This window comes from Chenopodium album, chromosome 20, assembly GCF_948465745.1.
Source record: "Chenopodium album chromosome 20, dcCheAlbu1.1, whole genome shotgun sequence".
NCBI lineage: Eukaryota > Viridiplantae > Streptophyta > Magnoliopsida > Caryophyllales > Amaranthaceae > Chenopodium > Chenopodium album.
This window is the reverse complement of record NC_137853.1, coordinates 4180793-4321921: the sequence shown is the minus strand read 5'-3', so window position 1 is coordinate 4321921 and position 141129 is coordinate 4180793. Positions and strand designations below refer to the sequence as shown.

The 141129-nt window shown below is 34.6% G+C and overlaps 17 protein-coding genes, 1 long non-coding RNA gene and 2 pseudogenes across 21 annotated transcripts; 11 read left to right on the top strand and 9 right to left on the bottom strand.

The window, feature by feature from the left end:
- The first annotated feature begins 1246 nt into the window (after positions 1-1246).
- On the top strand, positions 1247-2404 carry LOC145599226 (F-box protein At5g07610-like). Its single transcript, XM_081655629.1, has one exon. The coding sequence runs from the start codon at positions 1247-1249 to the stop codon at positions 2402-2404; it is 1158 nt and encodes a 385-aa protein (XP_081511755.1).
- Positions 2405-3677: 1273 nt separating this feature from the next.
- On the top strand, positions 3678-5326 carry LOC145599343 (F-box protein At5g07610-like). Its single transcript, XM_081655739.1, has 2 exons — positions 3678-4738; positions 4848-5326. The coding sequence occupies exons 1-2, from the start codon at positions 3869-3871 to the stop codon at positions 4869-4871; spliced, it is 894 nt and encodes a 297-aa protein (XP_081511865.1). The 5' UTR covers positions 3678-3868; the 3' UTR covers positions 4872-5326.
- A 408-nt stretch (positions 5327-5734) lies between these two features.
- Positions 5735-8159, top strand: LOC145599103 (F-box protein At5g07610-like). The gene has a single exon (XM_081655514.1). It carries the CDS (start codon positions 6659-6661, stop codon positions 7844-7846), a length of 1188 nt encoding a protein of 395 aa, XP_081511640.1. The 5' UTR covers positions 5735-6658; the 3' UTR covers positions 7847-8159.
- A 17279-nt stretch (positions 8160-25438) lies between these two features.
- On the top strand, positions 25439-26620 carry LOC145599224 (F-box protein At5g07610-like). The gene has a single exon (XM_081655627.1). The coding sequence runs from the start codon at positions 25439-25441 to the stop codon at positions 26618-26620; it is 1182 nt and encodes a 393-aa protein (XP_081511753.1).
- A 511-nt stretch (positions 26621-27131) lies between these two features.
- LOC145599223 (F-box protein At5g07610-like) lies at positions 27132-28343 on the bottom strand. The gene has a single exon (XM_081655626.1). The coding sequence runs from the start codon at positions 28341-28343 to the stop codon at positions 27132-27134; it is 1212 nt and encodes a 403-aa protein (XP_081511752.1).
- Positions 28344-29987: 1644 nt separating this feature from the next.
- Positions 29988-33691, bottom strand: LOC145599240 (uncharacterized). 2 transcript variants are annotated; one of them, XR_014103713.1, is made up of 6 exons: positions 33222-33691; positions 31847-32059; positions 31253-31300; positions 30514-30584; positions 30232-30358; positions 29988-30126 (listed from the first exon to the last, which is right to left on the bottom strand). It is a non-coding gene; the product is annotated as an uncharacterized LOC145599240 (long non-coding RNA). The 2 variants fall into 2 exon arrangements; XR_014103712.1 differs by having other exon boundaries at positions 29988-30358; positions 33222-33688.
- A 1067-nt stretch (positions 33692-34758) lies between these two features.
- Positions 34759-42280, top strand: LOC145597674 (uncharacterized). The gene is made up of 7 exons (XM_081653896.1): positions 34759-35058; positions 35172-35249; positions 36090-36202; positions 36612-36745; positions 37901-38048; positions 38166-38325; positions 41747-42280. The coding sequence occupies exons 2-7, from the start codon at positions 35234-35236 to the stop codon at positions 41836-41838; spliced, it is 663 nt and encodes a 220-aa protein (XP_081510022.1). The 5' UTR covers positions 34759-35058; positions 35172-35233; the 3' UTR covers positions 41839-42280.
- Positions 42281-46757: 4477 nt separating this feature from the next.
- LOC145598509 (VAN3-binding protein-like) lies at positions 46758-49691 on the top strand. Of its 2 annotated transcripts, none has more exons than XM_081654872.1 (7): positions 46758-46785; positions 47187-47549; positions 47930-48314; positions 48429-48605; positions 49009-49058; positions 49142-49199; positions 49289-49691. In XM_081654872.1, the coding sequence occupies exons 2-7, from the start codon at positions 47271-47273 to the stop codon at positions 49513-49515; spliced, it is 1176 nt and encodes a 391-aa protein (XP_081510998.1). In that variant the 5' UTR covers positions 46758-46785; positions 47187-47270; the 3' UTR covers positions 49516-49691. The 2 variants fall into 2 exon arrangements, with proteins under 2 accessions (XP_081510998.1, XP_081510999.1); XM_081654873.1 differs by lacking the exon at positions 46758-46785 and adding an exon at positions 46877-46978.
- A 1559-nt stretch (positions 49692-51250) lies between these two features.
- On the bottom strand, positions 51251-55014 carry LOC145597780 (formyltetrahydrofolate deformylase 2, mitochondrial-like). Its single transcript, XM_081654025.1, has 8 exons — positions 54628-55014; positions 54358-54470; positions 53177-53327; positions 52917-52990; positions 52648-52807; positions 51849-51947; positions 51666-51752; positions 51251-51533 (listed from the first exon to the last, which is right to left on the bottom strand). The coding sequence occupies exons 1-8, from the start codon at positions 54760-54762 to the stop codon at positions 51387-51389; spliced, it is 966 nt and encodes a 321-aa protein (XP_081510151.1). The 5' UTR covers positions 54763-55014; the 3' UTR covers positions 51251-51386.
- Positions 55015-60412: 5398 nt separating this feature from the next.
- On the bottom strand, positions 60413-65346 carry LOC145597790 (phosphatidylserine decarboxylase proenzyme 1, mitochondrial-like). The gene is made up of 12 exons (XM_081654035.1): positions 65021-65346; positions 64833-64921; positions 64313-64366; positions 64119-64184; positions 63915-63975; positions 63658-63767; positions 63308-63561; positions 62815-62921; positions 62215-62282; positions 61567-61644; positions 61089-61211; positions 60413-60841 (listed from the first exon to the last, which is right to left on the bottom strand). Exons 1-12 carry the CDS (start codon positions 65199-65201, stop codon positions 60668-60670), a joined length of 1365 nt encoding a protein of 454 aa, XP_081510161.1. The 5' UTR covers positions 65202-65346; the 3' UTR covers positions 60413-60667.
- Positions 65347-67629: 2283 nt separating this feature from the next.
- LOC145597791 (uncharacterized) lies at positions 67630-74272 on the top strand. The gene is made up of 7 exons (XM_081654036.1): positions 67630-68000; positions 68099-68269; positions 72588-72752; positions 72846-73010; positions 73357-73491; positions 73626-73723; positions 73823-74272. Exons 1-7 carry the CDS (start codon positions 67782-67784, stop codon positions 74013-74015), a joined length of 1146 nt encoding a protein of 381 aa, XP_081510162.1. The 5' UTR covers positions 67630-67781; the 3' UTR covers positions 74016-74272.
- A 778-nt stretch (positions 74273-75050) lies between these two features.
- Positions 75051-88723, top strand: LOC145598558 (DNA mismatch repair protein MSH4-like). Its single transcript, XM_081654932.1, has 24 exons — positions 75051-75153; positions 76290-76493; positions 76572-76607; positions 76713-76825; positions 77114-77159; positions 77509-77555; positions 77949-78056; positions 78744-78819; positions 80083-80155; positions 80257-80399; positions 80487-80572; positions 81015-81154; positions 81246-81385; positions 81457-81507; positions 84594-84657; positions 85321-85464; positions 85551-85618; positions 85720-85778; positions 86248-86404; positions 87138-87190; positions 87264-87362; positions 87543-87657; positions 87757-87879; positions 88412-88723. The coding sequence occupies exons 1-24, from the start codon at positions 75091-75093 to the stop codon at positions 88574-88576; spliced, it is 2373 nt and encodes a 790-aa protein (XP_081511058.1). The 5' UTR covers positions 75051-75090; the 3' UTR covers positions 88577-88723.
- A 4446-nt stretch (positions 88724-93169) lies between these two features.
- LOC145599010 (3-isopropylmalate dehydratase small subunit 1 pseudogene) lies at positions 93170-94052 on the top strand (annotated as a pseudogene).
- Positions 94053-95119: 1067 nt separating this feature from the next.
- On the top strand, positions 95120-101539 carry LOC145597419 (3-isopropylmalate dehydratase small subunit 1 pseudogene; annotated as a pseudogene). Its single transcript, XR_014103351.1, has 2 exons — positions 95120-96057; positions 101235-101539. The product of XR_014103351.1 is annotated as a 3-isopropylmalate dehydratase small subunit 1 pseudogene (transcript).
- Positions 101540-104159: 2620 nt separating this feature from the next.
- On the bottom strand, positions 104160-109411 carry LOC145599221 (E3 ubiquitin ligase PQT3-like). The gene is made up of 13 exons (XM_081655623.1): positions 108717-109411; positions 107884-107983; positions 107581-107650; positions 107339-107490; positions 107182-107240; positions 106922-106987; positions 106666-106822; positions 106436-106584; positions 106104-106271; positions 105700-106005; positions 105459-105500; positions 105074-105329; positions 104160-104615 (listed from the first exon to the last, which is right to left on the bottom strand). Exons 1-13 carry the CDS (start codon positions 108880-108882, stop codon positions 104273-104275), a joined length of 2034 nt encoding a protein of 677 aa, XP_081511749.1. The 5' UTR covers positions 108883-109411; the 3' UTR covers positions 104160-104272.
- Positions 109412-109634: 223 nt separating this feature from the next.
- Positions 109635-112799, bottom strand: LOC145599220 (uncharacterized). Its single transcript, XM_081655622.1, has 3 exons — positions 112755-112799; positions 112663-112667; positions 109635-111111 (listed from the first exon to the last, which is right to left on the bottom strand). The coding sequence occupies exons 1-3, from the start codon at positions 112797-112799 to the stop codon at positions 109635-109637; spliced, it is 1527 nt and encodes a 508-aa protein (XP_081511748.1).
- LOC145598036 (uncharacterized) lies at positions 112693-118127 on the bottom strand. The gene is made up of 10 exons (XM_081654325.1): positions 117826-118127; positions 117186-117245; positions 117041-117080; positions 116289-116467; positions 116157-116195; positions 115945-116034; positions 115781-115841; positions 113681-113805; positions 113155-113246; positions 112693-113066 (listed from the first exon to the last, which is right to left on the bottom strand). Exons 1-10 carry the CDS (start codon positions 117871-117873, stop codon positions 112952-112954), a joined length of 849 nt encoding a protein of 282 aa, XP_081510451.1. The 5' UTR covers positions 117874-118127; the 3' UTR covers positions 112693-112951.
- A 2336-nt stretch (positions 118128-120463) lies between these two features.
- Positions 120464-124124, top strand: LOC145598962 (putative glycosyltransferase At5g03795). The gene is made up of 4 exons (XM_081655359.1): positions 120464-121951; positions 122052-122182; positions 122728-123076; positions 123228-124124. Exons 1-4 carry the CDS (start codon positions 121511-121513, stop codon positions 123912-123914), a joined length of 1608 nt encoding a protein of 535 aa, XP_081511485.1. The 5' UTR covers positions 120464-121510; the 3' UTR covers positions 123915-124124.
- Positions 124125-125630: 1506 nt separating this feature from the next.
- Positions 125631-132857, bottom strand: LOC145598805 (uncharacterized). The gene is made up of 4 exons (XM_081655193.1): positions 131227-132857; positions 127342-127488; positions 127041-127157; positions 125631-126864 (listed from the first exon to the last, which is right to left on the bottom strand). The coding sequence occupies exons 1-4, from the start codon at positions 132733-132735 to the stop codon at positions 126268-126270; spliced, it is 2370 nt and encodes a 789-aa protein (XP_081511319.1). The 5' UTR covers positions 132736-132857; the 3' UTR covers positions 125631-126267.
- A 1590-nt stretch (positions 132858-134447) lies between these two features.
- LOC145599219 (protein neprosin-like) lies at positions 134448-139255 on the bottom strand. Its single transcript, XM_081655621.1, has 7 exons — positions 139106-139255; positions 138911-139000; positions 138173-138373; positions 135631-135789; positions 135173-135226; positions 134914-135051; positions 134448-134816 (listed from the first exon to the last, which is right to left on the bottom strand). Exons 1-7 carry the CDS (start codon positions 139253-139255, stop codon positions 134448-134450), a joined length of 1161 nt encoding a protein of 386 aa, XP_081511747.1.
- Positions 139256-141129: the final 1874 nt, after the last annotated feature.

Here is a 141129-nt window from a genome sequence, read left to right as displayed (position 1 = left end):
ACATAAGTCGAGTGAGGTTCCATCCTATAATCGTGAGCAATACTGCAATAGTCATTACGAAGGGTAACTAAATCACCTTTAGTTTTAGAGCTTATCACAATCCTCCCCATCTTTCAATGTCGATATGATTGTAGCATTTTAGGGGGTTGTTTGGTAATTTGAAAAGTAATGGAGAGTGTTTCCCCCTTAATGTTTTCTTGGGTCTGATGCTATTTTAGGAGAATTGCATAGTGCCATAGACTTGTTTCAAGGGGCTGAGCTTGAACTTAAGAGTTAAAATTAAAATAGTTTTTGGTGTATATAGAACCCCAAAGGGCATTGATGCACATGTATATCCTTGGTAGTTGGTACCATACGCGAGACTTTACTAAGTTAGCTAGCTATGGAAAATTGGCAATGGCATCATTACTTGTAATAGACTTGCTGATTTAGTATAGATCATTAAACTACCATTTTTTCAATTGAGTTTTTTGGAAGATGCTTTTGCCTTCCCTTGTCATTAGTTTTGTCTCATCAGCTGATCACTCCACATAATATTGGCAAGAAGGAAATTTTATTTTGCATCAGCTAGTTGCTATCTGCTTCTTTTCTGATTTATCAAGCGCCTACTACTGAGATTATGGAGCAATGTGAAGTCTACCTAAATAGGCTGCCAACTAACTACATCTCTCTCAGTTGGATGTTGGTGTGGGACCCATACTTCAAAACTGCAGCGTTGGCCTTGAATAGGTCAGACAATGTTCTACTTTTCAGCTTGGGCTTGAGCTTGGGCTTGGGAGTTGGGACTGGCCTTACCTGTGCAGCTGTGCTCGCACTCTTCGTATAGTTGCCTTTGTACCGTTGGCTCAAATTTTGGTGGCAAGGTGAGATTTACTAAATCTTAGTTTATGAAAAGGAAGATGATTGACCATTTCATGAAGAAGTGGTATGTTTGGAGAATTTTTTTTAGTAATTAGACAGGGGACATTGTCATAGAATGTTATTTAGCAGTGACTTCAAGCGTTTATCAAAGCAACCCAACTACCCAAGTTAAGAAATAAAGAATTGGTCTTGGCTGATGTATTGACCACATTTTAGAATAAACAGAAAGCATATTACTCTCCGTAGAATTTGACTTCTTCCTGTTCCAATTTGTCCTCATCTTAAGTAGAAGGGCCAAGACTTAAGTGGTTTAATATTAAAGGTGGTCTGGGAATTCTTTATATGAAAGTAAAAAAAACTCCACAAATTTTAAAATCCCTGCAAGATGGAGCAGCCAATTACTGATCATGAGTTTGAACCAACATCAGCTGAAAAAGTTGCAGGAAATGAGGATCTAGCAACAGAAATTTTCATTCATTTATCTGCAACTTCTCTTGCTCCATGTCTACGGGTATCAAAGTGGTGGCTCTCATTCATTTCAAATCAAACATTTGTTTCAAGGCACAACCTTCTTTATCCCCCCTCCCTGTCTGGCCTGTTCTTGATTCCTAGACAAACTGCTCAACATCCTGAAGTTCGTTTTCTCTCTCTCAAAAAGAGTAAATTTTTTACTCTTCCATTTGCTGCTTTTCTTAATGCCAAAGGTTTTCAAATCCTACATTCTTGCAATGGACTATTGCTCTGTCAACTGGGGCTGTCACATTATGTGTGCAATCCCTCAACATGTCAATTAAGAGTCCTTCCCAGCTGTTCATATGCAGAAAAAGATTACACTCTTCACTTGGCTTTTGATCCTCTCATTTCGCCAAATTATAAGGTTGTTTGTGTGAAAAAGGTAGGTAGTCAGCCGTCAAATTACCGAATTGCAATCTATTCCTCCAAAACTCGTCTATGGAGTCTCTCTCAAGAGCCTGTTTATGCACCTAATGAGTTAGACTTTAAGGATGGTGTCTTTTGCAATGGCGCAATTCATTGGCTAACAAGCAAATCTAGTGGAGCATATATTGACTTGAAGACAGAGATACTTAGAGAAATGCCATTGCCTCCCAGGCGAGAAGAGGAGTCAGAATACAAATTCAAGTATTTTGGAAAGTCCCAAGGATACTTGTTTTATGTTATCTCACGTCCTCTTTTTAACCATTATGAGTTATATCAGATGAAGGAAGATTATTCTGGATGGGAATTGAAGTTTCGGGTTAATCTCAATGTGTTAATTGCTAAATTTCCAGTTATGGCTAGGAACTTTGGGCGTCATCCTTATTTGTTCTCAGAGTTGGAATGTGACGTGTTGTGCATTTATCATGCTAGGGACAATGAAGACATGGAAATTGTTTTGTCAGTGCCAGGTGAAGTCATATTTTTCAATCTTGAGAAGAAAAATGTTTCAGTAGTCCAAGATAAAGTATTCCGTCCCTCTGATGTAACCATATGGTACAAAACCTATTTAGTCTATGAATATTTTGAGACATTATCAGTTGTTTGATGCAGACTATGTCGATAAACATCTGCATGCCTCTTTTGTGAAATCAGGTTTTTAGATTTCTATCATGCAAAAATATTATAAGTAGAGGATGCCATTAGCTAGCTTAGTCTGTGGAAAAATCTCATAAGGGTCTAGATAGATGCCTCCTTGGTGTCCTTAGGAAGCTCTAAAAATTTGTGCTGTATCCTTTTCGAATTTCTGCTACTACAGTGGCTATCTTCATTGAGAATAAGGAGAATAAAATTTCGTGTATATCTTTTTTGTAGGAATAACGGTTGTCTTATGTTTTTCTGCTTGTTGAATATTAAGTAGGAAGTATACCTGTAAGATTATACTATTGCAGGAGTATTTTCTTTTCTGAAACACAATCTCCAGGTTCATTGTGAGTCCTTTAAAGACATCTTGACCTTCTGCATATATGTATTCTTGTACATATCATCCAGCTATATTTGTAAAAATTTCTTTTGAAAATGCTATTATCTTGCCTTGGCCTTACTGTTGTCTTGTAACCTAAAAACTACACATGGTGTGGCAAATAAGGTGTAATATGAAATATTCCTTGATGGGCCGCCCATTGAGTACTTCCGAGTTGGAGGTTTGGGTAGGATCCTTGGTACAACCATAGTGTTGTTCCTGGAAAAGGTAAGACAGTGTACTATTGCTATTTTGTTAGTCTTGATCCTTATTGATGTTGACATACCCCCAAAAGCGGAAACAAACCTCTGGCTTATTGCTATTTTCTTAGTCTTGACTCTTCACTGCATCAAGTTAAGGTTTGGGATTGTATGGCGCTCACACTTTTAGTGGTAAGTAGAGTTAATCTTATACTGTTGGCTGCAAGTTTCTGTTACAAAGATCAGATATACTAATTGAGTTTTTGATAGGAAAACTATGATTGATTTAATGTTGATATTCTATTTTGGGAGCTAACTTTGATATGATAAAATCTTTTCAGCCTATAGAATTTTCAATTTTAAGACTTCTTCTTTTGTTTGATATGATCATTGTTGGCCATTATCTTTGCTATTTTTAAGTTTCTTGACAGATTTATGAAAAAGAAAGATCTTTTGACATTTCATGAACAAGTGGAAGGTTTAGAGATAATTTTTAATAAAGATAGCAAAGCAATTAAGCAACCTAATTTTCAAGCTCCTTCAAAATTTTCTAAACATTTTATAAATTCTTTGGTTCTCTCCACACCTCCTCAATAGAATAAAGATAAGATATTGATATTGGCTGATAAATTGACCAAGTTTTCTATTTTTATATTTTTAAAATGAAAGCTTACTACTATCCTTGAGATATGAAAATGATTTTGGCTTGTAGAATTTGGCTTCTTCATCCTATTGTTCCAAAGTATCCTCATCTTAAGTAGAAAAACAATAGTTTATTGAATCTGATGGAGGTGCTTTGGGATTTGTCTGTATGAAAGTTGATAAAATTCACAGGTTCCAAATATTTTGAATGATGGAGGAGCCAATTACTGACCCTCAGTCTGAACCAACATCAGCTGAAGAGGTTGCAGAAAATGAGGACTTAGTGACCGAGATCTTTAGTCATCTGTCTGCAACTTCTCTTGCTCCATGTCTACAGGTATCAAAGTTGTGGCTCTCAATCATCTCAAATCGAAAATTTATCTCAAGGCACAACCTTCTTTATCCTCCCTCTTTGTCTGGGCTGTATTTGGTTCCTAGACAAACTGCTCAACATCCTAAAATTCATTTTCTTTCATTCAAGAAGAATACATTTGAGGTAACTCCATTTGTTGCCTTTCTTAATTCCAAAGGCTTCCAAATCCTACAGTCTTGCAATGGACTATTGCTTTGTCGATTTGGGCTGTCACATTATGTGTGCAATCCCTCATTATTTAGATTAAGAGTCCTTCCTCACTGTCCATACATGGAAAAAGAATACACACTTGATTTGGCTTTTGATCCCTTCACTTCACCTGATTACAAGGTTGTTTGTGTGCAAAAGCTAAGTAGTCGGCAGTTATTTCACCAAATTGCAATCTATTCATCTGAAACTCGCCTATGGAGTCTCTTTCAAGAGGCTGTTGTTGCACCTAACAAGTTAGAGTTTAATGACGGTGTCTTTTGCAATGGTTCAATTCATTGGCTGAAGAGCAAATCTAGTGGAGCATATCTTGACTTGAAGACAGGTATACTAAAAGAAATGCCACAGACTCCAAGGCATGAGGATTCAGAATTCAAATTTAAATACTTTGGGAAATCCCAAGGGTGCCTACTTTATGCTGTTTCGCGTGCTATACTAAATGAATATGAGTTCTACCAGATGAAGGAGGACTATTCTGGATGGGACTTGAAGATTCAGGTTAACCCCACTGTGATGATTGCTAAAATTCCAGCTATGCTTAGGAACTTTTTGCAGCATCCTATGTTCACACTGCTTCAATGTGACGTGCTGTACGTTAATCTTGCAGGAAGGGATGAAGGTGTGGAAATAGTGTTTTCAGTTCCTGGTGATGTCGTAATTAGGAATCTTAAGATTAATAATTACCTGTTCATTCCAGATGAAATTTTTGGGGCCAGTGATGTAACCATATGGTACAAAATGTATTCAGTCTACGAACATATTGAGACTTTATCTGTTATTTGATGCAGAGTATATCAGTAAATCTGTTCCTTTGTGAAGTCAGTTTTCCAGATATCTCTATAATATATTATATGCTATGTACTTATTTTGTTTCTGGAATAGACCAATCTTAGGTTGAATTTATATTCTTGATACTGTTTCTTGTAAATCTTTGGCTTCTTTTATTGGTGTTGATGAAATACTGTAATCATTGTTGGTCTTCTCTGGATGTATCTCTATATGCTGGCAGTTGAATCTTGATGCAGTGTTCAACATTGTCAAAGAACATATATGAAGCAACAATTGACACCCATCCGATTCCACTCATTCCAGACAGATGACTTCTCTAACATCAGACTATCAGAGCATTTACAAGCACATGCCTATCTTTGGTGCCTCCTTTCCCCATTTATTTTTCTGTGCACCGTTTCACCCCATTCTTTGCTATCAAAAAATATTTGTTGTATATACTTCATTTGTTATGAAACATCTCTGATCTCCCTTTTTCTTATAAGTATATATAATCCATCTTTCTTCCTTGATTTCGTACAACTATATATCAGTTCTGAATTATGAGTTCTAACCCTGCATTTGGCTATCATACTCTTCTACTGTCATTCTGATTATTAATTGATGCTCTTCACTATCCAACTAGATTAATGGATCATTTGATTCCTTTTTGTTACAACAGTAGAGAATGAAGAACAGTAAATATATGACCTCAATTAAGCAGCTCCAGAAATTATATGAATGGAAAATTGCTGTTAAGGTTGGATAAATGGAGAGGAAAATATTGTAACATTGTATAAATGGCATGCCTAAAATTGTCTACACCTTGCAGTTCAGGTAGGTGAGCAATTGTGCAGGTGCTGAGAATCTACAGATCTCCATGTTCCATGACAATATTGCTGCTTGAGTCGCAAGCTGGAGTATTAAGAATCCTTTCTGCTGATGCGTATGCTCTCTCCTATGGAATACTGGAAAGGTAAAATCATGCTGTTGTATGATGTCTGAAACTTTAATTCTGAATTTTACTGTATATATTAAGCTGTGGAGTGATTCATCATGTGTTACACATTTCACTATTGAATCTAGCTGATCGACGAGAGAAGATATAAAGAGAGGTATGCACACTTAATTAATCTCTTGATTATGTTTCTGATCAATCTGGATATTATTTGTTGATTTCTTAAAAAATGAACAAACTTAAGCTTGACTCCTTCCAAGCAGGACAGCTGCTTATTGCAGCAATCACTCATCCAAAGTCTTACATGTTATTGCAGAACATTTTTTGTTTTTTAAATTTCACCTTTTTATTGTTGTTTTATCTTGGCAGATGGACCGTTTAAATCTCTTTCTCAGTATTTTTTTCTGTATAAACAGTTGACTTGGTATGTTTGGAAGAATTGCTCTTTCCTTGATGATATGTTTGTTGCCTAATTGTATGCTCTTTGGTTGCCTGGTCTTCATGCTGACTTACTTTTGATATTATTTTATTCTTGTATAAAAATTGCAAGCAGAAATGAAACAGACATGCTAAAACCTTTGAGGATTCCACGTAGTATATCTTCGACAAAATCGAATTTCTTACTAGGATATGATAGTGTATAGAGTTGGGACTCTTTTTGTGATAATATATCAACTGACTTTATAGGGGCGATGGAAATAGGGATGTGTAGCAACCCCAGTTTTGATCCATTGACCTTGAGTGGTGATCACGAGTACTTTTCTGCTGAGAGCATCGACTTACCAGCTGAGTTCATTGATGGGGATGATGAGTTAGCTGCCGGGTTCTACTTCTCTTTGCCTGATTTATGGCTTCCAGAATTTGATTATGAGCTAACTGAGCCCTTGTGTCCTCCCATGTCTGACCATGATTTTCTTCGGTTCTACTCCCTTGACCTTCGTGTATCTGGCCTTGTGTTGATTCCGAAACATTCACCACAAAGACCTCAATTTGAGTATGTCTCCCTCGCACAAAGTCAGACCAAGGTTCCAGATATTTCATTTCTTAACAGCCTAAATCTTCAGATTATACAATCTAGCAGTGGTTTGCTTCTTTGTTTTTCTCAGTCATCCCAAAAATATTATATCTGCAATCTGGCAACTCAACACCCAGAGGTACTTCCTAATTTTGTTTCTGCGACCAACCATTTTGCACTTAATTTAGCCTTTGATCCTTATACTTCACCTTATTATAAGATCATTTGTGTGCAAAAGCTAGAACTGCAAAAGCCACTTCATCAGATATCTATTTACTCCCGTGAAACTCAAACTTGGGCCGTCTCAGGTAAGCCTTTTGTTGCACCCGGGGACATAGATTTCAGTGATGGGGTGTTTTGCAATGGTGCAATTCATTGGATGAGACGTACAACAAAAGGTCTGTACTTTAATGTAGAGGAAGAGATTCTGACAAATATGCCTAAGCCTCCACTGAAGGAAGGGTATCCTTTGGCTAGTTGTGAGTACTTTGGGGAGTCTCGAGGTCATCTTCACTATGTAGTTGCATCACCAGAGTTGTCTTTTCTGGAGCTCTTTGAGATGAAGGGAGATTACAGTGGGTGGTTTCTGAGGAGTTTCATTGATTTAAAGGCTTTGGCGAAGGATTTTCCAATTATGGCTCGTAGGTCTAGCAACCCTCATCCTTTCTTGCCGCGCTATGAGTGTGATGTGTTGTCTGTTGTACAGGGTCATGACGAAGATTTAGAAGTTGTGCTCTCAATTCCTGGTGAAGTAATTACTTACAATCATGAGAAAAGATCTGCAAAAAAGCTGTGTGACTTGAAGGTAAGACCTTATGAACGAGCAGTGTGGTATAGAGTTTATTCTTCCTATCAAGTACTTTGAACAATTGCAGTCGAACTTCCCTTTGTACCATAGCCTCAATCATGCTTCATAGTCATATCATACCAAGCACACATTTCAGTCACAGGTGTTGGTTTCTAGCGTCTGACATGCTCAGACGTGAATCTGCAGTGTAGAAAAGAAGGGTGAATTGAAGCACAGACAGAATCAAGAAAAATATGTTTGTTTTTATTACACATATTTCATTGATATGTCATGATTTACTTTGAATGTGCGATTGTCTTATTAGTTTTGCCTTGTTTTTGTTCCTCTTGAATAATTTTCATGTATACTATGAAGTTTGACTTCTGTTTTATGTACTTTTATTGGTATTTGTCTTCAGAAAATATCCCCTGTATTCTCAACTAGGCATAGAAAAAGTTTAGTACATGTATCTCTGTCAACATTAGGAGTGAACTACGTTATAAATTCAATGGATAGTTGATATTAGAGCGATTAGATTTCATTCTTCTGGTAACTACCAGCAATCATCGCGGTTTTACAGTACCGGGTAAACTTCTGCTTAGTAGGTATTGTTGTTTTAGAGGTTTTGTATATCCAAGCAAAGTTGATGAGTCTACTTGTGTATTCTTGAGCCACATTAACCTCAGCTTTGTTAAAGCTTGGTCCGAGTGTGAGTTAGAATAAAGACTTGAATGAGTAAGGTAGGCTTTAGAAGCTCATGAGCAGGCTCAAACATAATAATGAAATTCAATAGGATGGCCTTATAAATTGACAGGACATGCAATATTTTTGAGTTGCATAACTTTATACATCAATTGTGCACTACAAAACAAAATAGCAATTTGCTACTATCTTCTCCTTTGATTTTTTTTTTGTGTTATATGTTAGAGATCAAATAAGACAAGTAAAATGAGATAGAGAAAATATAGTTAGTTTGAACTTAATTTCAAACTTTCATTTGATTTTTACCTTCATGTTTTATTATACATATCTGCAAACACTACTATTCCGATGTTCCTTCTGATTATATTTGGTGAAAAGAGATATATAATGAAATCTACATATCATCGTGACCAATCATCATGAAACATTCTTTTTTTTTTTTTTTTTTTTTTCATTTTCCAAAAGAGAAGTTTCTTTCTTTTCAAATGGGACAAAAGGACTTCATTTGGCTAGCTCCAAAGGTGATAGTAATATTATAAGGAAAACTTTTATCATGGTATGTATGCACGTTCAGACTCTAAGACTTCCTCTTACAAAATCGTGTTTTTGTCATTAACACCACTAAACTACTTCGATACCATTACTGCAATAAACAAAATTGCACTTTGAGCTGAATTTTCCATTTAAATATTTTAATCTCATTAAATAATTGGTCTAATCCTTTAAAAATTGTCATGAGATAAGGACAATTAATTAGTTAATGAGATTGTCCTACTAATTAAAGTTTATCCTTTTGGATGTATCCACCATGACGCAACTGTGAAGATATGGTTGCATGACATTTTTTTTTTTATTATATAGTTTTGGGTGCAAAACATGTTTTAGAAGTTGGGGTACACATAATTATGATTATTGTTAGAGGCTAAGATTGTATAACATAAAATTTTATTAATATGTCAACCCCACCTCCTTTAAAGGATGCAATGACCTCACAATGCACTAATAGTAGTAGAGGAGACAACCTGATTGCTTGGATTGAGAATAAATTGAGTTCATTTGATTAGGATCATATAATAAATTGAGTTAATATGAAGTAGCTATGATTCTTATGATCATATTTGGGTAATGAATCAATTTAATTTAGCTAGAATCATGTTTAGACCTATTAAAAATCTGGTAATTAGAAAAAATTATCAATATTAACCCGAACTGTTTTGGTTCGAGTCTAGTATGAATCATAAATCGTAAATATGAAAGAGACAACTTTTATTAGTCAAAGATTAGGTAAACAAAATACAAATTCAAGCAAACTCGATCAAGTTTTCTATACTATCATAATTATTAATACACATTGGTGTGTAACTCCAGACTTTGCAGCAGCATCTTTTGTGGGATTCCAGAATAAAACATAATAAAAATTATTGTACCCTAATAATTAAGATTGACCTTATCCTCACGACTCAATCACTTAATTAAGCAAGCAAAGCATATTCCTTAAATTTAGCTTAGATTTTGCAAATTCAACCAACTTTACCACTTAGTTTTCCACACTTTGCACAATAATTTATGAGATAATCATCCCAATTATTATACACATTAACATTAAGAATATAATAACATTTCTTTTATCTATATAAACATGGTTTAGGCTAATACAATATCAGGGGATGTCATTTACCCTGCAGAATTCATTGCCAATGCCTGAAATATATCCCAACTTCTAAATCATTTTGTTATATCAGGTACTTATATATATATATATCCCCTTCTATCAGTTCTTTTCTATCCTCTTAATATATCCCAATATGTTTAGTGTGTACTATCTGTCAACTTTAGTTCCTATCTTGTTCAGATTCTACTATATAGCAGTGGGATGTTACTATGTCGCGGTAAGCTCTAGTTATAACTATGCAATCGTAATCCATGGCAATTGAGCACGCGAACTGGTCTTTTGCTAAAGTATGATCATAATTTAGACTTGATCATACAGTTTTAGAAGGGATTGTGTACAAGGATGCAATTAGAGGAAACATTTATTCTTAAAAGTTAATCTTGTACACCACCAAAGTTCTATGTACATTATTAAGGCTTTGAATTATTCTTTAGGAGATTATACATTTGTATTCTAAAAAGTACTTGCCTGAAATATGGCTAGCTGTATGTAGGGGAGAAAGGGAAATTGTAGGGTGATCAAGTATTCTCCTCGTATTGATTGAGACGTGATCTCGACTCATCTCTTTGGAGTTTAGATCATCCTAACATGTATTATAATGTCTGATATATATATATCTTGTTTCTCTTTACTTCAGAAATGTTGCATGAGATGTGATTTTTTGCTTTGTTTTCGCATTGAATTGAAAGAAAAGGTGGAGAACAGAAATTGAACAGTCTCCACATAAAGGACATAATTCATCACAAATTCCAAATTTGTTGAGCTTTTGCTTGATATTATTAAGGCCCTGTTCTTTAGAGCTGCTATGCTCTGCTTCTGCTCTGCTCTATTTTCAAATAATAATTAATATTCAATAACAATAATTAATATTGTATTGATAATAATAATTTATTATTTTGAATAATTATAATAATTATTAATATTAAAAATAATTTTAATAATTATTAACATTAATAATGATTAACATCTATTAATCATAATAATAATTATCAATAATAATTTTAAATAATTCAAACTATTAAGAACTAATATTTAATAATATTATTAATTAATAATTTCTATTAATTGTAACAATTCTTTCAAAAAATAAATAATAATACTAACAATTAATAACAATTTCTTTTATAAACATTTATTATTAGAATCACAATGTGTAGAAACATTTTATGTGGGTATTGATTGCTAGTTCATTGAGTTGAATTATTTTTCAAATCTTTCCATACAATTTAAGAATTAAAAAAGAGAGGTTGTTTTCAAGTAGTACTTTGTATATCATTATTATTTTTATGGTTAAAAATATATGATTAAGACAAATTTATAAGTAAAATTATTATTATATTTCAAAAAAAAAAGTAAAATCATTATTACTCATTAAATCATTTTATTGTAAATTTTTTGTGAAATAAATATAAGTAAAGCGTTGTTTTTTATCTTTCTACTATTAACATATGTTAAATATGGTACACATATATTTATGTTTTCACTCACCTAAATCAATGGTATATGCACTTAATAATAACAACAACAACAACAACAACAACAACAACATTAATAATAATAACATTAATAATAGTATTAGTAATAATATTGAAATCTGCTCTGCTCGGCTCGGCTCTGCTGAGCTCTGCTATCCTTAAATTTGCTCTGCTCTGCTCTGCTAACCCCTACTCTGCCCGGAAGCTCAAAGAATAGGGCCTAAGTGTGTTTGTGCAAACCAACCAGAATATAAACGATCAAAGTGTAGTATGCACTACGAGGCAAGTGTGAAGCTATGCTTGCATGTGTTGCATCTAACCATTTTTAATTTGGGATTTATATAATGTGTTGGGTTGGTGGAGTAATTGTTTTATATATACATATTATATATTATATATTACATATTATATATTATATATAATAATACATTGCAGTGCATAACATTTACAATACATAACGGTATTTGTCATGTATTGTAGATTCTCCGTTTACGTTATTTGTTAATTTACGAATAGTTTTACGTTATTTGTTAATTTACGAATAATTCATATATAATTTGATAATAATTATATGTTGCTTGATTATTGTTGGAGTATACTGTTGGAATATTAGCTTAAATAGTTAGTTAATACATAGTTTGGTAAGATGTAGTATAAATACAGCTTTGTAATTACGAAGTACGGTATTGTAGTATTACATTCATTTTTGAGTAATAACATCATACATCACTTTCTCTTTCCTCCTTCTCTCCCATCTCATCAATTTCTTCTGATACAATTTCTTCCCCCTCAATCTAAACTATTTTAATGGCTTTCAATCACTTTTTCCCACCATGAACGCCCAAATTAACATGGTATCAGAGCGGACGATCCTAGGTTCCTAGCTCCATAATTCCGCAATTTTCAGCTTGAATGTGAATCCCCAATTCTTATTTTCCCTAAAATTTTCTGTTCGAATTTTCGGTCAAATCAAGTTTGCAATTGAGCAATAGGAGCTTCAATTCGTTCTATTGTCCTCTATTTGCAATCCCAATTTGTTTTTCGAACCAAAAAGCAAACAAATTTTTTATTCTTGAATTTTACCCAAATTTCTATGGTCCAATTTTTCACTCTTTATTTATCGAATTCGAACAATTAGCCACAAGTTGTAAGAGTGCTGCTTGTTCGACCTTCTGTATTTGTTAAATTTCGACCAATTTCTGACATGTTTTATGGATGTTTCGTTCTTGAAGTTTTTCGATCGATTTACGGGTTTGCAATTTAGGTTATTAGAACTTCAGTTTGATTGGTTTGAAGAATTTTGATCGCTCAGATTTTCGCTCAAATTTCTGGGTTTCATGTTCTGGGTTTAGATATCGGATTGAAGTCTCTGGGTTTTGCCGCCGAAATTACAGTGAAGCAATCAGTGAAGTTTAGTTTCTGGGTTCTTTGTCCTCGTTGTTGGGTTCTTCGATACTCTTGTTGGTGATGTTCGTATTGGCGTTTGCCCTTTCTTTTCTTCGGTGGTGATTGACGGAAGTTGGGTATGTTCTGGTTCAATATTACTTCCCACATTTTTGATTGGCTTTTGACTTTCTGCGAAATCTGGTATAATTCTCATGTTTTCAATCCTTGCTAGCTTGATTGATGTTGGATTTGGGTTGTTCTTGATTGATAGTTGAATTCAAGTTTGAGTTGTATTGGTGATTGATATGTTTTGTGATGTTGATATTGCTCTGTTAGTTGATGGGTGATGGTGAAAGTTTCTGGTTGTTTCTAGAGAGTTTGTTCTTCTTGATTTAACGTAGAATTGAAGTATGTTTTGTGTTGTTGGATGTTGATGATGAATATTGGTAATGGTTTGTTGGGTTGATTATACCGATTTGGGATTGTTTCAAAGTAGTGTGATGTTGATATTTTGATTGATTGTTGGGTGTTGTTCAATGTTGATGGATGTTAATGGAGGTTTTGTAGATTGGAGCAGTTGGTAGTTGTTTGTTGGCAATGTTGGTGTGTTGAAGTTTTCCTGAAATTTCCCTGAATTTCTCTGAAATTGTTTCCCTGAATTTCTCTGACTTGTTTCCCTGAATTTCTTTGAAATTGTTTCCCTGAATTGCTCTGAATTGTTTCCCTGACTTGTTTCCCTGAATTTTGTTCCTGAATTCTTTTCTTCTTGATATTTCTCTTTCTCTTATGAGATTTGATTCTCTTTATCCAATATTTTCTCTGATAATTTTTAGATCCCTAGTGATCATTTTCCTTCTATTTTTCCAGCTTCTAAACACATTCATTTACTCTCTTTTATCCTTTCCATATTTCCTCTTATTGTTGTGCCCATAGAGGCCTTTCTTTGTGATCCATAGAGATCAAGTTTTATGACCCATAGAGGTCCTTTCTTGCCCATTGAGGCTATTTCTCAAAGATCCATAGTGATCAGTATTCCTCTCTTTCACTATTTTCAGCTTAAATCTCATTTTTTTTTTCTCTCCATTCACTCTTCTCTATTGGTGGCTTGGTTGTTGATGCATCTTCAAGCTTAGAATGGATTTATACCCTTCTAAGCTTGAGGGGGGGAATGTAGGAGTTTATAGGTACTACGCAGCGGAAATAATATATATGAATCATATTCAATAAAGTACCTATTCCAAGGATCGCATGCATAACACACAAGACACATAATCATACCTTTGAAGCGTGAATTCCACGAAGCTATTCGACAGGCAAATCAGGGAGAGAATAGAGCCCCAAGTGTTGCTCCTCTACTTAGTCCACGAGATTCGAACGAGCCGTCCACCAATACTAGATTGGTCGAGTGATTGAGGAAAACCGCGATCACCACCTTTTCGGACAACCGACCACCGCACGAACCACCACCACCACGAGACACCACCGGCGCCGGGAGGAGGAGAGTGACGTGAGAGAGGGAGTATGAGAGGGGGTTGGTTTCGTGTTTGCTAATTCGGGTTTTGATCTAAATGATCAGTAAACTTCATACTTGCAAACCTAGGCACCTAGTCTATTTATAATCTCATTATAATTAGACTAGGGCTTGAAGCCCAAAACCCTCTTCTAATCCCCATATGGCCGGCCACCTAGAGTGATGAGGCCCATGATGGGCCTCGTCCTCTAATGCTCGATCTAGCTCCTTTGTGTGACCTTATAGGATCTGTCCAATTGGGCTTTGGCCTATTTTACTAGTCCAAAGATCGTAAGTACCTCTAGCTATGGCAAAACGACGACCCAAATGTCTGGACTTAATTATCTCCATAATTTGATCCAATTATATATCTAGGAATTGCACACGACGAAGACATAACTCTTTCAATCTCCCACTTGTCCGAGACAAGGGTGCAATATTCAAATTCCTTAAGTCAATGTATATGTCGATTTGATAATATGATTGCATCACATGTCGAGATCATATTAATCTACAAATCGTTTCTTGAAATCTGAGTTAGAATTACAAAACCAAATGATTACTGAGTAATGCATTTGAACGCGGCCACGTATTTTCTGAATTCTCCCTCTTCAAGCGGCCATGACACATTTCCTAATTTAATAGCTATCCAATCTTGTGGCAACAAGCCTCCCACTCAACTTCTGAAATAACCGGGAAACATCATTTATAATCTCCAGTTACGGGTAGACGTTTGAATGTACCACAGTTATAACATCCATTGAATGAAATCAATGTTCCACTCATGTCAAAGGAATCCACTAATATATACGGAAGCTCTATACTTGAACTTCAAAGTAGGTCAATAGTTCGATCATGCATCATTCATGCATATCCAAGTGATTGACCGAGCATCACTATGCCCCTATAGCCCATGAAACTGCGCTATCCAATCAATCTTACATGCTAGTCCATTCATTGAAATCATTTATGTCCATTTTAATGATTTCGAACTAGGAACTTAAATAATATATGAATTTTGTTCACCTGTGGGGTTTCATTCAAAAGGTCATCAACCTAGTGAGCCCATCAATCTAATATATATATATAAAGGGGAGTTTTTTCCCGAGATTTTAGAGAGCCACGTAGGATCTAATTTTCTCAGCGCGCCATGTAGGATTATAAATCTTAGTAGTAGCCAATTAAATAAGAGATTATTAATTTCTTTTAGAATTAAATAATTCAAATGCAATGTAAGCAAAATTGGCGAATGAGATTTTTAAGTTTAAATTATTTAAATATGAAATATTATCTTTTAATATTAGGAATTTTATCTAAATATACAACAAATTTTAGCTCAAAAAAAAAAAATCAAATAAACCGTGCGTCGCACGGGCTTCATCTAGTTCATAATTATTTTGGACATTTTATTTAATTTCAAAACCATAATTAAATAAGAGAAATAATAATTTCTATTTTAAACATAATTCTGCAAATTGATGTATTTTCTTATGTAATATGTTTTCTCAAACATACACAACTTAAATTACATAATTAGCTTCAATCCAAGACTTTAATATGACTTTCATACCTTTGTCTATGGAAGGGGTTTAGTGATTTCTCACTCATAATAAAACTTTGCAGAACGTGACCTTCCGCTGGTCAATGATCTTATAACTGAGGTGATATCTCATATTCATTTGTTTGGATTTGTGATGTGACCCTGGCTCCTTTGTTCTTGGGCAAAGGTGACCCTTTAGTCATATTTTAATCCAAACTTCCTCTAAAACTATTCGACTATAGCTTAATACACATATTCTGACATTGGGCATGCAATAGTGCTTTGCTTTGAACTTTTCAAGCTCACTATACTTCTCCATACTGACAAAAATATGCATCTAGATCGAAATCTAGAATCATCTTGCCGGTTTGGAAAAACTTGCATTTGTAAAAACTTTTGACAACTTGTTTATCTTTGATACCATAAACTAGAAAAATTCCTTTAGCACTTCTCAAGTACTCAAGGATTTGTTCTTGGTAACTTTCCGTATGCTTATTCTGTATTTGCTTGAAACTTGCTACACATGCACAAGTCATATGTAACAACTTGCTTTGTACGTTTCATGGCACATGTAATGGACTTTTTGCAGAAGCATAAGGTACACTACCTTTACAACTCAACTCTACTAGCTTTTAAGGCAATGAGTTTTACTGAGTGTAAAACCATGAGGCATAGGAAAAGATCCTCTCTTAGAATCTTGCATCTTGAACTTGTCAAGAACCTTATCAACATAAGTCTCTTAATTAGGTCCAGTCATCCTTCAAGATTCACTTTGTGGATTTTGATTCCCAATATGTACTCAACATCTCTTAAGTCTCCTATATAGAAACAACCTTTCTAACCATTGCTTGATTCATTCAAGCATTGATATATCATTTCATATGAAATGTATGTCAACTACATACTAGACTAAGAAGACCAATTGCTCCCACTAAACTTCTTGTCTCTACAAGATTCCTTTTCATTCTTCCAAGGTAATCAAACTGTTTGATTTCCTAATGAATATTCCAACTCCCTGATGCTTACTTCAATCCATAAATGAATTTCTAAAGTTTGCAAAACATTCTAGGAATTCATGGATTTCAAAACTCTAAGGTTGTATCATATACATACCATCCATCAAGAACATTTCATGAAAGTGATTTTGATTTCCATAACTAGAAATAATCCGAATAGGCTTACATGACTAATAGGTTTGACCCTATTTGTAAGACTATCATGGACTAGCACATCTTTACAGACATGGAGTCCATTCTGGATTTCTTGGCTTTAAGCCACTTCCTGAGTTGGCACTTGTCCAAAGCTTGTTTGCAGGTATGGATTCCAACCATTCCAATAGAAAAATTTTAGAATCCACCTTTTACTAGAATTCTAACAAACTGTTTGTTTTAATCCTAAGTAACCTACGATAGGTATGAGCGACAATAGAATTATTCTCTTCAACTCTTTGAAGCCTTTCATTCTAGTAGGACGATAGAAGTCTCGCTACTTGAATTAGCTTGCTTCGATACATGTTTTATCAAATTAGCTGATTTCATGCGCATTCGTCTCTAATGTAGTGTTATCCACATCCTTTTGTTGCTCGTCTCGAATCTCATCGAGATGTAACTTTACTCCCACTTGGCTTTGTAGGAAGACACTTCTTTCTATAAAGACACTATCACGAGCAACAAACATTTTGTTTCTACGCGATTGTAGGAATAACACATTTGATTTAGGGTTTATTATGTCATCTTTGTAAACATTTTACATAGATTTCATACTCCCTCAATCCTGTTTAGAAAAGATTACTTTGGAACATTTCCATCCTTTCTACTACTTTGGTTAAGTTTCTGTTTAGTATATTCGCAATTGTTGTTGTTCTAATGCATAACCTCAAAACGATATTTGTAAATCATTAAATCTTGGATCGAACCATGGCTAGCAAAGTTTGATTCCTGCTTTATACCTACATTTTAATTGTAATGTTCCTGGATTGTGGACTAATTCAACAATTCCTTTAGATGATAATTTGTTTTTGAGTTAAATATTTATTACAACAATCATATTGTGGTGCTAAATTGTTTATCTCAAACTTGATTTTACATTTCATTTTGGAATTTTGAACATTTCAATGATTCCAACTTTTATTTCATTAAGTAATTATCGACATATTTACTTAAATCGTTAATAAAATCAATGAAATAGTTAAATCTTTTTGCTAATTTTGAATTTATGGTACACTCACATCATATGTTTGTGTTCCAAAAGGTCATTTTAGCTCTTTTACCCTTTCAACTAAAAGGTAACTTGGTCATTATACCTTATCAAGCATGACTTCTAATTCTTAAGTGATTCATAATCATATAAGAGTAAGAGTCCATCCATAACTTTGGATGTGCAAATGGTTTATGTGACCTAACTTTACTTTGTTATAAGTAAGTTTGCTTTGAATCATCTAAATTTACTTTTGTGATCTACTTATATCAATGTCATAAATTAACTCATATCTAGCAAAATGAAAACAATTTATTACCTTGGTCATGGATCAACATTTGTCCAAGCCAAGTAAAACCAACTCAGTATTCAAAACAAGAAACTGAAATATTGTCTCATCAAAAAACTGGAAATAGTTCTAAATGTCATGATAAACTAATCAGAAAATAAAACTATGAAGCTATCTCTGGCCACTCAAAACTTCTAGTGCACCTTCAAGCTCCATCTCCATGCTAGCTTCACTTGTTTGCAGTTCCTGCGTAACATCACAATGTTAAGCACTGCAACTTGGTATCACATACCTTAGTGAAAGATAAAAAAAATGTTCATATAGTATTAGGTAACTCTTACCTTATTACTTATCGTAGTGGGAACATCCTTGTTCAAGCACTGGCTTATTCTTCTTTCAGGTAATCCTCTGCATGATTCTTGAGTAAATCAACTAGTTTGACTGCAGAATCTTCATCATCTTGACAAAGTTTCTCGAGGTCAAAACCATCATGTAGAGAATGCAGAATTATATCATGAACATGTTGATATTTATATGGTCTCCCTAACATACTCATGCGGTCAAATAGATCAACCATCGTATCCACATGAATCTGTACTGATTGGCTTGGCAAGAGTTTTCTTGAAATTATCTCACCATTGAGACTGTAGGTTTCAAACCTAATACTTCCAGTCCAGGAGTCGTCATTCTTGGGAACCATATTAATGATTTCCATGACGTTTCCATCCATTTCTCCATTAACATGGGAATTCAGAATTCCATAGCAAGCATTGCGTAAGCACTTGAATAAGAGATAAGGTTCATAGTCCATGAATCTTCTAGCCCAATCCTCTGGGATAGAGGACAACATCACATGCGCGACTCTCTTAGAATCTGAAACATTTCTCAAATGCTTCTCAGGAGTCATGCTTGGACTAGATCTACCCTCGATTGGTAAGTCTAAATGAGAATCAAGATTTTCGTTCCTTAGAACACTTCTAAGTTCGCTTTCCCAATCGTTGAAGTTAAGAAAATTAAGCCTTGTTGTCATCGTTGGTGGTAAAGAATTATAGTCATCATTGTTACAGCTACCCATCTATGTCAAATAAGGCAAAGTTTAATAATTATGTTTAATAAAATTAAAGTACCATAAAACGCATTCATTTGGTAACTTTAAAACACTTTATTCAATAATTAAATGATCCCAATTGAATTTTAAGTGATTCCAAGACCCTTTATTTGTGCAATAATTGACCGGACTGAGGCCCTGCCATTAACCATTACATTTTCAAGGTGAGTAAACTCTTTACTGATTACAACTCTTGTAACTCTTGGTTGAATAATTAACCATCACATGTTTAATTATTACCCTTAGCTTCAAGGTTCTAAATTGATCTTTAGGTAACCTTGTTGAGTATAACCAATTAAAAGTGTAGAACGTGATCTACCCCCACTTCCCCAAGATATATTATGATGCTCTGCTGAGGCCGACCCATCACAAACGATCGAAGGTTTCCTCGGGTTTTTAATTGGAAAAGCTGCCTCAATATTACTGGGATCTAGATTTATTATGTTGTGATTATTTAGTGAACTCTAGCGCATCATCAATCAACATAAATAAACCTAAACATGCATAATCTACTAATGCAATAAAATATGACATAGTATGGCCCCTTAGTCCTAAGAAAACTAGAAATGAAAAAATGCTCCCACTTGAATCATCATGGATCTTCATCCACCTTGCTCCTTTGGGCCTTCACTTCATGGGCTTCTTTTGGGCTAACACCATTTAAATAACTATTCTATTTACATTAAATAAAAGTTATAAAAAATACTCAACGGTACGCAGACCGTATTTAGATTACAAAAATACATCACGATACGCAGATCGTATTTAAGAATCTATGGGCCATACTAGTCTATATATAGCAACATAATATCATATATTAGAAAAGTGCCATATAATAAATCACTCAACATGCTTGTCTAAACTACAACATCGAATGTTCATAATAAAGTCAACGCATTTCCTAAAATATCTTATATTTTAATCATAATTAGATAATATCATATGTTATTCATGACGGTTCATAAAATATCTTATATTTAATTTAGTCATGAGATAGAATCAAATCATATTTTAATCTAGAAAGATAAATCATATTTAATCTTCCATGATTATCCTAACTAATTTAGGAGATTCTATCCTAATTACTAGCCAATCAAATAATTTTAAAATCAATTACATCCTAATCTAATTATGGGATAATCACATTATTTAAATCAATTATTATCCTTTTGGAATATGCTCAGAATATCCTCATCAATCTTATCCATAGTTAACCACTTTAATTTAGGATAATTACCAAAATAACAAACTAAATATGGATAATATCAAATATAACAACTTTTGAATATTTGATTTTATCCTAAAATAAAAGATTTTATCCAAATAAAACCAACTTTATCTTTTAAAATAAAAGATCATATTTTGAAAATATTTTAACTTATCCAAAATAAAACTTTTATCTTGAAATAAATTTTTTAAAACAGAATTTTTTTTTTTTGAAAAACCGCAACCACCATCGCCGGCCACCGTGGTTGGCTAGCTAAAGCTAGCCACAGTGGCTGGCTGCCGTGACAGCAGCCACTACCGCAAGGGCAGCAGCGTGGCAGCTGCTACTGCTGGGGCTGTTGGCCACCGTGCGTGGCCAGCCGAGGCTAGCCACGGTGGCTGGCTGCTTTGCAGCAGCCACTGCCGCGCAAGGCAGCAGCAACACCAGCTCTGGCAGCCGCGGCAGCAGCCGTGCAACGGTTGCACGCTGTTGCCCACAGCCACCAAGGACCACCGCCCTCCCTCTCCTCCCTCTTGGACCGCCACCTGGTCGGCAGCCGCCGTGGTTGCGCCACCCAGCCGCGGTTGCCAACCTTAAATAATTTTTTTTTTGTGTTTTAATTTAATTAAAATAACACTTATCCTAATTAAATTAAATTAGTCCATAAGATTAAAATTAAATCACATTCAACTTAAAATTAGGGTTCATCATAAAATTAATCCCAATTTAATTCTAACTTTTAAAATTAAATCTATGTTCATACATAAAACATTTTTATGCAAAAATCAATTCAATTAAAATTATGAAACAAAGAACAAATCGAATTAAATCAAAATTAAGCACAAAATCATATTTTAGGGCTAGGATTTTCGAAAAATTCGAAATTAGGGTTAGGGGTTCGAAAAATTCGAACATATTAGGGCATAATTCGGTCCTCTTCATGGCTATTTGAGCATAATTAAATCGCATTTAATCTATTCCAAAAGTTTAATCACATTAAATATAATAATCGAACCATAATTAAATTAATTTCTCCCTCTTAATTGATTATAAAATTAACGTGGACATCAAATAATCGTATTATTATGATCTAGCGCGTTCATGCAAGAGGCTCACTGATACCACTGTAGGAGTTTATAGGTACTACGCAGCGGAAATAATATATATGAATCATATTCAATAAAGTACCTAATCCAAGGATCGTATGCATAACACACAAGACACATAATCATACCTTTGAAGCGTGAATTCCACGAAGCTATTCGACAGGCAAATCAGGGAGAGAATAGAGCCCCAAGTGTTGCTCCTCTACTTAGTCCACGAGATTCGAACGAGCCGTCCACCAATACTAGATTGGTCGAGTGATTGAGGAAAACCGCGATCACCACCTTTTCGGACAACCGACCACCGCACGAACCACCACCACCACGAGACACCACCGGCGCCGGGAGGAGGAGAGTGACGTGAGAGAGGGAGTATGAGAGGGGGTTGGTTTCGTGTTTGCTAATTCGGATTTTGATCTAAATGATCAGTAAACTTCATACTTGCAAACCTAGGCACCTAGTCTATTTATAATCTCATTATAATTAGACTAGGGCTTGAAGCCCAAAACCCTCTTCTAATCCCCATATGGCCGGCCACCTAGAGTGATGAGGCCCATGATGGGCCTCGTCCTCTAATGCTCGATCTAGCCCCTTTGTGTGACCTTATAGGATCTGTCCAATTGGGCTTTGGCCTATTTTACTAGTCCAAAGATCGTAAGTACCTCTAGCTATGGAAAAACGACGAAGACATAACTCCTTCAGGGAATACGGTATTGATGATTCCAAGTTTGATGGATTTGGTTTGGTAGTTGTAATATGAAAGTTGGGGGTGCTGGAAATGGAAGGAGGCACATTCTTCATACTTGAAAATGATATTCAAGTAGACAACATTAAGTTTTCAAAGACATTTCAGAAGATTTTTTGTGCACGCTCAGTTGGTCCAGCTGACTTTTTTGTGCTCTTGGTTCTAATTGGAGTTTTGGGTGTATGTAGTGTGATTTGAAGATGGTTATAATGGTGTGTTTGGAGGATAGTTGGTGGTATATTGTCTCAGATGGGGTAACAATGATTGATGGTGATATTTTGGCACAAGGATATGATGTTTCATGATTGGTGGTGATGTTGGTGATGTTTAATAAGCAAGCTCAGTTGGTCCACTTCAGCAGTCCATGATGGTCCTACGTTGCTAGCTCCTGTTTGGTTGATAACTCAAGCTTAGTATCATCACTCCTCTTTACTTAGCTCTGTTTCAAACTGTCATGGTTGATCCACCCATTCCAGTTTGAGGGGGTGTTGGAGTATACTGTTGGAATATTAGCTTAAATAGTTAGTTAATACATAGTTTGGTAAGATATAGTATAAATACAGCTTTGTAATTACGAAATACGGTATTGTAGTATTACATTTATTTTTTGAGTAATAACATCATACATCACTTTCTCTTTCATCCTCCTCTCCCCATCTCATCAATTTCTTTTGATACAACTTATCCTCCCTCAATCTAAGCTATTTTAATGGCTTCCTTTCACTTTTTCCCACCATGAACGCCCAAATTAACAATTATTCATATATAATGTGTGATTCCTTGGTTGATACTCCGTACAAAGTAGGTGATAATCATTAAACTAAATAAGGATAAGTGGAATTTGTGTATTGATATTTAATTTAAATTTTATGTCCGTACACTATAAGTATTGTAGACTCTACTCCTCATTTATGTTCTCTGAGCCCGTAAGCAACATCACAAGTCTGTCAATGCCTATCCCCCAGCCAGCAGATGGAGAATTTCCATATTCCAATGCTTTAAGATAATCAATTAAATATATCTTTTTTATTTTTAAAACTAATAAATAAGTTAGGCCATCATAATTTAGAAAGGAAATGAAGATAAAGAATACCTCTCAAAAACGTTAAACCTCTCAAAAAAAAAAAAAAAAAGTCATTGATGTGTCGTTGAAATTGAGATCGAATCAGTGATCATATTAGAGATTGTAATAATTAAAATTGATAAATTAGTAAAATTTCATTTATTGCATTTATTTTGACCCTTTATTTGCGAATTCAAAATTTGTGTTTACACATATGGTTTTGATGTATTGAAAAAGATGTTCACATTTTTTTTTTAATTCTACATGCCAATGGTGTGGATAAAAAGATTAAAGGTACATTTGATATTCCTGATTTTCTTTTATTTGAACTTAAATAGAAAAAATTGGCTTTGAATAAAAAATTATAATAATAATTTGGCCTTATTTAACAGAAACCCTAACAATATTGTGAAAACTATGGCATTAAAAAAAAAAAAAAAACAAGGCTTAGACAGTTTAAAGTTGGCTTAGATTACTTTTTTGTATAGAGAGATTCCTTGATTGATACTCCGTACAAAGTAGGTGATAATCATTAAACCTGCTTAGATTACTTAAATACAAGTACAATGCTCAAATGCTATATACGTAGCACAAATGAAGGGGTGACTATTTATAGACTTCCTTGCCAATTGCTGAAGTGCCTGGAAACTTTAATGTCCTAGAAATTTCTAATCTCCTTATTAGGAAAGTTCTAGTGTTCTAGAAACTAGCCTCTTATAAGTTTCTACGTACAGGACTCTAATCATACCGCAATGGCGTAACCTTCACAGTTATTTTAATCTAGTGTTTATGGATTAGATATAATTTTCTTATGGAACGTTAAGTGAGCTAACACTTTTGGTTTCCGGGTACAAAATTAATTTACAACCCATATATATATGGATAAATTAATAGAAGTGATAAACTTGTATTTCGTATATAAAATTAATAAAAATTAGAATGATCTTGATGGATATGTTACGACGAAGGCATGGACGAATACAACCTAAAATCCATACCTGTCTCATAACCTATAGCGGTACTAATTTTATATAATCTCCATCTACACGACAGCATGACCACACCCATCATTCACCAAACCTTCACCATTCTCGTCTAAACGGGGCGGATGCAGGGCGGATCTCCATTAAAATTTAAATTTCCACCGCACTGTGTCTATGTCATTAGACCTATCATCACACAATATGACACCCTTTGAAAAGTCCCAACTATATGGACGAAAAATTGGTGATAAAGGCCTTATTTCATGATCTAAAGGAAAAATTAATGTAAACCATTGACTTCCTCCAAAAAGTCCTAATTATTAGATTAACTGAGGTGGTCTTCCCCTTCTCCACTGAACTCATTCAACCATTATTTTAGAATTGAAGTAGACAAAGGAGGACTTTGCAATTATTTATACTCCTAAAATAGTCTTTTTATTATGATGACTTCATCATATCATAAACAGCAAGTTATCTACATAAATAATACAATTTGTTTATTTAAACGAATTCTATTGGAGATGAAAACAACATGAATTAGCTCATTCAACCAATTTGATAAGAATGAATTTAAGATAATGAACTATTCAGATTGTGGAAATAGTCTTTTTGCCTTGATGAAGAAGGACTCAGTTATTTCATAAAAGGCAGGGGTGCATACTTTCTTTTTTGAGCATTTTCGAAATCTAAAATGTCTCAAATTGTGAATGCCAATTCAACTACACTATCAAACACCACAAACTCAGCTGAAACTATTGCACACAATGAACACATAGTAAGTCAAGTATCACTCTACTTGTCTGTGAAACCACTCATCAGCTTTAGAGACGTATCAATTCGATGGCGCTCATTGTTTAGGAGCTTTTATTTTGTATCAAGGTACAATCGTCTTCATCCACCCTCGCTTTCTGGCCTCTTATTAGTCCCAAAATATCGAACTAAGAAGGATGATCAAATCGAGTACATCTGCCTTGGTGATCAAAATGAGTCAATTACCCCGGTTTTTCCCTTTAAAGACATGACTAATGTCACACTATCACAATCTTGTAATGGATTGTTGCTATATTACAAAGGGGAAAAACATTATGTTTTCAATCCTTCAATCAAAGAAAAGAAACTCCTTCCTAGTTGCCTTGGTGATTTTTCTCCTGCAAGCCCTGTATATTACAGCCTTGCGTTTGATCCTTTGATTTCACCACACTACAAGATCATTGGCCTTACAATAACAAGGAACAATATGTACAAGATCTTCATATATTCATCGGAATCAAACCTTTGGACACCCTCCAAAGCTCCTGAATTCTCTGCTCCTCGTGATATAGACTTCACGAGTGATATATACTGCAATGGCTCGGTCCATTGGACTAAAAGGGCGAAGAGGGGCTTATACTTCGACATAGAGAAGGAAACGATAAATGATATGCCAGAGATTCCTAGACAAGAACAATATAGTTGTGAGTACTTTGGCCACTCTAAAGGGTACTTGTATTGTATGTTTACCATGGAAGGTTTGCACTACTACGAGCTTTTCGAGATGAAGAAAGATTATTCAGCATGGGATTTTAAATGTAAGATCGAGCTCGATAAATTAGCCTTGAAGTTTCCAAAAATGTCCATGAAGACTAACTCGCGAAACCCTCATTTTCTGTACCAATGTCACGTGCTATCAGTTTACCGCGGTCATAATGGTGAATTTGAGGAGATTATTATGTCCATTCCTGGTGAAGTTATAGCCTATAACTGTAAGGAAAAGACTTCCAGGCAAATATACAAATCAAGAAAAAATGAAAAAGAGAAGAAAGTATGGTATGGTATTTATCAAGTTTATGACTTTGTTGAGAGCATTTCCCCTGTTTCTTTTTTAACAACTTAATTCTAATTGTATTGGTTGTATATATGTAGTTTAAACACTTGACTACTTCAACTGTATAACTGTATATACAGATTTATGCTATTTGTTTGATATGTTCTGACAAATTGGAATTCTTTTGTATAAATACATGTGAAATAAAGTTACTGTACAGATTTCATAGTGAATTTCCTCTTCCTTACTTAAAATTAAATTTTCATTTTTTTTTGCTTCATTGCTATTTCCTAAATTAAACCTCCCTAAATCCCTATTAATCTTCCTTTTAAAAATTTGTCACAAATTTTAAGAAAACTAACAAGAGTTGGGCCGAAAAATGGTCAAATTTTATACATGAAAATAATTATGGAATGGAAATGGTAACCTCTTTATTTACAAACTGTAACAATATTTATAAAAGACAAAGTCTATAAATACAAAGTCTTTACATTTCAAACAACAAAGCCTTCACATTTATTTACAAAGTCTACATTGATTTAAGATCACCCTATTCCAATCACTTGAATTGGTCTCACTGTTAAAGAGGAGAAATGGTTTCATAATATTCGTAGGCAGAATAAACTCTATACCATACGCGCCTCTCTTGAGCACGAACCTTCAAGTCACAAACTTTCCACGAAGTTTTCATCTTGTGATTGTAGGCAATAACCTCACCGGGGATTGAGAGCAAAATCTTATAATGACTATTATTATTTTGTCCTCGAAAAACTGATAACACATCACACTCATAGCTCGAGTCCATAATATAGCCACCAAGAGACCTACGAGCCATGCTTGGAAATTTGCACGCCAATGCACCAAGATCGATCCTAAATTTGAACAACCATCTTGAGTAATCTTTGTTCATCTCGAATATTTCAAAATGTCGTAGGCTAGGAGATGTAACAACATATTGTAAAAAGCCTTGTGAATGGCCAAAGTACTCGTATATATACTGATGATGATGAAGATCATGCTCTTTCGTTGGTAATTCAGGCAATGATTTGAGGCATTTAGTATCGATATTGAAAAACAATCCATTAGATTTAGAGCCCTTAATCCAATGAATGTTACCATTGCAATAAACCGCGTGACCAAAATCTAAACCCTCAGGCGCTACAAATAGTTCATTGTGAGGCATCCATAGACCAGTTACTGATTCATAAATAGATATTTGGCATAGGCCTTGATGTTCATCAAGTATTTGAACACAAATAACATTGTAAGAACGTGATCTTAAAGGATCATAAGCTAATGAGAGCTCAAAATGATATACCTTCATGAAGGTATTCCTAGGGAGATCAACATATTGTCGCGTTGTAGGATTGCATACATGATATGTTGTTATGTGTTGTTTGCCAACATAATTTCTTGAACAAAGCAATAACCCATTGCAAGATTGTAAGATCTTGAAACCTTGATTGGTAAGAAAGCTTATCGACGGTCCATTTGGGTGGTGACCATGATCATATTGACTTAGAGAAAGGTATTCGATTTCAGGGCAGTAACTGATAATTGTAGGAACCAAGAATAGGCCAGAGAAAGAAGGGGGGTGAAGGAGGGAGTAACGACGTTCGAAATATGGATTTGAGATCATAGAAAGAAATTTCTTGGATATACATTTGGACTTTACTAGAGATTTTGGAGATAAACTGAGTAATATTTCTTCAGCTAAGTCTTGGTTACCAATAATGGCTTCAATTAGTGTTGAATCAGCTGATGTATTGGATATTGATGCTGCTTTCTTCATAAGTTGTAATTTAATTTTGAATTTTTGAATTTGTTCTTAATACAAGTTTGTTTATATAATTTGATGCTATCAAAGTATGCTTCTGGTTGATGATTCAAATAATATTGATGTGATTGTTCAAAAAATATATAAATTGGTGTGAAAGGATAAAAGTATATGCATTTATAATTTATTAAAAGATTACTTGTGCTCCAAGCTCGTTGATTAAGACTATGTCCTTCGTAACCCTGATCTACCAAGTACGAAGTAATATTAAGCATATTCAAAGACTTCACATAAAAGATTGCTTTAAGGCAATGAAAAGTCTCTTGCTATTTTCAGTATTTTGCTAATACTATATAGTACTAGTTGTGGACTCGCGAGCGTTGCGCGCGATTCCCCAAGTTATCGGTATTATCTTTTGGTCATTGTTTTATCATTGTTTGTATGTTCATCATATATTTATGGACGTTTTTTCCTTAAGTATCTGTTCTAGTCTACAAAAGACATACTAGCAATGACACGTGTCATCTTTAGGTGTGTCCTTAATATATTTTTGTAAGAAAATAAACTTTTAAAATAATTGAAAAAGAATAAACTCAAAATATTTTCTTACAAAATTTAGGAAAAAATATCATAAAATAATATATTTATAACTTAGATATCTAACCATATCAATTATTTATAGTAAAAAAATCATGTATATATATCTTTCAGCCTAACATAATTGGTGAATAAATTAAAAATTATTAAATATAAAAAAAATGCAATCTGTTTACAAAATAGAAGAAAGCTTGAATAAAAAAAATGTATGAAGTAATATGTTGTCATAAAAGATACAAAATAGTGTTTTAAGTTCCTTGATTTGTGATATAATAAGAATTAGATTTTGGATGTAGTTATAATATTATAAGCAAATTAATAATGCGAACTATTAGATGTTGAGGCACACTCAATCTCATTAAGACCAAAATCGAGCAGACCCTAATAAATATAACCATTATGACAATTATTAGTCAATGCAAGTGAAAAGATAACAAGTTACCAACTTTTCCAACAGCCCTATTCAATAATAAGTACCTATGCAACAACAATAATTCCAACACATATGATCTGCAGATGTGAGTCGATATAAACATAATAATAAGGGGGGAAAGTTAAAGATAATGCATTTTAGCTTCAATACAAACAGAGTATATTTCATGCATTCTATAAATCTTATTATTGAAGCTCACTGATTAGATTGTGTCTAACAAGATTATAACTTGCAAAAATGGTATCAAGAAACAAACAAATAACTCATTATAACCAATCTGACATATGATAAAATTTCCTTATATGCTCAAAATTCAAGAATCAAGTTTCCTGCTAGGTGAACAAAAGTATACTAAAATATCATCTTAATCCCAAAATCTAATTTGTCGCAAGAAATCTAAAGATGTGAGTGGAGCAAAGTATATTCTATAACATTATCACCACAAGAAACAAGTGACTCTAATTAGTCTCATATGCCTCTGCAATGTGTGCAGTAAAACGTACACCCTGGCAGAACTGCAATAAGAAGTATTCCCCATCGTAGATTCATAGCTAATCATACACAGCAGAGCAAACACAAGTATTATTGATGTCCAGTATGAGAAGAAAAAAGCAATGGAGACTGGAGAGTTGGAAACTAAAGGAACTCCAGAATCGTCTATTATTATCACAAAGTTAGAATCTGACATTGAAGATTAGATGGTAGCAATCACATGTACAGCTGGCAGAAAATCATTCACCACATCACTCTTATTCTCGTTCTTCTTATCTATAATTTCTGTGAAGGCAACCTTAAATGGAAGTGGAAGAAAATTAAAAGGTCTAAAATGGGACCAATAATCTCTAAAGGTCTAAAATGACAAGCAAAGGATACAGTCTTAAAAAAAAAAAAAAATATGAATCCCAGCAAGGGCGGTGAGGAGGAAGTTCATTGAGCTCGTGTAAAGGCGGAATCCAGGATCATTGGCACACACTGCTATTATCTTGTAATCTTTCTCTCCCTGAGACACATAATATGATAATGATAATATATATTAAGCTTATTAAATTTAATAAATTTAATTCGAAGCATTTCAGTTTATGGTGGGACCCAATAATTGTAGGATGATGCAGATTACTAAGGCAAGCCAGGTGAAGGAGGGGAAAAGAGAATCACCTGATCAATCAAAGGCATGAGTCCAATAGCCCAAGCTTGAACGAAAGAACCTGGAATTGAAGTATAGAATCCTGAAAATTGCAGAATCATGAAAAAGGTTATTTTAATCCATGAGTTGTTTTATTAAGGCTATCTTACACACATAACATAGAATTCCTGCATTAATTTATATAAATCCCAGTGATGTGGGCATTCTGAATTTGTAGCTTTGATAATCCTAACAAAAAGTTAACCCTGAAATTACTCAAATAACAATAAAAAGCAGCAGGACTTTGTCTTTCAATTGCTTCTGTGAAGACTCCTTCACATGAAGATTTTTCTGCAGTTTATCTAATTGCTCTGCCAGTCTCTTCACATGATCATTGTGTTCTGCAGTTTATCTAATTGCTCTGGCTGTTGTCTAATGTGGGTTTTTAAGAAAGCATATTGCAAATAGTTTTCCCTTTATCCTAAGCCATAATTCAGAGAATCACAATTAGCAACACCATATTTAAACAATGAAATTAAAGAGACAGGGATTAAGGAATTCCAGAGTTTCACTTCAACAAAATAAGACTTGTCCATAGTTTTAACGAATCCAAGCTTCATCATATAATAAACATCATACACTTCATTAAAAGAATGCAGCATTGCTCACCAAATTCCCACCTTGCTAAGTGTGTCTCAAATTTCAGCAGTGTACATACATTAAATAAAATTTTTTTTTAAAAAAATAATAAATCCACAGCATTTTTCTCACCCTCATTTTCCTCATTATCAAACCTCCACCACCATTTTCGCTGCTAATCTGAACAAAGTGGAGAATCAAACGATATCAACAAACCACACCAAATCAAATCACAAAACCTATCGTCGTGAAAGAAATTACAGAACCTAAACCTAAACCTAAAATCAAAGAACTACCCTTAACTTAGAGTAAAATTAATAAATACCCACTTAAATTAAACCCTAAATCAATAATTATAACTGCTCAAAACTACACTGAAGAATTACGAAGCCTAAACATTTCTAGGACAACAACAATCAACCGAGAAACAACTAATAATTAACTTGCTTAGTAGATTATTATGAATTTGCTTGATACCTTGCTTTGTGAATTTGGTAGTTTAATCACAAAGCAAGGTATCAAGCAAATTCAAGTTCAACCAATGTCACCACTTTGACAAGCTCAATAGGCACCGTTGCTTGTCTAATTCAAACTGACTCCTCCATTTTCCATTTCAAACAAATGAATCCTATTTTTTTTTTCTAATTTTTGCATAACTAACAAGTTTAATATACCAATAGCAAAAAATTGTAATTGAAAAGGATAAAAGAGGGGAGAATGAATAACCTTGAATTTGTCAGGGAGATCATACTTGTAATATTAATCTTCAACATGATTGCCACTCATAAAACCAAGAGTTCAAAGTCATCTACTCCCATTTTAGGCCTCTGATGGCGCATATACTCATTTTCATTTTCCTCTAGATATTGATTTTAATTACATTACTCTGCTCGTGCTTTGGTTTGCCAGGACCAGCCTACGTATTCTCCTATATCATGCCTGCATAAAGAAAAGACATGTAACTGCATTACAATGATCTCCAAAAAAAACTTGACAGAAAAATAACAGGAAAATGAAGAAAAAAACAGGTTAGCCTAATAGCATGAAACATAGCTCTCACAAATAACAAAGATACAAATCACTTTTTTTTTACATATATTTGATAAATACATTTGAACTTGCACAGCGTATGCTAGTATTGCAAACTCTGATTGATCAGCTGATTTTAGTTTGTAATTCAAACAACAAATAACTAACACTAATTCATACTCTGAATCGCTCAAACTTTGTAATTCAAATACAGCAATTGCCACAAATAATTTTAACAGCCCAATGATCCAAATTTACCAATAAACATGTAAAAAGCCAAAAGTTAGACAAAGTCATTAATCTAGTTTCAACTACAATTTGTAAACCATAACTTCATCAAATCCAGCAATCCAAAATTCAACATATTACCACTCATAAACTTCATCAAACCAGTTATGCAAAATTTATCAATTATCCATGGACCAACCAAAATCAAATATGCTTCATTATTCCAAATTCACCACGCAAAAGCAAAAATTAACCAAACCCATACTTCCAATTCACCAGATTACTACTTTAAACCAAAATTTAGTAATAAGCTTGTTACCCCAAATTCACCACTAAAAAGCCAAAATTAATCAAACCTAAGATTTCAAATTCACCAGATTACTACTAATAAACCAAAAAATTTACCAAATTTATTATTCCAAATGAGTTGATTTATCATACAGAAACCAAATTTAATCAAAAAACACCAAATTACTGCTCATAATGCAAACTTTTATAAAGCTAATTACTCTTATTTTCACCATTTAATTACTGATAAACTAACACTTTTATGAAGAGTGATTATATTGTTTGATTTCTAACCCATTTTCTTCGTTAATCAGATCAGCTTACTAAACTTCTTTAATTTCCCTTGATCAATCGAAAAATAAAACAAATCAGAAATAAAAATGAACAATATTAATCAATTATCAATCTGGAAGTAACTTAAAATTTGATGCAAACTATAAAAGGAGAAAGTGTGTACCAGGATTTAGATCAAACACAAACAATCGAATTTGAAAAATCCCTCAAATTAACAATCGAACTGAAAAAAGGCAATAATAAAAAATAAAAAAAATTAAACCTTTGGGATTCTTTGACCTCGAACTTGTTGTTGTATCCCCATCTGCTTCCATCTTCTCGATCTCCTCCTGAGTGAGTGGTTTGATCAACAGGAAATAGTGGAGCTCATCCAAATAATCGATCACCATCATTTTCCCTTACATCAACCCGTAACTTCATCAATTAACACGTGTGAACCACCATATCCAACCGAGACCGAGATCTTTGTCCACCTTCAACCTGCTTTAACTCTCAAAAAAGCATAAAACCCAATTTCTGAATTCTTTCATAAACCCAAAGTAAATGATAGGAGGAGAACTCAGAGATTGAAGAAGGAAAGAAAATAGAGGAGGAGAGAGAAAGAGAGTAGGAAGAGAGAGAGAGCCAAATGAGTGATGGGAAGGAAAATGGGGAAAGCAAGAACAGCAAAAGACATCGAGAAGAGAGAAAGAAAGCAGCAGGGCAAAATAGGCAATTCACTATTCATAAGCTACAGTACTGTTCATAAGCTACAGTAGGTGATTGCTCATATTTAAAGAAAGGGTTAAAGATATACTCCATACTTTTACAAAAGACTATTCAAAATCATGAAAATTTAAAAAAAAAAAAAAGAAAGAAAGAAAGAAAAGGTGGGATTAGTAAAAAAAAAAAAAAAAAAAAAAAAAAGGTCGCGTGACCTGTACATGGGGTCAATACCGGAAAAAACCAGGTCAATGTCCGGAATGTGAACCTTGGTTGTCTTTAACATAAAAAATTTTATAATTTGGTTTCTAATTGCCAAAACTTTTTTAAAAGGTTTTTCTCAACAAAAAACTTGCTTTAAAGGTTTTTCTTGACATTTTCTTATAATGTTTATTCCATAAGTAACTTAGTACTCCGTAATTTAACATTTGAGAAACTCTAAATAAATACTCCTTCCGTCCCATAATACATGAGACGTTGGACACTTTTTCACTATTCATGCATTGGGTTTGACCATAATTTTTTACTAATATAATAAAAAAAAAAAGATTTTATCATAAAATATGTTGTTAGATAGGTTTTATTTAATTATATAAAAAAAATCAAACTAATGCGTTGACATGTATGTAATGTTTGACTGTGTAATACTATGGGACATCAATCACTTTTGTATACACCCGGTTTTCAGTAATATACTGTACATCGAGTTCACTTTTGTCAAATTTAGTGTCACTTTTGTCAAATTTAGTATCACTTTTGTCAAATTTATCAATGAAGCATAAATAACTCTTATATATGTCAGAGTAACTTTTGTGCATTTTAATGTAACTTTTGCGCCTTTTAGTATCACTTTACAATGGATGTTTAGTAATTTACTGAACATACGTTTTATTTAAGAGTTTGTGATGGGACTGAGAAGGTATTATCAAAAGTGAAATCGTGTCAACTAATAAAGACGAAAATCCTAGTATCCTTATTCTTTACTTTTTTTCTTACCTTACCAAAAAAAAAATCGTAGTATGTGCGATTGGTTGTTAAAAGCTGCCGTATTTGTGGTGGTTGGTAAATGTCCAAGCTGGATAATATATTCTTGGGCTTGCGCTAATCAGCACTATCCCTCTCTCCGCAGTCCCAAAAATAACCAAAAGGAGCACAGACAATCGTAGGTAGCAGCTTTCGATTACTATTCCACCAATCTACTCGCAAACTAAAACCCCCAATTTCTCCCCTTTTCTCACATCATCTATTCAACTTCCGATTCTTAGATCTAGGGTTTCGCCTTCAAAACCCTAATTCAACTAAATCAAAATTCAATTGCAGAACACACCTCTTCACTTAAAGTTCAAAGCTTTGATTTCATCGATTTGCACCGCGCGAACTCACACGAGATTCGCGAGGTGAGCTGAGCATCATATTATTTATGTTTATTTTTTTTGCATGTGTTTTTGATTTATTAGCCTTTCTGTGTAATTTCTCAAATTAATTGAATTGATTTTTCTTTATTTTTCAGGGTTTGAGGTGAATTTGATATCTTTGAATTGTTGATTGATTTCATCTAACAAGCGTACAATCATGGAGGACGACTGGGGTAAGATTTTATTATTATTCATGAATTTGATTGTTATTATTATTTAGAGTAATTACAGTATTATTTTTCAGAATTGGTATGTAGTGCTACATATTCCGTTACCCAGTTGGGCGAAAAAGGAATAATTTTGAGTATTCTAAAGTGGCATACTAGATTATGGCAATAGTATTCGAAAGCTTGATATTTTCTGATATTTAGACATACAAGTTTATCTTAAAACTTAATAGCTCATTATATGTGTGAAAGTGCACGAAAGCTTGCACCTTTTAAGTGTAAGAAATCGGGTGTCATCGTATCTTGGTATTCAAAAGCATGACATTGATATTTTCTGATCTTTAGACATAGAAAATAATCCTAAAACTTGATAGCTTAGTATGTGTGTGTGAAAGTGATAGAAAGCTTGCGTCTTTTAAGTGTAAGAAATCATGTGTCATCATATCTTGGCTATTTTGCTTCTTTCATGACCGTGTGTCGAGCGTATAGAATTATAGATGCAAACTTATTTGAAGACAATATAATAAATGCATATATAGTTGCGATCGTGCATCAAGTATATCTTGCATTAAATGAATTTTTAATGGGAAGCCCGGGGGCACAACTGTTGGGAAGTAATATTCTCTTTATCTTTAGTTCAGCGAGGCAGTTATTGCTCTTATGTAGTGTTTCTGGGTGACAGAATCCTTTAGCATTGAGTTTTTTTTAATTTTTTTTTTGAGAAAAAAGGAATGTCAAAATTTGGATAATATACAAAGCGATCACACAAGTAACATAACTCTTGCTGTTGTTGATCATGGTGTTTTTGGTTTCCTGATCTGTAATAAATCTATGCTATTGATTTAGAGAACGAGGACTTCACACCACAAGTTGCCAAAAAGGATATTCTGAAAAGTAGCTGGGATGATGAAGATGTTGATGATGATGACGTGAAGGAATCCTGGGAGGAGGAAGAACAGGTATGTTTACAATGGAGTTAATTTGTACTCCCTCTGTCTCTTTACTAATGTCCACTTTCTCTCTATTACGTGAGTAATAAATGATAGAAAGTGGACATTAATAAAGAGACGGAGGTAGTGCCAAGTATATACTTTTTTATGATCTTTTACCTTTAGATTTTTGTTATTTAACAGCCCTTGTGGGTATTGTTATCTGACCTTTGAACCTCAAATCTCTCTAAACTGTGATTTTTTTGTTGATATTGTTATCTGATAGAATTTGACAAGGACAAGTAGATTATTTTTTAGCAATAAATCTCACATGCCAATGTCTTTTGTATGTTTGGAAATTGGAATCATTACTTTTGATTAGCATCCTTAAGTTCTACTCATGGTTCTGCTTTCTGTCCTCTTGTTTGTTGTTTCTCAGGCACCTCCACCAGTAAAAGTACCTGAAAAGCCTGCCAAGAAAGCTGCATCTAAGGAAACTGGGAAAAAAGGAAAAGATGTGGAAGAAAAAGAAACAGCGTTGGATCCTGTAGCAGAGAAATTGCGTCAACAAAGGTTAGTTTCACGATCATGAATCATAATAGATGATCAGAACTCATTTTTATAACAACTTTTACTGTACTTGTAGGTTTGCTTTTCTTCATTTGTTGCTAGCTGAACTATATCATTGTAGACACACTTAATAACCTTCTAATAAGAAAACCTTAGATTAAGGAAGTACCGGGGCTAGCATTGATTCCCTATACATTAGTATGTTTATATCAATTAACTTAAATTTCTCTGCTTGGTTGACCACTTTGACTTGATGGTTGGCACTTTGTTTATTCTTTACTCTAATGGATCATCCATTCTTGTATGCAAAAGATAATCATTTTTGTTGCTGAAAGACATAAGAGTGTTATCTATATACTATGCTAAATTGGAGAGCCAGAGGCCACTAAAGTAGGTTATCCCTCAACTCATTAAGTTAGGCAAAAAAAAATTTTGATTGCCTTAGAATTGAAATCATGAGTCTTATTTGAGAGAGAATTGCTTATCAAAATATAATTTCCAATGAATTCATTTATTATTTATTAATTTCTCGAAAATTACTTAGTGTAAATGCACAATACCTTATGGCTCCGGGTTACCTAGTAAATACTAAATAGTCTGTAACTTAGATTCTGTTACATCTTCCACTTTGCAAGTTGATTTATTGTGCCAAGATCAATGCTGCTGTAGTTAAGTGTGTATCATGGGAATTGCTAATCTGATTGGGCTCATTGGACCTGAGAATTTAAATACCTTAGATGGCCAAGGTAGTAAATTACTGATAAGTCGCCTTTCCTTCTTATGGTATTACACTCTTACCCACTCTTCGAGGTTCCAGTAGATGGGAAATCCATTTCTTCAGAGGTTTCATGATGCTTTTTTTTTTTTAAATAAATAAAAAAAAAAAAAAAAAAAAAAAAAAAAAAAAAAAAAAAAAAAAAAAAAGATTTGCATGTGTATGTTACTTACCTTGTCAGTTCCATACATCCATTTGTATTATTGTTGAGATAGACACTACTTTGCCTCCCGCTGTACAATCTCTTTAGCATCATAATAGGCCTAGTAATTGGCACTGCATAATATATGTAGGCTCCTTTGCTCCTGAAGATAGTGATGCTGTTCACTGTATTTTGAGTTGTAATTTTAGTTAGCTTTTGTTTTTTTGTTTTTTTGTTGCAGGCTTGTGGAAGAAGCAGATTACAAGGCCACAACAGAGCTATTTTCTAAAAAGGGTGATGACAAGACTTTAGACAATTTCATACCAAAATCTGAAAGTGACTTTTTAGAATACGCTGAACTGATTTCTCATAAGCTTCGTCCGTATGAGGTGTGGTCTCATCAGCTCCATTTCTTTCCTTTTCTCTGTACTTTTTAGTTATATCTTCTCGTTGACAGATATGTCAATACAAGAGTGTCTCACTTAAGGTTTACTTTCTCAATGCAGAAAAGTTTCCATTATATTGGGTTACTGAAGGCAGTGATGAGGCTTTCAACAACTTCTTTAAAAGCTGCAGATGCAAAGGAAGTTGCCTCCTCTGTTACAGCAATTGCAAATGAAAAGCTGAAGGCAGAAAAAGAGGCCAATGCTGGTAAAAAGAAAACGGGTATGTATCTGTGTAAGATCTGTGTTGGTAAAGTTTGTAGCCTATTGTTTAATACATGTTTTTTTTTTTTTTTTTTTTTTTTTTTTTTTTTTTTTTTTTTTTTTTTTTTTTTTTTATTAAAAAAAATGGGAATTGTGTGGGGGTTGGGGGGGGGGGGTGGGGTGGTGTAGGATAAAGTTTGGCTGCCTATACCTGTGATGACCATCAAGTAATATGTTTAGCACAAGTATCATTCCCTCCCTGCCTTTTACCTGGAGTAGAAAGGATTGTAAAGATGACTCTTCATGTGAATAATACTGTATACACTATCAGTAGTTTTTCATCTTATTTTGACATCGACTAGCTACCTTTGGAACAAGTCTTGTATTAATCATTTACTATGTTGCTTATTAGTTTGTGTCAGCAAAGTGAAAGCTTAAACAAGTATATATTCACTGAATGGCTATACCAACTACCATTATGCTGTCTGTGTAATGAAAATACAAGTTATACAATAAGTCCATTTGTCTATAAATGTGGGGTTGATCTTGGTTTCTGATTGAATTAGAGCACTCTGAACAAGTGGTATGAGATGAGTTTTGTAATGTCTTATTTGAACAGTAGATGATTTGTAGATTCCATCAAACTTACAGTGGTGTTGACAAGACCATAGTACTTTTTATAAAAGTTGAACTCATCTAGCTTTTGGTTCTACAGCTTCTACTGTTTTTCGATAAATTTCTGATTTGATTCAAGCTTAATCTTCAACATTAGTAGTCACTTGATACAAGCTTGAAACTTGCTGAAGTCATGGAGTGATACCCCCTTTTTTTACTAAAGGAAAGGTTTTGACCTAAGCCCAGTGAACGATTTACCTCTTTGATTATGGAAAAAAAAAGGTCCATAATTGTAATAATCTTATGTATTTCCTGTTTTGTACAAGAAAAAGAACATGCCAAAGCTGTGTGATGTATCTGTATTTTTGTCTGTGCTCTTATATGCCTTCTTTATGGAACTTAGCATAACATATCATGCATGCCTATTGTTTCAATCTTCCACCTTAGTTTGAAATTGAGAAGCATCAATTTCTGCCTTGTCCTTAAAGTTTGAAATTGAGAAGCATCAATTTTTGCTTTGTCCTTATAGTTTGAAATTCAGAAGAACCCATTTCTGCCTTGTACTTCATTAGGGTGAATTAGCTTGGTTGGGTATACACATACCTTAATTTTTCTGGTGTTATGACTGGATTCGCAGGGGTTGTGAAACTAAAAAATATTGAGGTCGATCTCATGTGGTACTCTGTTGGAGACAAATTATCCTGTTTATTAGCTCACTAGTTCATTATGTAATGGACTACTGCTTTCTTTGTGACCTTACTTACATGAAGCTCCAGTTATGTTCATGACGGATCTAGTAATAAAAAATATTCATAGAAGAGTGGGCTATGTTTTCAGAAATCATATTCCTTATAAAATTACCAACATGTTTATATGAGAATAAGAACCAGTCTCTGCTGCTCAACAGTTCAATTGCCTTTAACCTTTTCTTTCAAGCTACAAATGCTTCAACTTTTACAGTTTTACCATGCCAACCCCACTTGTAGATAGACTATATTGCCACAAGGAGATCCCTCAAGGTATTTTCCTCTTAGTTGGGACTTTTTTTTTGGTTTTCTTTTATTTTTTTAGGTGACAAAACTGTATTTTCATATTTTCAAAATCTACTTGTTTATTGTCCTGCTGGGTACTATGCTTTTATCTGAATTCTGAACCACCAAATCCTCTTCCATCTTGATGACATTGTGAGTCTTCTCTTAGATTAGTAGACTGAGTTGAGAACTAAAAGACTTGCTAAAAAATCTTGGATATATGATAAAGTTCTCATTGTTTTGCCTCATAACTAGTCTGCTGTAGCTTATTTGGCAATTATCAGGGTTTTTTTAGCCATCATGCCAGTTGGGTGAGATGTGAAATTGGCTGGTGGTCTTAACTCTTAAGGGTTGTTATACTGAAATAACTTAATCATGTTTTTATTTTTTATTTTATTTTTTGTTTTGTTCAATCACACAATCTGCAGTCAGCTTTGTGTTGCTCTTTATAAGTTGTGCTAGCCCACCATTGTGTTTCCGAGGGGATGAAAGGTTGATGAATTACCTAGATAGATCTTGAGGATGCTCATGAATTATAACGTGCTCTTTGAACACAGTTGACTCCCATGTTCTTGTATAGTTGTATATACTCGGTCATTACTGTGTGTCTGATAATAGTATTAATATATTAGAAAAGTAACAAAGTCCACCCCCAAGTGACTTTGTTTTACAGTAGCAACCCCTCTTTGAAAAATTTTAAACTCAGTCTTATGTCCATAATTATACAAAGTTACTCTCTGTTAAGCCTAGCATATATAGTTTACACATTTTTTAAAAACTATTATACTAAATTTGACCAACATTTCTGTAATATACAAAAAATTTAATTTTATAGCAAAGGTCAAACCGTCAAACTAGTGCATTAACATGTGTGCCAAGTTTGACTGTCAATTATTTAGAACAAAGGGAGTAATTAACATCTTTTTGAGTGTATAGAATCGCAAAGTCACAAAGGGCAATGATGTAGACTAGATTTGATTCTAAGCGTTTGGGTACCACCTCCAAAAAAATTTTATGACCAAGCTAAATGGCATTCCACAACTATCCAATTAACCCTTAAAAGGACGTAATTCTATAAAATGTTAAATAATTAACAAAATACACATTATACATATTCCACCTCCTCCCCTTGCAGAAAACCTCAGCCCTGCCATCCCTGTGATCTGTTCCCAGGCCCCACCACTTTATGCCATACCCCCCCCCCCCCCCCCCCCCTCTCTTAAAACTTGAATTTACTCTCTCCCTCATTGCTCTGTTGGTGTTGCCCCATGATTGTAACCACTGGTGTTACTGACTGCAATAGTGTTGGTTGACAATGGTGGTTACCCACCAACCCTTCCACCCTTTTTTGTTGGTCACATCTCTTAGCCTTGTACTTATTCATTTTCCTAATGCTTTGGATTGATGAAGATTGGAATTTAGTTAAGGTTTTACCACTTTTATTTGCCTATGATTTCGTCTACAATATATATTCTGCCCCCCCACCCCCCAAAAAAAAATAGTCGGAGCAATTAAAATGTTTTGGCTAGTTGAAACAGATAGCATGCATGTAGAATGAAGGACTTGGTGATTTTTTTTTTTTTTATAGGGTGGTAATTAAGGAAAAGGCCCAACTTATGGATGGTTTTGTAAACCTTTTTTTTTTGGTGTACTCAAATGGGTTTCTTCAGCTTGTTATGAGAATTAGATATCCATATTATTGCTTGTCATTCACTGCTTTTATAACATTTTTAAAAAAATACATATTGTTCTATCAGGAAATTTTTTATGAACATCCTTTTGTTTTTCTTGCAGGCTTAAAGAAGAAGCAGCTTCTTGTTGATAAGCCTGATGATGATATAGCTGTTGGTGGTTATGATCCTGTTGATGATTATGATTTTATGTAAGCACATACAGATCCGTATATTCCAGCATTGAAATCGGATACTTAGATCACAAAAAGTTCAAGAGTCCTTTGCTTCCATGTGCAATGTTTTGGCCATAATCATGTTATGGCCGAGTTGGGGAAGAATAGATATCCATTAGAATAGCGTCAATTGCCAATTGAATTCACTTGGTTGCAAGTCTGCCTTGTCGGGAGTCAGTTTTTGTATGCTTGCATAATTTTATAGCTTCAGTCTGAGTTCTGCAATTGATTGACTGTGCAAACCAGTATTTGAGATTGCTTCCTAGATTCAGTGCAAACCAGTTTTCGATGCTCTCTTGAAGAGTAACCATTTTTCAAACTAATTGTAATTTGGTTTATTTTTGACGTCTGTTTGAGTTTATTCACCTTCTCCAGAAGAACTATTGCTGGGAGAGGTAGATTCAGAAGCTTTCTACTTGTGATTCAATTGTCCAACTCCACACTAACAGCTATTACGTATGACTTTGAGTGGTTACTGTCATCTGTCGTTGCATATCTTTTTCGATGTCTCTCGAGGAAAAAAAAAAAAAAAAAATTAAGAAATCTAAAACTACTACCCAACTCACGTTTAATTCTATATATACCTCCCTAATAGATAACAGCTTAGTTTCTCCAAGGTTGCCATTTTAGAGCATCTATATTTGAACTAACATCCTCAAATGGTCAGTGACAAGCATTTTCCAATGAACTACTGGATCTCAAACAAGAAAAATTGTAAGAGTAGTTGTGAAAATAAAAGCTCTGTTTGGGAACAGTTGTGAAAGTAGTTGTAAATCGTCATAATAATCGAGATATGTACAATAAAAGTTTGATAATAATAATAAGACAAAAAAATAGGAGCCCCAATTAATCTCGGAGATTAACATTTCAGTTTATCTCCCGATTTATTGATTTCTGTGTCACTTTATTAATTTCATTTTATCATTTAAATAATAAAAGAAAATGAATAACTTGTGAGAGGAGATATATTCACAAATATATCTCAGAGATAAACTTAAATTTACCCAAAAAATAGTGTAAAAGTCATATTGTTGTATTTTTTGCTGAAGGGAATAAAGATCAATTTAATCGATGACAATAACATCAACATAGTGAAATGATTGAATAGAACGGTAAGGACCTAAGTGGATAGGTTTGAAAGAATTATTACTTCCATCTCCTTTATCTCTTCCAATTTATATGTGCATCTTTTCTACCATGTTTTTACTTTCATGATCATGAAGCAAAAATGATTCCTTTCACTACATCTTACTCAAACCTTTTTCTTAAGTGTAAATCTACTTTAGCACTAACACTAAAAAAGCCAAAAGTATGCAATTTGGACCCTAAAGCTTTGTCATGGTGGGCCAAGAACATAACAAAAACAAAACGACAACAATCCAATGTCGTTTCATTCAGGTTTAAAGTCAAGGTCAGATTTGACCATGAAAAGTGACTTTTAATTGGATGTCTTAAATCTGAAATCTGAACTCAGGTAGTCAGGTTTATGTTTTTCTCTCTCATGTCACGTGAGTTACAGCCTGCTTAAGATGATTCCAGCCATTTTAAGCATTAACTGGTTTTAGACTTTTAGTGCAGAAAGTTGATTTTTAAAGCTGATATTCTTTCCTTGTTATAAAGCCAAATGCCCAAATTTGAATTATTTTACATGATCACTACATGCTCTAAAGTTGCATTTTTATTACACGCAAGATTATTGATGATCATTGCTCTTGTTACAGGAGTATAGAGTAATCATCAGTCCATCACCACGTAGAAGCATTATACTGACCATCGTTATATTAATAAGATTAATGGGACTTGTGTAATGTACGGGATGTTTGTAATGTCATACAAAAGTAGAGAAACAAAATATGGAAAGAATCGATTAAATCTTACTTTTTAACTGATGATTTTAAATCTTAGGTAGGTCTTTAGATTAATTGGTAAGATTACAATGATTTGTACGGAGTATTAAAGATCGTAAAGCTCAAATTAATTCTTGACATATATTAAAAGTTCGAAGATAATTGGTGCAAACAAAATTGTAAGACATGCATATGTACTGTTATACGAAGTACATACAATTGTAGATGATACAACTTTTAGATCAAGTATAGGTTTTCTTTGGCAAGATTTATGTAAATGCATAAAGCTATGAAGCTATCAAGTATCAACTTGTATGTATATCATGATCATCGAGTATATGTTCTTGAACCTAAACTATAATCATAATTAAATACCTAAAAGATCTAATTCATTCATCATACTACATCTTATAAACTTTCGACATATGTTTACCATACACTTCTGCCGTCCTCGAAAGAACGGTCCATTTGGCCTAATTTTAGTTCCAAAAAGAATGACTCATTTGCATTAAAATACCCACCAATTTGCAACAATATTTGTACAAAATTAGCTTCCCCATATAAAAATTCGATTTTCCATGTAATTTTATTACTTTCTCTCCTATTTTTTTACAAACCCTATGTAAATTTATCTTTCCAATATACTTTTATTTCTTTTTATTTAACTTTCTTAATACCCGCGTAATCAACCCAAATGGGTCGTTCTTTCAGGGACGGAGGGAGTACTATCCAACCTCTTATCGTTAATTATATTTGCCACACACACTTCCTAGCTATTTCATTTATTCCTTTCTCACGTGTGCACTACACCCAAATTAATGAAATATCATTAATTTCATAAATCCTTAAAACAAAGCTAAGGGCTGCCTATTCAGATTTATTGAGTTGAACTAAACTGAACTAAACTAATTTAAGCTGAACTAAACTGAAATGAATTGTTTATGAGAGAAGGAAACTAGGAGCTGAACTGAACTAAACTAAACTAAACTGATTAAAGCTTAAATGAACTAAACTGAAATTAAGTTTGAAGAGAACAGACCCTAAGTTAAATGAAGCTCAAAATCGAACGTGGCGAACTTGCTGTGGTCCTAACTCATAAACTACGAAGCCAAACCGACATTTTTATGATAACCAGGGAACCAAATAGAGGTAACTTAGTTTTAAAATATCGAGAGTTTTGTTGTGTAAATTGGCATACAACTTCGTTGGCAATTGCACGTTTGTGATTAGCTGCTACTGCAAAAACAATGAATAGGAAACATGCATCAATAAAGCATAAATGCATAATGTATAATCACATTCTAGGAGTATTTAATTAGTATAATCATACTAATAATATGATTTGACGACCCAAAAGTAGTAGTTCATCGCTTTTTTGGGTCCAACATCTCATTTACAAGCTCATGATTATGCTTGTTGCAAATGTGTGTATGATGTATAAAGTGTAGCACTAGTACTAGTTTGCTGCTGTAATATACATCAAGATTCAGTTTTGTCTACATTATTTGATATAACTATCTTCATTATGTTGTGATCTTATTTTTAAAAAAAATACTGTAATAATGTACATCTTTAAAAGAGTGATGATTAAATTATACATGTAACAACTAGCTAACCCATCTCTCTTGATTACATGTATAACTGCTAATCTGCTATGAGTACATCATTGGTAGATCGTAGATGATTTGTGTTATCGTATATACTACCCATGACTTGTGTTATTTGCTATAGTACATAGGTTGAATTGCATACAATCACCTTAAGATTTTAACCTTTAGATTTCAACTCATCCAATAGGAAAAGACGACAATATTATACACCCTAGGGCCCTTGAAAATGATACTCAAGGTGTGAGATGAAATCTTGTTTAAATTATCGTCCTCTAAATAAACACGACAGTACATTATAGCTCTACATGGACAAATTTACATTCTAACATACTCCATATATACTTAGTGTGGTAACTGCAAGCTATTTGAATCTTACAACTATCACTTTGTCATAACTTCATTATTACCTGTCAAAATTAAAGCCAAGTATAGATAGAGTAATCTAAATGTCTTCAAACTATTCTATTCAATTCCTTTGGTCAAAATAGTCCCTTAATTTTTAAGCCAACTAAAACATTTGTGCAATCTACTAAGCAAATTAACGCCAATTATAAAGTATACTAGTATAATAATAGTAATAACCACCATGGGGCATCACACCAAGACCATCTTAAATAGTCAAAGGTTCATGAAACGGCTGATACACCCTACACAAGTATACATACACCCCCTTAATTTTTGGGGTTACCCAAAATATTAATATTTTATTAAACCTCACTAGCTCTAACCGAAAGTTTGCCTTTCTCTACGTCTTAATTCTCCCCCAACAATTGCAATAATTACCGGCCAATCTATAGTCAAAGAAATCAATATTAGAAAATAATTTTACGTAGGCCAAATCTAATATCATTTCCAAAATTTGAGAATCGTTTTTTACTATTATTCATAGAGACAAATAGTAGGTACATCTAAGGAAAACGTTTAACAAAAACTGTTAAATGAACAAAAAAAATATATATATCTTTAAGTACGCCTAATAATAGATACACCTAATTACACGTAAGAATTTTCGCCCACCAACTAAAATTAATTGAAATTATTCAAGTATAATCTTTCAAATAAACCCAAAAATGGCAACATATAATAATAAGGTTTGGGCTTAGATATGCGCGCTTAGATGCACGAGTGTAGTGGAGCATCCCCCCACTTTAACCGCATTATTTTCTTCTCCCTTGTTTGCTTCCTTATATTAATAAATCCTTTTTATTGTTACAAAGCATACTTTACTTAATTAATTATTCTATTATAATATCTCCTTCTTCCCTTAAACCTCACTCATTCTTCTTTTCCTCTCTTTAATTTTTTTTTTCCTTTTTTTGTAATTATTATTGAAATAATATTATTTTTATAGGATTTTGTCCTAGCTTTTTTGCCCTTTGTTTTACTTTTTGGTGTGGTATATATATGCATGTCTTACACAAGTGGACATATACTCAAATTTCAAGGGTTTTTGCTATCAAATTCTTAAAGGTTGGTACACAAAAGAAAAGCATCTATTTCTCTTAAATTACATGGGTTCCACTCAATTTTCTTCATTGTATAGGTGTTTTCCTTCTAATAATGTTAAGAAGATTTTTTTTATGGGTTTTGTTTTTGTTAGCAACTTCTAATAGTTAGATCTTTTTTTTTGGCAACAAAATATGCATTATTTTCTCCTACATGGGTACCTCTCATTTTCATATCGCGAAAAAAATCTACGTGAATTCCTTAAAAAATTTCGTACAATTTCTTTCTTTATTTGATAGTGCATCCTACCACTTAATCCACTCTCACTAAACTTTTGAAACCTTCAAATTTTAGTTATAAAATCAGACTTTTGGTATAGTTTCAAATGACATCTAATTAAATTGTATTTGAATTTTCTTTGACAGGAAACAAGCAAGCTGGCATAAGTAATTTCCCAGGAAATTCTTGATATTTTTCAACTAGTAATAGCATTAGAAAAATAAAAAAAAATGGAGAAAACAGGTCAAAATCTAAGTTGGAAGAAAAGCAAATTAAATGGTTTAGGAGAAGAAGTAGAAGAAGAGCTAAAACAAGCAAAATCACTACCAGTAGTTGTTCAACCACAAACACCGAAAGAGCCAATGGAATTCTTGTCAAGATCATGGAGTGTATCAGCTGAAGAAATTTCTAAGGCACTTGCTAATAAACACAAGCATTTTCTCCTTGATAAGCATCTCATTGACACCCCTTCTTTCATCTCAGAACCTTCCAGCTCACCTCCTCATATTGTAAGTTTTCTTGTATCTTCATGTTGGATGTTTAACTTATTGTTGTTGTTGTTGTTGTCGTCGTCTTTCTCTAGTTGTTTCTTATGTTATACTACTAACAGTATGATGCTAAGCATTCAGATCAGAAAACATGGAAAAAAAACTAACACAATTAACAGTTTAATGAGGATATATCTGACATCAAGGCTGAAATATTTTGGTTTTTGACAAAAAAAAAAAAAAAAAAAAAAAAACAAATTTACTGGCTTTTTTCATAATTATACTTCTGCTATACATTCTACTGCTGCTTTCTATCAGTGTTTTTCAATGTCTGTTTTGGTTGACTCAGAGAGCGCGAAAATTTTTAGGTGTTAATCTTTTTTGTAACTTAAACTGAGCAGGTTGATAAGTCGAAGAATAATCCTAACCATCGGCGAATGGGGGGTATAGGAAAGTGGTTCCACCACCACAAGGACTCGAAATCAAATCTCAACTCGTTTAGGAAAAAGGACAGGGCAAGAGCAGAGAATGCCCACATGCACGCTGCACTCTCAATTGCAGGCCTTGCAGCAGCACTTGCTGCTGTTGCGGCGCCTGATGATTCCTCATCAGTCTCCAAAATGAGCAGGGCGATTGCATCAGCTACTGAGCTCTTAGCATCCCATTGCATTGAGATTGCTGAGCAGGCGGGAGCTGATCATGATCGTGTCGCTTCAGCTGTCAGATCAGCTGTTGACATTCAGAGCCCTGGTGATCTGATGACTCTGACAGCAGCTGCTGCAACTGGTATAATTGTTAATTCTATTTCGAGTGATTGAATTGTATATATTATGTTCTGTTCAGCTATGATTTGGAATTTTCTGATTAATTCAAGCCTTTTGTTCTTGCTCCTAATTGCAGCATTAAGAGCAGAAGCAGCATTAAGATCAAGGTTGCCAAAAGATGCAAAGAGGAATGCTGCTATCAGTCCCTGCGATAAAGGGTTAAGCGATGCTGGTAGCGTTGATCCTTACCACAGTGAAACTGAAGAGCCAAAATTCCCCTGCATTGGTGAACTAATGCAGCACTCAAAGAAAGGTATGTCACGGCTATTAGCACAATTACGAGCATTAATCTATAATGGATAAAACTTCGATTTAATTACTGCTTTAACAAAGTCATAGGATTAGCAATAGATATCTTCATTGACTAACATGGACTGATGGACATGTTGCCCATGAACTAGTACTTAACAAAGTCTAAGTCGGCTACATGTCAACTTAGAGGGTGGTTGTAATCATAATAATTCAACTCAATTTTTAATTGAAAAATCATTCTGATTCAAACATGGATGACTACCCTTCAAATCATTGAGATCATATTACAATTTTTATATAGGATTTAATAAAATAATTAATTATCAATAAAATAGACAGATAGATCATAAGTTGGTTTATCCAAATTCTGCTCAATATTAAAAATTGCGCGTTTTAATTTTCAGGTGGGTTAAGATGGAAGCAAGTCACAGTTTACATCAATAAAAAATCTCAGGTATAGACAATTTCCTGAAATGACAGCAGAATTGAGCATTTTCCATTTTTCCATCAGTTTCTGACATTAACTCTGATAAACAGGTCATACTTAAACTAAAAAGCAAGCATGTAGGAGGTGCTTTCTCAAAGAAGGACAAATGTAAGCTTAATAATTACCTTCAATATCAAGATCTCTTCCAAACTAACAACTGTAATCATGTATTAAAATGAGTTATTTTGTCGTAACAGGTCTAGTCTATGAAGTTTGTGATCAGATCTCAACATGGCCCTTCAGAAAAGAAAGGGAAAATTTAGAGGCTTATTTTGGACTTAAGACAGCACAAGGGTTTTTAGAGTTCAAGTGCAAGAACAAGGTCCATAAACAGCAATGGGTTGATGGGATTCAAAGTATGCTAGATAAAGTTTGTTGTATCGAAGACATTGACAGCTCGTTGCAGCGTATTAATGTCAAATAAGAATTCTTAGTTGTTCTTAGTTGATTTCTTGTATGTGCATAAAGATCAGGGATTCTGGTAATATGATGGAAACTAATGTTACATATTACTGATAGAGAAAGGGGGAGGGTTAAGGGTGGCATATTGTACTGAAATAACTGAAATGTACTTGGTGCAGTACCAACAGCCACAGGCAATGTTCAAAGGAACTATGTAAATCAGTTATAAATGCTTTTTCTCAGATTATGTTTTTGTTGCGTTGTCTAATTTTCTTTCCTGCCTCAGCCACCATACCATAAACTTAAGAAACCATCTCGCCATAAGAGTTCTACTAACCTTTCTTTTATTCTTCATAACAATCAAGGGAAAAGGAAGGGGAGGCCGGAGAAAGGAAAGGAGCTAAGAAAATGGGTGGTCTTGTCATTCTCTTCCAAATTTATTAGAAGTGGAAAGAAAATGGATTCGTCTAACACCCTTCCTTACTTCTTGCCATCTATACAAACAAAGAGATCCCCTTCCCTCTGTAGTCTCTTTTGTGACACGCAACAACATCAGAGCTTTGATCACAAATATGAGGTCGATTGTTCAGACTTCAGACCAAGATGCCATCCACTCACTTGAATGTCTCTACTCGCCTCAACCCTAACCAAATTCCAACGCACTATGATCTTAGATACCTAAGTTTCCATGACCTATTTTACACATTTTATCCAAGTAATCTTTAAATTCCCTCAATTTCTTAGATGCTCCCATCGTTCTCATTCTTTCCATTCTCCAAGTGAATGCCTTGTGATGTTGGTATCAGAAATGTCCAAATCCCTGTAGCCAGTTCTTCATCTGAATATATGTATCTACTACTCTGACCCTGTTGTGGATCTCTTCAATTTTGATTCCATTTTTCTGTTTTATTACCACTCATTCGCCTTAACATACGCATTTAGGCCACAATCATCATCCTAACCTTAGCTTATCTTATCTCCTAATATTCCAATTATTATAGAAAATCTGAATGAATAGCAGTCCTATAAAACATTCCCTTCACTCAAAGTTCTTCATAACAGCCTATCTATGAACCAAATAGGCATAGCAGATAGCCAACTTACCTAGGATAGCAGAAGTCTGGGTCTGATAAAGCGATAACTTTACAACAATTTTAAAAACTTTACTTTTTTTCATGTAATTACCTATCCACTATACAAGTAATCAATATGGAGAGGACCTCAGACATACACATAGATGTAGTTCCTTTTGAAAAGATGATTACTTTGACACTTTACTACTCTTTCTAGTCAGAATTTGGATTCCATTTGATCTTTCCTTCTCTTTCTAAGACTGTTATCAACTTAGAAGGTAAACACTGGTTACCCTTTTCTTTTTCTTTTTCTTTCAGGGTGGGAGGAAAGGACAGGGAATCAAAAAGCTTGAGAGTAAAGTACACAATTACATTGGAATGTTTTAAGAGAGAAGATACAGAAATTAATCGAACACAGGGTGACAAGAGCAGGTAAAGTTGCAGTATACAAATAGTTTTTACAGACTTAAGAGTAAATTAATAATCTCAGAAGGCTAGATAACTAGAGACACTAAAAATCTCAGTAGCAGAGCAAAGAGGAAAAATCAAAAATATTGTATCACCAATTCACCATATAAGTATATAAGATCAAAAGGTAGCCTAAAATTGCATTTTATTTGACCTACACTTGCAGGCTTGCAACCATAATCATAGTAAAATAAATTGCATTTTATTTGACCTACATTTGGCAACAGAAGCTGAATATATTTATCTCATTTTTTTGTATAAGAATAATCATGCAAGTAATTGCCTTGTCAAAATTTAAGTCAAATGAATGTTTGTATATACATACATTAGCTGATTCTCAACCATTTTCCACTCAGAACACAACGGTCTTGTTATCCAGATATGGTAGAACGCGTAGCTCACAGTAATATTTTATTGCCTTTGAGAGGCACTGTTTCTCAAGGTTCTCTGATTTTTGTACAAAACTTCGCAAGTTATCCCTGTGAGAAACTCTCTCAACCTGCAGTTCCAAATAAAAATTGCTTCTACTTTTTTAGAAACCAAGCACATATGTAATATGCTCAAGTTATGTAGGCTCAAATGGATAAGTGGAAAAATAAAAGATTATAAATACATAAATAAAAGCACATACCATTTGTTCAATGATTGGCCCTGCATCAAGCTCTTCTGTTACAAAGTGAGTTGTGGCACCAATCATTTTTACTCCACAATCAAAAGCCTGTCAAAATTAACAACGAAATATGAGCATGAGAAGCAAGCAAAATACCTTGCAAAGAGAGATATGACAAGAGCCATAGACCAGAAATAAACGAACCTGTCTTGATGGATTCCCACCCTTGAATGATGGCAAAAGGCCATGGTGGATGTTAATGACGTCCTTTCCATACTTTTTCAAAAAATCTCCTGATAAAATCTGCAAAATAAAATAATAATTAAAAACAGGGGGAACAGACAAGTGATTTTAGATACTAGAAGCAAAACAAAGCATCAGCAACACAATAATCAGAATATCAGATTATAAGAAATGAGAATCGAGCTTCCTACGACAACTGGAATCTAGAAGAAACACATGAGCAAGATGGAAAAGGAGGTTGTCTTTGACTCTAGTAAGCCACCAACATTCAACACACTTCTTAGCAACTTCCTGACATTTCATATTTCCATATGTCATCATGAAGCAAAACTAATGAACTGATCTTTTTAACTAATCATGGTCAATTTTACAAAATTAAATCAGCCTCTAACTTCTAGTCTGCAACAATTATGATTTTGCCAGTTTGAACTAACAGTCTAACAGACAATACACTGGTGAATTATAAACTCCAGTTATCATAATTCTGGACTTAACTACATGAATTATATACAATCATAACTGATAATCTAATCCCAACATTAAGCTCTACCCTCTCCAGAGTTCAACCTCGAAATCTCCCAGCAGTAAACTTAAAGTTTCAAGATCACAATGCTTACAGAAAGTCATTAATACTAAGAAATCAAATGGATCTGAGAATGGACTTGATTACCATCTATAAAAAGGATATATACTGGCTAAACACAAACAAATTGCAGTTTCACAGAAAAGAAAAAAGACTTCATATGGGAACTTGAGGTACCTGCATGTACCGAGCAAGTACAAGGAAATCTGTATCCTGAACCAAATCCAAGATCTCCTCCTCTCTTTTGTTTCCAGCAACTGGCTTCAGATAATGGTAAGGAATACGCTGACGCTCAAGAAAACGCATCACATGGGAATCAGGATGTCTATCATGATTACTACAAGAACAAACAAACAAAAAAAAAAAAAAAAAAAAAAAATTAAGTCAATGTCCACATCACCAAAAGAATGTACAAAAGACATGGTCAGAGTATCTTTAACAATGACCTTATCACTCTAGTTATATCTACAGGCAGTTTTCCATCCTGCCATGAATGTAGCAAGTCAACAAGACAATGATCCTATCAAAAAAATGACAAAGGTTTGTAAATAAAAAAATAAAAAAATGAAGCTAGAAGGTATTATAGTGCGGCAAACATTACCCTAGTGCAGCAAACATTACCCTAACCTACAAAGTCAAGGACAAAATTCATGCCCATAACCTGATCAAGAAAAAAAAGTGCAAAAAAAATATGCAGAAATGAGACCTGTTTTGAAGCAAAAACTGCGATTTTGTATTTCGGATCTAGATCAGGCACACGAACAACTGATTTCATTGCATTGAACATTTCAGCTATTTTTTGGAAGTCCTCGTCTATTTGCTCCCTTGGCCATTTCAAAGGATCAAAAACGAATTCACTGTAAAAGAGTAGTTCAAACATTTGTTATATTCATAGATGTGAATATCAATCCTCGATAAGCTACATGTTAAGGTGCCATTGTCACTTGGTAGATAACACAATCTACATCACATTTGTGCAGCAGAACTAGATGTCTACAAGATACAATGATACCATTGCCTTTAAGCTAGGATGAAGTGAAGGACAATAAAACGAAAAGCAAAGAAACCCTCCAATCAGAAGTAGTTGTCACAGTCTCCATCATAAGTGAGAATGTGAGATTTGCCTTACAGAAAATTGTAAGCACAACTTTACATAATGATCTACTGATGAATGATGATAATCATCAAAACACATTTTATCATTTCATTTTAACCTTTAAGGTGAGCAACTAATATGAAATTTGGTTTCTTTGCCTATGAAGCACAGCAACATACACATAGCTTCACCTCTAATCCCCAAACCAATTCAGCTACATAGCAAAATCAAATTTCCAATATTAAAGTCAAAAAGGGTTAGTTGACTTGTTCCAATTAAAACACTCTTCATTTCTCCACCTAACTGTTTCTCTATAAATAACCTTATCATCAAAGACCAACCTAGTCCCTACTCATTCAATCCCAATAGAGACGTCTCACTCATATGGGAGTCAGGACTCAGGACATTTCAGTTTCCTTTTTAGGATTAAATTAGTCTCAACTTTACATATCACATCCTTCATTCAATTCATCATTTTGCATACCATCCACCACATTATTCATTCAGTGAAAGTGTGAAACACTTACTCGGATCGTACTCGTAACCCCTAAGCAACAAGTAACCATACATATGCCACTTAAAATCTCCATTCCAATCAATATAACCTAACCTTCTAGGGTTCAATCACAAATAAAGTGTACAAGAACCAAAGTACTTTTTTTTTTCCCAAAAACTACCCTTGAAACTTGATTGGCTTATTGCAGGAATATTCAAAAGGCAACATTAAGCAAAACTAAATCAAAGTACTAAAAATGAAGAAGAAAACAAAGATAAAAGGCAAAAGAAACAACCTTCTAGAATAAAAGACATGCTTCTTTTCAGGTACAAAAACATCAGCTCCCAAAATGTTTCCACCCCTTGAAGCTAAACATTCTGATAACTTTGCCACTATTCCAACTGCATCCTTTTTGCTTCCAACAAATTTTTCCATTTTTCAAATTTCCCACCAAAAAAACAGTGACAACATGTAAAAAAATAATTTAAAAAATCATTCTTGAATCAAATTAAGCCAAGAATTACAACTTTAATTGAATAAAACAATTACAATAAGAAGAACTTACTGGGCAATGGAAGACATGAATGCCATGAACAAGAGGAGGATCTAGGGAGTCAGCAGTAAATTTGAAAGAATTGAAGGATCTCTGAGTAATTTTGGAAAACTGGGATTGTGAAGAGATTTTCCGGAAGAAATTCATCTCTTTTTTTTTCAGTCATTCAGTTTCTCTCTCCTCTTGGTAATAATGGGTGCCTCCCATTTTCCAGGTTTTTTTTTTTTTTTTTTTTGATTTTTTTAAAAAGCTGAAATCGGGAAAAATGGTGGCCAACCACTTCCCTCTGGTAAGGATCAAAATTTTTGTAGGGTCCAAACGGCAACGCTGTAAAGATGCGATGGGGTTATACGACGCCGTTTCGGGTGGGCTCCGTTTTAGCAAAATTTTGTTTGAAGTAAAATCTTGACCCTTTTAGCAAGGTGGTTGAGTGTATTTTTACGACTATTAAAAATCATAATTTTGCTTTAAGCTATGAAACGTCAATTATAAAAATAAAATTAAAAAAACATATGGCTAATAATAATTTCTCCTTAAAATTTTTTGCGAGAAACTAATTAAATGAATAAATAGAAAAACCCTCGTAGATACATCTATTTATAGGTGTACCCGAGAACAACTAAGAATTTATTGTATCTTGTTGAAAAACTTTTCAAAACATAAAAAATAACGAGAGAGATAGTCATGTCCAACATGTGACTTTATTTTAGTGGCTTTCTTATTGAATCTTTGAAATCTATATTACTCCTAAGTCCTAATTGACAACTTTGACACTTAAATTTTGTTTAGCCTAGTACAAATCAACTTTTATCAATGTAAGTCAATACTCATATCCTCTTCACTTTTGATACTATTTACGAGTAGAAAAAAAAAGAAGTTTTGATCAACAAAACTCAATATTGATCAATAATAACCTTGAAATGAGAGTAAGGTCTAAATTAAATCAAGCGACAAAACCCAAACGTTCAATAGATTAACCCGATTAACACAACCCAAAACGATCTACAAAACCCGACGATCAATGCTAAATCCGATTAGCACAACCCTAAATGATCTAAACCCAAACGGTCAACTGATTAACCCGATTACCGCAACCCAAAACGATCAAAACCCGAAATCATTATCAACCCAATACCAAAACGGAAAATTAGAAATTTGGAGTTCATTTTTCCAGCTTTTCACCCCACAACAAGCGAGATTGTACTAGTACTAAACTGCAAAAACATAAGGAAAAATTAGAAATAATAATCCCAACTTTCATGCATTTTCCTAGAATAATCCCAACTTTGGATTATTCTGGAATAATCCGAACTTTAGGGGTCTTCTTTTTCTTCAATCCCAAATACTGGTTACCGGTTGAATGGGTTATTATTATTATTTTTTTTTTTTTAGATTAAAGTGACACGTGTTGCAAGTTAATTAGTTAAAAAAATTTAATAAAAAAAACAACAAAATTAAAAAAAAAATCATAAAAGCCTTGAATCCAACCACCAACCACGGAGGCCAGCCACTAGCCATGAAATCCGGCCAGCCAAGAAACCCGACCACCAACCACGAATTTCAGCCACCAGCCACAATTTCCGGCCACCAGGCATGAAATCTGACCCCAACCACGAAATCCACCCAAACGTAACTCCTTTTCATTCTCTCTCCTCTCAATTCCCCAGCCACGAACTCCGGGCTGGCATACCGTCACGTAATTCACTTGAAACCCCTCCCTTAATCCCGAAAACAACTGACCCGCCCCTGAATTAGCGTGACTTCCATGAATTTGCGATTTTGGGGTAATGGTGGCTGCGATTTTGGGGTTTCGGTGAGGGTTTCCATGGCTGCGAACTTGGGGTTTCGGTGGTTGTGTTGGGGAATTGGAGGGGGTTTCGGGGAAGGGTAAAACGGCGACGCAAGGTGTGGGGGATAGGCGGCTGTTCGGGCTGTTTCGTTGGTGGAGCAACAACGGCCACCCTCCTTCCGCAGGGGGTTTATTGCGCTCTTGTGGATATGGAAGGAGGAGGTTTCAACGGTGGTGCAGGGGGAGGTGGTGGCTGTCAAGGCTGGGCTAGGGAGTGGCTGTTGGGATGGTAGGGGACTGTTTGGTGGCAGAGGTGTGGGTCTGGAGAAGGAGGGGCAGCGGGCTGGCCATGGTGGTGGAGGTTAAGGTTGGCCGTGGGGGAAGGGGAGGTTGATTGGTTTTTCTGATTTTTATTTTTTTGTTTTTTATTTTTTTTTAATTTTTATGTCTAGACCAATCAACACTTGACACGTGTCAAGTTACCTGATATATTAGGTCATTGATTTTTGTTGACCGGTTTGGAATTGAAGAAAAAGAAGACCCCATAAAGTTTGGATTATTCCAAAATAATCCAAAGTTGGGATTATTCTAGGAAAATGCATGAAAGTTGGGATTATTATTTCTAATTTTTCCAAAACATAAAGGAGCAATTTGGGTGAAGAAGAAGAATTACCCGATTCCTTCTTCTATCATCTATCATCATCAAAACACAAATTCCAGAAAATCCAGATCTTCTTGTGTTCTTCATCACTCAATAATGCCGGTAAGTTAGCTTCTTTCTAGAATCTTCTACCGATTTTGGCATCCTTTAATTATTGAATTAGATCTCTGACTGAATTTGGAAAATGGCAGGTTGGAAAATTGATAGAAGTAGAACCACCAAGTCCATTGAGATACTTGATCGGAGCAATGGTGATGATGATCGGCGTCGTATTGCCGCTTGGTTACATGATGTTCCGCAATAAGCGTGTTCCTTCTTCTCCTTCTTTCTCCAAACAGACGTAGGTATTTTTTTCCAGAATTTGATTGCAATTTCATTTTAGTTTTGATTTAGGTTTTCTCCAATATTTTAGGATTTTGATTGTATATTTTTGAGAATTAGTTTGAAAATTGAGTAATTGGATGGTAGATTGATTCATTTCATTGTGTATTTTGGCATCCTATGAGTGATTTATATGAATTTGGTTTTGATCTTGTCATTTGTGTCGACATTGTTTTGGAAGGATTTTGAAGGGTGTGATTTGGTTGTATTTTTCAGGAACAAAGGGTTGATATAGAGCAATTTTGATGTTAGAAGTGATTTTAGATTTCGTCGGCGTGTTCATTTGGGTACTAAAGAGTGACATGAGTAAAAGGGTAATGTAATGCACTGACTGATCCATATAGTGGCAATGTAAATGTATGGTCATATGAAATTGTTAATTGTTGTTATATGAGAAAGAGATTATGAAATTTTTCAGAAGTGTTCATTGCACAATATTGATGTATTGCTGCCTTATTGTTTCTTTAGCTTAATTCAAATTCAGTTATATGGAATCTTGATGACTCCCTTTGCCTTCTTATATTGAATATTAAAAAGTTAACTAGATCGATGTTGCTGCACACCTCATGGTTCCCATTTACTTTGGTTCTTGAAATTCCTACATGAAACTCTCTTAAATTGTTGAACACTGAACCTCTTCTAATCATGTTGAACTTGAGATGCATTTGATGCGAGCTGTGGAGATTTATCCAAGATATTATTTTCCTTTCCTTTAGATAATACAGTCCAGAGACTTGTCTTTCAGAAACTAGATTAGAGTTGCATTTTGAAACTTAAGCGTAACCTAACTTCCCTTGTTTGTATTTTGTTATCCATATGAACAATTCTAGTGTTTAGTGGCTTAGAAAAGTGGTTGGCTTATCACCGGATTGGCAGACTGTTGCCATATTGGATTTAAAAAGCTGGTTACCTTGGCAGTATGGTGGTGCAAGTGGGATTAAATGTGCAGATTTTCTATGTAGTTTCTTCCCTTGGGTGGTTTAATTCCTTAGAATTTATGCTTTGTTTGGATAGCAAAGAAGAAAGGAAAGGAAGGGGAGGGGAAGAGGAGGAAGGGAAGGGAAAAGAAAGGGAGGGGGAGGTTAGATCCATTTTCCCTCCAAATCTCTCCAATTTGGAGGGATTATGCTTATTAAGAGAGAGGGAAAATGGATCCCTCCCTCTCCTTCCCCTTCCTTCCTCCAATCCTTTACCCAAACAAGAGAATTTATCCCCCTCCCTTTCTCTTCTCTTCTTTTCCTTCCATTTCTTTCTATCCAAACAAAGTGTTAGGGTCTCTATTTTGCAAGTCTAAGTGAATTATAATGAGCAGCATGCTTGACTCCCTAGGATTGGGGTTAGGGTCGGTGTGTGGGTTATGGTAAATGGTGCCACTTCTGTACTTGGTTTATGTCGGTGTGCCCTATGCTGAGAGAAATGTGATGATAATTCTGTTAGGGGGTGTCCTTCAAACTAAGCGTTATAGAGAATCTCCAACGACAAACTAATTGCCAAATTAGGTTTTAAATTTGTCATGCCATATGAGATTTCAAGCTATTCCCCTTGCTAGCTAGTTTTTATCCCTATGGACAGCTACTAGCTTGCTATTTAAATAGATCACACTTATCAATAGGTTGGCTTCTTCTTCCTCTTTTTTGTCAAGGAGCTACTTTTTCATTTCAACTCCAATGGTTGAGCTAGTAGCTTGGAGCTTTGTAAAATACAAGTCCTTAGCAACAACCGTTGGAGTATACAGGACCTATCACCTATGGCTTATTCACCATATTCGTAAATTTCTCCTCACTGATTTTTCATGATGCTTGTTCATTTAAAGCACAGCTTCTGTCAATTATCATAACTGGGAATTCCTATTTGTGACAGCAATGAGTAGTTCCACTATTTTTCATTAAGTAATGCCTGTGATCATATTTCTTTTTCAATCAATAGAGAAGAATGGCTTACCCTGAAGGTAAGCTATCTGATTCATGCAGCTACTGTTGTTCTGTGATGAGAAGGTTTGACATATCTCAGAGTGGACTTGCGGAAAATTGACCCAAAATACCCTACCCCTCCATTTGGCCTAGAAAGTCTAAATATATCCTCAGTCGGAGCTCTGTGTATATGACTATGCCTTTACTTGCAGGTTGGAACACATACTAATCCCCCACCTTCTAGTAAAGAAATTTGCTGATCATAATCCAAAATCGGAATGTGCTGATCTGCTAGTGACCGGGGATCCGCAGCTCTTGCTAACTTTCTGTAAAATTACGCCGTACTTTGCTATGGCATGCAAATATTACATCATAATATCATATGAATATGAATTTTTATTTATTTTTATTTTTTTTGAAAGAAATTTCATATGAATATGATTAATTGACTTTCCATTTATTACAAATAAGGTTTGCTATAATTTGAGAAGCAGTTATTTTATAAATCCACCTCGTTCTGTTTGTTGAATTTTAGCCATAAAGATAATGCATTTTTACATGATACAAGTATGCGTGATACATGTTATTGTATCTGGTACTACCAGCCTGTTGACAAGAAAACCCTATTAGTAGCCCAGACATAATCTAATGCAGAAGAATCATGCAAGTTCCCATTACTGTTGTAGACAGATGGAAATGGAGACATGAGATGAATTGGAATGCCCTCTACACCTGATCAATCAACAGAAGAATGAGTTTGTGATCAGATGCTCTACGCCTAAAAGAAAAGAGATCAAATATAGTATTATACTACTCCCTCCGTTCCACAATGATGTTCTTGTTTTGAACTTTTGACTTTTTTAAGAAAGAGAGAATCTTCTAAATTTCTCTTAATCTATAAGAATAAATATAATCATGTGGGATCTAGTTTGATTCGTTTTAGTGAGTAGATTATTAATATCTAACTTTTATAATTTTTGCTAGTGTGAGATTAAATATATTTGCGGTCAAAGTTGGGTCAAAATTTACATCGATTTACGAAACAGGAACATCATTCTGAAACGGAGGGAGTACATAATATGGACCAATGAGCCTCAATATAGGTGTTTAGTGTATAATATATCCCCTCTTTACAATTAGGCAATCAATTGAATTTCACATAAAATCATACATTAAATTCTAAGTGGGGACTATATGCGTATATATTTGTTAGTTATGGCTCTCTCAATAGTTGCAATGGGCAAAACTTCTATGATATCTTCTGTCACCTAAAAAAAATTTGTGTGTTCCTACTAGTTTCATTATATGACCTCATTCTTTTTTCTGTGAATCATTCCATCTCCCAAGGGCTTCTCCCACATGGATTCTGTCACCACGTTTGATGTTGAATCGGAAGTCTGTTGATGGTGTGTTGTCTTTTGTTGATTTGGCTACCGGAGCCTGAAAGACAAGTACCACTGTTGATCCCATGTTGAAAGCTGCAACCTGTATATTTTGATAATGTAATGAAATTACCAAGACTATACTCGCAAACAGATCCCAAAAACATACGAGACTTGAGGCTAACAGTCATCACTCATCAGCAGTCATACAAAAACTCAACAAATGAAAGGAAACACCATCAAAACATCGAATCGAATGATAATAATATTAAAGGCCATTAACCTCTAAATATCAAGAAAATCTGTAAGGGTAAAGTAACTTTGAAGAGAGATTGGATTTCATTTCTAACCTCTTCTCCTTTCTTAACCATACAGCCAACACCTTCTCGTTCATACACGCGCTCCTCAGGTGGCTCTGACTGTAGAAACTTCTTTCTAGGACGATTTGTCCGCAGCTCTGGCTCAATGTAAAGCTGATGTTCAAGGAAGTAAATCATGAGAAGAATTGATAATTTAAAAAGTCAATAAAAAGTCTGAAATTTGCAGAAGTTAGCTATTAGCTATTACTATTAAGTACACAGCTTGCTTCCGGTCATCAAGGGTTCAAAAAGGTTAGTATTTTTTACATAAAGGGTGGTCTTACGACTCTTACAAATAGCACGTACCATTTTATAAAAAAATTTAATAAAAAATAAATAAAAAATAAAAATAAATAAATAAATAAAATAATAATAAAAAATACCAAGCAACATAAAACAAAGGGCACCAAATTAAATACAAAAAATAAAATCTCTAGCGTAAAACAATTAGAGATAGAGATACGATTACCTCAATAGAACCAATGTTTGTAGCACCTATTGCTGCAAGTGCTAGATACCCTTGTTGCCACTGACCTTCCAGCACAATCTGGTTTAGACGAATAATAAACAGAGAAAACCTCATTAGCAAAAATGTGAAAAGATCATGTACAAATTCTAAAAACACATGTTATCTAGCTTCTTAGTGTACAAAATCATGTTTGCAGCTGGCCAGCTGCAGTGTCACTCATAATATTAGGAGCTGAAAAGCATTTTAGTGGCTGGCTAGGGATGTGGTGTAAAAGACTAGTGGCCTGCATATGAGTATATGACTCCTCTGGGACTTCAAGACAAATTAATCTCGTAAGTAATATGGTAAAATGAGCAATTTGCTTGTTGTATTAGACTTTCAACCACATGCAAACTGTAGAAGAAGGTGTTACTATGTCTACCATTGGCTGTACCTTGACTTTTAGCTAGTTTTCACCCGCCACAAATAACAGAAAAATGAAATTAGTGGTTATTCCTAGTGCCAATGATGACCATTATAAGAAGCAGATTAGCCCAGTTTGACACTAGCAATAAGAAAATTTCTCCTTAATCATCAAATGATTCTGCTGAGTACATTTTCTAGTCTTTCTACAGCTATGAAAGTTATGAAATTAAGAAGTTTGTGTACCCTTTCATTCTCGACATATAGGTTTCTGATTGTCCTAGTAGCACGCTCATTCACAGGATAAAGGCGACCTACAACAATAAAGATGACAATCTTATAGTTAAAACCACCAAATAAAGGAAGGTGATAGCTGAAGTAAATTTTAAAAACAAATAGCAACAGCAGAAAATGCATAACACCGTGCAGTTAGCCTTGCTCAGGTCAGTTTATTATGGCTAAGTGGATCAGCCGGTAAGTATATAAGCATTCAACCAGCAAGGTCCAATACAAAAATTAAGATGAAGGATTAATAAATGTTTATGGTAAAACAAAGCAGCTTAACATCCTAAGAAGACAAAATATGAGCATGTAGCCTAATCTTTCAATTCAAGCTATTGCTTGCCAAAAGGCAACCTAAATTGAGCGCATAACTAGGCTAGGCAGAATATTAAGTAAATACTATCAGCTGATAGTATCATGAAGATTACATGAGAAATAACAACATTCTGTTTCAAGAAGCTGAAGTTGGCTATCCAAACCATGACTATCTAAATTATTCCTCTCCGTACAGCAAATTGTTCTAGATAGAGCTTTCCCTACAGTCAAACTGAATTTTTGAATCACCTGAAAAATGTCTGCGGACAAGAACATTCCAGTCAACAGGTGAATGTATACGATGGTAGTCTCCAGGGCTTAGGTACAAGACACAATAAAAAAGACCTTTCATTGGACTGCAAAATAAATCATAATTATTAGCAGATGTGGCAATTTATGTATATGTGACTGTGTACTTGTAAAAGGAATGAAACATAGCAGGCACACATCAATGATAAAAAAAAAAATTATAAGACCAAATACCTGCATAAAGAGATAACTACAGTATCAACAATGCAATGGAAGCAAATCAAAGGTCAATATATGGCCCGTGCATGAGCAACAATAAGAACACAGAACAAATAAAAAGAAATTGACTAGCCACAATGCTATCTCTTCTACCCTTGACAAAGAGCAATTACCAAGAGCAATATCAAGGTGTAGAAGATATCAAGATAATACTGAACAAATTCTTTGAAGCATCAAAAGTGTGAAAATTATGTAGTCTGAATAGCCTCTTTACCTAGCAGGTACTGGTTCCTGAAATTTGGGAGAAGAAAAAGATACTCTCCACCATGACTTCTTAGTTTGATCCTTGTGAACATTCTCTACTTCACTGCTCTTTTCAACCACGTCTTTCCCAGATACCATGGGAAGGAATGAATTTAGTCCAAGAAGAGCAGACACAGAATAGGAAAAACCTTTAACTTGCTCAATCATGGCACCAGGTTCTTTCAACTCCCCAAATCTCACAACAATGCCATCCACAGGGCTGATCTGTCATCACAAACGAGCACCATATAATGAACAAAAGGCAGATAATAAAAATGCAGGTTAGACATATAAAGAAACCAAAAAGTTGTTACCAGTTACCAGGCATTGATAATCATTGTCTATAGGTCTGCAACCTTCTCTCAGCCTCCGAGCAAAGAAATCCCGCATAGATGGGTATTCTTCCAGAGGCAAAGCCACTTCCTCTAAGTCTGCAAATAAAAACCTCTCATAAAACTCCTTGCAGGAAGCTTACATTTCTCAAGCTCACAACAGCCCAAAACAAATAAAGACAGTGATTTCATCATTGATGTCAAGTGAAAAAAGTGGAGCACTAAAAGCAATGCAAATGATTTTACTTGAATGAAATGCCCGTGCCCATGCTCTGTAAACATATGGTCGCATTTTTACAGGAAGTTCCTGCGATAAATTACACAAGAGAAGATTCATTTTGACCACTACAGGCAGCACATCATGTTATGAAATATCAACAGCAGATGGTTTATATTCATAAGGTAAACAACTTTCTCTGGTTACAAATTGAAGTGAAAGTTTTAACTCACCACACTCATTAAGGAGCCCCACATACGAGAAATAGTGCGTAGGGGTAGAAGTCCCAAAAATGAAGCCTAATACATGCATAAAAAGAATATCCAAAAAATGTTAAACAAGTACTCGTACTCATATCGAATTTATGAATTAATTTTAATAAATGTCGACGTCAAAAGACAAATAGACAATTAAACAAGCACATTACCTTTGCATCAGGCTGGAACCCAGGTTCGAATCCTTTCTCCTTTGCCTCCTCAACCTATCAACAAACAATTTCAATGTCAGGCGCTAAGACACTATCTCAAAACCAACATACATTTCACAAATCACAAGCATGAACTGAACTTATGGAGTAAAATTAAAACCAGGAAAAGATATATCCTCTTCATTTGAATTACACACATCCAAACCTTTTGAAATTAATTGCCCTGAACTTCACTTATTTGAAATCTTGGCATGAAATTAATAGCCCAAAACCTAAACTATTTTATGACAAATGTAATTTATCCAAATCAAATTAGCCACGAACTTATCTAGATCAAATAGCCATGAACAAAGCTTAAACAATCTAATCAACAGCTAAAATCGTCAACAGAAAATAAGAGTTTAATTATGGAGCTACAGTTTAATCCATTTAATACTAATTATACAAAAAAAAAAATCAAAATAAGTTCATAAATAAGCATAACATTAATACAGAAAAATAAAATGTATGGAAAAATGACCTTCTTATCATCGTAAAGACGACGAGCATGAAGAGCACCAAGCATAAGTATAGTAGCCACAGTTGCGCCAGGCAACAAAAATGTATTTCCTGCAAAAATTATTTCAAGAAAATTAAAATTAAATAAAATTGATGAGCTTAAATTACTGAAAATTTCAAAATAAATTTACAGAAAAAGGAGATAGAAACCATTAGAGCTGCTGCTGTTGCTGTTATGGCCGTCGTTAAGAGCAGCTTTAGCAGAAGAAGAAAAGGTACGAAGCTGGTTGAGGAAGAAGGGATTGAAATTGCGACATTGAAGTAGTTTGAGACTGGAAATTCGATAGATATTATCGAATACTGGGAATTTGAGATGAACCCTAAATTTCATTTTGGGAGTCTTCTTTGCTTATGATTTTACAGGTACTGGAATTTGTTGCAATACATGGAAGTAGCAGTTGTCTTGGAGGCCAAGACAGTAACAGGCGCTGCGGAATGCCGGTTCTAATACAGTAATACTTGTTCTGTTGTTCAAGTGATATTGTACTACGGAGTATTGATTTATTTATTCAATTACATGATTCCCGAGCCATGTACGGAAATTAATGGTACCCCTTCGTCCCTAAATTACATTCCTACTTCGTTTTATTATGTGAGGAATATATGCTAGAAATAAAAATGTAATTTAGGGACAAAGGGAGTAATTAAAATTTAAATCTACAAACAAGTTATGACTTATGAGTACTAGGTTAGACCCCGTGGCATGCACGGAATTTTTTAATAACTAATTTTAAATTAACATTGTATAAGTAAATTTACATATGTGAATATTATGATGGATTATAAAATAGCCTATTTGTCAAGCAAGTCTTTTATAATATGCATTTGATTGTGGAAGGATACATGCATACATCAAATATTTTTATTTATGTAAATAAGAAATTTGTTTTATATTTAAGTTTATAATTGGCAATAAATATTAGGACGGATCAAATCTTTTATTTATGTATTTGTTTTTTAAATGGATTTTTTACAAAATTTAAAAATATAGTCAACACACCAGGAAATGACACGTGTCATTGCTGGTGTGTCTTTTAGTATATAGTATTGATTAGACTGACTAATTTTATAAGAGGTTGTACAAGTTAATTACCAAAATAAACTAATTTTGATCATGTGTCAATTAATACATATATAAGTGTCAATAAAATCTATATCTATACTTATATATTAAAAAGCGTTCCTAAAATCGTTTATGTGCCACGTCATTCCCATCTCATAGCGTTGTGCCACATCATCACTTAATGACATGTCATTACCAATTAACAAATCATTCCAACTATTATTTATAGATTAATATTAAAAAGCATTTGATGGGTTTTGAACACTAGACCTTGAGGATACAAAATCTAACTCTTTACCATCTTATCTAATAATAATTCATGTTATCTATACAAATGAATATAACTATAAATGACACACACCAATTGAAAAGAAAGCGAGGTTTGAAAAAAAATTAAGAGAAATAAAATCAACATTTCTCAAACAATAGGGTATTAAAAATTGCTTTCTATACTCTTTCTTAATTAGTCACATTATGTTTAGCATTTATGCATAACATACATAATGGATGATAATATATTTCATAAAGAAACAATTTAATCAAAGTGGTAACCCGGCGCAATGCCCGGGCCGCACACTAGTTACATGTTGATTCCAATAATAAATGATGAAGAAAGGGGAAAAAAAAAAAAAAAAACTTGATTGATGACACTGTGAAGTACGTCACCATTGGTACATGTTTTCTAGTGACGTACGCCCCCAAGTTTAGCACAACTTCTCTCGTAAATTCGTAATTCATGCACCCAAACTCGAAGGATGATATTGCTACAAGAACAAATCAAATCTCAAAGGATTGGTTTTATGTTTGATGTGTTTAGGCTTTCAATCTTCTCCGTGTCTAATATATGGAGACTTAAGAGAGTATATTTATATGAGAGCTATCATTCGCTCGTCTGCTAGCTATAGCCCAGCCTTGCCACAAGCAATCATGCTTTCGAGCTATCACTCACTCGAGCTATAACTTGGTCTTGCCACAACAATGTGAGCATTTGAGCTATCGCTCACTCACTTGCGAGCTATAGCTTATACATGCAGCGCTAAATTTGATCAAGTGAGCTATAACTCGCGAGAAAAATATATATATATATATATATATATATATATATATATAAGAATAAGTTAGTAATTTTTTTAAAAATAAAATACAAAGTGTTTTATAGTGTTTAAATTTACCTGCAGCCTAATAGTTGGAATATTACCTTGTCTTCCAAAGGTCATGGGTTCTTACCTTACCCAACATTCATTTTTTTTGCTCATGTCAACATATCTCATTCATGATGTGAGAGATATGCCTTAAGGCTGGACTAAACAAGTAAGTAGAGTAAGCACAAACATAGAAAAACCATCTCATTCGTGATGTGAGAAATATGGCTTAAGGCTTGATTAAGCAGAGTAAGCACAAACATAGAAAAAGGCTTCACATATGTACACAATCAACCATTTTTCGTGACATGGGTTGGATTGTGCCTAACACCAAAAAAAAAAAAAAAAAAAAAAGTCAAGCATGGTACATGAACCGTTAATTCGTTATAATTACCGTACCGGATTGTCTTTTGCTCGGATCTAAGTAGACACACTTTAAGCTAATCCAGGCCAAGTGCCATCTTAATTCACAAAAAAAAAAAAAAAAGTGCCATCTTAAATTAATTAGTTAATATAGTAACATAATTACCCACGTATCTAACCATTCTCTCATCCAGTTACAAACTCTACCCATTTTCCACTTGACCAGTATCCACCAAAAACGCCAAATTCATTCTGCCAAAGAAATTGAATTCACATAATTTCGTAAAAACTCAATCCCAATTGAACTGAACACTCCCACACTCACGATCTTTCCTCCACAACAATGGCGACATCAGCAGCAGCAGTAGAAGTAGCAGAGCAGGAGAAGAAGACAATAGTAAAGTACGGAATAATAGGAGTAGGAATGATGGGTAGAGAACACCTTATCAACCTCTACCACCTCCGCGATCACGGTGTCTCCGTCGTCTGCGTCGCCGACCCTCACCCTCCTTCCCTCGATTCTGCCCTTGATCTTGCTCACTCCTTCAATTGGCCCCTTCAGGTATGATTTTCACTTCTAATTTTGCTATGAAATTAAAATGATGTTTGAATTTGATTGTTGTTTGGTTCAATTTTTAATGGGTGTTGTTTGGATGAAAGGTGTTTTCAGGGCATAAGGAGATGTTGGATAGTGGGTTGTGTGATGTTGTGATAGTTTCATCTCCAAATATGACCCATTATCAAATTCTTATGGATATTATTGCTCATCCTAAGCCTCATCATGTTCTTGTTGAGAAGCCTCTTTGTACCACTGTCCCTCATTGCCAACAGGTATGTTTCTTATTACATTGCCCGGACATGGGTACTTGTGAGTTATGTCGGATATGGGTACATGTTTAAGTCTCAAACTTGCCAATTTTGCGAAAATTTTATATGAATTGTATCCATGTTTAGTATTGAGAATCCAACATTAGACTTGAAATGAAATTATGTAACTAAGTTTTCTGCATTATATATTTGTATTATTGCTTTACTTTATCATGAATTTATGATTATACTATTAGAGGGTGTTTGGTTTGTGTATTTTTTGGATTGAAAATGAATTCAATTAAACCAATACCGTTATCGTGTGTTTGGTTTGAAGGCATGGTAACAACTACCATTACCTAAGGGTAATGGTTACCCTTTATTTGTTACCTCTCAAAAACTTGGTGTAACAAATACCCTTATCATAATACCCTTTCCATGGTTAAACCAAATAAATGAATAGATAAAAGCTAAATGATTCATTTTCCCTTCTTATTTGTTTCCTTTCCACTCCGTTTTCATTTACCGAACCATACGCCCCCTTAAATTGTACTGTGTATGTGGTGTAGTGGTGGCAAATTGGCAATCAAATAATCTAGAATTTATAGTGTATAGAAAAATCTTATACAAAAATCTAGAGAAGAGAATTCTAGTTGTAAGTAGAAAAATTTTCAACTAAATCCAAATACAAGAATAATGTAGCAAAGAACTAACATTCTCCACTATAAATACAGGTTTATGAGTGGAAAAACAATGATATTCCACCAAAGTCATGGGAACACTTAGGAGTACAAAAGTATTCACACGGTAGTGAGTGACATGAACTCAACCTTAACTCTCACAAATTAGAAATATGAGTATTTTAGAGTAAGTCTCCTACCAAAAATGTGCTAATTTGTTGTATTTTCATTAAACTTTTGCGTACGTTCCACAAAAAATGTGTAAATTTATTGTATTACGTTAGGATTTATTAAACTTTTGTACGCGTTCTATCAAATATATATAAATTTATTGTATTATTAAACTTTTACGTACGTCCAAATTTTATCACTATTAAGGTTACACTTGGACCTATCAAGATTTTAAACTGATTAAAATTGTTATTACAACTCTATATTCATATTTAAATTGTGTTTGACTTACTTCTTACTTTGTATTCGTTCCATTTGATGCACTCGGAATCTTAGAAATGCTTTTACCTCACATTGAAATATAGAGTATTTTGATGAAAAATGTTAATACTGTTACAAAAATACTACCAAAATGTGACCATCTAATATGTATGGGAGAGAGTGAAAATGGAAAGTAAGATAATGATTTTTTTTCGGCTATCCTTTATTGGATTGAGATTTGAGGATCCAAAAGGTTGGAAATTTTTTTCAAAAAAATAGTGACTTATTTTTTTTTAAAAAAAAATTGTAGTGCACTTGCTGTAATGAAAATAAAAAAATAAAAAACGTGCATAATACATTTCTTTATAAAAAGAAATTGGGTTTTTCTCATTGATAACCATATGTCCTATTAGCCCATCCCATATACTATTGCGCATTCTCATTATTGGTAACATTTTTTTTTTAATTTTTAATTTTTTATTTTTTATTTTTAAAATAGAATTTTCTTAAATAGAATTGAACTTATAATTTTTATCAAATATTTTATTATAATTAACCTTTAATCATGATTAACTAATTAACTCCAACACCATACCCTCACCTTTATCAACACTATCACTGCCGCCTTTAGTCCTTCACCACAACCTCCACCAGTGCAGACACCTAGCCACCACCTTACCACCTGTCCCTCTCTCCCTAACACCCATCCGCCTCTCCCCTTCCCCTTCTCCTTGAACCACCCTAAGTTGCACTTCCTCCACCCTTCGAACAGACCAACCCCTCCTTTTAAAATGCTCAACCACCTCTTCAGCTTCCATATCCCCTACCCAAAGAGGTGTGAGGAGAGAGGGAAGGCAAAAAGGTGTTAGGGATTTCTAGCTTGAGCTCGCTTAGGGTTTTAGGGGTAAGGAGAGGGACGATTGAGGATTTTTCGAGAATGGTTAGGGTTTCTAAGGTTTCGTGGTGGGGATGGGGATAATGCGGCTGGGTTTGAGGGAAAGGGAGAGTAAAAGGGAGGGAATAGGGGTGGGGGAAGGGTCGTAAGTTGGTGTCCGGTTGTTTTTGGTGGCGGGGTTGAGGAGAAGGATGGTGAAGACGGTGAGGGTATACGTGGGTAGGGCCGAATCACCCTTACTGAGTTAGTCATTTCGGCCCGCCAAGGAAGGCTGGTTGATTTTCCATCCACTCAATCTATCCCGAACTCTATCAACAATATATTTCTAATTTCGGTAACTCGCTCATGGAGTAATGGAACACCAAGATACTTGCCTAGGTTAGATGTAAGAGAGAACCCAAACTCCCATTTATTTTACTATGATTAATCAATTTTGGGTTGATTATGTGAAAATTATTAAACATTGTCTTATTAGAGAAAATTAATTATTTCAATGCTATTTAAGAGATTTTTGAAAAAAATTTGCTACAAATAAGAATGCGCAAATGTATATAGCTATCAATAAGAAAAACCCAAAGAAATTTATAATCTATAACATAAGGGTCTGTTTGGTATCATTTTATGTTTATAGTTTTTAGTTTTTATAAAACACAAAACTGATTTGGTTTTATTTTTTTTGTTTTTCAATACATAATTCCTAAAAACTACTCGTATTTCGTACTGTACTTTAGAGCATCTCTTACCCCCCCCCCCCCCCCACCCAAAAAAAAAAAAAAAAAAAAAAAAAACTTTTAGACTCTTATTCATCTTCATGACAATATCTATCGTCATCATCTCTGCTATCAACCCACACATTGTTCTTTCCCTCCTCCTCCTAACCATCTAAGCTTTCATTCACTCATCCAACTTGGTGCTATAATTTTTCAGTTCCTTGTTAGCCTTGAGTGTATGGTAGATTTCTTATCACCAAATTAAAAACTGAAAAAACCAAGATCAAATTTAGAAAATAAAGAGGACAGTCAACTTAATTCACAGTTTCAATAAACATTTACAAATTAGAATAATCACCATGGAAACCTGTGATACACAGCTTCAGAAAAATTTTATGAAAGAAATTTTTTACTTATTATAGTTGGAAAGTAAATTGTGTAATAATTAGTATAAATCTTGAAAAAATTAAGATAAAAATTAAAAAACAAGAAAAGTTAAGGCGTAAAGCATGCTATCTAAGCTATTATTTTATAAAAATGCTATCTAAATTCTTAGAAAAGACTTTTTATTGATTATTATATTTTTTTAAGGAAAAGATGTGGGGCACCAAAAAAAAAAAAAAAAGGGCCCTGAGCCATTGCTCATGGAGCTCCTGCCATTGGGCGGCCCTAGTTATGGAAAGGAGTGCATGTTGTACTTAACTTTGTTTTCTACATAGTGAGGCAAATTTGAAATGCCAGAAAATCTGAATTAGGTTCTTTCAATGTCCATGAATTTCTCTGCTGCTACATTGTCCCTCAATGAACAGTGTAATACGTCTGTAGTTGGTTGCACCATTATCCAATATTGACTTTCACAACATCATAGGCAACCTTGAAGGAAGAATTTGATGCCCAAACTGCATCACATGAGTTAAGTAACATTAGGAAGTGAGGAACCCTCACATTAGCTCTTTTGCTTTACAGCTAACTGCAATTGTAGCAGATACAATAGATCAGAAAAAGTTTTTCAGAAATTTGGATGCTCAACAATGGACGTGGCATTGTTGTGTTGAACTGTTATTGTACATGGTGATAGAGCCAATAGAGGGGTTATAAGTTCTTACACCATACTCCTTATCCCACCCGATGGTATTCCTTATTAAGTAATCACTGACAAGCAAATACTAGAAAGTCAGACTGAAACAATAGGATATCTGTGTGCAGCATTCAGTCCCTTGTGTCCAAAACTCTTTCTGATCCTTGCCTACTTTGGAATTTAATTAAGGATGATCATATATATAGCTCATGCAGATTGATTATGTATAAAGATTGTTTCATGTACTTTTGGACTTATTTGTTGCATGATAAATTGATACTGCTTTCGCCTGTTTTCATGTTTATTTTTTGTACAGTCCATATGACTTGATTGAAGTATGGGTATGCATCTGAGTGTTTTAAAGGCTGATTCTGTAAATTTAGGACACTGGTTTTAAATACAGGAAGCCATATCTGAGTCCTGAGATGAAAGATCTGACATATTTTGTACTCATATTCTTTTGTTGGGGTGTTTCAAGTTTTCATCATGGGTATGGTTGGAATTAGTCGAGTCACAGGATACTCATAATCTAAGCTTTATTTTTCAGGTAGTAGATGCTGCCAAGAAAAGACCAGATATAATGGTGCAAGTGGGTTTAGAGTACAGATACATGCCACCGGTAGCCAAGTTGATAGAAATAGTTAAGGGAGGAGAAGTAGGTCCAATCAGAATGGTGGCAATAAGAGAGCACAGATTTCCTTTCTTGGTTAAGGTTAATAATGCTACAATTTTTTTGAACCAATCAGGCACTCACTGTAAATCTGTAATCCCTGGTTTTCTATCCTGTTTTATCGATCACATATAGGTCAACAACTGGAACCGATTCAATGCAAACAGCGGAGGGACTTTAGTGGAGAAATGTTGTCATTTCTTTGATCTCATGAGATTAATTGTCGGTGCAAATCCTGTTCGTGTGATGGGTTCTGGTGCCATGGATGTTAATCACAAGAATGAAGTTTATGATGGAAAGGTAGTCATTTTGCTCAGTGAAGTTGCTTATACTGTTATACATCTAATTGTTTAATGCAAAGTACAATATTATAAATGAGAAGAATGATGTTTGCAATGTCTGACTATGAGGAACTAACAGAAGGTAATGCATTAAGTGGGCTCATAATTTAAGGTTACATCAGTCAGAATGGTCATGAAAATTGGTAAAAAGGTGTCATCTGAGTCTTTACAGATCAAGATTCGCCTTTTAAAAAATTAAATTAAACAATTTTTGCACATTCTAGTATTTAGATCCTAGTTCACTTAAAATGGTTGGCAAAAGTTGTGATGTGGAGTCCATAACAATGTGGTTGCTTTTGAGACAGGTACCTGATATCATTGACAACGCATATGTTATTGTGGAGTTTGACAATGGCTCACGGGGCATGCTTGACCTGTGCATGTTTGCCGAGGGAAGCAAAAATGAGCAAGAAATATCTGTAGTTGGGGATGTAGGAAAGGTGAAACCTAACTGTTAAATCGACTCCATAGCATATCCAATTTGTTGTTTTTTCCACACAATCCTCGGAAAACCAGAAGTGGCATGTTGAGGTTTTGTTTTAATACTCATGAATCCTTGAAAATCTCATTTCAGGGTGAGGCCTTTGTTCCAGAGGGCATTGTGAGGTTTGGCACTCGAGAAGCAGGCAGGAATGGTGTGCAAACTATACAAACAGTAGATGAACGAATAAAGTAAACCAATCTTATCTTAATCCTATTGCTTTAAGATATAATGACCAATGTTAGTAAAATAGTGCTTCTCTAATTACATTATATTGCATTACATTGCAGATATGATGGATTACATCATGGTTCAAGTTTTTTAGAGCACCTAAACTTTTTGCAGGCCATTAGGAACAAAGGCACCCAGGCGCCTGAGGTGGATTTAATAGACGGGTTGATTTCGGTTGCTATTGGAGTTGCTGCACAGGTTTCAATTGAGCAGGGTAGGTTTGTTACAATGGAAGAGGTCTTAAAAGGTTGAGGTTGCTGAATAATCACCACCTCATCTATCTGTATAGACGTATAGTCTGGGAGAGTGTTTTAATATGCTCCTATTGGTCACTCTTTTCTGCATTGTCAGGGGTGAGTGCCTTTGTAAATCTCAGAATGTTGTTAAGAAATTATGGAGAATTATTTAAACTGTATAGTGTGTTATTTTAAGCAATTGTGACTTTTGAAAGTTGTCTACGAAGTATATAAGTATTGTAATATCAAGTAACTGAATATATATTTAACAAATCATCTCGTGAGGAGTTGCTGTCACAACTAGAAGTAATTTGTCCATGTATATGATGATTTTGATCATGGGGTTAGTGGACTCATAACCTAGAGTGCAAGTGTGCAACTATTTAGTAATGGGTAAACTATTGGCAAATACTTCGTATTATTCATAATAAATTTTTTACTGGTGAAGATGGAAAATAAAGAAAATAATACGATGGATATACTCATATTAGTCATATACACTACTAAAGTACTATGCTAACAACCCATTAATCCATTTAGCAAAATGATAATCATAGCTCTTAAGGAGTTAAAAATGGAAAAATAAACAAACAAAATATCTTATTAATTACACTAATTGTTCGTGATTTTGTCATATATTTCTAAATTAATATCATATTTCTAAGAGCTACATATATCATTACTTTTATTATGATGTACATACAGTCTAACTATACAATTTTGAATTTATCCTACCTTGACACGATCTTATCCTTTTACCCTACCATTTATATAGTACAGTAATTTTAGCTTATCTTATATTCGGAAAACTCTTAGCGCATAGACCCTATGTATTATGCATGCAAATAGGATGACATTTTTGTAAATAATGATAACCGAGGGTGGACATAGACCCTATGTATTATCACTACATTCATAATAGTACACAAAAATATTATTTAGACAACTTTATACATGCATAATAGTACAGATTGTCCTCCGCATGTCAAAAACATGCGCCACCTTTTTTGCTGCAAGTCGCAACGCCTCGCGCGCATTTAAAAGTCGCAGTTGAGAAGAATTTTGAAGCAAAGGAGCTCAAACTTGTGACAATGGAGGACGATGGAGAGAAATCGAGCTTCGTCATCGGCATCATTGAAAACAGAGCCAAAGAGGTTTCACTCATTCACTCTCTTTCTCTCTCTTCTCTACTTTTCCAGATTTTTCCGCAACATTCATCTTCAATCATTAGCAATTTTTGGCTGCTGTAAATTACGACGAATTAGGTTTTGCTAGCGTCGAATTTGAACTTTCGAATATCACATTCGTTCGATTGCCGTTTTAGGAATGATTTTAAGCGATTTTTTTGAGAATTTTTTTATTGCGATATGAATGAATTCGACTGTAAGTGTTGGAATTCGTTTTTAGTGTTATCACTCAATTTGATTAGTTTGTGACATTTTTGATGATGAAAGAAAACTTCATTGTTGTGTATTATACTTCAATTGTTGAAGAATGTTTTTCAATTTTTTCAAATGTGATCTGCATGCGATTACAAGTGTTAGAAATTGTTCCTAAACTAAGCGCATTCACTTGAATAAGTCTGAGAGAGTTGGATATGAAATTTTTGATTCTCATTCATCCAAGCACTTTCGCTTGGAGACTTGGAGTGATATCAAATTGTTTGTATGATTCGTTTTCTTGTACGAGTAGTTTGTTCTATGATGTACGAAGTAGTAATTTTAAATCATTTGTATAATTTGCATTTTCACTAATCAGATGCATATGAATGATTTTGATGATAAGGATATAGATTCCGTAATACATCGTAAGAGTTAACCTGCTTAATTTTTGTGAAAGGACTATGTTAATTGCATTTAACTTGATAGTTAAATCACTTAAGTGGAATAGTTACTATCAGAGAATAAGTAATATAAATGTTGGAGATGAAAGTAAATTTACCATTTTGCAGCTGTCCGTTTGGCTCATGCTGCTCATCTAGGGCGTTTTAGTGAAGACCTTACTCTTCAGGTTTTCAGTGTTGTTGTATTGGTATTTTTAGTAAGATTTTTGGTTGTTTCACCTCGTCATCTCCTCAAATGGGAAGAGGAGGAGGGGGGGGGGGGGGGGATTGGGGATGTTGTTGGTTTTCACAAAATATAATTGTTGCTATCAGAGTGAAAACTAGGGTAATTATTAGTTTGTCAAATTTTAAGGATTTAGGGGGCTCATTAAGGTATATAGTTTGAAATTCTATAAGACTGCTTAAATTTGATAGGTATTATAAGAGTGCTACCATTTGTTTGGACAGGTTGGCGTTGCAGCTTTGGACTTAAGATCTGCTTCACTTCACCTTTCTCAGTACATCGAAACCAGTAGTTCTTACCAAAATACCAAGACCTTGTTGCAATTTTATGACCCAATGTCAATTATTGTTCCTCCTAGCAAGTTGGCTCCTGATAGTATGGTTGGCGTGTCAGTAATAGTAGACAGATATTACTCTGCAAGCAAGAAGGTGATAACCCTTTTCATATCTGCACAGAATCTGTTTTTAGTGTGGCATTTCAACAAACAAAAATGTGCTTTTTTGCAGGTAATAATGGCCCGTGGCTGCTTTGCTGACACCAAGGTTTAACAATCTTACTCCAAAACCAAAAGTTAAATTGAGATAAGTAGCTACTTGATATCAATTTCTATGTTAAATATCTTTTTCTGATGAAACTTTATGGTTCAGGGAGCTGTCTTGGTCAAGAACTTGGCTGCAAAGGAACCCTCGGCCCTTGGTCTTGATAGTTACTACAAGCAATATTATCTTTGCTTGGCTGCAGCAGCTGCTACTATTAGATGGTAATTTCAAATGTTCCTCCTATTGTTTATGAAAGATTTGATAGTTTCTCCAATAATCAAATCAAAATATCAAAGTATCTAATCTTCCAATTTTGCTTATATTATTAGCAATCATTATCCTGGAGACTTGGAAATTAGGAATGTGTTTTTGAAGGAACCTAAGATTGCTGTGGATAGGCTGTTGACATGGAACATGTACAACTGTTTGTTCATGCATTTATATGAATAAATGTTCTTTCGAAAGGGTTAAGTCTTGGATTATAAATTATATATATTGATGATGTGCAGGACAGAGGCAGAAAAAGGGGTCGTTATAACTAATCATTCATTATTGGTATGCCTCGCTTTCTTTATGCTATGTTCTAATTGTTATTCATTTTTTATTTTTTATTTTTTTTTAACTTTGTTACAGTAAAAGCACAAATCAATTGCATATCTTTCTTCAAGAAAATCCAACTTTTTGCAATTTTCCATATAATTCTCTTCGGCCTTTGGACATATCAAACAGTCAAAAGTTAAGAAAGGATCAACACTTAATACTCCTAGAGCCTGTTTCGATTCATCGGTGATAAGCAAACTTTCTTTCTTTTTCAATGCTTCGCAATATTGCACGTTCATCTCATAGTTCAACTTCCCCATTAGTTGTGGATAATCTCAACTTTCACATCCTTCTAACTTTTCAGGTCACTTTTAATGGGTCATTTGATCACATGAATATTGATGCTACTAGGTACCTTCTTGAATCTCTAGTAAAACTTCATTCCTTTTTATGATAGACAGTGCACATACATCATTAATTAATAACTACATTGACTATACATGAACATCTAACTAATTGGAATGGCCGTCGCTGATCACTATAATTGTATTGAAGCTATATAAAACACTGACATTGACTGATTCCTCAAAGGCTTGCTGAGTGTCTCAGAACTCTATGTCTGGGAGCTAACTGCAAAAGGCAAGGTTGTAGGGGATGAACGTTTGTTTTTTAGACTCTGATCAAGAGCATAATATCTATCATCATGGTTTCGAAGATGGATATCATCTGTTCGTCTGTTGACACTGCCCTTTTATGCTGAAATTAGTGTCATTAGAAACATTAATTTCTTGATTCTTTTTACAGTGTGCAAAACTTGGAACTCATCGAGCCATTGCATTCCAATCTTTGGGGTACAAACAACAAGAAGAAAAGTATCTTCCATATGCTTAAAACAACAAGAATCACAGGGGGGTACGCTTTCAATAATTTTGCTGGTCCATTCAGTGTCTGATAAATAATATCAACCTTTTTTTGCCCAAATTGCCCTTTTCATATTTATAGTAAAATTTCAAGGACTATCAATTTTTAACTGCAAGTTGATGTTTTGTAGATGATCAGAAAGTGAATAGATTTAATAAACCGTAGAACTGCTACTATTGATTACTTACAGTCTCTATCATAGTACTTTACTGTTTCTAATATATAGATCAGAAAATGATAGATTTAATAGACTGTAGAACTGTTACTATTGATTTACTTCCAGTCTATCATGTTTATATATGTTTAAGGCAGTGACCTATGTCTTCCATGAAGCATCGATCTGAAAAGGATTATGAGTCTGTAGCTCAGAAGTCTAGCATGGGTAGCTAATTAGAGAGCTATTTTCCAGTAGGAATTATTTATGCGTTGATTACTAATTTGAATCTTGAATTCTCAATCAATTATGATATAGTTTTCTGCTAAAGAATTGTATTACTGTCCGAGTGAAAGAGAGAGGTATGGATTCAATATAAGGTGAAAAACTGAAAACAATATTGGCTGTTCCTTCATCTCCAAAGTTCAAAAGATCTTATGCAATTTCATTATATGCATACAATTTAATCATGAACATCTATTATTTTCCTGTTTATCTGCTCTTACGTTGTGTATTCTTTACAGCACTAGATTACTTCGTGCTAATCTTCTGCAGCCTCTGAAAGATATTGAAACTATAAATGCTTGTCTAGATTGCCTGGTTAGTGTTAGATGGTTATCTTTGGAAATCGGCTTGTAAAATTTTCTAAATTCAAGTACAAAACATATAGACATGAGGATACATACCATTCTAATGTTGGACTCAAGAGTGGGGATACAACATTCATGAAATACATTTACTGATTCTAGGACTTTTTGTATGAAGATTTCTCGTGCAAAACTTTAAATTTATGCATATTTATCTTGGGGTAAATTGTTTGCCTCGTAAGTCCATTTGTGAGCACATATCGCAACTTTTTTAGTTTTTGATGTTGTTTAATAGTTTCTTCTATTCTCTTTTGGTATGTGGTTGTCTGGTTGATGATTTACTCCCTCCATCCCACATTAGTTTGAACACTTGTCAATACATAGAGTTCTTGGAAAGAAGTTGTGGCTATGTTATTTTATTAGAAAAGTAGATGTGATGAGATTTAGTGAGAGTGTTATATCATTTGTAAATACAAATTCAGGCATGAAAGGAATTAGTGGGTCCAAAAGGAGAGGTGACGTGATAAAAGTCATAAAACAATTGGCAGGACCTTTCCATAATTAAAAATAAAAAGTGTTCTAACTAATTTGGTGCAAATAAAAAGGAAAGTGTTCAAATTAAGATTTCAAAAGAAATGTGGTTAAACTGACATTTATGGGTTTTTATGACTATATATAGTGAACTATGCTTATGATTTTGTTGTTTGAGTTTCAATATACAATATTTTGATAATTAATTTATAGTTGTATTTTAGTTGTTTGAAATAGCACGTTTAGTAAATGTTCAACAAATATATCTATGTATCCACCAAGAAATTTTTTGAAAGTAATTTTTGTGGCATGTTTAATTAGAATGTGAACCACCTTTTGTCTCAAACCCTAGATCTCATATTATTTAATTAATAAGGTCATATTAATTCATTGAAAATTACTTTTTATGGAGGTTTTGTCAGAGATATACAAATGTTCCTCAAATTTTGGGGGTGACTGCTACTTTAGTTTCGAAAACTACATGCACCATTGCACGATTTGCACCCAAAAATGTCTAAATTTGTCTCTGACTGTTCTAGTACCTTATACTGTTCTATGGCTGTATTGACTAGGTTGAGCCGATTTGTATCCTATTTCCTACCTGATTGTGCATATGAGTTTGGCGTTCTTCTTTTTCAAAAGAGTTCATTTGCCTTATGACAGTTTCATCATTACTCTTTTCTTGTGGACTGAGTCCCCTGAAGCTTATAGTTGACAAAGATCTTTTTCCATGATTTTCATATAGGATGAATTAATGAGCAATGAACAGCTTTTCTTTGGACTATCTCAGGTTCTCCGCAAATTTCCAAAAGAAACTGGTAAGGAAAAGAAGTGCAGGAAAACCGAAGGGTTTCACATGTATATTATTTGCTCATATGTTAGTTAACAGTTGCAAATGCCTTTTGATTTTTATATTCAGATAGAGTATTATGTCACTTTTGCTTCAAGCCAAAGGTCACAAACAAAGTTTTGGCTGGTGATGGTGCTCGAAAGAGCCAAATAATAATTTCAAGCATTATACTTCTCAAAACTGCTTTAGATGCCTTGCCTCTACTCTCCAAGGTATGTTTCAATGCTTTGATAATTAACAAAACATGTGCACTTCTATACTATTTATCACAGCCCACTGATAATTATTCATTGCTTCAGGTGCTAAAAGATGCAAAAAGCTTTCTTCTTGGAAACATCTACAAATCTATTTGTGAAAATGAAAAATATGCACTCATCAAACAAAGGTATTGTGAATTCTCTTCTGCTAAATGGAATTTATGTGAATTTCTTCTAATATCATGAAAATCTCCGTTTCAAATGCTATGAGATTACACTGAATTATGTGCATTTCCATTGACAAATCAGACTAAAACCCACGCCTATATAGGTTGTTATTCACTCATATAAAAACTGACATGCTATGTTCTTAGGATGCATTCTAATTAGTGTTGTTTTGTTCTGGCATTGCAACATCGTAAACCTTTTGCAACTTACATGTAGACAGCAATCTTGAAGAAACTAATCTTGGTGTTTCTAGCCTTATATCAGTCTGTATGCCCTAAAACCAAGCCTTTGATTAAAAATCAACTAATACAAATTTTTCCACAAGCTACTTGTGCATTTTCTGCAATTTAATATATTTTCCCAAAAAGACAAAGCACTTTGTTAAACTAAACTGTCTTGCAGAATTGGAGAAGTGATAGATGAAGATGTAGTCCATGCAAGGGTTCCTTTTATTGCTCGAACACAGCAATGTTTTGCTGTCAAGGCTGGTATTGATGGGCTGCTTGATGTTGCTAGAAGGACATTTTGTGATACTAGTGAAGGTATTATCTTCTTTATTTGTCTGGAAATACCTTTTTATGACTTATAGGTTTTATCCACATTTCACCATATAAATTTTCTCATGCCTGACAGCAATACATAAGCTAACAACCAAATATCGTGAAGATTTTAAGCTGCCAAACCTAAAACTTTCTTTCAACAACAGACAAGGATTTTACTTCAGCGTACCTCAAAAAGATGTTCAAGGAAAGCTTCCCAGCAAGTTCATTCAGGTTCTGAACTTGAAAATTCTGACTGTATATTGTGTCTGTATACACCTACAGTTTCTGACTCTTAGAAGCAGGTTGTCAAACATGGAAACAATATACACTGCTCTACATTGGAACTTGCATCTGTAAGTATCATCCTGATGCAAACTTCTCCTTAAGGTCCATATTTTTAGCTTTGAGAATCATATTTGTGTTGCGATTTGCTTCTTACTCCAGGACCAGTTTTAGAAACACATGAAGAGTATACTGATCTAAACTTTGCTTGTGTATTAGTTGTTTTGCCTGTTCTGTTTGAAGAAAAACTCTTAAACTTTTTGGGTTCAACTTTTGTTTAGCTGTAGGGTTCCAAATTGAAACAGCTGAGTATTGAGTGGCTTCTATTATTTGAGTCCTCTTGCTAGAGGCCTCACTTCAGAGTATAAGTAACTAAATGGTCTATGTAGATAACATCCTCATAGATGCTAGGACTAAGATATAACTAAGGTTGTCTAGTGATAATTCATGAGTTTTAGATGATTGCTTATGTAGTGACGTGACTAGGGCTGTACACCGGTCCAAAACCGGACCGGACCTGGACCGGACCTGTTAGGACCGGGACCTGAATCAGCCAATTTTGAGGACCGGGGACCGGACCTGATTCAGCAGGTCCGGGTCAAGTCCAGACCTGAGAAATCAGGTCCGGGTCAGGTCTAGACCTGAACAGACCTGTTATGTGTGTTTTTTTTTTTTTTTTTTTTTAAAGAAAATAAAAAACCTGTTGGACCTGTTTATAGACCTGTTTACAGAAAATCCGAAAATATCAATAACAAAACTTACATAAAATCTATAAGTCTCAAATATAACAAATAATTCATTAAATTACATAAAGTCTCTAAGTCTCAAAAACTAGAAATACATAAATTATCCAAAGACAAGACAACTTGAATTTTGGCGAGTTGCTTTCCCTTTGATTGCGTGATTTACACTAATGAGTCCACGAAAACAACTTCATCGTCTCCATCGTTAGATACATCATGTTGCACCTCTAAATAAAAAAAACAATATAGAATATATTAATTAATGAATGATAACAATGAATTAATAAATTTGGTGTAACAAAATTACAATTACATAAAATTAATACTACCTTTCTCCATTTCTTCTAACTCTTTCAAATTTTCTTCCACATCAACAATTGACTCTCTCTTAGCTCTAAGCCAATCTTGTGTGCAAAGTAGCGCTTGAACCATCTTCAATACAAAAGTATTACTTAAGTATGTATAAACAAAGTCATATTTAGATATAATTAACTTGATTTCATAAAATAAAAAAGATAAAGACGCATTACCTTAGGAGTTAAAGAACTCCGAAATGGATCAAGAGTACGACCTCCCGTACTAAAAGCGGATTCCGATGCAACAGTGGACAATGGAATGGCTAGTATGTCACGTGCCATGCGATTAAGAATCGGATAACGCTCACCATTCTTACCCGTGGTTCTTGTTGATCCTAAACATATAAAACGATAGAAATCAATTACAATTCAAATTGAATTCACTAAATAAAAAAAATACATGCAAATGTACAATACACCAGCAAGGCAGCAAGGCAGCAAATTCTACAATATGAACTAAAATCGAAAGAAACAGATTTTAAACAAATTTATCAATCTACTTTAAACAGATTTATCAATCTTTTTTGATTTATCAATCTACCCCCATGTCCCCCAGATTTATCAATCTGTACAATCATGAATTCGAAAAAAATGAATCAAAAACATAACTAAAAAAACCTCAAAAAAAATCATGAATTCGAAAAAAATGAACTACAAAACATAACTTACAAACATGCAAACATCATACAAATATACAATCTTTATAAGCAATACCAAATCAGAATTATAACCCAGAAAATCAGAATACCAAATCAGAATTATAAACCCAGAATTATAAGCAATACAATCTTTATAAGCAATACCAAACATAATTAGATTTAATTTATAAAAAAAAAAAAAAGAACTTACAAATCAGATGCAGCCTCGCAGGGAGTCGCAGCCTCGCAGCCTCGTAGGTGATGGAGCTAGCGTGTAGTCGCTGCTGGTCTGGTGGGCGGTGGCGACTGCCGACTGGTGTCTGGGCGGCGGTGGTCTGGAGGGAGTGGGTGTTGGTGTGGTGTCGGCTGAGAGAGAGAGAGTGAGTGAGGAGTGAGTTAGGGTTAGTGGGTTTACAAAAATGCAACTGACTTCTTTTGAAATTTGGGATTTTTTTTTTTTTTTTTTTTTTTTTTTTTTTTTTTTTTTAATATAAAAACGCATTTTTTACGGGTTTCAGGTCCAGACCTGAAAACCCCGGGTTTGGACCTGATCCGGACCGGGACCGGAAACCTTGATTTTCAAGGACCGGGACCGGACCTGAATCTACAGGTCCGGGTCAGGTCCGGTCCTAACAGGTCCGGGTCAGGTCGGTTTTCAGGTCCGGTCCTGTTCATGTACACCCCTAGACGTGACCATAAATCCAAGCTTGCTCTGGTTTTATTGTATTATGTATCCATATAAATAACTTTGGCCTGGGTCTGTTAAAGTAAGCCTCCCTGAACTTGGCCGTGCATGGTGGAGCAATCTGACAGCTCTTGGTCTGCTATCTGGTGTCTTATATGTTGAAAATTCGAAAGCACAGGTTGCTTCAAAAATTTTATGGTTGTATGGAACACTGATGAGGCTCCCACCTAAGTAGGATACAGAGATCAGATCCATGTGGTCTCACTTTTATTAGCAGACTAGATTAATAAGCAAGTCACTTGTACTGCTTTGAATTTTAGCAGTTCCTTCAATATCCTTATAAATAATGCTGTCCTAGTGTCCTGTTAGCTTTTGATACGGTAAAATTGGCATAGGTCTTGTTTCATGGAATCTCTCAACAAGCTTTAATCCATAATCTTCCAACTTCAAGGTAGTGGGCTAGTGACCAACTATTCTTCGTACTTCTGAATGATAGATACCTTGTTGTGTGACATCAGAGTAGGGAATTGAAATTCCCGAAGCATATTTTCATGTCAAGTAGTGTCAAAATGAACACTTCTTGTTTTGTAGCTGTTTCCATGTAGTTTTACAGCGTCATACTTCATTTGCACCCTCACATTCTGTTTTCACCTGTATCTATAAATTAATATAAAATATTTTTCATTTATTTATTTATATATGTCCTTGTTTATGTATTGCTCATAACTTCTGCAGCTGAATGTCAGAAACAAGTCTGCAGCTGCAGAGTGTTGTATCAGAACAGAACTATGCTTGGAAGGTTGTATCTAACTTAATGATAATTGAACACAATGAAGATATTAATTTTTAGTAGTTTTGTACCATTTTTAATTAAAAGGGTAATAATATATGCTCCTCTTTAAAAATAATTTTGTAATAGTTGTTGTCTAACTAGTTGACTTTGTCATTGTAAAGTTTATCTTATGCTACCCTTCAAGGCTTTTTGCTCGAAAGTTGAAACATGTAAGCATGGAATTCAGTAATACAACTATAGGATTAAGTGAAAAGTGAAAGCCCCTCTTTCCGCCTCTAGCAACCAACGTTGCATCACTTTAACTTGAATTCAGCTCATAATCAAGCTATAAATTTATAAAGTACTAGATTTCCTAATTGGGCAAAGCTTTTTAAATTTTCTCTCTTTTTTAACTGAAATTTTATAATGAAATTGCATAACTTAAACTAGTGCTTCAGTCATTACAAAACTAATATTTAATAGTTGTAAATTGAGCATGGCTTTTAGCCTTTTATGATACTAATCCCTTCTTTCTTCTTTCTGAATTTGAATTTTTTTTATGCCCATTGATTGTTACAGTTACTGATTCACGCTTAGCTATTGTGTCTGTGACATGGAAATGAAAGGTTCTTAAATACCAATGCAATAGATCTACTACGGGTGATTAATTATGTTCCATGTGAACCGCAGCTCTCAATGATGCCATCAGGGAAGATGTATCTGCACTCACTTTGCTTGCAGAGGTCTTGTGCCTTTTGGATATGATTGTCAATTCATTTGCTCACATGATATCAACCAAGCCAGTTGATCGGTATATTAGACCAGGATTTACAGGTAAATACATATGGTTGGCTTAGCTTTAGGTTGTTTAATAAGCTTTTAAGTGCCTGCAGCAATAATTACATCATCTCATCTTGCAGATAGTGGCCCGTTGGCAATTGATGCTGGAAGACATCCTATCCTTGAGAGTATACACAGTGACTTTATTGTATGAGATAGATGTGTTTTTCTTGTGAAATTCTTCTTATTTACCTTCTTGCATAATGTATATCTAAACAAGTTTTCTTTCTCTAATTCTTCTTTTGGCAGCCCAACAATGTTTTTCTTTCTGAAGCATCAAACATGGTGATTGTTATGGGTCCAAACATGTAAGAAACACTTCCGTTAATGTTTTCTCAACATAGTGCTTATAATGTACGAAGTATGTATTTGTACAGGACAATGGTACAATTACTATCTTTGTGAACCTGAAAATAATCAGTATTTATGTGTTTCATCTTTGCCAGTCCTTGGGGTTTCAATAGAAGCTCAAGAGAACTGAACGATTACTGTGTACAGAGTTCATGATCCACATAGAAATTGTAGTTGCTTTTGTCTAATATTGACCTATCCAAACTTTAAAAAAGAGAGACCTTGGTATCTAGGATATATTTGGAAGTGATATGGTGGCAAATGAATCGAATCACCATTCAACATATTGGTTTATCCCCCTCCCCCCTTCTCTTTTTCTTGGAGTTGGAATTCCTCCACTCAACTTATCATCAAAAGCATGCTCCTTATGTTTATACAAAGAGCTCCGGCATAGTTTACACTTGCAATAATGGAATTTCTTTTCAGGAGTGGCAAAAGCACTTACCTCCAACAAGTGTGTCTTATTGTCATCCTTGCTCAAATAGGCTGCTACATACCAGCTCGATTTGCCACTATAAGAGTTGTTGATCGTATTTTTACTCGAATGGGGGCTGTAGACAATCTTGAATCCAATTCTAGTACGGTATGTTCTCTCCAGTCTCCACAACATAGTGATTACTTTATGCTATGCTATCCAACATTCTGAAAAATTAAGCTATGTTTTATTATTCTGCCCTAAACTGCCTATTTTACTGGCAATGGAGTACAGATTTAGTAAAAAAAACATGCCAAGTATAGAATGACTTTGTGCCTGAATTCCCATAGAGTATGTATAATGTGTGACTGACACCAAACCTGGCCTTCTTCACCATAGCCTACAGGATTTATGAATAAATGGGTTATTGTTCATAAGGATCTTTGATATACTTATGAAAGTCTACAGTGTTTTGCAAAGAATTATGAAATTATCAAACATTTACACCCAAGAGTCTAGACAACTTCCATATTTTTCTAATGATTGCCTACTTGGGACAGACCTCATCTGGATACACTGTCTGCCATAGTGCATATGCTAATTTTTTAGTTGAACTACTGGTGTGGTTTCTTTAACCACTTAGGCAGGGAATGATGAAACCCTGGCTCCCTGTACCTGGTTCTGATTGCCTATACCCTCTGAACAATGACCTACCAGAAGTCCTGTTAACCAGTAAATTGTAGTGGCAGTAAGTTTCAGATGTAAAAGGCAATGCACTTTCTTCAATAAATTTTACTACGTATTTACTTAAGCAGAATATATATTAATGCAAGGAAACTTTTAGTTTACTCATTTCTACTGAGAAACACAATCATTACAAAAATCAATTTTGGTTTTTCAGTTCATGACGGAGATGAGAGAGACAGCATTTATATTGCAGAATGTTTCTCCGAGGTACATGTGAGGTTTAATGGTGTAAGATGCTTTATAGTTGTCATATTGACAGTTCTTTGTTGTTTACATGCAGAAGTTTGATTGTCATGGATGAACTTGGGAGGGCCACTTCTTCATCAGATGGATTTGCAGTTGCATGGAGCTGCTGTGAGCATCTGCTATCTCTGAAAGCGTAAGCAGCTGAATTGTTATCTTGGAATCTACTCATTCTGCTAGCTTCCATATTCCCTTTATTACACTTGTTCTGTGTCTGCATAGTGTAGACTACTAGCTCCAATAGGTGTTGTTTAGAAAGTTTTTGGCATTGATTTATCTAAGACAGTTTACATATGCTTCTTTTGCTGATCTTTAGGTACACGATTTTTGCCACTCATATGGAAAACCTGTCAGACTTAGCAACCCTCTACCCCAATGTGAAAATTCTACATTTTCATGTCGACATAAGAAACAACCGGTTGGATTTCAAGGTAACAATCTACAAATTTCAAAAAAAAAAAAAAAAAGGCCAGAAAGGCATGTTTCTTTATTTTTCTGTCACTAAACACTTTATTCATTCATCTTGTCAGTTTCAACTGAAGGATGGGCCTCGGCATATTCCCCACTATGGCCTTCTACTTGCAGGTGTAGCAGGACTTCCAAAATCCGTGATTGAGACAGCCTCAGTCATCACGTCTAGAATCTTAGAACAGGTGATACGTATTGAGAACTCTCAAAGTCTCCCTCAATTGCTGCTATTCGGCTTAAATGCTTTTTTAATCCTCCCTAGCTTAATTTCCTCTTTTGCTTAAATGCAATTCTAACCAAATCATCTTTCTATATTCCCAATAATCTAACATCGTAAAAATTGATCCTCATACATTTAAAAACTATATATGGAAAGTATGTAGGCCAGAGAGAGTAATTATTTTCTGTGATTCCAGGGGAATAGGGGATGGCACTAATTGCTTGTTGATGTAGTCTTCATAATTCTGTATCAAACTATCTGTATGCTTTTTTTCCTTTTGGTGAAAAAATCGACTTAATATTAGATTAGATAACTGCAGTCTCAAACAATGGATCATGTGACCACTTTGACATTTATTACAGTGAAACAATGAAGTCGCTCTTAATATCATGTACTAAACCTCTAGCCTCTCAAGATGGACAGATGGTTCAACTCTTTCAATATGTCAGAAGGATTTATGTTGTCTAGTAGTCACATTTGAATATTATTTTGTACAGGAAGCTAAGAAGATGGAGGTGAATGAATTGCAATACTATCCCATTCAGATGCTTTACCGTGTGGCACAGAGGCTGATATGCTTGAAGCACTCTAATCATGATGAAGATTCAATAAGAGAAGCGCTTCAAACTCTCAAAGAGAATTACCTTAGTGGCAGATTGTAGAGTGCTTAAGAACTGACATATTGAGCTCTCTTCATAGGATATTTTTTAGGAAGATTATCATTGAGATGTAATACGAAGACATTGTTGTTGAGCTCCTACGTGACAATTTTTTTTTAGACAAACTTCTCCTTTATCTACAGCTTTACATGCTAGGATCTTCAACTAAATCACTATTCTTCCTTGAGGGAAAAGTTAAGTTCAAGACTGTTGAATTTTACTTAGCAATGATGTCCCTCTTGAATTGTTCAATTTAATAGTTGTCAAAAAAAATTCAAAGTTGTTGAATGTCATAAACCAGTAAACCACATTCATTCCAAAAGGCAAAAGATCTGAAAGGGGGTTAAAAGAAAGTTTCCTATATTTTATTTCAACCAGCTTTAGATACACCACTATCTGCCTAAGACTGCTGTATTTTGCATGTTTAAAAAAAACAATCTTGAACAATCCAGTACTTCAATTACAGACTAAAAAAAGAACCCAATATGTGATGCCAAAAAAAGAAGGCCAAATAACCGAAATTAATTTGTATCAACACAAGGATTTGGTCTGGTTTCTATTCTGTGTTGCCCTGCAAGATGGCCTGTTCTCGAGGTTGACCACTGCCACGAAGACTGCTGTATTTTTTTGCCTGCTTATGTATATGTCACAGAGCTCTCTATGGTTGTGGACAGGATTGTAATTCCGTACTTCATAATGCTTGAAAGTTTAATTCTGCAGAAGAATGAAAGACATAAGAGTCTTGCATAGTTTCCTCAGGTTCATTAAAAAAAAAAAAGTAGTACAAAGAAAATGATCAAATGGGCATCAGATCTTGAGACAATTTAGAACTCTTTTACCCCCAAATAATTGTCCAAATGCCACATAAGACATCCCAATTGATGGTAGACAATTGATTCAGGAAAAGAACATAAATAAAGAGAAGGGAATGAATTGGAAGAAGAGGCATAATGAACAGCAGTAACAGTAGCAGTAGCAGCAGAAGCAGAGCACAAGCAGAATAGCAGCAACATCATCATCATCAACAACAACAACAACAAAGACAACAACAGTAGTAGCAATTTAGCAACAGCAGCAAAGTCTATAGCAAAGCCTCAACTACCGCAAAACGGGGTGGCTATAGCTATAAAACTAAAGACTGCATTAGCAAAGCCACAACAACCGCAAAGTGGGGTGGCTATTGCCATGAAAAACATTAGCAAAGCCTCAACAACCGCAGAGCGGGGAGACTATAGCTATAAAATGAAAGACTGCATTCATCATTTGCTCAAAGCAAACTCATCTATTGTGAGCCTCCTACCACAAAGTGGTGTTGGCTACAACTATAGGAACTCAAGATTACTCATCATTTGCCCAATTTATAAGAAAAAAACATAATTAAAAAATCAACCATATTTAGCATATGAAGCTTTAAAAGGGTGACCAGGTGGAAAACCTCATTGAGCCCATAGGAATTGAGGATCCTAAGGCCACCCACCAGCACACTCCTCGGCAACGGACCTCTTGCTTGAGTTACACCTGGGTTTGTTGGTTTACCATTCACCAATGATGCACGGGTACGCCAGTTGAGTGCCGTATCCCGTACCCGAAACGTATCGGGGACGGGTACAGTACGGGTACGCCTGGGATACGTCCCCAATCCGTCCCCATCAAAAGTGGTACACCAAGTCATTTTGGGGATGGTTAGGGTGATGAGCGGAAACGTTTCGGGTACGGAAAAACCCTATCTTTGCCGTTTCCATGAAGCCCAGCCCATTTTTCTTAAAAAAAAAAAAAAATCAGTACAAAACTTACGATTTCCCCCAATTCTCACAAACCCTAAATTGTTCGAACTCTGAGCTTTCTCTTCCAACTGTCCGATTTAATTGAAGGCAGCGACCGGAGACCCATCCGCGACAGTCGTCACTGGCACCGGCGAGGCAGCGACCCTTCTACGCCATGTAAGTGTTTCTCTCTTCTTTTCCCCTTTCTTCATGTTCGATCTGTGACCTTCGGCTGTTGGTGTTTTGTTTCCTTTTTTTTAAATTTTTTTATTTGCATGTGGTTGTTGATATTTTAGTGGACTGTAGTGATAACATTAATTGAGAATGTCAGTAGGTGACTTTTTTTTTTGTTTTATTTTGCAGTTGAATGGAGTCTCATAATATTGATAGTAGTAGTGGCAATTGAATGGACCTCTCTCTTGATGAGCCGGATCTGGAAAGAAATTTGATCGTTGGAGATTGAATTTACCTCTTTTATTTATGTTTTTAAGACATTAAATTCCGTAGTATTTCTTCTATGTTTTTTTTTTTTTTTTGTATTTCTTCTAAGTTGTGTTGAGTGGATTAATTTTTTTTTTTATGGATTTATATTTTGCCGTATCCGAGCCGTACCCGTTTTTTGAAAATTTGATTTTGCCGTATCCAGTCCCCGTACCCGTACCCGTTTTTGTCCCCGTATCCGTATCAGTGCAACTTAGCCATTCACAATACCTTTGGCGCCGGCCTTCTATTTACACCTCTTCTCACACGAGCACGGCAGATCACAAATTCCTAACAAATTACAAGAATACAATCAGTAACCTTTTTTTTTTTTTTTTTTTTTTTGAAGAAGAACAATCAGTTACTTAAACTTCAATATCTCAATCCATATAAAACACACTAATTGAACTTCATATTAAATGATTGAACTCCCACCATTCTTCAATCATCCCCTCTGCATCCTAGAGTTGAATACACCAACAACTCAAAAAAAAAAAAAAAGTTGAATACACCAAATTACTCATTTGAGCTCGAGACGGCCCCAACAAGAGGCTCAAGAACATTTCCGAATACGAACAATGTAACTTGATCCAGGCATCAAGCTATAAACAAAATCCAAAATTTCAATCGATTATATAAATGATAATTTATCGAGTATATATCGTGTAAAATTACAATGACAAATCAGATATATAACGAAATGCCCTTCATTTAGCAAAGTCACACAAACCCTAACAAACATGATTAGGGTTTTTGTTAAGCGCAGAAAATACAAAGAATTGAGTCAGTTTCATGCTGATTATGAAGCAATTCCAGAAAACTATATTGTAATGACAATTGGAACCCTAGCTTAATGAATCAAAAATGCAGTAATGAAGAACAGAAAATCCTTCAATAATCATAAAGCAATTTCAAAGAAGAAAATGATGTTCATTGAAATATAGAGGAAAGACACGAAATTACGAAAATGGAAGAAACTCACCCATTGCTGCTGGTGCTGGTCATACTGCAGCTCAGCTCCCGGAGATGAATAGGGTTTTCGCCAAATGAGGGGAGAGTGGTGGGTTGGGTCACTTGGGTGTTGGTTGTGACCGTAGTGTGGGGTTTTGTAGAAGAACAAACAACAACAAATGAACCAAGCAACCAAACCCATTATGGACTTGACCCCAAGTCTGGCAGCTCATTTGGTAAAGATGACAATCATGACATTGGGTTGACACTTGAGACATACGAAGTATGACTCTATGAAATTTAGCTATTGGGCCAATGTTATAGGCTCAAATCTCTAATTCCTAAAATTATGAAATGTAGGGTTTAGTTAAAAGTCTTACGTAAACTTCAATTATATTCTATCATTCGTTTTCCTTAGATTTCTTTTTTACTCTGTATCTTGTTTTTTACTTCATTACAAGTCGAAAACAACAAAGGATCAATATTTTATAAGATGTTATGAATATTAGTACTCGTATTTATTTTGCAAAGTATTTGTAAGTTGTAACTTATTGAACTTTGTCTTTATTTTAAACTTGTTTTTATCACAATATACTCCATTTTCTTTAACATGACCGGTTTTATAGACTATATTCAAAGATTAATTTTTTTTGGTGCAATATTATAATGATTAATTGGGGATACACATCTTCTCTTTTAATAGATTGGATATTCTGCATTAGTAATGTACAATATTCTATATCTTTGGATGACCAAAATAATCAAGTATGGAATCTTGAATCATATGCATCATACGTAGTATATTCTTTGTGCACCCCCCAAAAAAGATTGATTTATATAAATTAAAAGGCATAGTATATTCTCTTTATTTTTCTTACATTTTTAGACAATTTAATATTAAGGAAACAAATTTTGCATAAAATCACAAATTTTTGTATCAAATTTTTAAGTCAATAATGACTAATGAGTACCAATTTAATAAATACATCTATATATATATAAAGCTCTAAAAAGGGTATATGTCACAAAGTTCACAACTATTGAATTGAAAGGAAAGATTACAAAGAAACCATTTAAAATAGAATGTATTGACGATTTCCTTACACAAAACTATTAAAGAGAATTATTCTTGCATATCAAACTACTCCAAATTATTACCAATAATAATAATTAAACCTTATTCCAAATAAATAATTCATTGTTTTCTTTTGTCAACTTGCTTAATTAGACATTCTATTGACATCTCATATATTTTGTGATATTTTACATGCATAATGCATTATAAAAGACAAACATCACATCAACTCTAAATTTCACGCGTCTAACACGTGCTTCAATTCTTGAAGATATACATATACACCATATATATACAAACTCATATTGTCAATTTGTCATACTCATTCAATTCTTACACACCAAAAAAAAAACAATGGCTAATACATCCCACATTATCTCCTCCACCACCCTCACCTTCCTGTCACCCCTTAAACCCTCAATCCCTCCACACCCCCCTTCATTTCTCAAGCTTCCCGCCACCGCTTTCGCCGCCCCTCGAATAAAACTACCACCACTCACCGCAATTTCCTTATCTGCTTCCTTTACCACCACCTGAAATAATTCATCATCTGCTTCATCCTCCACATATTTTTACGGTCTTTGCTACGTAGTTCGGGATGATGTTGGTACTAATCAAATCATTCCTACACAATTGTATTCCAGCTTGAATCATTACCCTCTTCGATTTGTTGAGGATGATGGGATTAAGTCAAAGTACTCGATTATTATTGCAGGGAATAACTTTGGTTGTGGAAGAGAACATGCTGATGTTGATGCTTTGAGTGCTGCAGGAACTAGAGCTGTTGTGGCTGAATCATATGATGGGGGTTTTCTTGAGAAGTCGAATTCGAGTGGGTTGATTTTTGCTTTGGAATCTGAGGTAAGGATTTGTGATGTGTTTAAAACAGGGGATGTTGCTACTATTGATGTTGAAGAGAGGGTTTTGGTGAATCAAACTACTGGGATAGTTTATCAGTTAAAGGCTGTTTCTGATGCGGATGTTGGTTCAACTTCTGTTAGTTGAAGTCCTTGAAGACTTGAAGTTGGTAGGCGAGATTTGATGTCAAGTCTTTTACTGGGTCGTATTCACAAGGAATGATCGATTCGTGTGTACAAAGTGTGTATATTTCCGTTTTGAGTTGCTGGTGAAAATTGATGGTTGAGTTACACAAGATTAATGTGAAAAAATCAACCGTTGGATTGGGAATATGATGAATTGCATTTAGTATTGTTCTTCAATTCTAGCTCTTTAATTGTTTTTTTTTTTTTTTTTTTTTTTTTTTCCCTTTTGCATTTGTGAATAGTAGCGTAAAATCTTATAGCCCAAATTGTGCTTAATTAGTTTCAGTTACTTTAGAATTAAAAGATTTGCGTTATTATCAAAAATTCAATTCAATACAATAGCTTTCGTTATTTGTCCCCACCTTTCTTTCCATTTGAAAGGACGCTGTGGTGCTTGATGTCATTGTGATATCATATGGATGGAATCGCTTAACGAATAAGCCTCTCAAGTCTCAACTCTATTACTGTAACTAATTAAGTACTCCGTATATATTGCCTCGTTTCTAAATACTAGTATTTGTCTCATCTTTCTTTTAGCCTCTGCCTTCAAATTTAATACATACTATATTTAGTAGTAACTTGTAACGTTGCAAACACGACCGTATTTGATAAGCGAAGGAAGTAATTACTAATATCTATACTTCATACTTGTATACAAGGTAAAATTATAAAATGTTGATATTTTGAATATATATATTAACACGAATTTAATAATGTTATAACTACGATTAAAAAATTACAAAAAATAGTCAAAATAAAGTTTATGAATAATATTGTCTAAAGTCAACTTGTATCAATAAGGAGTAAAAGAAACGGAGAAAGTAATCCACATACTCGTAATTTATCAGATAAGGTTACAACTCAAATGAACAAGGCTTATTTCGTTGATAAACGGGGCTTACCAAGGGAGTTGGAGATAAGTCTTAAGTTACAAGTTTTAGCATCTTAGCAATTTATTAATTGTGTTTTTTTATCCAACAAAATTATAGTTAACTTATATAAGTTAATTGATGTTTTATCATACTGTTTGTTTTCATTATGTAATAATTGAGTTTGACAACTAAAAAATATTCATAGCAAAATTAAAACTAGAAACCAACAAGTACAAACTAGCAATCTAGGGCATCACCCAAGCCATACGCTAATTTGTTGATTAAATGCGCAAATGACTCAGATGTGTAGCATACCCGGGTTTAAATAATAAATTCTAATGGAGTTGGGGTCCTTGGGGATAATGAAGGAAATTTAAAATTAGTCCACACACAAATTTCCATTTTCCCCATTTACTAGTCCAATTGAGCATCAGCCATCAGCCGCCCCTTTCCGCTGCATTTGTCTTCCCTCATACTTCTTGTATCTCCGTCGAAACCACCATGGCTAAGGCGGCTCCGACAACCTTCTGCACCTTCACTTCCTCAAACCCCACCTTTAATTCTCCTTCAAAACCCTCAATTCCTCTTCAAAACCCTTCATTTCTGAAACTGCCCACCACCTATTCGACGAAATGCCGCACTCAATTCCTCACCACAAACCCCCAATCCAATCGTTCGTCGTCGTCTCTAACACCGCTGAAAGCCGCAGATTCCTCCTCTGATTTCGTACCCTCCACCGCATTTCACGGTCTCTGCTACGTTGTTGGCGATAACATCGACACTGACCAAATCATCCCAGCTGAGTACCTTACTTTGGTCCCTTCAAACCCTGAAGAATACCAAAAACTTGGGTCATATGCCTTAATTGGATTACCTAGTTCATACCCAGTTCGTTTTGTTGATGATAATGAAATCAAGACAAAGTACTCTATTATCATTGCTGGTGCCAATTTTGGATGTGGGTCATCAAGGGAACATGCCCCAGTTGCTTTGGGTGCTGCTGGAGCTAAAGCTGTGGTGGCTGAGTCATATGCTAGGATCTTCTTTAGGAACTCTGTGTCAACTGGGGAAATATATCCTTTGGAATCAGAGGTTAAGATATGTGAGGAGTTTACTACTGGGGATGTTGCAACTATTGAGCTTGGTGAGAGCAAGTTGATTAATCATACCACTGGAAAGGAGTATACTTTGAAGTCTATTGGGGATGCTGGCCCTGTTATCGAAGCCGGTGGCATTTTCGCCTATGCGAGGAAAGCTGGGATGATAGCAGCTGCAGACTCTTGAGTTTGAGTTTTGTTGGGTATATTTCTATCTTGAAGCTTTTATATTGTTTGTGAACTTTCATTATTAAGTGTTGGTTAGATGATGATTAGGCTGGGATTGTGTTTTATACCTTTAAGTTGCTTTGTTCATGTCAGAGTATTATAGTTGCTTGTTATTGGCCTGTATACATTCTCAGTTGGCGATGTACGTATCTAGCAATTGGTTAAGTTCACTTGTTAGTTTTTACTACTGCTGTAGGAAGGACTTAACTTTCCAAAACCCGAGTGGTATTGTTGAAAAAAAGAGATGGTTATTGCAATTGCCAATTTGGGATGTTTGTCAAACCTAAAAAAATGTAATTTTTGGGCTCAGGTCAACCTGTTGGGAAGTAATGCCTAGTATTAGTTGTCTTAAGTCTCTTAACCTTTCACAGAGGCAATCGTCAATGTTGGATTTGAGCACATTGAATTGATGTGAGCTTTAATCATTATCTGTCGGTTAATGATGTTTGTGTTGGGATTGTGTTTTATGCTATTGCTTTAATCTTTTGTTGGTGTGAGTGATTTCATTTCAGGGTATTATAGTTACTTGCTAATTCCCTGTTTACTTTCTTAGTTGGTGATGTACTAACCTAGCAACTGTTTAAGTTCACTTAGGAGTGCTGCTGTTTGTAAGGTATTAACTTCACAAAATCCAAATGGCAATAAGAGATGGTTTTTGTAGTTTCTTGCTGTATATATGAAGTTATGAACCCAGAAAAACATGAAAAATAACCAGTAAGGATAAGGTTTTGCGAATTAGTGCATTGATTGCATAGGGAAGCATGAATAAATAGGACAATCAAATGAGATGTTCCAAATTATAAAGGAGGAGACTCACTTCGGAAGGTAATAGACTAGGGATGAAAGAGAAATGTGAAGTCTTAAACCCTGTATGGTTTGTGGTTTTAGAAAAATCTTTTCAACCTCTCCCTTCACCTATTAACAAACTGACCGAAGCTAGTGGTGCTCAGAATGTGCACCTTTTTTTTTTAAAAAATCCTTGATAGCCATAAGCAATACAGTATTCTTAGTCCTGTGAAATTTAAAAGTATCAAATTAAACTAAATACATATGTTTATGGCCTTTTTTTGAGCCCTATTTGATGCTAAAACTTGAATTGTGCATGTACACTATTATTTGTAATTGCTATCTTTCTAATTTAGGATTGAAGCTGGTAAAAAATTGTTTAGCGTATTGCTTCATGTTGCAACTTGTCAACTTTAAATTGCAATAGACTAATCAATGCTAGTTCAAGTTGTCTTCTACTTTTTTGTCTTTTTTTTTTTTTTTTTTTTTTTTTTCTTTTTAATGGGAGAATTATGCCAGTCCATTGCCTCTTTTTTTTTTTTTTTTTTTGGATCAGAGCTCTGATGAGAACAGCTTCTTTTCAGCTGATCACTCTAAACCTGTCTTTTTGAACATGTATGTGGCGGCATTAAATTTAACCCCTTAACCTTGCCGGAGGCAGATGCCTCATTAGTGGCACTGTAGCAATGCTATGGTGTGGTGTTGAGCTACAAAGAAACTCCATCTAAGCGTCTGTCCTCCATATTATATTGCCCTTTTCTATTCTTCTCCTGCCCAGTTGCAAAGGCTTGTGTAGCCCTACCCCCTACCTTTTATCCTTCCATTAACTGCTTGTATTTCATGGCAATATACTCACCCACTCAGAGAAACACACCCACTAAGTATGTTGTTAAATCTGCTACACTTATTGCAGAAAAGGTTACTTCAGGAATTTTGTTACTGCTGCAATAGGCTAGCTTACAACAGTTGTAGCTTATATATTTTTGGCCATTCTATCACATGCTAGTATGAGTACAAAATATGCTGCTTTTGTTAGGTGCAATGTTTAACATCTAATTCACGTGTGGATTTAGCTGTCAACTAGGCTTTGACCTTCAATTGCTTAGTATCCTTAAAATTTTCAATTATTACAATTCAGATTTAATGGTGGCAGTTAGGTTATGGGATAATTGATCTTGCTTTTGGATGTATTTATCTCTTAGCCAACACTAAAATCTCGTGCTTCCATTTTTCTGGTAGAAGACCACTATTGTTTAGCCATTGCATCATTATCACATTGATCGTGGCTCATACCTGGCTTCAATGTCTGGTACATGTTTTGCATGCTACTTGTAAGTCGTAACTATCTATGTGATATTGTGATTGATCTAGAAAGGTTTTCTGTCACAGTATCACATAGATTGTTACAACTTATGAGCAGCGATGACTTTATTAACAAATTTTCACTTTTTTGGACCCGGGAAAAAAAATTGCCGAGATGTTTCCCATTCGCCCTAATACACCCCCGGAAATCCATTTAGGTGGGTGAAACCATCCAATATGCCTTTAAACTGTGAATTTACCCGTTTATAACTTGCGTCGATTTCATTAAGGAAAATTTCACAAGAATAATCCAACCTTTGTCTCGTTCTCTTAAAATAATCCAACCTTTTGATTAACCTAGAATAATCCTAAGTTTACTACTTATTCTCTTATACCAAGCCTATTTGACTGGTTACCTGAACTTCAGGTAAATTGTTAATTTTTTTTTTTTCCCTTCCTTCTCTCTTCTTCAACTCCATTACAGCCTTTACTCGGAAAAAAAAAAAAAAAAAAAAAAACTCCATTACAGCCACCACGACCTGTGCCACCACAATCTCTACCTCAACTTTCCCCACCCAAACCCAAACCCAGACCCAAAATTCTTTCCCCACTTCTATCCAGACTCAAAACCCACCAACCCCACCTAGCTGAAACCACCAGCCCCACCCATACCCCAAAACCCCAACCCCACCTACCAGCCCGAAATACCAACCTCACCTCCCTGAACCTTCACGTCTCACCCCTTCCCCTCCCTTATCAAACTCCTCTTACTACATTCACCTCCCCGTCAAACCTTAATATTTCTTCTCTTGTCTCTCTTTCAATTGAATTTGGGGCTAAATTGGGCATCTTCAATTATGGGCTGGAATAAGCAGAGGTTATTTTTTGGTTGGTGTTGATTGCGGCGCGCTGTCGTGGGTTGTAAATCGTTGATTAAGGTGGATAATGTTTGCGGTTTACGTGTGTATTAAGGTTGTGGTAGGTGGTGGTGTAGGTGGTGGTGTTGGTGGTGGTCATGGATGGTGTATTGAGTGGTGTTGGTGGTTTATAATGGAGGTTGGGAAAGTGAGTGAAAGCAACAGGAAGGGGAAGGATAGAAAAATATTTAGTTTTTCTTTCTTTTTTTCTTTTTTTTTTCTTTTTTTTTTTTTCAATTTTCAGAATTTAAAAAAAAAAAGAAAAAATTGATCAATAAGGAAGTGCCACGTGGATGGTAACCTGTAGTAAAGGGTTGGGTGACCTACTAGGGTTGCTAGGAGAAAATAAGTAGTAAACTTAGGATTATTCAGGGTTAATTGAAAGGTTGGATTATTTTGGGAGAACGAGGGAAAGGTTGGATTATTCTTGTGAAATTTTCCTTTCATTAATTCACGGCTACCACGGACAATTATGACAATATATATTGATAATATATGGTTCCAAACGATCCTGGGATGTATCCCCTAGTATCTTGAGAATTTTCGACACCGGGTCCCAAAACCTCCGAAATTGGCCCAAAAGCGTGAATTATAGGCTTCAGTTTTGGACTATTTTGAACTTTTTTTGACCCGGGAAAAAAATTTACCAAGGTGCTTCCTATAGACCCCAATACCCTCCGCGAGTCCAATTGGGTGGGTGGAACCATTCAATTTGCCTTTAAGCATCCAATGTACCCATTTTCGTACAAGCCTCTTGTATTGTCTATAAGCTTTCACGAGACCTTTATGTATCCGACTAATGAGTTGTATATGGGTGTAAACAACATTATATGACCCCGGGATACTACTAGATGCATCCCATGAATTTTTGACACCGGGTCCCGGCACCTCCTAAATTGCTCCGATGCATGTATTATAGCCTTCAAATTTGGCGTCCGTACATCATTTCTTTGGACCCGGTGTTAATAGTCATATATGTTGGGACAATAAGAGTACTTAGGGGCCGTTTGGTTCGCAAGACGCGAGGCAAGGCTTATCTGCTCGGGATAGACAGCTTTTTACCCTTGCGCCGTGTGAAAAGGTTGGTGCGAGGGAATCGGAATGGAATGAACAAAGGGAAAGGAGAAGAATTGAATGAAAATACCCTATTTTTGCTTTGTTGTTTGTTTTTAAAACAAAGGGAATCAATCTCAGCACCAAACCACCACCACCACAACCACCACACAACCACACAAATCATTGATTTTTTATCTTTCTAAGCCACCAAACCCCTCGTCGGCCCTCCTCCGCCCCTCGCCGGCTCTCCCCCTCTCCTCGCCACCCTTCGCAAGCTCTACCCCTCCCCTCCCCTCGCCGCCGCTAGCCGCGCCTGCCTTGACCTCCCCTCCCCTCGCCGCCGCTAGCCGCGCTTGCCTTGACCTCCCCTCCCTCGAAAAAACCACCCCTAGCCTCGCAAAACTCTAGCCCCGATCTCCCTCGACCCCGAAAACCGTCGTTGGCTAGGGTTTCGAGGGTGGTGGGAGGGCCAGACGACGGTTTTCGGGGTCGAGGGAGATCGGGGCTAGTGGTGGTTTTTTTCGGGGGAGGGCGGCGAGGCTCGGGGGAGGATCAGTAGTGGTCGAGGAAGGGGCGGCGGTGGTCTGGCTGGTTTTTCGGTGGTGTTGGTAGGTGTGAAGGTGGTGATGTGGTGGTGTGAAGGTGGGTAAGGAATGGAAATATTGGGGAATGAAGTTGGAAGGATTTGGGGTAATGGGGAGGGTAAAGGGAATGAATAAAAGTGCTAAACAAACATCAATAAAGGGAATCGGGTCATTTGATTCCCATTCCCTTTCCTGATTACCCCCAACCAAACGGCCCCTTAGTCTTTTAGAAATTCGTCCATTAATAGCCTTGTGGTTCTGGAAAGCTGAAAGCAAGTTGCATTAAAAATCACTTAGCCAACTTCAATTGTCCTCTGTTCTTTACTTAGTGGTTCGGTTTAAACATTAGATGTTTTAGTTCTTTGTTCAATTATTCAACTTTGATCTTTGATGTTCTAGCTCTTTGATCTTTGATGTCACTTTGGTTCATGTAGCGGACTCCACTTATGTCATTAAGGCTGTGATTGATTGATTCTTTCATTAATTATAGAAATTTGCATTCTGCAGGTTGCAGATTGGATATACAAGTTCAAATCAATACTCATTCTCCTCATTACCAGATGCGATCTGCAGAATTTAAGGCTCTATCATGCTATGTATTAGATTTGCTTTTTTTTTTTTTTTCACCATAGATTTGCATTTCTTATGGCTGTAATACTGTCATAAATCAGAGTATGATTGTAACTGGTGCGTTTGCTGTTCTGTTTATCTAAATAATAATGCTCAAAGATTGGTCATAAAACCTTTGATAGTTAAAGGGTGTAGTAAGAATTAGAGTTGCCTCTATTGAGTTCCGAGAGTTTTCTTTCCCAGCTGCAGCTTATCCCTATCCTTTCATGATATTTTATGTGGCTGCATTCCCGAGCCCTCAGGTTCTTAGGTCCAAGCCATCCCTACCTGGAACCCCTCATGCAAACCCAACTAAGCTCGACATGTATGGATCTAAGAAAATAGATTCGTCATTCGTCAAGCTAAAAATTTTCTCTAATGAGGTTAATAAGATGCAAGCTATGAGTCTGAAGCTCCGTCTATGAATATAAATTCTAATGAAATAAAAAAAAGCTTGTGTGGGAGAATGAAAAAACTCTTAATTACGAGAGTTCGTGTGAGAGGAGCGGATGAAAAACACAAGAGTTCGTGTGAGAGAATGAGAAAAACCTTAAACACAAGAGATTGTGTGAGAGAAGAAAAAAAATGACGAGTTTGAAAGAAAGACGTTCTCGTTGTATTGATTGATGGGTTCGAAAAGAATGACGTTCTCATCAAGTGAGAAAATAAAATAATCTTAAATACGAGAATTCGTGTAAGATGAGTGAGTAATTGCACGCATTATTCATTATTTGCATCTAATATAGTGAGAGTGAAGTCCAACAATTTTTTTTTTTTTAATAAGTATATGTTATTTTCATAATGAACGTATAATAATAATGTGAGAATTATTATGAGAGTTCACAATATATATTTTTTAAGAGAAATCGATTTTGTAAATTGTGACTATGTTGATCATGGTGAAATTTGATGAAGAGGAAGAACGTGGCATGATCAAGTATTGTCCAAGATGCAGATTTTGTGTCTTGATCTTGACAACAAGATGCTTATTTTATTGTCCAAGTCGGACGTTCGAGATCTACACCTCCGACTTGAGGGAGGGTATTGAGATAGGAACATATATTGTGATATGATATTATGAGAATAATATCATATGAGATATTATTGTGAAAAGATATACGTGAGAGATTGTGAATAGATTTAGGAAGTTAAATACTTGGAAATATTAGGGTTAGATATTCTTATTGTCTATATATATAATATTATGAATGGGAAAATACACTCATAAAATAGGATGAGAAATATTTTCCCCAAATTTTTACATTAATCAATGGTGCTTATTGTTGTTTGAAGTTCTGAAAAGTAACACTGTCTCTCCTCTTTCCCCCTTTTTTTTTGTAATCTCTTGGGTTCAAGAAATTGTTTCCTATCCTCATCAATTTTTTTTTGTCATCTCTCCTCATCAATTTCTTTCATAACAAATAGAAAACAATACGAAGTTTTTTATATCTATGAGTCTTATTCAACACTCACTTATATTCAATGTAACTTCAATACAAAAATTATTTTGTAACTATGTCTCCAAAAGAAATGAGAAGTTTTTCAAGACAAAATTGTAGTTATCCATACAAGTGCAAATATACAATAAGGGTGTACTTTTTGATATTAATACGGAGTAAAAAATATTTTCCAAGTTAAATTTATGTTGAGATTATTCTGATGGAAATATTTAATCTTTATTTGTTTATTTTGATTTTGAGAGATGCGGAGTTAAAATTACAGATGGATTAGGATCTTTACCTAAGACTTGGGTTTCATAAGCAATTAAGCATTCTCAATAACCAGAATTTATCCCAAACACATTAATATGAAAAGATTAATAGCAAATGTGAAAGGAAACTAAACCACTTTTTATTATACTTAAAAAAATCAATTACATTTCACATCTGTGAGAAGTTAGTAAGCGAACATATTACATTTCTCAACTCAATACGTACAACTTTGCTCAAGGCACCTAAGTATCTACGCTCTCCTGCCTTTGTGGTTTCGCTTCTTGCTGAGGGCACACTTTAGACGGTCACTGCCTTAAGGTTAAGGATGACGACTTGGAGCGGCCATAATGGTGATTGTGATGATGATCCATCTCATAATGTTCAGATTTTCTTTTTAAAGTTGGCCGAGTGTGATACGAGTCACAGCTGGCATGATCAAAAGACTGGTGACTCTGGGAGATCTGCTGGTGGTTGTAATGGTTACGATCATGATCAATGGACTCTCTTTTAATCTCTCTCTTATGGTCATGGTTGCGATCATGATAATGATCGTGGTGTTCTTCCATTGAAGATTTATGAGCTGATGCTGGCTTCTGCACAAAGTCCACAGATCTTTGTCAATAACAAATCAACAATCATACGTTTTAAAAAACACTCTTAAAGAAAAATTCATGGATCCTTGCTAATGTATCTAAACAACTTTTTTCATAGAGGAAAATAATCAATTATTTTACGTAGTGATCAAAGAATAGATGAAAATATTTATGTTTTTAAAAAATTTTGAGATAGTGCATGAAATTCAATTTTTGATAGAAGCTAATATAAAATATTGAGTATTAATCTAACAGTAACATGTGATTTTGTCACAAATTCTTAACCTGATACAAAGTACTAATTGAGTAGATAATCATTTAAATCATCCCATTAGTATTCATGTTAGCACAACGTTGGTTAACATTAACCGCATTTCATTTGTAGTTGTGTTACCAAATTTGAAAATCAACTTATGCATCTCTAATAAACTTAAGTTCAACTTTTTTTTTTAATTGTTTATTGTATTTATTTGTATAGTCTTGGTTTGAAAAAAACTATATATATATTTGTAAAGTCTGTCTACGAATTAAAAAAAAAAAAAAAAACTCGAGTAATATATATATATATATAGTTTATCCATCCCTAAAACAATCACTTAGGTTTTATACAGGAAAAAAAAATGGACAAGGGCTAAGGACAGAGTATGAGAAAATGTATGGATTGAGACTTTGAGAGAGATAAAGTAACAACAACAAAATACAAGTACAAGGCAAGTGAAAAAAAATAATAATAAAATAAAAAAATTAACCAAATCAAACATAACATTTGGTATTCCTCTGAAAATCTCCAAAATATTACGGGAGATGGAGAAAAAAGAAACTGAAAATCTCCATTTGTCAACATGCAACTCCTATAATACAAAAGATCAAAGCCAGAGAGAACAGAGATTTGGACAACAAAATAACATACAAGTTCGGACTTCTCATCATTGCTTCTTGCTTCTCTGTGACAATCACGATTTTTAGGAAGGTCCCTGCTGCAACACAAGTTCAGTTCGAATTAGATAAAAGCAACACATAGACAACTAACTAATACAAACACGATACAACTACAAATAATCTCCAACTATGACAAAAGTGAGACATTAGCCCTGCGAACTTCTTAATTAACCCATCATTAAGGGCAATAGCATAATACAACCCATTCACAATTCTCACATGATTCAATCACAGTTCGCTTACTACAGAACAATTAAAACATGATCATATTTTTAGGCGTAGTATGTAGGAGGGGGAGGGTGGGGGTGGGGGAGTTGGGGCTGCATAGCATGCAGTGCTGAAAAGGTAAATATGCAAGCACAAAATGTATTACTATACCCAGTTACCCACTCATATACTACAAATTTTATGCATTGAGCAGAAAAGGAAACACGAGCAAATATAAAGAACATATTCAGAATATCAAAATACATTACAACTCAGCAACACATACCTTTGTGGAGGAAGCATTTGGGGCATCATGAAGCCTTGTGCTCCAAAAGAATCTGGAGAAATGAAATTGCCGAAAAACATATCCATAGATCCTGGACCGTACCCCATGTTATAAGGCATGTTATAAGGCATGTTACCACCATAAGGGCCCATAAATCCATTAACAGCAGGTTGCATGCCTCTCTGGTAAGGATTAAATGCAGGATTGCACATGTTTTCGTCCATACCTGGCATACTCATCCATTGCATGCCTGCAACTGCAAATTACCAATTTCATACCTAATGTTAGAAGCTTAAACAAGAAACACACACATATTAATAAAGAAAAGACTCACAACAACATCTTGAGTAGTTTTAGCAAGGAAAAAAGATTAAAATAAATTTACCATTTACAGATGAAGACACCTTCCTCCTTTTCTTTTTTTTCCCTGAAAGACAAAGAAAAGGAAACTGGTTAGGGTAGCAGGCAACACCTAGGAAACTGATTAGAAATAAGTGCAACAAGCGAACAAACAAAAAGGGGTGCAAGAAGGCACTAGTCTACTGGATAAAGCTGAGAAAACTATTTCAGATCAAGCAACTTAAACAAATTCTAAAATAATGTCTACCACCTGTCGCAGAAATTACCTGTTTCTTTAACAGCCACCTTTGGCTGACCTTCTTCCGTAAGAGGCAAAGCACTATCCTGTGATGCAGGTTCCTTCACAGTAACATATTCACGTGTAGCTTCAGATACATCCGGAACTTTAGTGATCTTATCTTCCCCTGAGGTCTGTGGTTGTACCAGAACTTGTGGAGCATCACTAGGCTTACCACCATCATTTATATTCTCCTTTAAATTTGAAATTTCTTTAGCATCTGGGGCCCCTTTTGACACAGCAGATTGAGGAGGCAATGAAATTCTAGGTTGAGGATGATGTGCAGACTCCTTATCTGAATACACAACATAATCATAATATTAAATTAAATAATGGAAAACAAAATAAAAAAAAAAAACAATCATAACAGGAAAACCAAGATTAAATAACTACCTGGAAATTGAACAGAGCTTCCTGGATTATCCCCACTGCTGTTACCAGAAGACTCTAAGATGCGGTTAATTGTATTCCGTAATGTCTTATTTGGCACAAGATCATCTGTAAGTATATCTCTTGTCCCACAGACACACATTGATTTTGAAATGATATAATCCCTGATACCTGATCAACATTGATGACAAGATGAGATTAAACAAACATAGAAGTTAAATGCAACAGTTCATCACAATTCAAATACCACATAACTCTCTATTTATTAGATAAAGATGTGCAATAGTTGACTTATCGATCTGATGACAATTTGTCATGGTTAACATTCAACTTACATTTATCACAGAAGCTCCCGAAACAACACTTGCTGGATAAGACAGCATCTTTCATCACTTCTTTACACAATGGACAGTGGAGTTCAGGTGGAAGATCTCTAAGAGAATGAGAAGAAGATAGCCCTTCCATTTCTTTATCAAAGGTAGCCCTGCAGAGTGAAAGTTCCATATTAGCTTGAGAATCCTGTTTTGAAAAGAGAAAAATTTGCTACTTAAAAAAGTTAACTTACTCATTTGGCTTCAAAACAGCAGCAGTGCCACTCGGCAATACAAAGGAGCCGTCTGGTGTAGGTACCAGCATTGACTTTGGGATACCAGTAGCAGGTCTCACTTTCTTAATGTCATAATTTGGGTCACCATTTGTTGGGCAGTGCTGAATATAATGACCTACGTTATGAAAATTTTTACAAACAATCAGCAATGTTAACTATGTTAAATACAACACTTAACATAATAAGCATGACTGGAAAAGATTTAAAAACTCACCAGGAACTTTGCACCTATGACAAACATAGCCTTGTGGAGGTGTTTTCCACTCCAAACCACCGCAAACTAATCAAAAGGATACATAATTAGCAATAAGAATCATTTTCATAACCCAACTACTTAACTCATTGACAGGCATTGATGGAATCAAGATTTCCCTTTAGATTATTATTTAACGAATGGTTCATCAACAAAAGGACATATCCCATAAAACAATAAGCTAATCATATAAGGAAACTACAATTTATAGACATACATACTAAATCCTCGGGTACTCTGTTCACCTCTTCCAGAACCTCTCCTTGAGCCAAAATCATGACTGCATTTTTTACAGGACGTTCCAATTAGTACATAAAAAAGTTGATTCATTAACAAATACAATATCCATAGTGCTAATAGAAATGTAAAATGTCTTACAGTTGCCAGTTTAAACCAGAATTTTCAACTAAAGTCTTGATTTTATTGTCCTCGTCAGCTTTGCTTACACAAACTGACTGTCCTGGTATTATTTCAGAGGTCATTGCAAATGGATTACTTCCAAATTCATCATCCATTTCAGAATCTTCAAACTGCGGAAAAAGAAAATCATTTATGTCATCAGTCATATACGAGGTATTGTGACACAGAACCATTTAAGTGATGAACTAATGGATACATACAGCTAAAATGCCTGAAGAATCAGCTAAAATCGCACTTCGATCATCCCCAGTCTGATTTTCCACCTTTGCACTACAGAAAAATAAAAGATTCTAGATCAGGAAACCAAGTCACATTTTAATTCATAATACTTCATATGATACAGTTTACAATTCTGTTCAGCATATATGCTCAAGAACCTTGAATTACATAATGCATAACAAAATTTGCTCTAAACACACCAATACAATAGTTTATAAAATATATCATCTACTGTTGCAGAAAAACATAATTCAATGTCAAAAGGGGAAAGGTTAGAACATTACTTGTTTGCTTGTATAACAATGGGCATACGAGGCAGTCCAGGAACTCGGCGTACAAGAACAGAGGTATTTCTTGGAATCAACATTTCTTCATCAAGATATTCTGAAATCATAAAACATATAAACAAACCATGAAAAACAGCAAATACAGCATTCAGTAACTAGAATTGTCAATCTACAATTGACAAATGTTGGCAGGTGTTATTTGTGGGAAATCTAAAATGTTAACTTAGCTATGTCATAATGACCCCAAGCTCAAACTCTCTTGAAGGGATGCTAAACCCATCTCAAAATGCAGACCAAATTGGGATTCTAATCAAAGGTTATAGTACAAAACGCACCAACACACCGCGATGTTCCCATCCTTCCTTTAAAACTAACCACATCCGGCAAATTCAATGGAGATTAAAACCAAACCAGGATGTTTAATTCCAACCCACAGTCTACTCTATTACTATAAGTGAAATATACAAACAAACAAAAAAAAATTAATTAAGATAAACTAATTGCATTGAACTACACTTATTTAATTGAGCAGCCGTGATCACCAAGCTGATCAATATCAACCATTCAACCACGAAAAGCCTAATTGCCCGAAATCAATAGCTATAATACGAAAAGCGAAAACCCTAATTGCGCGTAAACCAGTAAATATAAATCTATAATCAACACTTTGAGTTTGAGTTTAAGCAATACACATAGCTAACGCCAACACTAGATCGCTCCAACGAAATAATATCATTTACCAATTGCAGATTTCCATAATATTAACAGTATGAAATTGAAAAACATCTAATTATAAATTTGCTGGAAACAATCAAAATTGATTGACCAACCTTCGTTGGTTTGTGCATTGGTAATGATGAGATCGTAATCAGTACCCCTTCTCATATTCTTTGATTCAAAAATCGATACTTTTAAATTGGCAATCGATATGTAAGGACCAACAACAGGAATCGAAAAATAATCTTTTGCACTTTTGAACTTATAATACACAGCCATAATTTCTCGCTATAATTTTTTTTCTTTCTTTCAATCACAAACAAATCGATCAATCAAACAAAATTATATTTCAAATGCAATGAAACCCTAGATAACAATTTATTAAGGGTTTCAAAGCTTTCAACAAAAATTAACAAAAGTACAATGAATTTTTTTTTTATCTCTATTTCGCCTCGATTTCCTCTTCTGGTACAACGATGCAGAATTCTCGAACGTCTTCTCTTCGATTATCTGAAAATCGAAATTTCGATCGCAATAACGCTCTTCCGACTGGTGATCGATCAATTTGATACTCCGATGTCAAAATCGATCAATCAATTACCGCCGATCGTACTTCAAACTTCATACAACGAGAAATTATCTGATTAAAGGGTTAAAAACTGCGATTCAGAGCAATCCACAGGAGAATCAGAAGGTAGACGAAGATGTTTGGAGGATTTTTACGGTGAAATTGAATTTATCGCAATCAATTTGGAGGAGAGAGCAGGGAAATTAGGGTTAGGGTTTATAGATTGGGGATGAAGACAGAGAAAGCAGAGTAGTTTGTGCTGGAGATTAAGGGAGCGATTATATTTATAGAGATTTGTTACAATCTTGGAGCGCAAGTAACGCGGCAAGGAATATCGTTTTAGACAGCTAGGAATATATTTTTTTTTTTTTTGGTTAAGGTGGGCAAAAAATTAAGTTAAAACGTCGCTAACATCAGTATAGTACATACAGATAGTATCAAAAGGCATACCAGCCATTACTTCCTAGGGAAATTGCCACGCAGGGCCAAAATGTACAGAATTAGCACCATCAGAATCGGAATTTAAGTTTGACAAAAGATTAGGCTGCTGATATAATACAACAAATTTTTCCAGCCAGTTGGGGTCAGGATGCTTGATAGGATCGGTCTTGGGCAGGAGCCTTGTTGCTTCCTTGGCTTGAGCATCCACTAACTTCAGCCTTGATCTTGCAACCTTGATCAATTTGCATCCCTGAATTTCCTGAATTAGCTCCCTGCAAGTAGTATATAAGTGACCTGCTTCATCAGTTGGAGTGTTCTGATTATTAATGCCTAAGACAGCCCTTTCACAATCAGACCAAATACACACATTCTCCCAGCCCCTACACTTAGCCAGATACAACGCGGCAAGGATGGCAAGAGATTCCGCAATTAAAGGACTAAAGGCTGCACAGTGAGAAGCAATCCCTTCCAGCCAAAGACCATCAGCTTGCTTGCACACACACGCAAGACCAGCAGAAATAGATGTTGCTTTGAAAGAAGCATCCACAAGAATAGTAAAAGGAGAGTAAGGAGGGGAAGGTTGTATTTCAGAAGAAGGGCAGGAGATACTCAAGGGACTGAGAAAGGCTAACTCATTAGCTAGCCAAGACGAGTGTTTAATACAAACTTCAGCAGAGACATTCACTTTTTGGAACACCCATTTGTTCCTCCTGTGCCATATTTTCCAAGCAAGAATAGCAAAACAAGAGTTCCAGGGACAAGGAAAAGGGTTAGTTATCTTAGAGACAGACAGATTGTTACTTAGCCAAGAGTCAACAGATGGATGATTGAAGAAGAGAGGGGGGGTTGGCAGAGAGTTCCAAATCTCAGCAGCTCTTGGGCAGTCCCTAAGGACATGTAGCAGAGTTTCAGGTTTAGATGGGCAGAAGCAACAGAAAGGAGAGATTGGAACATGTCTACAACTGAGGAGGTAAGCAGTAGAGATTCTTTCCCAAGCAACCTGCCAAAGGAACAACTTGTTTGCAGGAGAAACATCCAAATTCCATATTTTATTCCAGATATCAGAAATGTGCAGGTGTGAGTAGCACTGATGCCAGAGATGATCATAAGCCTTTTGAGAGTCAAAATAAGAACCTCTACCAAGTGAGCAAAAAGGGATATCATCTCTATGATTGAAGAGAGGGATAGCATAGATCCATTGAAGGATATCAGGAGGGAGCTGGACAGATAAGTTAGAAAAATTCCACCCATTTTCATCCAAAATTGCACTCAGAGTTAAATGTAATTCATGTTCAGGTATGGGGCCAGAAATAAGATCCCTCAAGGATCCCTTACCTAACCAGTTGTCAAACCAGAGCAGACAAGCCTCTCCCTTGCCAATCAGCCACTGAGTAAAGTAAGCATACAGATTCCAGCCCTTACCCAAAGATTTCCAGATATGTGAGCCATACTTGAAAGAAGTTGGAAGCTCTCTTCTACAATATTTATCCCTTATAACCCTGGCAGCTAGGTTATCAGAGTTATGGATTTTCCAACATTGTTTATGTGATAGGGAAATTATATTTGGTCCCTTATAACCCTGGCAGCTAGGAATATATTTGGTCCCGCGTTTTGCACAACAAGGACTAGAGGAGTAGATTTTATTTTATTTTATTTTTAGCATCTAGAAATTAAATTAAGGCTAGCAAAAAGGGCTATTTTTTTTAATTATATTCAAATTAAAACTTTCTATTATCTCTATTACTCCGTATATAAGTCAAGAGGGAGATTGTGGTGTCCCCTAAAAAGACTTTAATAACCCCTCTTGGCTTATACATAAAAGATACAAGTATTAAAATATAATTCTACATTGTTCATTCTAATCATCAATCAATTATCATCAATCAATTATACCTTTTCAATTAATATAGTCATTAATCAATTGATCTCATAAGATTATGTCATAATTTACTCCAAAATCTTCAATCAATCTTCGTAATTTCATCAAACCCACAATTAGTCCATTTAACAAATCAATCAACCCATAATATCTAATCATAACTTTCCTATTACAAGAAAATTATATCCTCCATTTATCAAAAATTTCATTTATGAAATAAATAATTACTTAATATAATTAATAGTACTTTTATTTTTATTTGTTGAGTAAAGTAGAGAGACTGTAGGGCCTGTTCATATTTACTTAATTTCAGTTCAGTTCAGTTCAGTTCAGCTCCAATCAGTTCAGTTCAGTTCCAATCAGTTCAGTTCAGTTCAGCTCTTAATTTCCCTATCACATAAAATATTCATTTCAGCTCAATTCAGTTCAGTTCAGTTCAGTTCAGTTCCAATCAGCTCAGTTCAGTTCCAATCAGTTCAGTTCAGTTCAGCTCCAATCAGTTCAGTTCAGTTCAGTTCAACTCAGTTTAGTAAATATGAACAGGCCCGTAGTATGGCGTCTTACTAATAACCACAACACCCCCTCTTCCTTTAAACTTGAATTGCAATTTAAAAAAAAGGTCAATGAAGCAGCAACATATTTATAGAATTAAAATTATCTTCCATTTATTATTAACTTAATTTATTATTATATTTTAATAATTTAAATTTTTTTTTATAATCTCATAGGTTGACGAAATGTTGTTATTCAAACTCATACCATCTACATTGTTAGTCGGGGATATTCATTGGTAGCGATAAAACATTGGTTAGTAAAAGAAGTCGAATGAGGAGGGATTGTGAAGATAATAACATGGTAGAAACTAGGGCGATGTAACACCTGAAAGGTCTGCCATTTGATGGGTACACAAAAGTGACAAAGCTGCTTTGGCTACAGAACATGCATTGCAACCACAGCAATGACTTGTTTTGTAGAACCGGAAGAGGAAGACCAAAATGATACAGAGGAAGCAAAGGTTGTCAACGAGGTGGGAGCAATGTATTTTTATTTTTATATTTTAATTTTATTTTAATTTTTATTTTTTTTGCTGGGAGGTTGTTATTTTGAAAATGGAATTGGTAAAAAAAAATACTCCATTCTATCAACAAATTACTCTTGAGTCTTGGCATACCAAATCTAAGAAATATCAACACATAAAAACTCAAATTGCACAATAAAATGAGTATTACTGTGCACTAGATTTCAAACATTGTAATCTCTCACTGTTCCCTGAATTAGAGGAAACAGGCTACAACTCTCATACTCCATGTTACAGAGAGATTGCAGGGTCAGTGACTGAAAATTTTATCTATAACATCTTATCTATGTTCCTACTACTGGCCATTTAATCATGTATAACTAAGGAGACATCAGGAAGAGGGAGCGATCACTCGGAAGGAAGAAGAGAACCTTGCCTAATGTTATACATCAGTCAATAACAATGATGATACAATCACAACATAAGCCAGAAAGAAGAAAATGGCCAACTGGATGAAGAACTTGGGGTTTTCTCTCACATTTGGTGCTGTCACCGCCCTGCCAAACATAAATATCGATTCTCTTAAGAAGCAGACGGTCAATTCAATTTTCTGATATATCTCATCTGAAAGTGAAAGACGATTACCTTGCAACACGCTGAGAAAGTCTTTGAAAGGGCAAGCTCTGGATAAAAACAATCCCTGGGCCTGTTAGAACAGCAGTTACAAGGTTGTCTGCCTACAATGTCACAACAGCTGATCATTAGCTAAATTTGATCATATTTACCACAATATCAAAGTGCGTAATCACAGCACACGGTTGCATATTTAGACAAGTTAAGCATGGGCAAGCTACTAGCAAGTATTCTTGATATTAGGTTCCAGGCCTTCCGACTCATACAGTCAACTCATTGGGTCAGACAATTAAACCAGCCATTTAATCAGCCAAAAATTACAAGAAATATGTGCTGACAAGAGATACAAAGGAGCCGACCTACCTATGATGAAACTGATGAAAACTAAAAGGATGCCTTTCCAAATAAAAAACATATGGATAATAAGCCCACAACAGAAAGAAAAGCAATTTTGTTCTAAAACAGGGACTAGGTATAAAACACACAACACAGGTTCCTGATATCCAGACCAAATCCTGCAAACATTGTAGCAACTTACCCCAAAGACACCCCTTCTCATAGGACCATTATATTTAACCTCAACATTGACAGTGGTTGTCACGGCAGCAATGCAAGATGCATCAACTGCAAGTACTTCCCCCACCTCCAGATTTTTCTGCACAACTGTAGAAAAGAGAATTGTGAGACAGTGTTCCAAGGTAGTAGGTAGTTGCAGCATATATTAGACCAAAGGCATTAAGTGAAACTGCATGGTCATGTGACAAGATAGCATGAGTAATGAGCATGTCACCCTGTCTTTAGAAAAGATAGTAATGTCTGTTTCTGTATAGTCCAACAGCTTTTTCCTTTTGTTAAAGGGCTGGCTCATAAAGCAGTTTCAAGAATATGCGTGTACAAGAATTTGGGGAAAGGACTAGACATGAATGTTTAAAGACGAAAACAGTAGCATAATGGCAATCACTCACGGAAAAATAACAAGAAGCTAATTTAAGAAAATTTAATGAAAGAGGCATAAGAGGAAAAACAAGCGAGTAAAAGAGAAAAAGTGTGAGAAAATCTTATCTTAAAAAATAAATAGAGTCTGCAAAACACAATGAGTTAAGGTAAAGTAAAATAAAAAGTCATGACATGTCCTTGGCATAGATTTTCTCCCTCTATTCCACCCAATCTAATCCCAGATTTTCCTCAATCTCCACAAACCTAATATCACTCATCACTCTCAATCAATCTCCAAACATTTGAAAATGACCTCAAAAAATATTTTGATACAGTATAAAAGCAGTGCTTTTTGATTTTAAAAACAAGATGCCTCTTCACAACTTTACTATCCTTGTAATTTTTTTTTACAAAAATTTAACTTAAACTACCGCTAATTCCCTATAGGCCTATAATTTTGCTATTACTAGAAAAACATCTTAGTTATAAATTTGATTCCAAAGGATAAACTATGTAGCAATCAAAGTAAGACGATGCCAATAGTAGGCACTAGTTCATAATCCCTGGAAAAAAGGTTTACAGGAACAATATAAATATAAAAGACATATGATGATAGGAGGAACCACAAAGAATACAATCTATATATCCAAAAAACTGACCATTACCCAATTTGAAAGTCTTGAACTCTTGATCAGCCATTGGATGGATTTATACAATATACTTCACATCATATGTTAACCATTAGCCCAGAGTTTCAATGAACAATTGGTAGCTCTATATCTTTTCTCTAAGTCTCACACCAAGAACAAATGTGGCTACCCACCCCACCCTATATGAGACCATCAAATATCACCCAAATGCATCTAAAGAGGCTCCATTGATTGGAAAATAGAAAAGGGGGGAGTTTCCAATTGACCTTTGGTCCGAAATGCTACAGCCAAGCAATATTTCACCATTCAAAAAAAGCACAGACAATTTAAAAAGCCATTCCTATATCACACATTTTTATCCAAAGCTAGAAAATTGCAGACTTGCTCTGCAGAATTTAAACTTAAAAACTAAGTCACAACGAGCCAAATCTGGATACACTGCATACATCTAAAATGATCTATTTGACACATTAAATTGTTTCCAAGGAAATAATTGTGTATATATTGGACCCCAGAAGAGACAAGGTATCCTAAAAAAGTTTTCTAACTGGCACGGACCAGAATGTATAAAAACTCAATATTAAAAGATCCTACTGAAAAAAAAGGGTAAGACAGAAAACAACACTATGAAAGGAGTAAATAATGTCTTGAAATCATGTGTACAGTTCTAAGTCATCAATGAGTTCTACTAACTAGCCCTACTATCAATTACTCTGAATACCATAGGATTTGTAGTTTGTAACTCTTGAATATCAAGAAGTATTTAAATAGCAGAAAACCACATGATACACAGGAGTTATGTAAATATCTAACCCTTAAGGCAAAAGTTTAGAAAAAAGGACAACCTAACAAATGACCAGCAATATCCTTGGAATATTAAAAGCATCCAGCTGCATTTTATAGACCTTTATATTCTCACTACCAATCTATCTATATCTGTATCTAATTATCTATGTCCATATCTGATACATATTTATAGCTGTGTGCATGTATGTATTTAACATTGTATAGCATTTGCTGAAATCACAAAGAAAAAACACACACACACACACCTGATCCACTGCCAATAATGAATGCAAGTCCTTGTCCAGACAACTTCTGCCGCAAAAAAACCTTCAGAAGCAAAATCATGATCAATTTATCAGTGCATGAATTTACTACAGAACCATATAGGAAGCAGCTGAAACAAAGAGACACAAGTTGAAAACTAACTAACCTCTGTACCAACAACAGCGTTACGTGCCCTATGATCAGTAGTTACATTAGTAACCTTGACGTCATTTACTGAGCACAAAAATGCATCTGGCTACAAATAATATGAATTGAACATGGGGATTAGAACAATTTTGTGACACAATGGACTATGTTACTAAATGTGACCATGTCACAGACAAAATGCCAAAACTGGAATGGAAATATAAGATCTACCTGGCATCGAAGTTCTCCACCAAACATAGCCAAATCAATCTGCAGTACAAAACAGAAAGTAAAAACCTGTAGTTAGGTAAACTGCTGTGAATTTGCCAATATAAAGAAAGAAGCATGATGTGGCGGGCCAACCGGAAGGATTCTTGCAAGTGATGGAGCAGCAATTCCAACAAATCCATCACTTGAACCGGAATTATGAAGAACAATGCTGGTCACAGTCTTCCCAAATATCCACTGCCACACTCCCACCTCATGTTCAGTGATGTAAACATTATCCATTTGAACGGATCCAGATGTATAACACATAGATCCTGCAAACTACAAAAATTATTTTCCCAGACAACTTACAGCAGAAAAGATATAAATGAATAATAGCAAGCTCCAGGTCATTGAATAAAGTCGTTCTAAAAAAAAAAAAAAAAGGTCATTGAATAAAGCAATAAAACATGACAAGGAGTGCACAATTTGTGAGCTAGAGATGGTAAAATATTAGAAAATAACAAGGTACATATTAGAAGTATCATATTAAGAAAAGATGCTAGTATACAATGCTCATATGAAAACTGCAAGCATACACACAAATAATTTGAAAAAATTGGTTAACACCCAAACATCAGCATCGTTCTCCAATAACCTTCTACTGACAGTGTACCAAAACCAGAAACCATCATGTGTTGCCAAAAAGATCAGGCAGGAATTATAGCATATTTTACAAATAGGAATTCAAACACTCAGTATTGTCGTTGTTGAAACACCATATCGAGGCCCCAACAACCCCATCAAGGTTATTACCGAATTACAAGGAAAGAACATAAATGCTAAAACTTGAAATTCTTGAGTTTTCAAACTTAGGCCGACAATCACAACAAATAGCAGAGGCCTACCTGGCCGAGCAATAACCTTCTCCTGTGGCTTCAGCATAATCTGATCATAAACAAACCATTACAAAGGTTCATAATTTAGCCTTACGTACTAAACTGACAGACTTTAGAAGTAGAGTATGCTAGATTCAATGGATAGTTGTGACACCTGAACTATCTGAGCTTCTCCACCCAGAATCTGAAAAGGTGTGACAGCATCTTGCGGACTCTGTACGAAGTAGCATTTTGTTAAACTACGAACCATACAAAACAACAACTCATATAAGCCTCATTACAATCCTAGCTAAGAATGTAAAGTCTAAGAATTCATGAGAATAATGTGAATCAACAAAGTACATTTAACCGACTGAAAGTCTGAAACCACAAAAAATGGAATCTGCCACTAAGCAAATATCAATCATCAAAGGCATAGGACTCATAGGTAGTTCATATTCAATATCCTAAACTCCAATCAACTATAGACACCATTTCCGGGCGTGGCGCATTGCATCAAACAATTGCAGCATTCTTCATATACTATACAAAATTAACAATTTCCAGTTATTTTGAATAATCCGCTTTCAATGGAATACACAGAATACTAGAACTATACATATACTGTAAATTTGACAATATATAGTTAATTGCACATTAATTCAACAGAATTAAGCAAGAATTTCGTCCATAAAAATCAAATGCAGTAAATTATACTTTTGATCTTCCCTAAACCAAAACCCTAACTAGCAAAAAATTAAATCAACAAAACTAAAAAAATAAAATCAAAATTAAACAGTATGAGAGAATATTACCTGGTAAACGTAAGGTTGGAAAGGAGTGTTGAAAAATGGAGCAGCCATTTCGGAATCCAACTGAAATTACTCTACAAATTTTCCAAAATTATATCGAAAATTATATTTAAAAAAATCGACAAAAATTGTCTGATGATCGAAAATTATCACGACGAATACATCGAATTTTGAGATTTGCGGATAATCGAAATTATTTGTAAAGATTTTGTTTAATTTTCGGTGATCAGATCGGTAGAAAATCGAAAGTATTCTTATTAGTGCTGTTTTTCATTTACTGGTATTTTTTTTTTTTTTTTTTTTTCTAATGAGTAATGAAAAAATTATAAAAAGAAAATTAGATCATCGATTAAAGCTGAGTATTACGGTTTGGAATTTGTCACTAATTTGTCAGCTGATTTAGGGGTGATTTGGGAATTTCAGTAGTGCCACGCTGGAAGTGGGAGACGGAAGTGGTGTTGACGACATGGCAAAATGTGATTGGTTGATACTGTTTGACTATACGTGTCAACTACTTTCTTGTTCTACAAGTATTTTCTTACTTCAACGACGTCGCTTTAAGTAGTTCCAGACTTCAGATGAAGCCAGATTGAACCAGAATGAGCCCATTGATATAAAGTTGGGCCGTCCTAAATGTGGCCTAATCCTTAGTCCTGTCATGTACTCCTTACCAGTTGGTCTATGTACATAGTTAAGATTTAATTAAGAGTATCAAACCGAATATTACCTCTAATAGTTAACACATTTTGACTTTTAACAAACTTATTCACTTTTTTTTTTTTTTTTTTAAATCTACTGTAAGGGAAAAAAAAAAAAAAAAAAAAAAAAAAAAAAAAAAAAAGTGCATTGAGAAGTTTTTTACCTTATTTATCATAAATATAGCTCGAGGGGGCTTTGTAATTACAGCTTATCTTTTTGAGATAACTTTGAGTTTCATTAAGTTGGCCCTAAACAATTTTGCTTTAGTATAGTTGATACTCAGTATTTTAGGGTTGTTCGTACACATATTATGCAATGAAATACTCGTATCAAGTAGTGGATACTAAACAAAGTTTGATCTAGTGGTAAAATGGATTGAGCCTAGTCGTATCAAGTAGTGGATATTAAACAAAGTTTGATCTTGTGGTAAAATGGATTGAGCCTAGCTTAGGGGTTCAATTTCCATTAGGGGAACTTTGAAGGTAGAAATTTCCCTTAACCTTCCTTGCTCCTTGCTCTCAAAAGGTCAAGCCCTCAAACTCGACTAGATTGACTTGTGAGAGGTTATTATCTGATAAGGTAGTTTGACTTAGTTCATTGGTTATAATGTCATCTTAGTTTATTAATTATCAAATCACGTCTACATTATGTCTTTTACAGCTCTCTTTACATCTAAAATAAGTATACTTTGTATCACAAGCTGTGAGCGGACATTTTATTGATTAATGACTATCTAAGGTCAATAAATAAGTACAAAACTAAAAATGGTGACAATCAAACTTACTTTAGGATACACCCAAAATCTATATCTTAAAATCTATTGCCAACTCCCTTTTTATATATGTTTTGATTTGAACAAAATTTTCCACCGACTTCTACAAATAACTAATCCCTTAATTAGCAAGCAACCATTATATTTTTGTAATCACCTTCTATAATTCAAAAGTAAATTATTAGCACACTTTAAAATTAAAAAGGTCTATAATAATTCTTTCAAAAAAAAATAAAAGGTCTATAAAAATAATGAAGCTAGGGCATATATTCCAGCCATACAGCAAATCTTTTATATTGGTAAAATCTAGACAAATAATTACCAAATTTGGTGTGGTTGGCCAGCCAACTCTTGAAGAAAATAAATCTAGTTTAAATTATGTTCAATTGCAAAGCAGAATATGGGCACAATTTGGTACTCTGGCTTCTAAAACTAACCATGTGATAATGCATGTGCATTTGATAATTGTTACAATGTTCCAAATTGGCTAAACAACATATATGTAATTTATAATTATTTAGTCTGATACCTCATTGTAATGTTAGTATGTTAGGGTTCAATCTAATTATAATTTGGTCATTAAATCAACAAGCATGTTGCTATCTACAATGTCTGATACAAACCACAAGAATCTTTAAACACAAGTACAGTTAAGTACATAATATATGAAATGTTCTACACTTGATTTTAAGTACTTCGTAGCTAGGATTATAGGAAAATATAATATTTTCCTAAATACTTCGTAATTTGTAAGATTTGTATGGAAAATATATTTCATAATAATATATTTTCCTATATTTCTAATATTATACTTCGTATAGAGTATTATTACGTCATTGGCTAGCATTTGAGTATATAACATTGAATAGGATCTTATTACACTCAAGCAGCCAATTAGGGTTTAGGAATCAATTGTGAGAATTTTTTTCAATTATAATCACCACAAATGTATGCTCAAAATTTTGCATGCATGTTAAGTTTCTTCATTGATTGTATTTATTTTTATTTTGTTTGGAATGAGAACAAAATTTATCATAGTTCTTCTAATGGATGGAATGAAACACGGGTTCATTTCTTATATTTGGTCCTTATTTTCCGATGTATATATATGGTACAGTATTACAATATGCACTTAACTATTACATGTTCAAAGATGTGATTGTAGGAATGTTATACCAAACGAATAAACTTGTAATTATGTTAATAAATCTTTGCCAAGTTGTTAAAAAAATAAGAATAACAACCTTTAGCTGTCTAATAGCTAATCCAGGAGAAAAGACAAGTTAATAGGTTGTTCAAATTTTATTTAATTTTTTTTTTTTTTTTTAATAATTATCGGTTAAGGTCCAACTATATAAAGGAAAGCCGTTAACCGCGGATTCTTGCTTTCTTCCCTCCTCAATTGACTTTTTCAATTTCTTTTCTTCTTTCATCATTTTTTTTTAAGACGATTTTCCTCATAATTTCGTCCTTTCTTTTTTTTTTTTCGATTTTTCTTTCTCAATTTTTTGAATTTACTTTTTTCAGCCTTTCTGTTGTTCGTCTGTTGGATGCTTACTCTGTTCTAAATTACCCTTTTCTTCTTCTGTAAGTTTTTATTTTGATTTAATTAGATTTATGTTTGTTGATTTGTTAAATTTATCTTCATTAATCTCCCCCAAAGGTGTAATTTTATCTTATATTCTTCAATTTTCTGGAATTAATAACTCGAGAATTCTGGATTTATTTCTATTTTAGTAGTATGAAAAATTAATATATTCTGGGTTTTTTTTTTCTAAGAAGTTCGAATACAATTTTTTGCATAAAGCTAAGTTTTTTTTTTTTTTTTTAATCTTTTTTGTTCAAATTAAAGATACCCATTTTTGTATATTGATTGATATGACCAATTCAAGGTTTCTTTCCATATTTGAATTAATGGAGAAAACTATTTAATTAGTTGAGTGTAGGTTTAGTGCTTCTAGTGGGTTAGTTGGGAATAAAAGGATTAAGTGTGAACGGCAATTTAATACTTCATTATTGACATTTGACCTTGTATAGTGACTATTTGAATAAAGTACAATATGGATTTTAGTTGTCACGTAAACTCAAGTAACATTATCAACGTGACAATTAATTCCGAACAAAAAGAGCATCCATAAAGTGCCTAAAAAGCTAACAGTTTCATATGTACTTGCGTAGATTATTTAGTTTCCATTTTGATCATTTGCATTTTTCATAATGGCAGGAGAGTTTCGAGTTCTAAGAGGTGAAACAATTGGAGATGAGATGAACAAATTACTAAAACGTCTAATTGTACTATTAGTGTACAAAATTGATTGGAGAAAATTGTTTCTCATATTAACAATTGTAACAACAGTCGGAATTGTTCTTCAGATTAGTCTTCTTCCATTTCCACTTTCTACATGGCTTCATTCTCCCATGATCAGAATTACAAGTGCTAAAGATTTCAGTAATTCTCTGCATTTAAGCTTGAGACATGGGAAACACTGGCCATTACACCAAATTTCGGTACCTATTTCATTGAATTCGTCGAGTGTACTAAATAAGAGAGTTCATAGTGTAGAGAGAAAAAGGAGGAGGAGGAGAAAGCGAGAAGAAGAATTCCAAATCCCGGCTTCTCCTCCTCCCCCTCCTCGATCTCCACCAACACCCTTGCAGGTATATTCATTTTTCTGGTATCTCCCTGAAGTTATCATACAAACAATACTGTGTTTTTTAACATGACTTGACTTTGTGTGTTTTTTCCCCTTTGGTATAGAGATATGTATGGTCCTTATCACCTAAGGAAGCACTTTTGTATGCTAAAAAGGAGTTGAAGAATGCCACTTTTATTGGCAATGATTCTGATCTATATGCTCCTATCTTTAAGAATGTCTCTAATTTCAAAAGGTATGTTCTTTCTCACATACTGTTATAAGTCTCTTATGGTTTTCCTATTACTTTTCCAAGCTTATATTAGTTTCCTTAGAAATATGAATCATTAAACTAGAGTGATACTCATGGCATTATCGATCATTTCTCAATTGCATCAGGAACTAAAGATTTAAGTTCTTAAAAGAGAAAGTGACTTGCATTGTATATGGATTCTGTGCAAATTTAGGCCTAACACTAGGTTAAGCTTTCTATTTCCTTTCTTAAATCATATATGTGATACATATAATGCCTCAGCCAGTTAAATGTATGATTATAGTTGTCCTGTTTCGCTATTCTTTTGCTTAGAGGTGACGGAAACCATGGTATTAGACTGTTAGTATTAAGCACTTTAGTGAAAGAACTGCATTCATCTAAGCATCTAGCAGCCTTGGTAATCATATGTCATGTTAGGAATAAATGAATTAGAGAAGAATAACAATTAAGCCTACTGTAACATCATCCATCCTAATTTGTCAGCAAAATAGTCTTTCATTCTCTAATGTTTTAACTTTCAATTGTAGGAGTTATGAACTAATGGAGATGATACTCAAAGTATATGTTTATCCTGATGGAAGTCCACCTATATTTCACGAGCCACATCTTAGTGGAATATATGCCTCTGAGGGATGGTTTATGAAGCTGTTAGAAGGGAACAGGCAATTTGTCACCAGAAACCCTGAGGTGGCTCATTTGTTCTATCTGCCATATAGTGCTCGTCAGCTCCAGCAGGCGCTCTATGTACAAGGATCACATAATCTGGCTCCCCTCTCTCTTTTCATCAGAGACTATGTGAACTCACTGGCTGCAAAGTATCCTTTCTGGAACCGCACTCGTGGTGCAGATCACTTTTTAGTGGCTTGTCATGACTGGGTACATATCTATGCCCTTTATTAACTAGAGTTCTTGTCATCAGCATAATCACTCTATTTTTTTTTTAACCTAGACTGCCTCAATTTTGTTTTCTAACATTATTCATCTTTTATTCTGCTCCACTAACACATATAATTGATGTTGTATATAGGGCCCTTACACATTAAAGGCACACAAGGAATTAGTGGAGAATTCCATAAAAGCTGTTTGTAATGCTGATTTATCTGAAGGAATATTTAAGGCTGGTAAAGATGTATCCCTCCCAGAAACCACCATAAGAGTACCCAGGAAACCTCTTCGGAACATTGGTGGTGGGATGAGAGTATCACAACGCCCAATTCTGGCTTTCTTTGCTGGAAATATGCATGGAAGAGTTCGTCCTTTGCTTCTCCAGCATTGGCATAACAAAGATGAGTCTATGCGGATTTATGGACCCTTGCCTCATAGGGTGTCTAAGCAGATGTCATACATTCAGCACATGAAATCTAGCAAGTTCTGCCTTTGTCCGATGGGTTATGAAGTCAACAGCCCAAGAATTGTCGAGGCTATATACTATGAATGTGTTCCCGTGATTATTGCAGACAATTTTGTTCCTCCATTTGATGATGTGCTTGATTGGAGTGCATTTTCTGTGACAGTGGCTGAGGAGGACATTCCTATGTTAAAAGAAATTCTTGAGGCTATTCCACTAAAACGATATTTAAAAATGCTTCAGAACCTGAAAATGCTTCAGAGACATTTCTTTTGGAATTCTAGGCCAATAAAGTATGATTTGTTCCACATGATCTTGCATTCAATATGGCATAGCAGACTAAACCAGATTCAAATTCCTGATTAGCAGAAGAGTTGTGCCATTCTGATATAATTAGGCCATGAAACATTAGCTGTTATTGAGCGAAGAACGTGTTCCCAAGTGATGACTACTGGAAATTCTCAGAGAGAATGGACAGATAGATTACTAATACTTCAACTTCGCTGCCCATCTTGATGCTGCAATAGCATCTTGCTTCTAGCACAATTGAAACTGCACATTCAGAGAAAGGGAATCCATTCATTCGATTATTAAGGTATCAGACTGATCCTGCTATCTGTAGTTGCCTCTGACTTATCAACACGATTTTAAACTCCTGTGGACCTATTGTCTTCTTTTATTCTCCATAGATAAAAGTTCTATGATGATTCTTGCAGGATGATTCAACTGATGAATATGTGCTTTTCCATCTGAGGTACGGAAATTAAGAACCAAGAGATGGCAAGACAAGCAAGTTATTTGATCAGGATTCTATCGTATCATAGTATATAAAATACGACACACGAGGAAGGTTAATATTTCAATGCTTAGTACTACATACATCAGTCATCAGAGAATAGTGATATTTCTTCATTCATTTCCTCACACTGAAGTCCACCTTTCAGTATACACCAATTTAAACACTTCTGCATGTATTATATTGAAGCAACACAATTCAATACCTTCCACACAATGCACATAGGAAATAGTTGATATTTTAGGTGATACACGAAAGAGTTTTTTTTTTTTTTTTTTTTTTTTTCCACTCAAAATCATTGATGTTGTAATTAATACAAAGTAGTTATTACTGTACAGTATTACAGTAAAGTGTAAACAACGTACCTGTAAACTTTTCTCTGTGGAATGAAAATATAGAAAAACTTAACATTGTTTAGCCTATTTCCCTATACATTGCTCTTGCAACCTTTAGTTATACAGAACTGATTCGATTCCAAATATTAGATACTAACGCGTGCCACTTGTGAATTTACTCAAGTTTAATCTTTTGCTGGCAGAGGCTTCACATATTCTTAAAGCCAGCCTCAATAGTTTTCACTGCCCTGTATTAGACTAGGCTTCTGCACCACAATACATATCTATGATCCTTTTTCATCTGTTTTCAGAAATTTATCAACCCAATCCAGGCCATAGATTTCTTTAGTATAGAAATCGAATTAGTCCATCGTATCAATGGCCTGTCTCCATTTACAGTTTCTTCTCTGATTTCTTCACTTGTTGATGTAGCAGTAGTATTAGGAGGCCCTTAGCTGGTTGGAACCGTCCACTTTGCTTTTAAACTGTCAATCTAAGTGTTTATGTATATGTCTTTCAATGTCTCAAGGTCGCCACATGCCTTTCCAAACAACATTATATGACATTGGGATGCATCCCCTACAATCTCATGAGTTTTCAACTACGAGTCCCAAAAACTCAGATATTATTAGTCTGATTTCGTGTATATAGGCTTATAGCCTTTAAAAAATTTGGCTTTCAGAGTACATTTTGGGACCCGGCGCGATTGTCCATCAAGGTTATTCCTGTGGTTCCAAAGGCCCCGGGATTCTTGGAGACCTATTAAGTAACAGAGGTAATATGAAAGATATGGACTTGGAGGCTGGAGCAAGCTAGCTAACAATATGGGAAAATTAAAAGCTGATAATATACAATTCAAATTTTCTAGAGTGCCTGATTTTCAGGGCATAATATTTTAATATGATTAACAAAAACTTCATCAGAACCATGAACGAGTATATTACCAGGACATAACTGCCAAAAAGAAAAGGTATCATTACTAACAGCATATATACACAGTAAGATGCATTAAGGTCATTAGCTGTAATACATCTTTCACCTATGAGAAGTGCAGAACACATCCACTTTGCCAAAATAAAAAATAAAAAAAAAAAGAAAAACAAACCTGAAAAAAGGTTTGTTACAAAACAACATTTGTATAATTCCACACCTTTGCAATAAAAAAATTACGTATCTTTTTTTCCTTATGAAATAAGCTGGAACTCAGGCCTTCTAATATCCATTAACCTGTCCTTGGTCGCCAGAATCAGGCCTCAATCGCCTCATGAACTACATTTCGACATTCACGTAAGCCCTGCTTTCAAATCCACTTCTAGAACCAAAAATTTCAGCACTTTTTTTTAGTAAAAATAGACCAAAGCTTCAAGCCTTCACAATCCAAAAAAATTCCTCTGGTCCTCTAGATTTCTGTTTGGACATCAGCTGAAACCAGTTCCATGGTGATTTACTGCTAGAAAACCAATATCATTCACCAGATCTACCTGTGTGCACGTTGTATGTACAGTAACAGAGAAAGTTCAAAGCCCCAAAATCTTGCCATAGACAGACTCTTCCAAATTATCTACTCTTTCACTTGCTAAATCACATTTTACCAAATTGACCTAAAAGCTCTCCTCAGCATGCTGAACAGCGCAAACACAAACACCACTGTTACAATCTTCTTAGAGGCAAAGACTCTCAGATTCACTCTCAGTCCATATCTTATCATCAACCTAGATATTGTCAAACGCACAGCCAAAAACCAAGATGCTATGGAACACATCACCACTTTAAGAAAATCAGACATACCCCACTCATTTACTACGTCAGTTGGTACTTCCACATAAGGACAACTACCATCAATTCCTCCTTGATATAGCCCTAAAGTTTGATTAAGCCAAATGGATAAATGGATCAGAAGCTTTGCAAGCCAAGCAACCTCGTCATCTGATATGGGCCGCTTCAACCAATCACCCTTGTAGTTATCATAAGCAACTGAAACATTATTCACCCTTCTAGGCTTGAATAGCTCATCACGGGATTGTTGTTGCTTTTTTGTTCTCGGAGACATTGGAGACTGCTTCACAGCATGGTCACCAAATAAACAGTGTAACTTTGACTTCAAAGATTGCAAACACTGGAGATTGTTTGCAAGATTATCCCCAGAGATGGCCTGAAGCTCTGTCTCTGCCCGCAATATGAACAGCTGAAAAATAATCAGAAGGCATTGTTATAGGCTTATAGCAGATGCCAAAATCAGCAAAAACTAAGAGCAAGAGCAAACCATAGTAACAGAAACAACAAAGACATGACCACTTTCACTATTATAGTCGTGTTTGTGAAGAGGAGCACACAGAGCAAGCACCAAAGAGATGGAGATACCTGCAGCAGCTGAGAGCCACCATCCTCACTATCATCAAAGAGTCTAAGGTCTTTGTTCCAGTTCTCGTGTAAGAAGGATCCATCAGCATCAGTCTCACTTAAGCCATCCTCCCAATCCTGCATGTTATAAAAAAGATAGTGTCAATCACATCATAAATCAACGCAGAGCTCATATATATATGAACGTATAAGATGGATCATGGAAACTGTAAAAATTAAAAAATATCAAGGTATACATTGTCAGTTACTTTCAAGTATCCAATGAAGCATAAAATGGTCAAATAATCTAAGGCGAGTTTACCTGAAGTTGTTCATGAATCTGTGGAATGAATTTGTTCAGGTTATTAAGAGCTGATTTGCTAGACCCAGCACTTTTTGAGTGGAAAACTCCATTGACATTCTTTATGAGCTCTAGTAACTCATTTGAAGATAATAAAATATTTATCACCTGTTGAAAAGAACACAGACAGATAATCATCAATAAGCTTTCCATAAAGTTTACATGATACTATTGCGCAAAAAAGAAAAATAAATGAGCTTTTTGCAAGATAACTAGACGAGACAGTGAATGACAGTTAAATTAGCTGATACTATCTGCAATCTTTCAAGAGAGTAGAAGTTCACAGCACAAGAAACATATTTTGAACCCATTTTATCAGAAGAGGACATGTGAACCAGAGGAACAGGAATGCTACAGTACTCTCTAAGAAGTCAAAAGACATTTAACCAATAATCAGCTAGTCACGTCCAACCATATGCACAATATTACATCCATATCACCTTTCAAAAGCGTTTGGGGTCAAAAAGGGAAAATTGAGGAAAGCAGAGACAAAGCAATCACAGAGAAAATAAAATTAGGTTTCAACTTCAATCCTGTATATAACTACAATAACAACCAACAAACACAAAAATATATCACTAGGACATTAATCAAGCTGCTTCTAAAATCACTTCCATAGCCTACGGATCAAATTAGAACCCAATGTTGGTGTTATCTGTAAACATGGACAGCCAAACTGTGCTGACAATACCAATTATCATGATTAATAAGAGTCGGATTGTGTATATTTCTTCAATTGCTGTTCAATAATACTAATATTGTCAATAAGTAGGAGCCCATAATAGAAGTATACATACAGGGTCGCAAATTGGGGGGAGGGTGGAGGGCCAGGGAGTGGGACACAATCACGAAGGCTACATAATCGTGAGATACATCAGCAACATGCTAGTTGCCCATGACATATAAGCCTCTTAAGGGCATATGCATAGCAGACTATTAATGTTCAATATTTCTCGCGTGGGCATGATCTCTAAGAAGGAAACTGTGAAGGGATAGTCAAGCAGAAAGAAGATATATATCATACCCATGCCATACCACTTAAAAATTATCTTGCTAGCAACAAAGCAGTTTTTTTTTTGACAGTAAAGATGAAACTAATAAATCACAATTTCATTAATTACATTCGATTATAAAATCTCATGTTCCACTTACTATCCCAGGCAATAATAGATTTACTGATGATGGAACCAAGCATTTGGAAAATATAACAAAATAAGATCCAAAATCCACACCTTTCACTAATAAATACGAGTTTTCAGAAGATAGCACGTCTTAATCATCCACATCAACTATCAAAGTAAAATGACAATGTAGAATATTTCAGCTTTTAACAAGTATTTCACTACATGATGATTGTCATCACATCCCAAGTCAATATAAACTACCACGGTCTCTGTGCCCCTACCCCAGTCAGCCAATTGTTTGCTAATTTCCCTTTGAAACATATCAAAAAGTTGAGAATGTAGGAGAATAACGCAATGCTTTACCCCCACAAACACTGTACCACTGTAGTATGAAACAGACATAATAACAACCACTCTTGTTACTTCACCTTCTCTCACTGCAAATGAGCTTGAGTAATAATTTAGCATTAAAAATTGCTAAACATTCTCACAATTTGACACAATCATCTAATTCAGCACAACATCTATCCATCTACACCAGCAGTTTTAGTTCAACATAAAGATCAGGCCTCAGGCCTGACAACAATGTAACTGAAACACAAGTTCAAAAACCTCCAAAGGTTATTTTACATGACCCCTAACTCCTACATAATCTATACTGATAGATGTAATTATCAAAGAGCAATATCATAGAAAAGCACGGGCTCCCCAAACCACAAAAGGTTTTCAATGCCAAGGCAAAGGCAAGTTATCAAACATACACGGTACACTTTTTGTAAATCCTTATAGAGTATTTTTCACCTTATTTATTGAAAAAGGTGGGGCAGTTATAACAGAGAAGCAAGAGAAATAGGAAAGAGAGACCAAAGAACAAACATGATGAAAGAGAGGGGGGGGGGGGGGGGGGGGGGGGGTGCGCCTCTTGGTGGTGACTCAGTCATCTCAAATGAGCCTTATGTATGCCTCATTGTCCTAGCTAGAGACAATGCAACTACCACCATAACACTTTTCAAAGCTAAGATTCAATTATGAGAGCTCGAATATATGTGTAAATCAAGAAAATTTCCTAGACATGGATGCATGGATCACTACGGTAACTTTTTTTTTTTAAAAATAATTAAAAAATAAAATTTAAAAAAAAAATAATAATAATAAAAAAAAAAAAGAAGAAGAAGAAGTTACCGTAGTGATCCATGCATCCAAAGTGGGCAAAAAACATGATTTTGACTGGAATTTCAGCTCCAAAGTGCTCAACACTTCAATAGTTTGATGTAAAAGCACATGTGCATAACAAACATTTACATGTGCTGGATATTGACAGCATACATGAAACCAGCCATCCTAACTGATATTCATATTTAACAGGTATTTTACATGCAGTTAATTAGGCCTGAAAAGCCGTTAAGATAGTGATTAATGCCATCTTACGAAGCATATTAGGTGTTTCGCATAATTCCTTGATATTCCCACCTCCCAGGTCCTTCCCACTCTCGACATTAGTAACTCTTCTGCGAAGCTTGGCAGAAATCCATTTCTCCAGTTTTACATCACAGATGTGGTAAAAGCTACAAATATTGGAGAATGATCTCAACCAAGAATTTTTTAAAATATTCACAAGTTTCAACCATGAGCAAAAATGAATTAGGCAATACTAATATGGATCTAGTTACAAGATTTAGTCATAAGATCTGTTAATTACAAGCTCACAGCTATCACAATTCCAAGGTGATCAAACAAAGGTTTCAGGTTAAAGCATAAAAGATTAAGTAATCTGTAGCGGCCTTAAAAAGCAGCTAATCCTCAATAACAGCAGGATGCATAAATCCAGTATATCACTAATGTTAAAAAAAATCCTCCCACTGAAGTTTGTAACATAAGCCCAAAAAAGATAAAATTAAAAAATCACCCCTGAATTCATTTAGGAAAATTATCAAAGATGCACATTACAAATTCCATCCAACACTATCATTCTATCAATATGAGTAACTTGTTGTCAGGCATGAAAGCAAAGATATAACAATAAGTATTGATTCGGAAACCAAGCAATGAAGATTTTCTATACGAGAAGAACTATTAATTCATTTTTAATAATATCATATCCTGTGTATTTAGATTTTAACAACATAGCAAGATTGCAACAGACTAACTTTTCTTTAGCCACTGTAAATGAATATGAATGTCATTGGGGATATCTACTGCCACCAAATATGTTTTCAATGACTTGCGTAGATGATTTTTTAATTAGTATCTCTCAGCAATGACAGGAAGCAGAGTATTAGTGTTAAATAGACGCAACTTGGGTAGACTGCAAACATACTAAACATGATAATTTCCAATTTGCTCAATCAAATACAACATACTTTTCCCATCCCTGTCTAACAAAGTAAGAGTTGATGGTAACTCTAGATGTATTCCTCCCCCCATGCATCTAATTACGCTTATGTAAAATATACCTATAACTCCCTTCAGAATCAGAGAATCTTAAAGCACCGGATAAAAAAAATGGGGCATGGAACAAGATCCTTTTCTAACTTTAGGAGTTCCACTTTTCAATGCATTAGTAATATTCCATCACAATTACACCGACTTATTAAATGCTGTAATTTGAGTCACTGATCTCATGATAATGCTAGAGATGAAATAAGCAAATCAAAACAATTTCATTCAGCTTATAGAGAAGCAAAAGTAATAAGTAAAATCAACAGATGTGCATGAAACATACCCTTGATATCATCTGGACAATCGCTTCAGCATCAGTATGAAGAAATTTGTGAGCAAATCCAATAAAATGCATGACCAACGACGTATAGAAGAGATAATTAGAAAGCACATAGCCTTGCCAATTACTCGAATATTGCAGCTGGTTGGAGTCACCACATTCTTTGTCTGTCCTTTTCTTAGAGGCATCTTCCATTGCATCGAACTCTGCAAATTCTTCCTTGCTAAGCCTCCATGGTTCAATATAACTAATCCAGACAGAAAAAACCTCAGAAATATTCTTCATAGATGACCCCATTGGACAATACAAAAAAGTCCTTAGAATGAATCTATACAACGGCCTTTGTAAGTGGGAGTTCCAAGATCCACCAGTAGACAAGCTAGACAAAACATAAGGAGCCTCCCTAGCTTTCACTAGATCATTGGAACCCAACTTCGTGTGCATCGGACTTCCACCATACTCAACATTCTTAGACCCATCAGTGACCCCCACAGAGCTCAAGTTCAAGTACTTCACAAACAACTTCGCCACTTCTCCCAGTCCTGAAGCAGGGGGTGTCTCACCCAACACTGAGCGAAACGGAAATGACAGACCAAACGATTTGCACACATTCACAGCCAACGGTGAGAAGTCACTATCCACCAACCAATAGTGCACCAATGTCTCAATGAAAAACTCAGCTCTCAAAACAACAGAATCATCATAGCTCGGCGAGTAATGAAGAAGTGAACTACGGTAAGGCTGATGTGCATTCAAATCATTCATTGGCACGAATGCACGTAAATAGGCATACAAAAGCTTCAAATACAAATTACAATCAGTTTTCTGCTCCGGCGTGCGTTTACTAGCACTCGAAATCACCGGAATCGACGAAGCCCAATTCTCAAGCTTAGATTTCCTATTATTTCTAATAGAAACAGTTCCAGAAGTTTCACATTTACCTCTACAAACAGGATAATAAGCAAACCAAAAAATCAAATACTCAAAAACATTCAAATGAACCTGAAAATTCCCCTTAATTTCATCCTCCTTAATCCTCCCCTTAAACAACGGAACCAAATCAGACAAAATTCGACATTCTTTCTCACTAGAAAGCAAAAACCTAACCCACTCAGGCAACCTCTCAACAGGAAACACAAATTTCACAAGAGACAATCGATCAACAGCCATAATTGAATTCATTAGGGTTCCATTAGGCGACAAAAGGTTGAACAATTTACCAGCGAGTTCAGAATCATTAGAAAACGACACCGTATCGATCCAACCAGCTGCAGTAGAAGGCGATTTTTGCGGAGAAGACGACGAAACGTCGAAGCCGAAGAACTTGCAGAGAAAAGCAGGAAAAGCAAGGGAGAAGAAATGGCGGTTTTGGTCGGGGGAGTGAACGGAGAGGTGCGATTCGACGGCGGTGATTACGGCGGCGATTTGCGCCGGAGAATTGGCGGCGAAGAATTTTCCGGCGAGGTCGAAGGATTTGGATTGGGAATCGAGAGAGTAGGAATGTGGCGTCATTGAGGAGAGAGAAAGAGGGATGAAAATGGCGGGTTACTGGAAAATTCGAGAGAAAGTGAGGAAGAAGGGAGGGTTTTAGGGCACAGAAAATGGTGGTGCTGTTATTTTTTTTTATTTTTTTATTTGGGGAAAAATTTTAAAATGGGGAGAAAGCAAATGGCGCGATACGTTTAGGAAAGTGTACGTGGCGACTGTGGAGCTAAGCAGTGAGGGAGTATCTGACTAGTAAGCAAGCAAAGAGTGTCAAATGAAGTTGGTTTTGGGCCGGGTTGTCTAGGCCCAGCCCACCATCAGTGGACTTGGCTGGATTCAAATTTCAAAAGGCATTTGAACATGATCAACTTCGTAAGCGTACTTGGATGTTGAACATTTATTTTATAAGAACGAATTTCTTTCCATGTATAATTACAAGTTCGGAAAGTAGGATTTAAGAAACTATTCCTATCATGTACTCCATATCCTTAACTTAATTAAATCTAAAACCTTTGGTATTATATATAAGTATATTAGTACTTAGGTCCTGTTCACATTTACTTAATTTCAATTCAGTTCAGTTCAGCTTTAATCAGTTCAGTTCAGCTCCAATAAATTTAGTTCAGTTCAGTTCCAATCAGCTCATTTCAGTAAATGTGAACAGGCCCTTAATGTGTGCGATGCATACATAATTTAGGAATGCTTTTAATCACCGTCAAGAAATTCATATTAATATTTTAGAACAAATATACAAGCAGAATAAATACTTTTTATAGACTTCTACCGCAATAGATTAGTTTAAAACTTTCAATCTAGCAAATAAAGAAAGGAGGTGTTGCTCTGATTTTCCTCTTCTATGATGATATTCATAGATTGAATAATGTCTTTGATTTCTTTAGTTACATTATTTTCATATAAAATGTGTTTAGAGAAAATGAGATGAATTCTGAGCGTATTTGTGCAAACAATTTTCCTAAAAGTTTATTTTCTTTCTAGCGCCTTTGGATTTAATATAAGCTCTCCCATTTTGTTTCAAAAAGTTTAAACTTCAAATATATAAAGATCTATATCTAATTTCAATAGTATGAAAATTTCGCCAAATATAAGTTTTAAGAAAATTTAAAAGTTCAATGGTATTAATTTATCATGATTATGGCTTAAAGAAGTAGATTAATAGATTTCCTTCACAAAAAAAAAGTAGATTAATAGTTGCTAGATAGATTGTTAATAAAAAAAATTCCAAAACATCTTATTATATGAAGTCATAAATAATTGAATAATAAATATTCTGATTTGGTAATACATAATTTAAATTGTGTTTTAAATAATTTCATGCATTGTGATATATAGATGAAGATGATAGAACAATTATTGCATCAGTGATCGTTTCAACAATACGAGTAACATATAATTAAAAAAATTAGAATCTTAGACAAATAATAATTATATATAATACGAAAATTAAAGTTGAACATTGATTGATCAACATATTTATGTAAATGATTGTTTTTTTTTTTTTTTTTTTTTTTTTTGCTCTCTTTTAATTGTTGTATTACTAAAATACTGGAAACTCACGTTATTAATTATGCAATTTATTTAATTTTCATCTTATAAAGGCAATTCAAAAATTGGATACCAACTTTTGAATATATATACAAGTAAATTACAGAAATATAATTCAAACATTTATTATTACCATTGTTTAATTTTGTTTACAATAATCCCTCCTAGCTACTAAGCTAGTCTCTCGTTATTCCTCCAAAGAAGACAGTTCGACCTAGATCGCCATAATTTTTAACATCAATGACACCATAGCTGGAATTAGTAACTAATAAGTCAGTTTGATCAGGATTCACCACTTTATGATCTTCATTTAGAACAGCAAAACGACCACAATGTGCAGATAGTTGAGCATCTGCTTTAGGAAAATAGCCATTCCCCATTGGTGTAAGAGGCAGATCTTGTGAATTGTATGCTTCCCCGCCAACTGCAATGTAATCTGCTGTATATCCTAACATTGTAAATATTTCTCGCGGCCAATATCCAACCATAGCGTATGAATACCTCCCGTCTCTTAGTTCTAGCCACCAATGCCCCGTATTCGGATCCTTTTTAATTTACAAACAATTACAAACCCATTATTCATCAATGTAAAAATATATATACATGCACATTTAATTAAATTAAGAAAGATTTTGTACTCACCTGATAAACGGAAGTTGTAATATACCCTTGCTCGCCTCCTCTTACTGATATACCGTCATATGCCTTGTCGATTGGAACATTTGAACTCGTGCTAACAAATCCAGGACATAACATATTGAAACACCGGGTTTTGTTGGCCTGGAAATAAATAAATAGCGTATTATCATTATTATATACTACGGAGTACTATTAATTGCAAGTATCATGCAATGCTAGTATTGAGTTATTGATAGAATTAATTGAAGGATCGTAAACTCACAATGAAGAATTGAAAAAGATGAGTACGTTTGTCATTATTTAATCCTGGATTAACCTGCATTCGCACGGACAAACAAAGTATTAAAGATGATATATATAGTCAAATCAACTCATTCATGCTATGATATGACAAGTTTTCGTGAAAATTGAAATGATCAAGAGGTTTGGTTTGGAATGAGATTTTTTTAAATTCCTATGTTTGTTTTTTGTGTTTAAAAATGGGCTTGGGAATTGGGATTGCATGCCCTGTGTTGCCAACAAAATATTACCAAAAAGGCATGTTTTTTTTTCGGTGTTTAGAGAGGCACAAGGACGAGGGTGAGAAACCAGGAGAAAAGTTCTAACCACTTGAGCTATCCCTTGCTCTCTACCAAAAAAGGCATGTATTTGGCAATGAAAATTGATCAAAAGAGTAGCCAATAAGGAAATGACTAAATAGTCAGGTTAATAAAAACGTACCGTCCATCCAACTTGTATACGGTCATCAGTATTTTCAAGCATCATTATTCCTGATGAATGTTGTGGTTGTTTAATCTCTGGATTATAAATATTAAACTTACATCTTACTCCTTTGTAATTCTCTTCACGTGAGTCATCATTTGTTTCAACCACAGCAAACTGTGACACCAACAAAGTATTACCACATATCACATACTTCGTATATGGTAAATGAATAAATGAATAAATAAATAAATAAAAATAAATAAATATGTTTTGATTCATCAAATTTCAAATCTGTAGTGTGAGTACTGAAGTTTCGTGCAACTGAATAATTATCAAGACTTTTAGTTAGGTTAGGATTATTTAGAGTTTTAGATTATGTAGGTTAAAACTTTTAACATATAATTTATATGCTAAGCTAGGATGTTTTTTTGTGATTTTTGTTTCATTTATTATCTAATTTTTATATTTTAATAAAGAATATTCTAGATTTAAAATTTTCGTTTGTAGTGGTTGTACCTTTATTTTGTAGAGAGTTGAATGAAATAAATTCTTCTAACAAGCTTTTGTCATCATAGCTTTAGGGAGTCAGACCAAACACAAAATTGTGACTTTTGTAAATCTTGTTGATTGCGAAAGGCTGAGAGTGAGGGCTAGCTCAAGTGGTTAGAGCTCCTCTCCCGATTTCAGAAGATCCTGGGATCGATTCTCACCCCGCCCTTGTGGCTATCTACACACTGAAATAAAATCTTGTTGACTGTAATTGACAAGGAACCCCCAATCCTTGAGAGAGTTAGAATCTATAGTAGTTACCTTTTTAGATCGTTATAAACTTATAACATACGGTAACTCTTTGTTATACTTTCAAAAAAGTAATCGTTATAAACTTATAACATATGTAATACTAGTCTTATATGCACGCTATATGTGCGTATTCCGCCCAATTATTGCTACAATAACTTCAATTTTCCACAATTACTATTAGAGTTTCAATGTTTCTTTTTTACAACCAACCTTTCAAGCATACTTTTAAAATTTAATTATTTTGAATCTAATTTTCCGATAGAATATTTCATCGAAAAGTACATATTTTCCGATAGATTTACAACGGATTTTTTGAATTCGTCGGAAATATCCGATGGAAAAAAAATCCGTCGGAAATTTCAATTTTCCAATGGAATTACGTGTCCATCGAAACCAATTCGTTGAAAATCGACATGATTCTAGTAGTGATTATCTTTTATGAAATTTCTTAAATGCATAGATTTTTTTTTTAAGAAAAAAAATTAAGGGGAAAATAATTTCATCAATGATAATTAGACATATGTCATGTACAGTAATAATGGATGGGGGTTAATAATATCCCTTTACATGGTAATATTAGCAGAGTTTTATTTGATTTGATATTATTCTCCTATGGTTTTTTTTTTTATTTTTTATGGAATAATGCAAATATGGTGACTAATGTTTATTATTATTTTTTTTTTTAATTTCCTTTTATTTTTTTTATTTTGGAAATATATTAAATTGTAGTAAAATTTTGGAAACTAACATAATCATATAAAATATATATTTATTTAATTTTTCATATATGTTTTTAGGGGCAATTTGGGTAGTTCAAAGTTGGACACCAAGTTTTCACCCTTTCTTGGTTTATATAATAAGAATAATTTTTTTTAATGCACGCGTGATTTTCCATGTAAACCAACAATTAAATATTAAAAAAGAATGTTTAAAAGATCTAAATCAATTATATGGTAAGTCTTTTAACGTCAAACTAGTTTTTGGCATGGGTCATTGACTCATTGTTGTATATTAAAAAAAAATTAAATGAAATAAAGTGAAAAGTATCGGTGGTTTTATATATAAATAAAACAATGGTTAATTTTGCAAATACTATTGAACATCAAATTATTATTATTTAATAATATGCAGTAATCTAAATGTTATGTCATATGTATTAATTTTTATTTGTTAAAGCTAAGAGATCTTTATTAAGACGTGTTAAAATCCTTGTAAGCCAATCGTAACAAATAAAGAGATGGAGTATGTGTTTGTTTTTCTTCGGTCCGAATGAGGCATTGGAGCATTACAAATTACAAATTGGGGAGAAAGAAATCGAAATTGTGACTTTTCACATACATGCCCTAGAAAAAGTTTGTTAATTGACTTCATGTAGTATCAATTTTATGATTAAGTTGATCAATGCAAAATTTTTTTGCTAACGGAATTATTTTGTACTCCCTCCATTTTTAAATACATGCTCCATTTCTCCATGCGCAGAGTTTTAGGAGAAATTGGAGAAAGTAATAAAATATAGAGGTAGTGGGGTAGTTGTGAATATAAAAAATTATAAAAAGCAAAAGTAGTAGAAGAATAGGAGGAGAGAGAGTATTATGTTGGGTCCACCAATTGTGATAAATGAATTAAATATTGTAAAAGCTTTCCTAAAAAGAATGGAGCAAGTATTTAAAAATGGCCGGAAAAGGAAAGTGGAGCAAATATTTAAAAACAGAGGGAGTAATAAGTTATATGAAGATAAATATAAAGCTTAGCTTACTTGAGTTCCAAATATATCTCCAACGTTGGGCTTTGATCTTGAAGCATAATCTTTCGTAAATCGTTTAATTCGAAAAAAATCATCTTTGCTCAATCTTTTAATGGGAACAGTTCCCAATGGGCAACCTTCGTCTTCTAACTTCGTATTCCTTTCTGTGGGTGCCTCATTTTCTGAGTCGAATGGAGAAAAACTAGGTCTGATCTGAACCCAACAAAATAAATTAGACAAGCAAATATTAGAGAAATTACATATCTTTGTATATATACGAGTAAATAGTTACAAATTCTTAAATGGACTTGGTTCACACTAATTTATTGTGGACCACTAATATTAGAGAAACTATGGTTGTTTTATTAATAAAAAAAAGTCACTATAATAAAATGAAGGTCACTATGTTGAAAATAAAAGTCATTTTGGTAATATATAGGCTATAAGAGGTTATTTTTTTAATGAAATATTTTATAAGATCAATATAAATAATAAAGGTCACTATGTTAAAATTAGGATCATAACGTCGTACTTAAAGTTCACAATAGTATTAAACGTTATACAACTTTTAATAAAGGTTACTATGTTAAAAATAAGGGTCACTATGTTCAATGTAATGTCAGTTGCGTGTGTATAAACCTCGGGTCCACAATAATATTATTGTAGACCAGGTCCACGCAAGTATTTCTGATAAATAGTTACATATATGTAAAATAATTATAATAAGGAAAAAAAAATCATATTGCAAACCTGTGGATGGGAAGAATGATTTTTTAATAGTGGATGATCAAATGCAGGTTGCTCATAGAAATCCACACAATCGTATAAGTCTCCATTTATCTGTAATTCAAAATATTTTTCACCAGACAAATAATCAAAGAAAACAAAAGTAATTAATTTGAGACAAATAATAAACGATTTAGAGAGATGTTGATAAAATTGAACCTTGATCAACTTGACACTTGGCTTCTTTAGGAGCTTAAATTCCTTGTTCCATTCAAGCTCTTCTTCCTTAGAAATTTCCACGCTTTTTGCTCCATAGTTTATTAAAAGTGAGCTCAAAATCATTAAGAAAGATAGTGTCTTCATACCCATCGATCACTTTGCAAAAATGTATGCAATTTCTGAAGGTAGTACTAACCCCCTGGTTTTGGTATAAATGTAATTTTGAACTATTGATGCAAATTTTATATACGGAGAATATTTTAAGGTAGTCAAACACAATTAATGCAAATCAGCAAAATTTAGGAACATTGAGATCTCGCATTTATTGTGTAATATGCAATAATCGTAAATTAGCAAATCTGGAGTGATTTCATGCATGAAAACATTTATTATCTACGGTATATTAGCAAATTATAACTTCATAAGTGATTTAGCAAATCAAAAGTGATTTCATGATGACATGTATGTAGTATCTATAATACTTTCTTTATCCTAAAATATGGAGTTGTTTGGTTGATATAAGAATTACACAAACTTTTGTGTGCGACTGACCACATGGTGCGGCAGGGGTTACTTGTAGGGTGTTACTGGTTATGTCAGGAGTTACTTGTAATTGTTACTTGTATTCTGGGGTTACTTGTATGGGTGTTACTGGTTTTGTTCAGGGGTTACTTGTATGGTGTTACTGATTTGGTATGGGGTTTGGTCTGGAGTTACTTAGAAAACAAGTAACACCTACAGTAACCCATACAAGTATCCCCATAATACAAGTAACAACCTACGACTAATACCTAAAAGTAATCCATACAATTAACCCCAGAATACAAGTAACCAACCCATACAAGTAACCCCTGCCGCACCATGTGGCTTGCCGCACTGAAAAAGCTCTGTAAGAATTAAATTCCAGTAGGAAAATGCATTTCATGTAATGTTATTTTCTCAATGAAATTTCTAAGAATGTCTTAAATGGTTTGGTTGGCAATATATTTAAACATTCCATGATTTTTGATTGATCACGGGAAGCTTGGTAACGTCCCATGTTTTGTGGGAAGTTGGAAGTCTCATAATAAATTGCCATTTTATTTTTTCTTTTGTGCATCTATCAAACAAGTATTCAAATTATCAAATCTCATGCATTTGTACTTCTCACATTTTATGTTGTCATATAGGGTTGAGCAAACTCATCCGAAAATCCGAACCGTAACCGATCCAAAAATTAGGGTAACCGTTCCAATAATTATAACGGTTTGGGTACCTGATCCGATAATTTATTATCTGGTAAGGTTATTGGTTATCATTTTAAAATTTATGGGTACCCGATTCGATCCGATAAACAATTTTTTCTTTTTTTTTTCCTACTAAAATCTATTAAAATGGCCAACATTGTGCAAAGTCATATTCGAAATAATATGATCAATTGAATCCACTTAATTAAATCATATAAGAAATTTCTTGTATAGAATAAAAAGATGAAAAGTCAATTATTATTATTATTATTATTATTATTATTATTATTAGGATCTTGCTAACGAGCGTCCCGGGGCGTTAATTAAGAAATAATTTTATTGGTTGAAAGAGTATTAAGTTAGGAATGCATGACTAAATCACGCGTTGTTCGGTGTAATTAATGTTAGTTTTACTCTAATATTTCCACTTTTAATTCTTTTATCTAACGCCCCAGGGGCGCTCATTAGCTTTTGCCTTATTATTATCTAAAAAATAGATACACAAACTTAATTATATGGATCAATAGATATATAATGCATTATACTTTTTTTTTTGAAAGAATAAAATGCATTATATTTATAATATACGAAGTATGATATATGTACTCCGTACAATGTATGTGAGTGAACAAATAATGGAATTATTATCCACGCTTTTTGAGGAATTTTACGGGGTCCAGTAGCGAAAATTTTTGAGACCCTAGGGGATACATCTTAGGGTCATATAATGACGTTTAGAACCATATATGACCATTATAGGTTGTCAAAAATGTCCGTGGTAAGCTTCAGTTCACGAAA

What these genes read in the sequence shown, in the direction of transcription:
- LOC145597790 (XM_081654035.1), bottom strand. Translation starts at nt 65,201, where the DNA reads ATGAAATTTAGGGTTCATCTCAAATTCCCAGTATTCGATAATATCTAT. An exon ending in CAACAGCAGCAGCTCTAATG is followed by an intron (nt 64,922 to 65,020) that starts GTTTCTATCTCC and finishes TAATTTTTGCAG; the next exon opens with GAAATACATTTTTGTTGCCT. An exon ending in TGTCCGCAGACATTTTTCAG is followed by an intron (nt 62,283 to 62,814) that starts GTGATTCAAAAA and finishes TTATTGTTGTAG; the next exon opens with GTCGCCTTTATCCTGTGAAT.
- LOC145598509 (XM_081654872.1), top strand. Translation starts at nt 47,271, where the DNA reads ATGGAGAAAACAGGTCAAAATCTAAGTTGGAAGAAAAGCAAATTAAAT. An exon ending in CCAGCTCACCTCCTCATATT is followed by an intron (nt 47,550 to 47,929) that starts GTAAGTTTTCTT and finishes TAAACTGAGCAG; the next exon opens with GTTGATAAGTCGAAGAATAA. An exon ending in TTTCTCAAAGAAGGACAAAT is followed by an intron (nt 49,200 to 49,288) that starts GTAAGCTTAATA and finishes TTGTCGTAACAG; the next exon opens with GTCTAGTCTATGAAGTTTGT.
- LOC145599220 (XM_081655622.1), bottom strand. Translation starts at nt 112,799, where the DNA reads ATGGAGTATGAGAGTTGTAGCCTGTTTCCTCTAATTCAGGGAACA.
- LOC145598805 (XM_081655193.1), bottom strand. Translation starts at nt 132,735, where the DNA reads ATGACGCCACATTCCTACTCTCTCGATTCCCAATCCAAATCCTTCGAC. An exon ending in TTGTCCAGATGATATCAAGG is followed by an intron (nt 127,489 to 131,226) that starts GTATGTTTCATG and finishes TCTTTTCAACAG; the next exon opens with GTGATAAATATTTTATTATC. An exon ending in AGATTCATGAACAACTTCAG is followed by an intron (nt 127,158 to 127,341) that starts GTAAACTCGCCT and finishes TATAACATGCAG; the next exon opens with GATTGGGAGGATGGCTTAAG.
- LOC145598558 (XM_081654932.1), top strand. Translation starts at nt 75,091, where the DNA reads ATGGAGGACGATGGAGAGAAATCGAGCTTCGTCATCGGCATCATTGAA. An exon ending in TAACTAATCATTCATTATTG is followed by an intron (nt 77,160 to 77,508) that starts GTATGCCTCGCT and finishes CTAACTTTTCAG; the next exon opens with GTCACTTTTAATGGGTCATT. An exon ending in TATGCACTCATCAAACAAAG is followed by an intron (nt 80,573 to 81,014) that starts GTATTGTGAATT and finishes ACTGTCTTGCAG; the next exon opens with AATTGGAGAAGTGATAGATG.
- LOC145598962 (XM_081655359.1), top strand. Translation starts at nt 121,511, where the DNA reads ATGGCAGGAGAGTTTCGAGTTCTAAGAGGTGAAACAATTGGAGATGAG. An exon ending in CTCCACCAACACCCTTGCAG is followed by an intron (nt 121,952 to 122,051) that starts GTATATTCATTT and finishes CCTTTGGTATAG; the next exon opens with AGATATGTATGGTCCTTATC. An exon ending in AATGTCTCTAATTTCAAAAG is followed by an intron (nt 122,183 to 122,727) that starts GTATGTTCTTTC and finishes TTTCAATTGTAG; the next exon opens with GAGTTATGAACTAATGGAGA.
- LOC145597780 (XM_081654025.1), bottom strand. Translation starts at nt 54,762, where the DNA reads ATGAATTTCTTCCGGAAAATCTCTTCACAATCCCAGTTTTCCAAAATT. An exon ending in TTCATGTCTTCCATTGCCCA is followed by an intron (nt 54,471 to 54,627) that starts GTAAGTTCTTCT and finishes GGAAGCAAAAAG; the next exon opens with GATGCAGTTGGAATAGTGGC. An exon ending in GGCCAATCATTGAACAAATG is followed by an intron (nt 51,534 to 51,665) that starts GTATGTGCTTTT and finishes TTGGAACTGCAG; the next exon opens with GTTGAGAGAGTTTCTCACAG.
- LOC145599103 (XM_081655514.1), top strand. Translation starts at nt 6,659, where the DNA reads ATGGAAATAGGGATGTGTAGCAACCCCAGTTTTGATCCATTGACCTTG.
- LOC145599343 (XM_081655739.1), top strand. Translation starts at nt 3,869, where the DNA reads ATGATGGAGGAGCCAATTACTGACCCTCAGTCTGAACCAACATCAGCT. An exon ending in GATGGGACTTGAAGATTCAG is followed by an intron (nt 4,739 to 4,847) that starts GTTAACCCCACT and finishes TTAATCTTGCAG; the next exon opens with GAAGGGATGAAGGTGTGGAA.
- LOC145597791 (XM_081654036.1), top strand. Translation starts at nt 67,782, where the DNA reads ATGGCGACATCAGCAGCAGCAGTAGAAGTAGCAGAGCAGGAGAAGAAG. An exon ending in CTGTCCCTCATTGCCAACAG is followed by an intron (nt 68,270 to 72,587) that starts GTATGTTTCTTA and finishes TTTATTTTTCAG; the next exon opens with GTAGTAGATGCTGCCAAGAA. An exon ending in TAGTTGGGGATGTAGGAAAG is followed by an intron (nt 73,492 to 73,625) that starts GTGAAACCTAAC and finishes ATCTCATTTCAG; the next exon opens with GGTGAGGCCTTTGTTCCAGA.
- LOC145599224 (XM_081655627.1), top strand. Translation starts at nt 25,439, where the DNA reads ATGTCTCAAATTGTGAATGCCAATTCAACTACACTATCAAACACCACA.
- LOC145598036 (XM_081654325.1), bottom strand. Translation starts at nt 117,873, where the DNA reads ATGGCTGCTCCATTTTTCAACACTCCTTTCCAACCTTACGTTTACCAG. An exon ending in GAAGGTTATTGCTCGGCCAG is followed by an intron (nt 116,468 to 117,040) that starts GTAGGCCTCTGC and finishes TGTAGTTTGCAG; the next exon opens with GATCTATGTGTTATACATCT. An exon ending in CTTTCTCAGCGTGTTGCAAG is followed by an intron (nt 113,067 to 113,154) that starts GTAATCGTCTTT and finishes TATGTTTGGCAG; the next exon opens with GGCGGTGACAGCACCAAATG.
- LOC145599223 (XM_081655626.1), bottom strand. Translation starts at nt 28,343, where the DNA reads ATGAAGAAAGCAGCATCAATATCCAATACATCAGCTGATTCAACACTA.
- LOC145599219 (XM_081655621.1), bottom strand. Translation starts at nt 139,255, where the DNA reads ATGGGTATGAAGACACTATCTTTCTTAATGATTTTGAGCTCACTTTTA. An exon ending in CAAGTGTCAAGTTGATCAAG is followed by an intron (nt 139,001 to 139,105) that starts GTTCAATTTTAT and finishes TTTGAATTACAG; the next exon opens with ATAAATGGAGACTTATACGA. An exon ending in ATCATTCTTCCCATCCACAG is followed by an intron (nt 138,374 to 138,910) that starts GTTTGCAATATG and finishes TGTTGGGTTCAG; the next exon opens with ATCAGACCTAGTTTTTCTCC.
- LOC145599226 (XM_081655629.1), top strand. Translation starts at nt 1,247, where the DNA reads ATGGAGCAGCCAATTACTGATCATGAGTTTGAACCAACATCAGCTGAA.
- LOC145599221 (XM_081655623.1), bottom strand. Translation starts at nt 108,882, where the DNA reads ATGGCTGTGTATTATAAGTTCAAAAGTGCAAAAGATTATTTTTCGATT. An exon ending in ACAGAGTACCCGAGGATTTA is followed by an intron (nt 106,988 to 107,181) that starts GTATGTATGTCT and finishes CCTTTTGATTAG; the next exon opens with TTTGCGGTGGTTTGGAGTGG. An exon ending in CGGGAGCTTCTGTGATAAAT is followed by an intron (nt 106,272 to 106,435) that starts GTAAGTTGAATG and finishes AATGTTGATCAG; the next exon opens with GTATCAGGGATTATATCATT.
- LOC145597674 (XM_081653896.1), top strand. An exon ending in CCTGGGAGGAGGAAGAACAG is followed by an intron (nt 36,203 to 36,611) that starts GTATGTTTACAA and finishes GTTGTTTCTCAG; the next exon opens with GCACCTCCACCAGTAAAAGT. An exon ending in GAGAAATTGCGTCAACAAAG is followed by an intron (nt 36,746 to 37,900) that starts GTTAGTTTCACG and finishes TTTTTGTTGCAG; the next exon opens with GCTTGTGGAAGAAGCAGATT.